General features: G+C 45.1%; 1 long non-coding RNA gene across 2 annotated transcripts; it reads left to right on the top strand.

Annotated features, from left to right (window-relative positions):
• The first annotated feature begins 33,871 nt into the window (after nt 1-33,871).
• Nucleotides 33,872-135,899, top strand: LOC308588424. Of its 2 annotated transcripts, none has more exons than XR_014008745.1 (3): nt 33,872-34,606; nt 131,152-131,245; nt 135,571-135,899. It is a non-coding gene; the product is annotated as an uncharacterized lncRNA (long non-coding RNA). The 2 variants fall into 2 exon arrangements; XR_014008746.1 differs by having other exon boundaries at nt 135,485-135,899.
• Nucleotides 135,900-144,179: the final 8,280 nt, after the last annotated feature.

The raw sequence follows: 144,179 nt of genomic DNA, 5'->3' as shown, positions 1-144,179 counted from the left end.
CAGGATTTCACCCTCCCTTCTGCAGCACTTCCTGTAAACCAAAAAGATATATGACTCTTTTCTCTCTCTTTTTTTTTAAAAAAAGAGTTTTAATATTTTTACCAGTAACTCTTGGGCACAGATATGAACAAAATATGAAGTATATTGCCAGTGAAGAAATGCGCAGCCATTTAGAAGATTTAAGGGAGGTCAGTTTTACAGTTACGTGGCTGTACATTAACATTTGCAGAAGCTTGATGGACGGATGTGGGAGGTGGAAACAGGGGTGGTCTCCAATATTCTCCCAGATAGACAATGCTGCTGCCAAAACCTTTCATTCTAATAAGTCGGATTAAACCCAACCCACAGACAGCCTCAACCCTATCCAGAAAAGCTACCTCACTTTCTATTTTTACAGACCGTGCTGACAATAAGTACTTGCACGTCTGATGGGATAGATGGTCTGTGCCCATTGCCTCTTATAACCTGACAGTGAAAAATGAACACTTCAAGCATCCAGGGAGTCGTTCGTTACCTCTCCACTTCCTTCTAATTAATGAAAACATAAGGGAAAGAAACAATAACCAGGTCTACTGTTCAGGCAGAAAATGACGGTTGCTGAGGGGTGTGTGTGTGTAAAATCAGGGGTTTTTACTGACTGCACAAGAAAACTGCATCTAACTACTGGGCTGGGTTTTATTCTCCACTTGCAAATCTTCAGCTTGAACCTAGCAATTTTGGTACAGCAGTTGTTTTTCAGGGAAAAATCCAACTGTACACATATACTGACCTCCCTGCCCCCAAATTCTGATTAGGGCCTGTTACGTACTCTGCTTGGATCCTAGAATAATAAGGCAGGAAGGATCCTAGAAGGCAGCAACCTGATTGGTCTGCAGGAGCTGGCCAATCAGGCTCCAGGAAGAAGTGAATCAGCAACCTGATTGACCCACAGGAGCAGCCCAATCAGGCTCCAGGAGGAAGTGAATCAGCAACCTGATTGGCCTGCAGGAACAGTCCAATCAGGCTCCAGGAGGGGAGTTGAATCAGCCAATCACACGGGACCCATTATGTAAATATTGTATATATAGCCAGAGGTTTTTGGGGAAAGCACTCACTGTTTACCATGAGCTGAAATAAAGAACATGAAATCAACACTCAACTCCAAGTATATTTCAGTGCCATTGCATCATTTGACTTCTGTGCTTTTTCTCTCAGTTTGGGCCATTCCTAGGCTCGATTCCACCCATTCAGGGATCAGAGAGTGAATGAGATGGGATTGCCGCACTCCATAGCCAATCAGAAGCGACTGTGTGATGACATCACTGGAGGCAACTGAAAATGAAGTCAGCTTGAATGAGTAAGTGAGCATTTTCTTGTGGAGTGCCCAAAAGTCATTGAGAAAGCGAGGCGCTTTTTCAGCGCTGTCAAAACTGTGTGGAAAATGATGAGGAATTTTGCCTGAGCTTTACCATAAATACAAAATAGGTAGAGGACCTCCCATGCTGCCTTTATTATTTGTTTGCTATAATGCATGTAAAATTCCTTTTCATCCACAAGTGGTTTGCAAGGAAATATATTATTATTTTTAATTAAAGCAACAACAAGAAGTTATAACCATTCAAGATGAAAAATAAATGTAAAAAACCAACAGGCAAAAAAAAAGTCATCAGCAGGGAATGCAGTCAAAGGAGAGCACCAAGAGCAAAAACAGCTAGTTAATCTATTTGCTATAGCAGCCACAGTGGGGAAAGTAACAGGCAAAGGTAGTCATGTTAGTCCATAAGAAAAAAACCCAAGTCCAATATCCACGGTTGGGCAATATCTGAAGTTGTTGACCAATTGTGGATTTTTATGAAGATCTTGGTTTTGATAAACACACATGTACACAGACACAAGAGCACATTCCCTGAAGAAAGAGAGGAGAATCAATGCTGTACTTGTGTCCTGCATTGCAGATCCTGGATTGAGAAGGAAGCTGGACTAGATCACTTCCAAGCTAGATGTCTTTATTTTGCATTTGTTTCTCACATTTTCCTCTAAGAAGCTCATGGTTCTTCCCCTCCACCCTGAATCCTTGCAACAACCCTCTGAAGTAGGTTAGGCCGAGAGGCAGTGCTTGGCCCAAAGTCACCCAGTGAGCTTCATGGCCAAGAGGGGATTTCAACCCCAGTCTCTCCCAGGTCCAACTCTAAGTACTACATGACGCTGCCAACTCTATCTGAAGAGTATGTATCTGAAGAAGTGTGCATGCACATGAAAGCTCATACCAATAACAAACTTAGTTGGTCTCTAAAGTGCTACTGGAAGGAATTTTTTTATGTTGTTTTGACTACAGCAGACCAACACGGCTACCTACCTGTAACTGCCAACTCTATGATTCTGATAGGAGAAGCCCATCATGGTGTTGCGTTTGTGAACACCTAGAGGTATTTGGTTGGTGTTGATAGCAGCATGCTGAACTAGATGGATCTTGGACTGATCCTGCAAGACAGTCCTTACTAAAGAAGAAGAAGAAGAAGAAGAAGAAGAAGAAGAAGAAGAAGAAGAAGAAGAAGAAGAAGAGGAGGAGGAGGAGTTTGGATTTGATATCCCGCCTTTCACTCCCTTTAAGGAGTCTCAAAGCGGCTAACATTCTCCTTTCCCTTCCTCCCCCACAACAAACACTCTGTGAGGTGAGTGGGGCTGAGAGACTTCAGAGAAGCGTGACTGGCCCAAGGTCACCCAGCAGCTGCATGTGGAGGAGCGGAGACGCGAACCCGGCTTCCCAGATTACGAGACTACCGCTCTTAACCACTACACCACACCACATAGATTATTTGTACCCCGCCCATCTGGCTGGGCCTCTCCAGCCACTCTGGGCGGCTTCCAACAAAGATTAAAAATACATTAAAATGCCACATATTAAAAACTTCCCTGAACAGGGCAGCATTCAAATGTCTTCTAAATGTCAGGTAAGGGATGCGGGTGGCGCTATGCATTAAACCACAGAGCCTAGGACTTGCCGATCAGAAGGTCAGCGGTTCGAATCCCCGTGACAGGGTGAGCACCTGTTGTTCTGTCCCTGCTCCTGCCACCCTTGCAGTTCAAAAGCACGTCAAAGTGCAAGTAGATAAATAAATAGGTACCTCTCCAGCGGGAAAGGTAAACCGCGTTTCCGTGCGCTGTTCTGGTTCACCAGAAGCGGCTTAGTCATGCTGGCCACATGACCCAGAAGCTGTACGCTGGCTCCCTCGGCCAATAAAGCGAGATGAGCGCTGCAACCCCAGAGTCGGCCACGACTGGACCTAATTTTCAGGGTTCCTTTTACCTTTACCTTTTAAATGTCAGGTAGTCGTTAATCTCTTTGACATCTGATGGGAGGGCGTTCCACAGGGCGGGCGCCAGTACTGAGAAGGCCCTCTGCCTGGTTCCCTGTAACATGGCTTCTCACAGCGAGGGAACCGCCAGAAGGCCCTCGGCACTGGACCTCAGTGTCTGGGCAAAACAATGGGGATGGAGACGCTCCTTCAGGTATACTGGACCGAGACCATTTAGGGCTTTAAAGGTCAGCACCAACACTTTGAATTGTGCTCGGAAACGTACTGGGATGTACGATGACAATAAAAAAACAGGGTTGGGTAAAAGTGATATTTTTTGTGAGGCAGTTTCAAGAGCCTTTATTTAATCCCCGGATATTAGATTTTCTATCTCAAGTATAAGCAACGTTAAGAACAGCTCAGTATAGCCTGCATGAGTAATAAACAAATGCAACTGTTAGATGCTGTTGCGGTTGCTCGAGAGTAACTAGGCAGGATTCCGACCTGCCTTTTATAGGCTTTCTTTTGGTGCAAATTTACAGTGAAGGGCGTCACAAGTTCATGTCTGGCTCAATCGCTAGCAGAATCCGGGAGTGGTCTGTTTTTGTACATCCCCCAACATAATAGTTTCGTCACCCCCAGCCTTTTCCGCCCCTCCCTGCACCTCAAACTACTGCACATGATGGGCGATGGCAAGGGCGTGCCTCCCTCTTCTCCAGCTTGCTCAGGCACGGTGTTAAGACTCTTACTAGCATCCTCTGGTCCTTGTACCTCTTCTCCACTGGAGGTGGGGCTTCCCTCCTTGCCGGAAGAGGAACTGCTTCGCAAGATTTTCGGAGGCTCGCTGAAACACACCTGCCCCTCTATCTCTCGCCTCTGAGCTGATAGCAGTTCCCTGACGGCAACTAAATGGGAAAACACCATTACTCATTAGCTGCTGTGACTTCCAAGCAGAGAGAGCGAGAGGCAATAGGGATGGGGACATTCCAGCGTACCAGGAGGACTCATTCCCCAATAGCTGTGAGACTTTGCATGCACTGAAACAGGAGGGGAGAGCTGGCGGTTAGAAAGAAACTCTGGATTTAATAATCACGATACACAGCCAGAAATAATTAGAGACTTGAAGACTGGCAATCATAAATTACTTTTTTACAATAAGGCAACGAAGGCAGAGTTGCAGAGGTAATAGGAAAATGCAGCTCAAGCAGCGGAGTTCAAATGAAAGAGCTGAGGCCAAGTCCATCGCCTTAATTCCTACTCTGGGAGAGAGAGAGAGAGAGAGAGAGAGAGAGAGAGAGAGAGAGAGAGAGAGAGATGAAAGAAATTAAATAAATAAAAAGGCCAAGGAATAGACAAGCGTTTCCAGTGGACTGATTTTAATTGCATGTGATTTTTGTGCACCGCTAAGACATACAGCAAAATAAGGAAAAGCTAAATGGGAGTTTATGCAGGTTGGGGATGCTCTGAGATGCATCAGACATTGGATGCACTGTCTTGTTCCAACTCTCTGTTAGAGGCTGTAGGAATGTGAACTAGGAACCTTATGGTACTTGGCTATGGTGAGCTGCCTAGGATTGTATGGCCCAGTTGGCACGTGACAGCAAGCGGATGATACCCAGCTCTACCTCTCTTTCAAACCAGAACCAGTGAAGGCGGTAAAGGTCCTGTGTGAGTGTCTGGAGGTGGTTGGAGGATGGATGGCAGCTAACAGATTGAGATTGAATCCTGACAAGACAGAAGTACTGTTTTGGGGGGACAGGAGGCAGACAGGTGTGAAGGACTCCCTGGTCCTGAATGGGGTAACTGTGCCCCTGAAGGACCAGGTACGCAGCCTGGGAGTCATTTTGGACTCACAGCTGTCCATGGAGGCGCAGGTCAAATCCGTGTCCAGGGCAGCTGTTTACCAGCTCCATCTGGTACGCAGGCTGAGACCCTACCTGTCTGTGGACTGTCTTGCCAGAGTGGTGCATGCTCTGGTTATCTCCCGCTTGGACTACTGCAATGCGCTCTACGTGGGGCTACCTTTGAAGGTGACCCGGAAACTACAATTAATCCAGAATGCGGCAGCTAGACTGGTGACTGGGAGCGGCTGCCGAGACCACATAACACCGGTCTTGAAAGACCTACACTGGCTCCTGAGCACAATTCAGTGTTGGTGCTGACCTTTAAAGCCCTAAACTTTTAGAAGACATCTGAAGGCAGCCCTGTTTAGGGAAGCTTTTAATGTTTAATAGATTATTGTATTTGAATCTTCTATTGGAAGCTGCCCAGAGTGGCTGGGGAAACCCAGCCAGATGGGCGGGGTATAAATGAATTATTATTATTATTATTATTATTATTATTATTATTATTATTATTATTATTATTATTATTATTTAGTGGGAACAAGCAAATGTGCGGGAGAGTCACAACAGTATCCAGGACCAACCTATGGCTTGGCTTGGCTTAGAAGAAGAAGAAGAAGAAGAAGAAGAAGAAGAAGAAGAAGAAGAAGAAGAAGAAGAAGAGGAGGAGGAGGAGGAGTAGTAGTTTGGATTTGATATCCCGCCTTTCACTCCCTTTAAGGAGTCTCAAAGCGGCTAACATTCTCCTTTCCCTTCCTCCCCCACAACAAACACTCTGTGAGGTGAGTGGGGCTGAGAAACTTCAGAGAAGTGTGACTGGCCCAAGGTCACCCAGCAGCTGCATGTGGAGGAGCGGGGAAGCGAACCCGGTTCACCAGATTACGAGTCTACCGCTCTTAACCACTACACCACACTGGCTCTCATTCTGTCCAAACCCAAGCTTGTCGTTTATCCCTCCCCAACAAACCTGGTTACAGCTGGTGGTTTGCCAGGGTGTAGCATGGGTTGCCAGTGTCCAGGGCAGCGCAAGTGTTGTGCCCCCGGTGGGCAGGGAAGTGGTCAGTCCCTTTGCCAGCCAGCATCTAATCAAAGGAGGCTCTCCTTGCAAAGGAGCTCTAACCTGGGAGCAGAGATAAGGCAGAGAAACACGAAGCCAGGATCACTGTTGTGTTGCCTCACCCTCCTTTTCTTATAGTGATGCACTTTGAGCAACGCACGTGGTTCTGGCAGTGCTTTCTCACCTTCCTCTTTCTCCCTCCTTCTTTGGGCGCTGGTGATGGCACACTCCCCCTCCCTCCCTCTCGGCCAGCCCAGGGCATGCACAGGGATCTCATAGCTGGCAACAAGTTGGCACTGCCACCGTTCCGAAGGCCCAGCCCACCGTGGCTTTCCTCTCTGTGGCTCCAGCCTTGATGAAGGAGCCTGTCATGGGCGTGCCTGATTGTGCCCTCTCATAATTTTGCTCCCGGGGCCATGCTACACCACAGTTTTAGACATAATTCTAACCCAAACCATGGGTTATCTCTGGGTAGCACAGCAGCAAGAAGACCAAAAGAGGAGAGCAATTGCCATAACCTCCATTCCAAGAACCTGTACATTTGCATGTTAAGCCATGGTGGGGTTTTTTTGTTTTGTTTTTTTGCAACTTCGTTTTACTGATTGCTGTTTCCTGATGGTCATTGCATTGGTTTTAACCGTGCTTCACTTTCAGCACAGAGAGGTAAAACGAAATATAGTTATACCTCGGGTTAGAGACGCTTCAGGTTGCGTTTTTTCAGGTTATGGACTGCTGAATCCCGGAAGTACCGGAACGGGTTACTTCCGGGTTTTGGTGGTCGTGCATGCGCAGAAGTGCTAAATTGTGCTTTGTGCATGCACAGAAGCGCCAAATCGCAACTTGCGCGTGCACAGACGTGCAGCTGCAGGTTGCAAACGCTGCGGGTTGCAAATGCGCATCCCACACGGATCACGTTTGCAACCCGAGCATCCACTGTAAGAAAAATGTAGAATGTATATCATTGTCCCCATAATGCAGGTGAGCAGAGTGAGAGAAGGTGGGTTCATGGCAGAGATAAGATTCAAGCACAACTTAAGTAAAGCTTTCATTGGGGGCTTTCTGACTCCCTTCTGAATCCTTCAGTCATTAGGATTTGCCATTTCTTTTTTAAAAAAACAAGAGTCGGACATTCTCCTTTCAGAACTTGTTTAATAGGCCAGAAGCAGAAATATCCCTGTATTGATCATTCTTTGGAAGAGTCTTTACTTGGATAGCTTTCGTTTTATATTAGCCCTTGGCTGTACTGCAGGGGCTGCGTCTTACAGATGCTAATTTTTATAGGAAGGGGAGTGAGTTCAGACAACACAATTTAATCTTTAAAAAGGGTCATTAAAACCACACACATCCTTCAGAACATATGGGGAGGGGGAGAAATAAAATGCTTGCTAAATTGCACAGGACAAAATCAGCAAGCAAAACAATTATTCAAGAAAGTTTGCAGCAGCTCATGAAACTACCTAGCATGGTCACACAATTTCCTGCAGAACTTACATACTGCTATCACCATCTGAAGTGTCCAACCTCTTTAATTCATTATCATGGGGGGTAGGAATGTCAATCATGCATCTATTTCCTTGCATGGAGCTTCTGCCTCCTTTGAAAATACAGGGCAATCTGCAGGAATTCTGCAGCTTCATTTAGAGTATATCTGGCCTTGGAGTGCAAAATAACAATAAGTGTTCTTTCTCCCCAAAAAACCATACACAAAGCAATTAAATAGTTGTACAATAGGTTAACCCTAGATTGTAAATGGAGAGCTTTAGAATAATACCCAAGAAAATACTCAGAAGATTAGATCTCCAGTCCACTGTTTGGTTCGAAAGTTCATGACTTAAAGATTGGAGCACTGAGTGGTGATTTGCATGTGTGAATGAGGAATCACAGAGCTATCACTGCCGTATATCTTGATGTCAACTCTAATGCAATGCTTTTTAATGGAGCTGGACCACACATTCAGCTTGAGCAATCAGGTAAAAGGATATCTCAAATATATAGGAATAGGGGAAACAGTTGTGACTTGGAAGGAGAGATAGGCACTGGAAAATATCTTAATCAGGCTTCCCCCTCCTATTAAATAATAATAATAAACCCACAGGGCGATCACTAGCAATGGGAAAGATATTTGCTTCGGTTCACAATTTAATGTGAATCGAATTTCCACTTCTGGAAAATGCGGAATGCAAAACACAGCTGTCCTTCAAAATGCACACTTGTTCAACATTTGTGATACAGTTCTCCAACCAAAAGAGAAAAAGAGTAAAGCATATATTAGGAGAAAGTGTGCATAAAATTGATATATCCGTGCAAATAACATACAAAAATGCATAATATTAGGGAAAACTGCTTGCAAAAATGTGTATATTGGGAGGCATGTACACTAAAATACTGGAGGGTTTTGGGGGAGAATAAACTGAACCTAAGACTTGGGAAATGAGCAAGAGAAACTGAAATTGACTGATTTCTGTACCCCATTGTAGAATTTATTTTATGTTATCAACCACCTGCTTCCTGATTAATCAGATTCAAATAAACTGATGAAAAACTCAATATAGATGTTTTAGATACTAATATTGACGTGAATGTTCGGCTGGTGAGTATTCTTCCAGTGACTTGTTTTCAAATGGGGTACTTTAATAAATGAATTCCACCTCCTGTTTTGGTAAGGAAAACACTTCTTTAACACTTCAGTTAAATGTTCCATTTAAAGAAAAACACACTACCCAAGCCAGAGGTACTAGTTTTCTTACAATATGTTACTGCCTTCCTATTAACCCTGCAAGGCACTCCTTTAGGACTGACTAGAGTTAAGTTCTGACCTGCTCTGGGAAACCAGGAAAATGCTAGCTGCTTTAGGATGTGCATTAGAGATTGTCTCGTTGAGAAATCTGATCCTCCATAGCCATTTCTCAAAGTAAACCCAGAACACGAAGTTCCCCTGAAATAATACCAAACAATGAGAAAATAAGCAGCGTGGCATTTATTTTCGCTGGTGTCTCCTAGTGAAAAATGAATGCTTCTGAACACCTGGTGATTTGTTGTATAAATGTTAACATTTGCCCAAGTCCCCGATTTGGCTTCCAGCGGAGGTGCTCATTGCTCACTGTTGCACTGCTGTATGTGATTCAGCCTCATTAAGTAGCACTTTTTCTCCCTGCAGGCCGCACCATAAATCTGAAACAAACCCTTCCCAGCAAATCCTGCCGTGGATATTGCACAGAAAGTCTCCAAACTGAAAAAGGGGATGTAGACCCCCAGCAGGTCAGACAGCACGGATTTCATTGCAAACTCTTGAGCTGCCTCTGCCACAGATAACTTGGGGCATCAGAGTGCTGGAGGGATCTCACCAAAGGTCCCTTGTGTTGAACCAAAGGTGAACTGTTCCAGGAGTTCTGCAAACACCATCTTGGTAGTCAAGAGAACCCCATAATTAATTGGTGGTAGTTGTAACAATGAACTCCTATATGCTTATATTCACTTGCATTGATGTAAGCTAATTGGCTTGCTTTGATGCTACCCTGATAGCACAAATATAAGATGGGGGACACCTGGCTTCCTAGCAGTACATGTGAAAAGGATCTAGGGGTCTTAATGGACCACAAGCTTAACATGAGTCAACAGTGTGATGTCGCAGCATAACAGTTAATGCTATTCTAGGCTGCATCAACAGAACTACAGTGTCCAAATCAAGGGAAACCATAGTACCACTCTATTCTGCCTTGGTCAGACCACACCAGGAATACTGTGTCCAGTTCTGGGCACCACGATTTAAGAAGGATGTTGACAAGCTGGAATGTTTTGCTGGGGAGGGCAACACCTGTCTGAAATCTTGGAGCGCTGTGGCCAGCCATTGTAGGTAGTTGTAAACTCAGAAGTTCTATTTAAACTTAAGTGATATGCAAATTTGGTGAAATAAATAAATACACCATGACAATGGGGAAACAGCCAGTATGGTGTCAGGCAGGGATGCGGAGCCTCTGTCCTGTAATCCTACTTAGGCCCAGCCTGAGTCTCGGTTTACACCAAATGATGTTATCTCTGAACCACACCAACTTACCCCCAAACTGTTGGGCAGGTAAGGTTGCAGTTCCAAAGATGAACTGGGAACTTACAGTGAGGCGACGACCCTGATCAGCTGATATGTTATAAGGGGATCCTTCATATTTTGGCTCCTCAGATGCAAACGTAAGAGATGGGCCAGCACGTCTGGTGCGTTCTTGAAGCAACATTGACTATCTCAGTGCCAGTTCCCCCATACTAAGCAAATGGGAGCCTGGTCTGGTGTGGCAGTAATGAGTTCTCATTGCCTGAAGTTTCGCGACTGCATTAGAGGTTATTCAAACATTTTTGCCATGGGCAAAATTGAAAAAGGCTTCATTTAGTACTGTGATTCCGATGGCAAATTCCAGCCTTTGTGTGAAATTAGAGTGGAATGATCGCTTGTCCTTCTCTTGATTATGTCACTAAGAACTTCGTACAATGTTTCATGAAGTCATTAACAACAAAAAAGATCCAAAAACTTCCTGAAAAATTCCTCCTGCTGGGTAGGATTTTGTTTTGTTGTTCTGCTTTCTATCATCAAAGGCTTCAGCCCATAGTTCTTTAAAGCGAAATCTTGTCCATATCAAATGATGAATTACATTCAACTGGAAGCTCTAGGCAGGCCTTAGATTGTTGGCTTGTGCTTATCCTCATTACCATCTTTCATGGATGATATTGTTGGCTTCCTTTCACCACCATTATCTCTTTGCCCTTGATAACCTCCTTGACATTGTTGCGGTGATATTTTCTTAGCCCTCTTGGCCCCTCTCGTTTGCTGTCACGAGCAAGGTTCACAACGAATATTTCTCCTGTCCCATGCGACGGCTAATAATGTCTTTGTCTTAATTGCTAATTGTGTCTTATTAGCGAGGTACTTGGAGGAGAACACCTCATTTCAGAATGCTTCAGCAAAACAGCCCACTCTAGGATCTGCAGTGATTTGTCCAGAATCGGCAGAGTCGAGATCTGCAAGGACAAAGGAAGCTGGAGACTCTTCCTGGTGCTCCTGGGATTATGGGACATCTTAAGGGCATGTGACAAAATCAGGAGAAGAGCCAGTCTGGATGGAGACAACTTGGGTTCAAATACTGGGCCATGAAGAGGAGGATAACAGAACCATAGGATTATAGAGTTGGAAGGGACCATGAAGGCCATCTATTCCAACCCCATGCAATGCAGGGATCTTTTGCCCAATGTGGGGCTCAAGCCCACAGCCCTGAGATTAAGAACCTCATGCTCTAGCACAGGCTTCCTCAACCTTGGCCCTCCAGACTACAATTCCCATCATCCCTGACCACTGGTCCTGCTATCTAGGGATCATGGGAGTTGTAGGCCAAAAATATCTGGAGAGCCGAGGTTGAGGAAGCCTGCTCTAGCAACTGAGCTATACACTCAGTGACAAATGTCCATGCTTTACAGGCAGAAGCTCCCTGGCTGAATCTCTGGCAACTCTAGGCAGGGCAAGGAAAGCACCTTACAGAGGTAGATTTAGGTCAGCATGACTGGTTCCCCAACACCAGGTGCCAAGCCGAGGGGGGCACTGCAGGGTGTCACCACTATGATGCAGTACCCATGCAGAACAGAAGGAAAGAGGTGACAGGCACTGAATTTTGGCCTCACAAAGGGCACCTCTGAAATGTGAAGGACCACAGCCTGCCCCTGCCCCTTGCCTGCTGTTGTTGTTGTTGTTTAGTCATTTAGTCGTGTCCGACTCTTCGTGACCCCATGGACCAGAGCACGCCAGGCACTCCTGTCTTCCACTGCCTCCCGCAGTTTGGTCAAACTCATGCTGGTAGCTTCAAGAACACTGTCCAACCATCTCGTCCTCTGCTGTCCCCTTCTCCTTGTGCCCTCCATCTTTCCCAACATCAGGGTCTTTTCCAGGGAGTCTTCTCTTCTCATGAGGTGGCCAAAGTATTGGAGCCTCAGCTTCAGGATCTATCCTTCCAGTGAGCACCCAGGGCTAATTTCCTTCAGAATGGAGAGGTTTGATCTTCTTGCAGTCCATGGGACTCTCAAGAGTCTCCTCCAGCACCATAATTCAAAAGCATCAATTCTTCGGCGATCAGCCTTCTTTGTGGTCCAGCTCTCACTTCTATACATCACTACTGGGAAAACCATAGCTTTAACTATACGGACCTTTGTTGGCAAGGTGATGTCTCTGCTTTTTAAGATGCTGTCTAGGTTTGTCATTGATTTTCTCCCAAGAAGCAGGCGTCTTTTAATTTCATGGCTGCTGTCACCATCTGCAGTGATCATGGAGCCCAAGAAAGTAAAATCTCTCACTGCCCTTGCCTGATACCCTGGAAAACTGCTGCCAGCCAGTGTAGACAATACTGAGCTAGATGAACCAGTGGTCTCACTTGACATAAGGAAGCTTCCCAATAGGGGAGTCAGGAGAACACCTAGAACAGCGCATTGCAGGGAGGAGAGGTCACTCAATCAGACAAGCCAGAAATGATTGCGCCGATGGAATTGTCAAATTTAGCATGAGGCTGAACATGGCCGTCTTTAGCCAGGGGTGTAAGGGGTGTGGGGCATCCTGGCACTGAATTCTGGGGTGTGCCAGGTACCCGCCGCTAAAGCTGCCTAAGCTCTTAACTATCTACCTGTTATGAAATAATAAATAATTTTGATCAAGCTAGAAAAACAAAATACATATATACCTAGGTATTACCAAAATGTATACCTACTGCTTCACTAAAGGACTTTCCACTTTGTGCGCTCATTTACCAAAGATGCGCCGCACCAGTGGCAGCGCTTGTCATTCACAACAACGCCGTTTGTCAGACTCAACAGCGGCGCTTGTCATTCTCAACGGCGCAGTGCATGCAAAATTAACTAAATTTGGTGGTGCTGGGTAGATCTTTGCACCCCAATGGTGCATATGCTAAAAATGGCCCTGAGGCTGAATTCCTCCTTTTGTTTTCAAATTGCCTTCAAGCTGCTAAGAGCTATTTTTTAAGCCAACATTCACATCATACAGTCTTACGCCACCTTACCAATCAGTTTGTTAAGGGTGCTGAGAATTGTTAGGGACCTTAAATGAACAACAGTCCCAGGGTCCTTTGGGAGAAGCCACGATGGTTAAAGTTGTATACGAGTGCTTTAAATGCATGGTATGGGTATGGCCATATATTAAGTGGGAACTAATTTGCTTTAAACAAACACACATCTGGGCAGCGAGAAGTTCCCTATCAGAGAACTGGAGAACTCAACATTTGCAGCAAAAAAATCTGGGCATGTGACACAATAACTTAACGATTTTCATATGAATGAAGCTCATGGCCAGAGCAAAGGCTCAAAGAAACTTGCTGCCATGGAAGTATTTTTAACTATATGGAGACATCGAGGGTGCAATCATCTTTAAGTGGAGCTAGTGGTTTCTGTCAGTTTTGATACTGAAGCAGAGTTATTTGAAGACAATGTTAGGGGGACTGCTGCTCAAAAGGAATGCCAGGCCAAAATTCCTGTTTTAAAGTCGGCCATCATGGAGGCCTTGGGCCACATTCACACCAAGTATTGAAAACACCACCCACTTAAACAGCTATGGCTTCCCCCAAAGAATTCTGGGAGCTATATTTTGTTATGGTTCTAAGAGTTGTTAGGAGACCTCTGTTCCATTCTCCAAGTGTCCCTATTTTCCTGGGACAGTCCTGGATTTACAGAAGCCATCCCGGTTTCTGACTTGATCCCAGAATGTCCCGCTTTCCCTTAGGACGTCCCTATTTTCATCAGAGAAATGTTGGAGGGTATGTAGTTTTCTGGGCCCCGAGCCATCTGAAGGCAGCCTTGTATAGGGAAGTGTGCATGCACACGAAAGCTCATACCAAGAACTAACTTAGTTGGTCTTTAAGGTGCTACTGGAAGGAATTTTTTTATTTTGTATAGGGAAGTTTTTAAATAATTTTTTATTATGTTTTTATATACGTTAGAAGCCATCCAGAGTGGCTGGGGCAATCCAGTCAGATGGGTGGAGTATTAAAAGGTAAAGGACCCCTGATCATCCAGTCATGACTGACTCTGGGGTTGCGGCACTCATCTCGCTTTATTGGCCAAGGGAGCCAACGTACAGCTTCCGGGTCATGTGGCCAGCATGACTAAGCCTGGCGAACCAGAGCAGTGCACAGAAAAAATGCCGTTTACCTTCCTGCCGGAGCGGTACCTATTTATCTACTTGCACTTTGACATGCTTTCAAATTGCAAGGTTGGCAGGAGCAGGGACCGAGCAACGGGAGCTAACCCCGTCGCGGGAATTCGAACCGCCGACCTTCTGATTGGCAAGTCCTAGGCTCTGTGGTTTAACCCACAGCGCCACCCACGTCCCAGTTGGGGTATTATTATTATTATTATTGACATCCCTGTTTTCATTGGAGAAATGTTGGGAGGGTCTGCAGAGCTACAGTTCCCAGAATTCCCTGTGAAGAAGGATTGACTGTTAAACCTCTTCAGCTCTATGAACTTTTCAAGGGAGATGAAGCTAACCACCCCAGCTACCTCAGGACCAAGGGTGCAGTGAATGTATGTTTATATCTTGTGTGTTTATGTGTAGGGGAGGCACCCAGAGGCTTCAATAACACCAGGGGAAGACATTGCACTTAATCCAGGGCAACACTGCACTCACGGGCACTGCTTTGGCAACCCCTGTTCCGAAATAGGGGGGGGTGTTTCACACCATGCAAGCAGGCTGCATGCTTTACCTCTAACTCTCTGTCTTGGGAATAAGCCCCTCCCCGCCTCTCTCCCCCCCCCAATCCACCCACCCCACCATCCCTTCGTCACTGAAGTAATTTATGTCCTCATTTGATTTTTGTTCTCCCACCAACAAAAGCCGACATCTCCAGCATCCAAACCACGGAGCTTCACCTTATTGTTGAAGGTCATTGGCAAAAAGATAAATGCCCTCACACAAAAGGCGAATGGGGCTTGGAAAGATCATCCGGATTGAAATACACACTCTCCCCCCCCAAAAAAAACCCCTTTTTTATTTGTAAGTTGCCCTTTGTTTCTTATTTTATAGTATGATGGAGTAATAATCTTTTAAGCAAGAGCCCGGCAGTGTGGTAGCAAGTGCATAATGAACACACAATGGGAGATTAGACTGTTAAAACCTTTTGTCAGGCTAAATTCCCTTTCATTGATAACCCATGAGCCCCGATGGGTTATTGTTCAAAAGCAAAGGTGGTCAATAGAGTATTCCCCCCACCCCAGTCCTCAAAAGCCAAGAGAAATATCAAGAACTTCAAACTATCTTGTGCTTACGCAGATTCACAAAGAGAGCAAAGGATTCCCTGAGCGATAATGACCAGCATATTTATATCATACTTCAGGTGCTGAAAAATAAAACCTGCCTCCTGATTTTGCCACCTTTGGAGCACAACGCCAAGGTGTGGGTGGCATTCCAGCAATTTTTGAGGGGGTGGGGAAGAGGGTGGACCAGATCACAAGCCAAATGTCAGTAGCGATGGTGCTCCCAACCCCATCTGAAATATTCTTAGGATCGCAACTATTCTGAGTTCCAATCTCGCCATCTATCTTCCTCCAGTCCCGTGACCGGGGGAAAAGATCTCTGTACATGAATCGTGTACCTAAGACACATCCCTGTAAGTTTACTTCTCCTGGTAATAGGACTACTACAAGTAGCAACCACAATAACCTAGGAGCATCACCTTTCTGCTCTTTGATGCATAGGAATATGCCTCAAATAATTGGTCAGTATTGTCTGCAATGGCTGGGTTTTACACCATTGTACTGTTGAGAATGTATTAACATGGTCTGTGTGTGTGGTTTGGGAGCTGCACGGTCAGGGGGAAAACAATGCTGTCTAGGGTTGTAAAGACTGCGGAGAGAATAATTGGGTGCACTCTTCCCCCCTTGGATCAAATCTATGCTTCCAGGTGCCATAAGAAAGCTGCAGAGATAGTGCAGGGTAGTGCGCACCCAGGAAATGATCTCTTTCAGCTTCTACCTTCTGGAAGAAGGTACAGGGTTATAAAGACTAGGACTAGCCGCCTGAGAAACAGTTTCTATCCAAATGCAATTTTGGTTTTAAACGCAGTCTAAGGTAGTCTCTAGGGGATGCGGGTGGTGCTGTGGGTTAAACCACAGAGCCTAGGGCGTACTGATCAGAAGGTCGGCGGTTCAAATCTCCGTGATGGGGTGAGCTCCCATTGCTCAGTCCCAGCTCCTGCCAACCTAGCAGTTTGAAAGCACATCAAAGTGCAAGTAGATAAATAGGTACCGCTCCGGCGGGAAGGTAAACGGCGTTTCCGTGCACTGCTCTGGTTCGCCAGAAGCGGCTTAGTCATGCTGGCCACATTACCCGGAAGCTGTACGCCGGCTCCCTCGGCCAGTAAAGTGAGATGAGCGCCGCAACCCCAGAGTTGGCCACGACTGGACCTAATGGTCAGGGGTCCCTTTACCTTTTTTAAGGTAGTCTCTATGGGAGTATATTGTCTTTAATTATCAGAGTTTCTAGGGGGTTAACCGGGCTGGGATAGCAGGCTTGTTGGTTTTTGAATGTCTGATGTAGTTTTTTTCAATTTCGTTGTTCTGTATGGGACAATGACAATAAAGATTATTGTATTGTACACAAGGGAGTCACAGCCCCACCTGGAAATGCCAGAGATTGAACCTGGAACTTGCTGCAGGGAAGGTTTATATAAAGCAGGCCTCTGCATTGCAGCTTCCCCTTCTCACCTGAGCTTCCCATCCTTCCTTACCTTCCTCCCCTTCTGATGGTCTTTCCAGTGTCCCACCCAACACCTGTCTCTCCTTTAAACCCAGTGCCCTGTCCTGGACAACCCTGGATTGCTCAGGGTGGTCCAAGCCTGCCTTCAGCCAACTTAGCCGAAGCCTGGCTCCCATCCCCCACCCTCCGTTGAGAGCATTTCTGTTCAGGATTTGGACAATTCTGGTGCAAGCAGAACATGAGCACAACAGCACTCTCCTACCTGCGATTCCTAGCACCTGATATTCAGAGGCACACTACCTCTGTTGATGAGATAGTTTTGATCCCAAGATAATAATAATAAATAATAATATTTTTTTATTTATACCCCACCCTTCCCGGTTCAAAAAACCACGCTCAGGGCGGCTAACAATAAATTCAAAACACTTAATTGATGCAACAAAAAACAGCATAAAATACAATATAAAACGTGAATAACAATAAATTCAGGATTCAAACATCAATTTAGGGGGGAAATCCATCCAATAAACATTAGATGATCACCAGGGCTAGCTGGCTAAATTAGTCCTATTTGGGCCAATGAGGAGACCAGGGGAGAATTAGCTGTGGGATCCCAGAGCGGGTAATCTTCATAAAAAGGGGATGAAGGGGAATAAAATATCAGGCTAAGTTCAAGATGAAAGCCAGGTGGAATAGCTCTGTCTTACAGGCCCTGCAGAAGGAAGTTAAATCCTGCAGGGCCCTGGTCTCATGGGACAGAGCATTCCACCAGGTCGGAGCCATCACTGAGAAGGCCCTGGCTCTGGTGGAGGATAATCTGACTTCCTTAGGGCCCGGGACCTCTAAACTATGATTATTCATGGACCTTAAGGTCCTCTGCGGGGCATACCAGGAGAGGCGGTCCCGTAAATACGAGGGCCCTAAGCCACAAAGGGCTTTAAAGCTCTTTGTTGGTACATTGCCTCATTCGGTTCCCTCTCCTCTGGCCAAAAGTGAGGCCAGTCATGTACAGTGTCACATCCTGCACAAAGAATGGAGTGAAGATGGACTACTGTTTGCACAGCTCTTTGAAAGTGATAAGTGGTAAATGTGCTCAGCGCTATGATACTAGTCTCTTATGAATACAGTGAAAACAAATAACAGGGAGATAAAGCTGTGTGTTGTTCAACTTACGCTGACATGATTAAGAGCCTCTTCATTCCTCCGCCTCTTTTAAATCTTGTGTGTAATATGTTTAAAGTTCAATCTTGCCTATATATTTTAATGCTTTAGCATTTCAGTGGCTTAGAGGTTGTCGTGGTGGCAGACTGGTATTAGGGCTGAGGCTGAGAAGTTCACTTCCACTATGACCCTAAGACCAAAAGCGTCTAGGAGCTGGGAATAGATGGATGGACCTGTCTGTTCCTGGCATGTGTCAGTTTTGAGTATGTTCATTGAGAAGTCCTTTCCACCCTGTTTCCGTAGTTATCAGAATTTTTCCTTTAAAAAATAAACATTTGAAGATTTGCATTTAAATCTATTTTCTGGAATCTATTTTGTCACCAGATACTCATTTATAAATATATTTTATCCAAAAATATGCATTTTGGTACTTAAAAGAAAAGAATTCTGGGCTGAGTACTGCATTGCAAAATTCAGAGATGTGCAAAATCTGAAGGTTAATTACATTCCAGTCTGCGTGTTGCTCATATTGGAATGGCACTGCTCAACAATTAGTTTCTGGGCTCAATTCAAAATCCTGGTTTTGACCTATAAAGCCTTATGCAGCTAAGGACCCCAATACCTCAAGGACTGCCTCTCCCCATTTGAGCAGACCCAGGCCTAGTGATTGTCATCTGAGGCCCTTCTTTGTGCGCCACATTCATGGGAGGTCCAGAGGGTGGCAACATGAGACTGGGCCTTTTTAGTGCTGGCTCCCTACTTGTGGAATGCTCTCTCCGGGAAGGTTTGCCTGGTGTCATCTTTATATACCTGTAGGCACCAGGCCTTTGGCTTTTAATTATCTGTGGTCTTTTTTGCATAGGTGGGATGCTTTGGTCCAGTTTTTTTTAGAAGCACAATTGTCTTTTAGACTTTTAACATTTATTTTTAATGCTGGTTTTAATGCATGCATGTGTTTGTCTGTATGCTTATAATATTGTAAGGGACCAATAAACGTAATGAATAAAATACCAGAATTCACAAGGAACAAAGACCAGGCATCCCTTTGTGTATCGAGACCCCGTAACCACCCCCTCGTTGATTAATAAGACACAAGGACATGGATATTAAGTTAATGGGTATTGGTCACAGAATGTGAGCGGTATTGGCTTAGGCATTGGATTGACCCAACTATATCTGACTTCAGCCCGTCATGCAGGGATTCCAGTAAGGGTAAACCACTGGAAGGGGGAGCCCCGTCAATGCAAACCAACTTAAGCTTCCTCCAGGGTTCCCAATGGGGTCATGGCATGGCCCTAGCCCCGCCCCAGGCTTTGGACAAGATCCACACCCCTGGATTCCTTTAACGGAATACCCTTAAGCTTGGAGGGGCAGGTGATGGCCACACCTCCCCTCCCCCATCATAAGATCAACCAATGCCTAACCGTAAAACCTTACAAAGTTGTGAGGTAGGCGAAAACCAAATGGCCCATGCCAATTTGCCAAGTGGAAAAACTCCTACCAGGCCCCTCTACTGCGACCAACCAGGTCCATAGCAAGGCCAGATAAGAAAACCAGAAAATTAGGGAGGGCGGGTGGGAGAATGAGGAAGCAAGCCAAGAGGAGGCTCTCCGGCTCGTGCCTCCATTTAAATGGGTCCTGGCCACGCCTCCCCAGCCAGCGGATTGGCTGGCTGGTCAATGACATGGCTGGGATCCTCCTCACAACGCGGGACTCCGCCCCCCGCCCCCGGATGGGAGTGGGTAGCCACGCGGTCCACCGCAACTCTTCCCCACATTTAAGTGGAGTGGATTAAGTTGAAACAAGTATAAAAACTGATGCTGTCCCTGCCATGACTATATCGCCAAGTGACAGAAGAAAGGGACACAGGCGGTTGCTGACCAGGAAGGGAGAATGGGAAACCAGGAGCTTGGCACAGTGTGGGGTATCCTGTGGGAATGTAGGATTGGGCTCTGCCAGTGCACTCACACAGTGCTGACCTCAACACTGCTCCACTCCTCTCTCTCCTGATAAGTCGCGATGACACCAGTCACTCCTGAGAACCCATGTGATCGTGTTTCCCATTGCTTACTGCCTATATGAGGTGAGCCTCCCAATGCCCAAAGATCGAGATCCCATTCCAAGATGTGATGAATCTGGGTGGCATCTCTTCCCTGCACCTGATTACCCCAGCTTAACCTGGCTAGGCACAAGGTCAACAGGAAAGCAAGACACAGAAAACAAAGAAGAGTCCACGTCTTCTCTAACTGGGGTGTGCAATCTGGACTATGAGGTCACCAAACAGCCACACAACACCCAGCACCCTGTTATTACTATTCAGAGCGTTTACGTTATGGAAGTCTAACAGCTTAGAAGGCTGTAAATGCCTCTTTATTCATCAGCAGTTCTTAAAAGTCTATAAATATCCACCACTATATTTGTTTAATGTACTCTTAAAGATTCCAGAGGAGCTGTTATTATTTGGCTTGTCAGCTCCTCGGTGCCTTGAACAAGCAGAAGAATCGCGCTCCCCAGCTTGCTTTGCTCCCCCGCCCAAAATTTCTCTAGTACAGCAGAGTAAACTGTTAAGACCCTAATGCACAGGTTAGCCAATGTGCTGCCCTCTAGATGGCGCTGGGCTAAAGCTCCCACCATCCCTGACCACTAGACATGCTGGCTGGGGCTGTTGAGAGCTGGAGACTAAGAACATCTCAAGGAGACTAGGAGGCGAGGTGCGTCAGAGGGAGAAAGAATTGATATTGGCTTGTATTTCTTCAAAATTTGCATTACTGCAGCATTCGTACATGCTACAGTGTGAGGTCTTGTAGTATTTCATGGGATCATAGAATTGTAGAATTGGAAGGGATCATGAGGGTCATCTAGTCCAGCCCCCTTTTGCCCAATGTGGGGTTCAAACCCATGACCCCGAGATTAAAAATCTCATGCTCTCTTTCTCTCTCTCTGCTGTTGTGTAAGTGCAAAAAGGCATCATGCGCAGAAGCAGCGAATTGCAACCCGCATGTGCGCAGACACGCCGCTGCAGGTTGCGCTCTTTTCATGCTGCAAACGGGCCTCTGGAACGGATCCCATTCGCAACCAGAGGTACCACTGTATAACACACACACACCTAAAAAAGACAGCCGTATAAGATAATTCCAAGTGATGTAATACATGCTCACCATCTACAGATGATCCACCATCTAAAATTCCATAATTGCACCATTCCAGGTAGGACCTTTCCTGATGTGGCACCACAGTTGTGGAATGCCTGTCTGGAGGAGACCCGCCTGGCTCCATCACTGCTTACTTTTGGGTGAGTACTGAAAACCTTGTGCTTCAGTTGGGCCTTTTCAGCATGCTAACATGAGCCTGCCGTGTGCTGGGAAGAAGAAGAAGAGTTTGGATTTGATATCCCGCTTTATCACTACCCGAAGGAGTCTCAAAGCGGCTAACATTCTCCTTTCCCTTCCTCCCCCACAACAAACACTCTGAGGTGAGTGGGGCTGAGAGACTTCAAAGAAGTGTGACTAGCCCAAAGTCACCCAGCAGCTGCATGTGGAGGAGCGGGGAAGCGAACCCGGTTCACCAGATTACGAGACTACCGCTCTTAACCACTACACCACACTGGCTCTCTGGAGGTTCTAATGTTCCATTCCCCATCCCCTCTTTTTCTTATTGCGAGTGCTGTATTTTCTCATTTCATTTTGTGGTGTTTTGAAATTGTTTGGTTGTTTTGTAGTGTTCCGCATTTGCGCACGCTGCCTTGGGCATCCCCCGGGACTGGAAATGCAGGGTATTCAATGACAAGCGAACAAAAATCTCCAAAGTGCTCTCAAGCTCAGGAGGAGGTTGAGATCCACTTGGGACTCGGTTGTGGCGGAGACCTGCTCCAAGGATTTCTGGGGAGAGTGAAGCTCTATTGCCTCCATTGCCTCCTATGAAGCTCTACCTAAGTTCAATAAATTCAAGATAGAATGGAATTGCAACATCACTGGAGGCATAATACATCTCTCATTATCTTCTATAATGATGTTCCACGTGTCTGAGCATAAGCAAATGTCTGATTGCTTTCTCCTCCAGAAGTGCTTTGCCAGCACTGGCGGGAAGTATCACTGGGAAGCCTAAGAGAGAGGAAGAAAGGAAGAGGAAAGTGCAGGGCTCCGTTTGAGCAATCTGCAACTTCTTTCCCTGGGGGTGAGTCTTCTCCAATGTCCCTCCCGCTCTAGGAAATTACAATCTGTGCTACCTTAGTGTGCAGAAGCATTTAAAAAAGTAATAGCAGCAACTAGATGAATCCCCTCTTTCTGGTCTCTTCCCTATTCGCATGATTACAGATTCCAAACTCCTATGGACAGGAGAGGGCTGGCCTGCAATCCTTGTTCAAAAGTCTACCTAGCCATCGGTGGACTGCAATGTAATCCAAGGTTGGCTGTGCAGTTGTCTACCCTAGAAGAGTGGCATGAGGTGGGGGATTTAAACACATCATTGAATAGAAACCTAATACGGCCACATCTGGAATACTGTGTCCAGTTCTGGGTACCACAATTTAGAGTGGTACCTCGGGTTACAGACACTTCAGGTTACAGACACTTCAGGTTACAGACTCCGCTAACCCAGAAATAGTACTTTGGGTTAAGAACTTTGCTTCAGGATGAGAACAGAAATCGTGTGGTGGCGGCATGGTGGCAGCGGGAGGCCCCATTAGCTAAAGTGGTACCTCAGGTTAAGAACAGTTTCAAGTTAAGAACGGACATCCAGAACGAATTCTTAACCCGAGGTACCACTGTATTCCGGATGTTGACAAGCTGGAACGTGTGCAGAGGAGGGCAACCAAGATGGTCAGGGGTCTGAAAACCAAGCCTTATGAGGAGTGTTTGAAGGAGCTGAGTATGTTTAGCCTGGAAAAGAGGAGACCAAGACAAGATATTATAATAATAATAATAATAATAATAATAATAATAATAATAATAATAACAACTTATTTATTCCCCAACCATCTGGCTGGGTTTCCCCAGCCACTCTGGACGGCTTCCAACAGAATATTAAGATACAATAGTCTATTAAACATTAAAAGCTTCCCTAAACAGGGCTGCCTTCAGATGTCTTCTAAAAGTCTGGTAGTTGTTTTTCTCTTTGACATCTGGCAGGAGGGCGTTCCACAGGGCGGGTGCCACTACTGAGAAGGCCCTCTGCCTGGTTCCCTGTAACTTGGCTTCTCATAGCGAGGGAACCGCCAGAAGGCCCTCAGCGCCAGACCTCAATGTCCGGGCAGAACGATGGGTTTAGAGATGCTCCTTCAGGTATATTGGACCTTCAAATACCTGAAGAGCTGTCACATGGAAGATGGAGTGAGCTTGTTTTCTCCTGCTCCGGAGGGTAGGACTCGAACCAATTTTTCCAGAAGGGGATTCCAACTAAACATCAGGAAGAACTTTCTGACAGTAAGAGCTATTTGACAGTGGAACGGCCTCCCTTGACAGGTTGTGGACTCTCCTTCCTTGGAGTTTTATAAGCAGAGGTTGGATGACCACCTGTCATGGATGCATTAGCTGAGATTCCTGCATTGCAGCATGCTGGAATTGTTGATCCTTAGGGATGCCTTCCAACTCTATGATTCTATGAGAAAGCAAACAGGAGATTTATTGGGCAAAGGAAAGGAGGTGTTGAGAAAGCAGGATGAGGAGAAAGGGAAGCAGAGACACGATCAAGTGGGCAAGGTAGGGAAGGGGAAAAGAAGCAGAAGTTAAGGCAGTGGAGGTGCCCAAGTTGAAAGTGGTCAGAGGTCAGAGGTGTGGGATGTGATACATAAGTAGCATTCAAGTACAACATTCCTTGTTTTCCTAGAGTGGACATGCAGGGGAATGTTCGGTCCAGCCAGTCGAAAACTTCCTGTCTCCTCCTGGCTAGGACATACTTCCTTTGCATGTGACTAGAGGTGGGTGTGACCTTACGTGTCCAAGTAACAAAAGGGCAGGGCATGCTACACTCTCTCTCTTTTGACTTCCTCCATCATTGGAGCAGCTTTCTAGCTAGAGATGCTCTGTCAGCTTCCAGCCAACAGAGGACACTGGGATTATCCCCATATGGGGTAGCTCCCCATGTATATACTGTACTTTGTAACTAAGTCTGCATTCAGGGATCCAGCTGTGAACTGAATGTGAGTAAACTACTTTTATTTACTTTACACAAGATTGTGGTGTGTTTATTCTTTTAAGAGGGATGTAAGGGAACTTACCAGGAACCTAATAGTGAGAGGCTTACACAAGCCTGCAACCAGCTCCCCACTGTGAGTTTAAAAGGGGAATGTGAAACTCTGGTACGTAAAGGAACTTGCTAGCACAAGTTAGGAAGGATATTAATAAACAATATATCCTCTCCTGCCTCCCTGAACGTTCCCACAAGAGGTCCATAGAAAGGAGGAATTGGGGGCTCTGGGAAGTAGGAATCAGGGGGCATGGGAAGTGGAAGCAAGGAAGAGAACTGAATGAAGTAGGGGCTAAATTAAAGGAGTGAGGGTAAAACTAGCTAGAAAACCCTATAAGTCATATATGGTTGCCAGGCTTCAAGGCAGAATAGTAGAATGAAACAGTATTTTACTCTGCTCATAAATTCCGATCAAGGTTAGCCTGAAAAAGAAGTCAGCATGGTAGACCAAAACAACTAGAGAGCCTCAAGATAAAACATTGGAAGGTAAGTCTGCAAGGCTTTTGCTCTGAGCTCCTCTAACGACTCAAATGCCCCAGGATCCTTTAAACTCCCAGGCAAACCAGCTGCAATGCTTTAGTTGGATACAAAATCCACAGGTTATGTGGCTTACATGAGTAGATCACACTTATGAAAGATCTCCAGTGGAAGAAATGGACAGATGCAGCCACTGGAAAGAAGGGAGTGGGGAGTCAATTCTGAAGTGACATGAGTGGTGTGTGGTCTTCCTTCACTGCCCATTGCAGGAAGTTTAATTGCAAGATAGGGAATATGCCCCAGTTGCTAAGGCAGCTGGTTGACGCCGCTTGGATTCTGGCAATGCGAGGGGCAATGAAATTGCACTCACGGCATGCATTGTAAAGACAAGGAGTGTCACCCCATTGCTCCGCATTACATAATCTCGTCTCCCGTACAGGGAAATGCTCCTTCCTTGGCCCTCAGTGATGCTCTCCATAAGCATATCTGATTTGTTCATAATGGGGGGAAATGGTATTCTTCAGCCAACAGCTCTCAGAGTAGCCAGCATACACTTCTTTAATATATATATATATATATATATATATATATATATATATATGCAATTTGCAATCAGATGTAAAACATTATAGCAGAGCAGTCAAAAGACTGACACCAGCAGAAGCAATAAAAGCTATCAGATTAAAACCACACAGCTGATATGCAAGGAAGGCTAGGCTAATAAAAAGGCTTTGGAAATATACTGAGCACCAGGTGAGCCTTCCTGGGAAGGGTGCTCCAAATGTGGGGAACCAAAACGGGAAAGGCCTCCTCTTCAGCCCCCATCTACAGAGCATAAGAGTGCAGGAGGGTGCACTTCTCTGCCTGTGGATAAACTAGCATAATTTTAATTATGGACCACTTATAAATGCCATCTCCAACTCAAAAGATTAAATCAATGGTGTCTCCGAAAATTTTCACATATCACTTGGGAAGACAGGTGAACTAATGCCAGTGTACTGGAAGAAGCAAAGATCACCAGCAATGATTCTTCAACACCAACTTCGTTGGTCTGGTCATGTTGTGCGGATGCCTGACTATTGTCTTCCAAAGCAACTACTCTATTCCGAACTTAAAAATGGAAAGCGTAATGCTGGTGGTCAACAAAAGAGGTTGAAAGAGTCTCTCAAGGCAAATCTAAAAAAGTGTAGTATAAACACCAACAACTGGGAAACACTGGCCTGCGAGAGCTCCAATTGGAGAACAGCCTTTACCAAAGGTGTCATCGGCTTTGAAGACGCTCAAACTCAGAATGAAAGGGAAAAACATGCTAAGTGGAAGGCATGCTTGGCAAACCCTCATTGTGATCAACTCCCACCCAAAAACCTATGTCCCCACTGTGGAAGGACGTGAGGATCCAGAATTGGCCTCCACAGTCACTAACGGACACATCATTAAGGTTGTGTTCATGGAAGACAATTTTACTTGGCTATGAGTGATCACCAAAGAATACTACTACTACTACTACTAATAATAATAATAATAATGTATTATTTTAATATTGTTGAAGGAATTAATGGGCTTGGCCCCCACTCCTTCAAGTTCTAATCCCATCACTTCCTTCAGCCACCAATATGAACTAGCAACAGTTCCATAAAGCAGACCTTCATTTCTCAATGGAGAAAAAACTTTTTCAGGTATTCCAAACCTGTTGAAGAATTCCCCCCACCGCCAGATAATATTCTAAATATTCTGCAATTCTTTCGCACGCATTCTCCATTCACAAAAAAGGATGGAGAATTTTGGGAAGGCTATTTTTTCACCCAACTCTGAACTTGTTTAGAGGACAAAACAGTAAACCAGCTTCCTTGAGGACCCATGGAGAACTCTCAAACACTACCCTCGTCTGGCTTCAGCTTCAATCTGTTAACCCATAACTGCTTGATCACAGCTTCCATACATTCATTCAGGATACATATAAAAACAGAAGAAGAACTCTGCTCTGTCCTGAATCTTCCAACCATCATCTTCATTGGATGGTCTGAATGGGTTCAAGTATTATGAAAGGGGGGAGAAATTCTTCACATTCACTATGCATAATCTTATACACCTCTCTATTATATTGTCCCTTAACTGACCTTCTTTTCTCAATTAAAAAGCTGCAAATGTTGTAAACCCTTCCTCATGTGGGAGTTGCTCCATCTTTTTGATCATGTTGGTTGCCCTTTTCTGTATATTTTCCAGCAATAAAACACCATTTTTGAAGTGATGCAGCCACAGCTGTACATAGCATTCCAATGCGGTTGCCCCATAGATACATTATGTATAATGGCAGTACCTGGATGCATATATTGATAAAAGTATAGAAACCAAAGCCATAGTTCCAGTTCTTTGTCCATCAGTGAGAGACAGGAAGACTTGGTGGTCTTCTTCCCTATCTAGTGAGACATCCATAGTTCACCTGATATGCAATGCATTACAATAGAAGTGTCTTGGGGAAATATACCATTAATCCCATGAGAATTAATGGGTTAAACCACAGAGCCTAGAGCTTGCCGATCAGAAGGTCAGCGGTTCGAATACCCGCGACGGGGTGAGATCCCGTTGCTCGGTCCCTGCTCCTGCCAACCTAGCAGTTCGAAAGCACATCAAAGTGCAAGTAGATAAATAGGTACCGCTCCGGCGGGAAGGTAAACGGCGTTTCCATGCGCTGCTCTGGTTTTGCCAGAAGCGGCTTAGTCATGCTGGCCACGTGACCTGGAAGCTATATGCCGGCTCCCTCGGCCAATAAACCCCAGAGTCAACCCCAGAGTCGTCCACAACTAGACCTAATGGTCTGGGGTCCCCTTTATCTTTACCTTACCCATGAGAAGACCCTCCCTTGTCTGTTGCTCTACCCCCTGTACAATACCATTAGGTTTCTTGACTAGATGAGAGCAAAGTCATCTCCAGGTTTTGGAGGGCCCTTGGGCAATATACCTTCCATGACCCACCTTCTGGGTCTCCCTGTTTGTTGCAGAAGGTCCAGAGCACCCACTGGTAAGGTATGGTTTGGGCCCTTTGTAGATGCTCACCCATGTCACCATTTGATGCTGAAATAACTGTGATAGGCAGAAATGATGTTCAGCTTGCACAGCACAACCAATCAGGGATACTTACTCTGTCCTCCCATTTTGTGTAGGACATAATATGGCAAAAAGGTTAAACTGTTAGTACACCTGCCAGGAGTAAGAGGAAATTCATTTATTTCATTTCTATCCTGTCTTTCCTCCTTTGAGCTCGAGGCGACACACATGGTTCTCTTCCCATTTTGTCCCCAGAGCAACCCTGCAAGATTGGCTGTGCTGAGGAATAGCAACTGGCCCAATAACTCAGCTAAAGAGGTACTTGAACCTGGGTCTCCGAGGTCCTAGTCATTCAAAGGTGAACCTACCTAATTCACATGTATGAAATTCAAGCTTCTCTGAATTTTGTAGTGAATTTTGCAGAGCCGTACTCCAGCCAAGTAAAGCATACGAAAATGCATATAATTAGGTAAGGTGTGCACAGAAATTCATACCTAAGTGAAAATAATATAGAGAGGTGCATTATTTTAGAGGCTTTGCAAAAAAAAAAGTGTATATTGGGCAAACATGCATATAAGCAGATATATCTGATGTATCGTGTGTTCTTTATATTCTGTTGGAAGCTGCCCAAAGTGGCTGCAGCAACCCAGTCAGTTGGGCATGGCACAAGTAATTATTATTATTATTATTGGTTCACACTAAAATGCTGATGAATTTTCAAGAGGACTTATTTGGGAAGAAATCGCAACTGATGTCAAATTGTGGAGAACTGAACTTTAGATTGAAAATGAAAAAGAGAAATGAAGAGGAACCAGAATTGACAGATCCATCCAAATCCCTATTCCTCGTTGCGAGTAGAAACGGAAATGTTACTTTTGAAAACGCTTTGTGTTTGTGTGTGCCTTTGTAGACACGAGTATGTGTTTGTTCATTGCTAAGTAGGCTACCTTCATGTGACAACTTTTGACTCAAGGGTCCTTAACACCAAACAGAAAAACACACACGTAATTTTCATAGAAATAAATGCCTTCCTGTCCCGCCCCCCTCGTCAATTCCTTGGCCACATCTTCTGGAGATGTTTTCATCCAGGGGGGAGGCAGGAGAGGCAGAGAAAAAGGAAAGAATGAAGGGGCCGGGACAGGATACGGATGTGCAGATGCCACAGAGGAGGGGAAGAGCCTTGTGTCTTTAATCGCTGCATGGTAGCAAATAACAATGTTATCGTTTGGAATATTCATTTTGACGCATGGCAGCGATGCGGCAATGAGGGGAAGCCACCCAAATCTTCCGTCCCACAGAAAGCAAGCAACCGTAGAAGCGTCCGGCCTTCTGCCATGTGGGGGTCACCTGAGGAAGAGGTGGAGCCCCAGGTGGTCACCACAAAGTCGTCTCCCCACCACCACCACCAAGCACTGGCCTGTACCTTGTTCATATCAGCCTTTGAGCAACAGCTGACCATACATAGCCAGGGCCTAGTGATGCCATGGGATGGACCGCGAGTGGTAAGCTGAGTGGGCTCTTTATTTGGCCTAGCTAAAAATAGGCACGTCGGGCCGGCGGAGGGCGGAGGGTGGGGGGAGGAGGAGGAGAAGAGAGAGAGAGAGAGAGAAGGTAAGGGGGGGGTATACAAAAAGAGGCAGAGTCAGGACCCTGCAGGGCTAGTAGTCAATGGGCTGAGAGCAGGGATTGAACTGCAAATACTCCCTGCTTGGCCATCCCCAGCTGGCAGGCTATTTTTTGCCATGGTTGACTAAATATGGTCAGGGAGGGAATGGCAGGGGAAGGGGCCACTTGCCTCGAGTGCATGTTTCAGATGCTTCGCCGAGTATATAAGCACTAGAAAGGTGGACTCGTTTCCTGATCAGCTTGCTTTGCCCTGCACCTCTCGAGTGCGTGCAGATTCCCCCCACCCTCAAATCTCTCTCTCTCCCCCCACCCCAAATCCTCTTCCCTTTCTTTTGTTCCATCCTGACCTCTACCTCAGGCTGACCTTTTGGGGAAGGGCAATTGGGGTGGGTGGGCAAAGCGAGAGGGTGTTTTGAGAGGGGGGAGAAGAGAGAGGAATAGAGGGCAGGAAAGACTTCTGGAAACAAGACAGCCTTTCCCCCCCCACCCCACTTGGAGGTGTCCGACTGCCTGCACATGGGAGGTTTCTTCTTCTTCTTCTGAACTCCTGCTGCTCACCCTTCTCTTCCTGCTCTCTCTCTCTCTCTCTGTTTCTCCAGCCTCAGCTGTAAGCTTGCAAGCCTTCCCCTCCCTCTCTACCTTTAACCGGAGATGCTGCAGGAGGAATAGTGATGTAGTAGTAGTGCCTGTTGTGGGGTGAGGTGGGGTGTGGGGTGTTTCTGTGTGCGAGAGGAGAGAGGGTGGAAGATGGCTGGGGGTGGGGTGGGGTTGCCTCAATTCTCTCTCTCTCTCTCTCTCTCTCTCTCTCTCTCTCTCTCTCTCTCTCTCTTCAAGTGAGGTCTAATACCATTACAGGGCCGCACTTTCTCCCTTTCCCCTCCTGCATTAGAGATTAGCTTTAAGGAAAAGGCTGACGGCTGCTGCATGCAACGCATTATTACCTTGTGATTCCATGACCCTCCTCTATGCATCCCTAACTCTCGAAAGCTGATTCAGCTTTCAGCTAGTGCTCTGGTGACTTCCACTGCTGCAACAGAAAATCTTCTAACTGGTATGTCTTTTTTTTTTTTTAATTCCCCCTCCCCCTTTTTGCTATCTGCCTTCCCCTCTTTTCTCTCTCTCTCTCTCTCTCTCCCTATTTCTTTCTCTCTCCCCCCCCCCCTTCCAACTGCACCAAGCTTAGCTTTGTTTTAAAGAGACCTGCTGCAGGACCCTCCTTGTGCATGCATCCAACTTGTCTCTCTCTGTGTGCACTTAAAATGCATGCTTTCTAGATCTGGCAGAAGGGGCATAATCGGTGCATGCTTTCAGACAGGGGGTGGGTTAGCGTTAGGGCATTTTTCAGATTCTTTCTTTTCTCTCTTCTGTCCCTTCCCTTCTTCCCTCTTGTTGTTGTTATTCTATTGCTGTAGCACACACTCCGCATTTTTTAAAAAAAGCACGGGGGGGGGGGCTAAACTGCAGAGCAAGCAGTGGACTAGAATAATCGGAACTGAAATGCTAGAACTTTGACATGCAGTCATTTTGCAAGGTTAAACCAACCTTTTAAATGCCTCATTCAGATATGAGCTGGCTAATGACAGCTGGGAAAAGTGGTGGTGCGGGGGGGGGGAGGGGGGAGGAAGAGAAATCTTTTGATATTAAAAGCTAGTGGCTGTAAGCTGTAATGATATTGAGCCAGGGGAGGGGAAAAGTTGGGGGAGGGAGAAAAAGAGAGAGAGAGAGAGAGAGAGAGAGAGAGAGAGAGAGAGAGAGAGAGAGAGAGAGAGAGAGAGGAGATACAAGGTGGTTAAACTTAGCCTAAGTTGCCATGATCTTAATGCTGCGGTGATTAACCATTGAAATGCCAAGGTTGTGATCATTAATTACCTGTGCATGATTTATGGGTAATCAAAATGGGAGGTTGGGGTGAGGGGAGAAACGCCCATAGCCAGGAAAGGTACATTGGTGAGGCAAAGATACTGAAATGCAAGTTACACTTAAGAGCACCTCCTAGGTAGTTTTGGGTTTTTCTTCTTCTTCTTCTTCCTTGGCCTTGAAGATGATCTTTTGTATGGGGGTCAGATGGCACCCCATGCATACTTTTAAAGTCACACAGTAACCAAGAATGCACTGTGGATTTGATGTCGAGGATGTAAGTGATCATCTGTATAAATACCTAAAAAGCATGTGCAGTGTTTAATGCTTCAGCGCCACAGACTTAAGATTACTTTTGCAAAAGGAGGCGAGTGCAGGATCGCTGCCTCCCCAGAGAGAGTGTTTTTATGCATATGTATTTGTGTCGCCATAGTTGTGTGTCTGTTATCTCAGCACACCGATATGCATGCGTTCCAGATCTCTGTCTATATAATGACTACTTATTCCATGCGTTGTGGCTGTGATCTTTGGATCATGCACCAGGGAGTAGCCCCATCCACTCCAGCAGGACTGCTCCTGAGTTAATGCATGAAGGGATTGCATCCTCTGTCTCTCAATGTTCCCTCCCTCCTCTCCCCACCCCACATTTCTTCTTCTGTAGTATGCTCTCTGTACATGTGTGCAAGAGGAAGAATGAATTCCTTACACTCAGCAATAATGTGCAATTGCGTAGTCAGAGAAGCTGTCACTGTAATTGCTCTGTTTCTCCAGAACTGGCTCTATCACGCTTTTTCTTTCTTTCCCCTTTTTCTCCTTTTTGCTCAGAATACCATTGTTAACGTTGAAAACCGAGCCAATCCAATAAGAAACAGGCACTCAATTTCAGGGCAGGTTTAGTAACCTTCCATTTCGCTTGCAACTTTCCCACCGGTTACTTCCTCCGGAATGTTGCACCTTTGGACGCAGATGGCCATTTTGCAAATATTGGAGGTTGGCAGTTCGGCTCTCTGGGGGTTGAGGAGCTAATCTCTGAATGGAAGGTGGGCGTGTGGTGCCTTTATGCCACCACACCCACAAGGAGCCAACTCTCACCCTGACTTCAGTGTCTTCCCCAGCCCTTCTCCTTCTTATAATTATTGTTTTAAAAGAGAGAAAGTGTGCCTTTCTTCCCCAGATATTCTGCACACTCCTTCGCCTTCTTATCATGCAGGGTTTCCCCCACTATCAATGAACTGAGCACTCCAGATGAACGTGAGGAACTACATTTGCCCTCCGTTACCCTTGAGGGTGTGAAAATGATAAATAACCCTGACTAAATGTAAAAGCAGCAGCTGAGCTATATAATTCTGCTGTGCTAAAAGAAAAGGGAAAAGACCTAGAGACAAGCACTTTGGGCAATAATAAACCCTGTGCAAAGAGTGAACGTAACACAAATTGCCCATCTCTCCTCCCACCCCACAAAAGCACCTCTGCAACAGCAGCAAATGGCTACTGAATTAATCCGAAGCCAGACTTGAAAACTTTGAGGTGACTTTTCTACGAAGCCTCTGTGCTGCTTCATAAAGAGGAACTGTTGTCCCCTAACCCCTTTGCATCTAGAGGGTTCTGTTCTTTCCCTTTGCACTTTCGCAAAGGGAATTCCCCTAGTTGCCAATTAGCAAATGCTCCATTTGTGAGGAGAAAGCAGTACAGGCATGTAGGGAAGAGTCAGAGAGGCAACCAAGTGTCCTTTGCAGTAATTTTAAAGAGGGAGGGAGGGGAACAAATAGACAAATAAACACAGTGGGTTGTCGCCATCCACTTGTGGCTATTTTTTACGTGGCACTTTTTATTATTGGATTAAGGAGAAAGACACACGAAGGCCTCTGTGGCTCTGGATAAGAATGATTCTTTTCCCTGCCCCCCGGGTAGTTGCTGCTGGGTTCTGAGCAAAGGACACGTTCTCGCTATCTCCATCTCAGTCAACTTAATTCCACTGCCTTGGTGCATTCAGACCAGAGGGAGTTCCCTTCCATTGAATCCAGACCGTAGGAAATTGGCCGCAGATGAAATGAATACTTTTTGGGGTGCAGGTAGGGGGCGGGGAAGGTGTAGAAGAAAAGCTAGGGAAATGAAGGGATTATCAAATTGCTATATTGTTACTGCTTCTTTCTTTCTTTCTTTTTTAAAAAAGAATAGTAGTAGAAGAAGATATTCAAACAGTAATGATGCAATGTATCTGAGCAAGACAAAACCACTCTCCTGCCTTGGCTGACTTGTGGAATGAGGGTGCCTGCTTAATAATAATAATAATAATAATAATAATAATAATAATAATAATAATAATAATACTGATTTGAAGATTCTGGAGAAAACGGGGATGCTTAACAAACACAGTTGCGTTTTTTTTAAAAATGCACCGTGGAGGTTGTGAGGGTGGGGTTGCAAAGACCCATCAATACAATTAAGTATTCCAAAGTGCTTAGTTTGCCACTTGCTAAGTTTACTTAAACCCTCTTTAAAGGGTTCATTAGAAGACTGTGAGAAATGGTAAAATTCATTAACATTAAGGCAGCCGTTCTGCATTTGCCTGTAAATTGGTATTGATCTGCATGGCTCAGGCTGGTGGCAGGGAGGGAGGGAGGGAGGGAGGGAGGGAGAGAGAGAGAGAGAGAGAGAGAGAGGTAGCCGTCAGATGGAGCAGGTGAGTGGGCAAGCGAAGCGCACCATTACAGCAATGCTGAACGAGCATTATGCACCCAGTGTGACCTCCTGCTTTGCTGGATGTCTAAATCCTGCTCATAATAGTCTCCTATTCAGTGCACTCGTCATTCTCAGTGGTGCTACTCGGACCTCATTGTTAAGGGGGCTTTAAAGCTCAGAGTGGCTGTGAGGTAACCAGTGAGGAGAGAGAGAGAGAGAGAGAGAGAGAGAGACCGCCTGATGCAAACAGGAGGGAGAGGCAAGGTTTCACACACATGGAGACTCATGCATGCACACACACACACACACACACACACACCCTCCGAGGAGCAGCTCTTCCGACTTCCGACTTCCACTCTGGCCTACACTCAACAGCTCTATCCATCCATCCACCCATCCACCTTGGGCTTCTCCTGTTCTCTGTCTTATTTTTGCCTGTCCTCAGGTCTATTTCGGGCACCCTCTAATGTCACGAAGTTCAACCAGAAGATACTTTAGAGGGGGGGGAAACTCTTCTCCACTGCCCCCTCCACACCAAAAAAAGAGGGGGGGACTCCAAGGGGGGGAAAATCCCCGAGCCCTTTCCTTTTATGGGTTTCCTATCCTTCAGGCTGAGACTCATTTACGGTGACCTACAAAAAGGGGGAAAATTATATCAGTGGACGCCTGAGGTAAGAAAGAAACTCCCTCCTTTTTCTTATTTTTTTTGCGCTGACTAAATGGGGGGGGGATCTATCCTGTGTTTGCGTGTGTGAGCTTTTTCCTTCTTCTTTCCTTCTGATGAGCTGTCTTACACCCGCTGTACGGAATGTGTTGATTTGTTACGTATATAAAGTGGACTTTTGGTTTTTTATCTGTGGATGTGCTGAACATTTTTGTTTAAAAGTGTGTTGTGGGGGGTGGGGAGGAGGGAGTCAGCACAGACTGTATTTATATATAATATGCCGACAGGGAAGGAAGAAATATGTTCTACTTGAGTGCGTGTGCAAAGAAATTAAACCTTTTCTTCACTCCCTTATAATGTGCATTGGGCATATTTATGATAGCTGAAAGTTTCTAGACTATGGTTTTAAAAGAGAGAAAAAAATCCTTCTTGAGGTGTGGATTTGCAAATCTGTGCTGGCTTTTGGATTAACACAGACAACTGTTTATAATTGCATATTGCTTTTTTTAAAAAAAAGAAATAAATTGTGCCACTATGTGGGGAAATTAATTGTTGCAAAATTTGCTTGAAACCCCCCTTTTTTGCATACTGCATTGTCCTGTCCTGTTCTTGGGGGGGGGGCTAGAAGGTGCCTCTACAGAGGTCTCTGTGGATGGTCAGAGATGAGTCAGAGGAAAGGTAGGTGGACATCTCTGTCTGTGCAAGCTGGCAGCTGGTGGGATGGGGAGGCGAGGCGGAGACGCCTGCTCTTTTTCAGACCTCCTTGCGCTGTGGATTCTACCTGGCGAGCCTCTTAGATACCCATCCCGAAAACTACCTGCTTGAGAGACATACTTCTTTATATGCCCATATGAACCTCGCAAACTATGGAATGTAAAGAAGTATGTATTTCAGGTACGGACCTTCTCAATGGCGCTAATGTGGGGGATGTCTGTGTGTGTGTGTGTGGATATCTTAAAAGAGAGAAAAAGGTTTTCTTTTTTCCCCCCTTTCTTTCTTTTTAATTTAATGCCTGACATGGCAGACTGACTGGGGAGTCAATTGATGGTCGTGTTCCAGCGCGTGTATTGTTCTGTCACTTTGCCTGTGTCAGCAGGTGGAAGTGTTCATCAGGAGGACATTAAATATTCAATATGCTGACTGCGGTATGGGCTTTGAAAGGCAACGGCAGAGGAAAGCACGCTGTCCACTTCTGTGGGCTCTCGCTCTCTTTTCCTTAAAGAAGAAGAAGAAGATGAAGAAGTGGGAAAAGAAGCAGGGTTAGGGGGGCTCCTTCCTCGCCTGCTTGCAAGGCTCCCTTTCCACATAGAAGACGGACCTCGAAATCCTATAGGAAAGAAAACACACCCCAAATCTATATGTGCGGATACGTGCATGCGTCTTGTGTGATAGAGGCATATTGAGCAACGGGACGGCTTTGGAAACACGGATGGCATTTTTAGAGCTAATCGGAGTTCGGAAACTTCCGCCTTTGCTGGGTTTAAAAGTTATTTCTGTTTCAACCTATAAAAAGCAGATTCATACCGATTTCTTCTGCTTCAGAATGTAGGATATTGAGTAGGTGCATGATTACACACATGCCTCTTATTTTAAGAGGGTGTGGGCATATGTGTGGTTCAGGCAGGTTTTCCCATCTATTCCATTGGTATTTTTTTTTTGGGGGGGGTTGGTATTTAAAAAGGATATAGTCAGGGGCCGACAGAGCTTTGCATCTATATTTGCAAAATATATTGCACATTTGCAAAAAAATTATTTTTTAAAAGAGGGATGTCAAAAGGGCTGAATGCTTCTTGCTGGGCCTTTAATATTATGACTCTCTTGTCTGTTTAATGTCTTAACACCTGTCCGCCACAACCAAAAAAAGGACCCCTGTCATATGCGATAAAATTCCTAAAATCCTCAAAGAGCTGTATTTTGTGAATTGAATCAAGTGACAGGCCCCACTGTCCACCTCCCCCTGGTGTGACACATTAACTCTTCCTTAACTTATTTCACCGTACTGTCTTCTCAAGTGGAATGCCTGCAGGTCTGACGTCAAGTTATTCTTAGTTTGCCAAGATGCTGCACGCCACACAGCCATCTGACAAGCCACGAGAGTCCTGATGTCTTGATTCCTCTCCCCCCTCCCCACCGCCCCATTTCTGAGATGCTGATCAAGCAGCAGACAGATGCTGTCTTTGGAAACCTTAGCTCTGTGCGTTGTTTGGTGCTGCTAAAAGAGAAAAGCAGGATTTTGAAGGGCATCCTTCCCTCCCCACCCCAAATCCTTCCCCAGATCTACTCAATGGAAGTCCCATTGTCACTTGTTACATGCTTATGTGGAAGGGGATTTAAGTGGTAGCAGAAACTCGATGATAAGTGGGTGTTGGTGCTGAAATTAGACAAATGTTTCCCCAAATACACCAGAAGTGGGTTTTATATTGTAGTTCATTCAACAAATATTGTGGAAAGGCTTCTTTCTTTCTTTCTTTCTTTCTTTCTTTCTTTCTTTCTTTCTTTCTTTCTTTCTTTCTTTCACCCCTCTCATTCTTTTGCAAATTCTGTATCGATGATGTGACTGCAGAAATAGTGAGGCTGGTATCTCTAACGGTGGCCAATCAGATTTTGTTTAATGCACTGATTTGGATGAGAACATGAATTTGGGTCGGAGCCAAAGCTCGAGCTACTGCAGAGATCTAGAAAGTACATTTCTTTCTTTCTTTTCTTCTTTTTTAAAAAATGTTTTGATGTGCTGGCAGTGGACCAGGGAAAGCAAATGGCCTTGCTGATCCTGGCTTCATGTGCCCTTTGCTCTTTAGGAGAATCCCACTCATGCCAGCCTCTCTGGAGCCTACAACAGGTGGAAGAGGGAGCAGTAATCTGGGTTAGCGCTAGGCTGCCAAAAGGGGTGACCTTTGGCTTGAATAGCAAGTTCTCACTCTAAGTTTAGGGAGCTAAATTGGCAAATGGTGGTGGAGGCTGCAGGAGAGAGGCAGAGACGAGAGGGCTGACTCACAGTCTTCCATCTACTACCCTGCTTTCGCTCTCCTAGCAGCTTCATGAAGGTCTAAGGCAAATTGCATGTGGCCAAGCCACCATTTATCTCTCTCTCTCTCTTGGAGAGGCATGGGCTGTCTATCATAAAGCGGGAGGGCATAAGCCCTCCTCTTTTGAAATCTAGGGACTGTGGTTGGCCGCAGTGGATCGCCCCATTTTAAAAGACACAAACGGCCCCATTTTCTAAACAAATCAAACCACCCCTTTCTTGAGCAAGCTGGGCACTCTTGACTAGATACACTGCTTACTTCCTTGCCATTGACCCACTCTGGAAACAATTAAGCACCTTATTAATAGGGCTTAACGCTCTGAGCTATGCTCAGGGGCGGCTGATCCTGTTTTGCCGCCTGAGGCAAAAAAAAGGAAGTTGTTGTACACCTGCCTGCCCTATCTTGAGGCCCTAGCCCAAAGCCTTGCTTACCGGGGTTGTGCAGCTTCCAGGTTCAGGTTGTGTGGCTTCCTGCAGCTTCCAGGTTCAGGGGAGATCACAGCAGAACTTCTTGAGAGCCAGTGTGGTGTAGTGGTTAAGAGCGGTGGACTCGTAATCTGGTGAACCGGGTTCGCTTCCCCACTCGTCCACATGCAGTTGCTGGGTGACCTTGGGCTAGTCACACTTCTCTGAAGTCTCTCAGCCCCACTCACCTCACAGAGTGTTTTGTTGTGGGGCAGAAAGGGAAAGGAGATTGTGAGCCGCTTTGAGACTCCTTAGGGTAGTGATAAAGCGGGATATCAAATCCAAACTCTTCTTCTTCTTCTTCTTGAGACTGCACAAAGTCCTCCACAAGATCGCACGGGGCTCTTGCAAGATATCACCGGAAGTGGGAGTCCCTTGGATTCTGCCACCTGAGGCAGGTGCCTCAGTCTGCCTTGTGGACGAGGCAGCCCTGGTTACACTTGTCATGGAAATAGGGCCTTCTGATTTTAGGACAGGGCAACCTAATTTGTGATCTACTATGGTGGATGCAAAACACCAGCCTGGCACAGTGGCCCCCCCAGAACTTTGGGTTGTACCTATTTTAGTATTGTTTTCAATCAGTGGAAGTATTTCTGGAACTTGCCCCACCTTCTTTCCCCAAGCATCCTCTCCCCACTTGCCCCCTAAATCAGGCATAGGCAAACTTGGCCCTCCAGATGTTTTGGGACCACAACTCCCATCATCTCTAGCTAACAGAACCAGTGGTCAGGGGTGATGGGAGTTGTAGTCCCAAAACATCTGGAGGGCTGAGTTTGCCTATGCCTGCCCTAAAGAGTACCGGGTTTTCCTCCAACCATCTGGAACAGATTTGGGATGGGCTAGGACATGCATGAGGAAAGGAGACGGGGGACGTTTCACAGAACAGAAATCATTGGACTGATGGGACATTTTAGTTGGATACCACCCTTTTTCTCTGTCTTTCTCCCTCTCATACAGACATATGCATGTGGATCAGCACAGGCCTTAATTTTGAAGAAGACTTACTTCCAATAAAAGAAAGCACAGATCCAAGTAATTTAACTGCTCTTAAGACCCCTGGAAAGTCCTTAACTTTTCCCAAATTGTGCCTATAATGTGGAAGTAAGGTCCAATGATTTCAGTGAGTTTTCTTACTAGGTAGATTTGCATAGAATCAATAATAATGTTTGGGATTTATATGGTGTGTGGGTTTGTTAAAAACACTACAGGCACATGACAGCAGCTTTAGTAAGGCAGGTCGGAATATCTTATTGCGTACGGGAAGGTTGAAGCACAGAGTGAGTAGCTTGCCTAAAATTGCCTAATGAGATAATTTAGGGGGCAGAGGGGGGATTTCTGATTTATACGCCAGTTAAGTAAAAGCAGAAAAATGAAGAGTTGTATCCAAGTCACCTTTTGAGTCGACAAACTGAAATAAATGGGGTTGAGTTAATCAAGCCCACTGATTTCTATGGGCCTATTCTTAGTATGGGGACGCGGGTGGCACTGTGGGTTAAACCACAGAGCCTAGGACTTGCCGATCAGAAGGTCGGCGGTTCGAATCCCCGCAACGGGGTGAGCTCCTGTTGCTCGGTCCCTGCTCCTGCCAACCTAGCAGTTCGAAAGCATGAAGTGCAAGTAGATAAATAGGTACTGCATTTGGTGGGAAGGTAAATGGCATTTCCGTGCGCTGCTCTGGTTCGCCAGAAGCAGCTTAGTCATGCTGGCCACATGACCGGAAGCTGTACGCCAGCTCCCTCGGCCAATAAAGCGAGATGAGTGCCACAACCCCAGAGTCGGCCACGACTGGACCTAATGGTCAGGGGACCCTTTACCTTTTATTCTTAGTATGACTTAGTTGGATTTAACTTTAGGATAGATTTGATCCAGCTAAACTGGTTTGTATTCAAATTCTATAACTCTGTAGTTCTGCATAACCCCTTAGAACATATACCGTACATATTGCTGGTTTCTTTCCTCCAGAAAATGTTTATTTCTTCTTCCCTGAAGTCATCTGCTACTGATAGAGGAGCAGACCTTTGAGCCTGCTAAACTATTTCAGGGCGATAAAAGACCCCTAGTCCCTGCTTAGCGTTAACATTTTATGGGATGATGTGGTGTTTAAAATTAAAGCATTAGTGTTTTGGAATTAGCCTTGGCAGAGCAGTAAAATGATATTTCCTAGGCTTAAGTTTGCAGCTTTCCCTGGGCTATAAATCACCGACATTTGTCTGGGCACACTAAATTTAAAAGAGGGACAAATACTGTCACTGTCTCAAATATAAAACGAGATTCATCCCTCTGGACCACACCTTGTTTTTTGGGGGTGGGAATCTGCCTGTTGTTCCATGAGATATAGGTGCAAAATGTTTGAAAAGGTGGAAAACTGCAGAGCGCTGGACTTCTGTTGTGTAGAGTGCTGAAAGACGTCCATTATGTTCTTCATGAACTGCAATTATTCTGGAATAAGGGACAATCCTTTCAGGGGACCTTTCTATGCCCCCTAGCTGATGGTCACATTTCCCTTTTAACGTGGGTTTCACTGACATATTCATTTCGCTTTTTTAAGGATTGCTCGATTTCCAGGGCTGATTTACTTGCGCGAAATGCATCTTCAATACCATTTTGATTTACTTTTAATTCTCTCCCCTCTGAATTAATATGCTTGTTAATCAAAGGGAATTGCATTAGGAATTGAGTAACTAAACCATGCAGATTTAAATGTGTATGTAAATATGTTGGCAGCTGCAAATTTGGGGGGGGGGGTTGCCTTTTTAGGTGTTTTAACAACTGGGTTAAAGAGGATGGAGGAAAGAAGCCTGAAAGGTGTAATTAGGTAGAAAACATTTTTAACAGAAGCCTGCGCGTAGTGTGTATTTTTAATTTAGTTTTCTGGCCCTCTAATTATGAGCTTTTTTTTTTAAGGGATGCATTAGGATGAAATTGAAAAAAATAAATACAGGGTAATTTTAAAACAAATGTTCGGAATGGATTGAAACGAAGTGAAGTTTTATCATTGTCTTTAATGGCCCATTTGGGGGGTTTGCATTTCTTTTTATGACTTCCGTTGTAGATCTGCTGATCTCACCTCATTGGATTTCCTCCCCCCTTTTGCTGTTCAAAATGCAGCCGATTTCCAAACTCCTTCCCCTGTGAAATAATTATGAGAGGAGCCACTCAGGAAAAAATAATGGAATAAAGCAAACAGGCAAGAGACAGGCACCTAGTCCTGCTCACTTTATCACAGGCGTCGTTCCTGAAGTTCTTTGGCGCGGCTCAGCCGCGCGAGGCAAGTCATTCCATCAGGACAAGTTGAGAAATTCGAGAGCTGTCATCCAAACAGCTAAGCGAGGATTTTGTTTTAAGAGGCAGTTGTGAAAAACAGTAGCTCTGAGGATTGTAAAAAGCCATAAATCCACTGAACCAAATTAGTTACATTTTCATACTCTATGCCCCACAAAATCCAGAGTTTTTTTTAATAAATATAAAAAATAAAAAAATAAAATCCATAAATGAACATTTTACATGTAAGGTTGGAGGGGGAGGGAGTCCTTGAATATACAGTGGCTATTTTGCCGGCTTTTCGGTGCAACTTTCTGAATGGTTTTGTTTGCTTAAGCTGACACAATATGTGTGCAGACGTTTTTATTTCTTCTTAGCCCTTGGGAATCAGGTGACCAGATAAATACACTTCCACACCCTGTTTCTAAATAAATAATAATAATAAAGAAGGTGGCAGCTTGCAATTGAAGTTTAATAGTGCGTTCATCAAGAGCAATAAAGCATTTTATTGCGCAAGTATCTCTGTGCATGCGCCGGCCCGGTTTTTTTAAAAAAAAATAATAATAAAAAAACAAGCCTAAGAAAGGAGCGCATCAGCAGTCTTACTTAAAACTGTCGACCGAATGTGAAAAATGTTGCATTGAGGACTAAACTGCTATTAAGCATGATTAGATTGACCTGAAGGACAGATATTTTAGCTGCTGCAGCATAAGTCGATCACAGTGAGCATCGCTTGGATTGCATGTGCGCGTACACAGACACACAATAAATTAATTTTATAATGAAAGAAGCTTGGAATGTTTAGGTCTTTGAGGATTGGGGGTCGGATATCTGTGTCTTTCTTTGAAGGGGGAAAGGATAGTGTTGTTTTCTTTGGAAAAAAGGTGTCTGGGGGTTTTTTTGGGGGGTGTTGTAGGGAGATATTAATTGCTGCCACTTTAGCACAAATGGAAAATGTGGGACTCAGACCAACCAATCGAAAAGGAGGGGAGGGGGGAGAATTGTGCTGACTCAGGGTTTGGGCTAGCGTGCACGTTTGGTTGCAGAATAGATCAGCACTGCAGTGCAGTGAAACTCTCTGCTCTGGAGCCCAACTTAAATGGGCAGGGCTTCCCTCATGTTGAGACAGGTTGAGGAAGAGGAAGGCCGCACAAAAGTACAGGACTCCACCCACCCGCCATTAATGTCTTGGTTCATATCCTTCCACTGAGCTAGCAGAGACCGTGGCTTTGATGCAAGCCCTTCATACGTTGGGGGGGGGGAATGGCATGGCTTTAAAGGACATGATTTTATCACGTGGTGTATTTAAATCTTTTCAAGAAGACCAAGCGATTGCTTGCTGTTTTTCTGCGTTGATCCCCATTTCCTCTGCCATGATACCGCCGAACTTTGCTTTTCATACCGGTTAAGCTGCAACATTCAGGCAGAAACTGGTATGGCAGCAAACTAGTCCCATTAGTGTTTTCTTGCCTAAATAGTGTGCAGAATTTAGTCAAAATTTCATTTCAAACTGCCAGCTTTATAGGGCAGTGTGCAGGTTGCTTTTGAACTTCATGAAGTTGTAAGAAAAGAAAGCCCCCAAAGTGTAAAAACGACATTTAAAAATGTGTGCAATAAAATAAAAAGGATACATATTATTAGCGTACAAAGGTGACCTCACAATCTGCCATATCACTGACTTCCTAACATACCTTGATCCTAAATGTGTGACTAGATTTGTGGGTTTCATTTCTCAGTAAGTATGCTGAGGGAAGGAGGGTTAGTTTCTCCCTTTGCAAAATGGATGGTGGTGGTGCTTAAATTAAACAAAAACCTAGACTCGGTGCTTGATTCTATTACAAATTTATACACAGTTCATTCTAACTTTTGTTATCTGTGCTATGGCTCTGTTTGGCAAGTACATGCTGACAAAGTTCAGTAGTTGGTAGTCCTCATATTGCACATTGATAAATGACTGCACTGTGAATTTGACACACACAAAAAGTTGGACGGTGAAACTTGGAATGATAAGGCCAAACATTAGTTCACACTGATTTGCCGAAGTACTTTAAAGAACCTGCAGCTCAAAATTTACTAGCGTGCAGGTATGCTTGGGGAATTCAGTTTCTGTGAAACCACCTGATTTGCAGCTTTTGGGTTGAAGTGTAGATGGGAACTTTGTTTATCTTTCAGCTTTTGCACCTGTCCGAATTGCGCAGTACAGGCCTTGGCTGAAGATGTGTAATTTAGAATAAAATATTTTTGGAAATGTGTACACTGAGATTAACTGCCTATTTAAATATGTATTTTGCGATAAAACACATATTTAAATATGATTTCTTGTGTATGTTTTTAAAAAATGCATATTAGTGTGGGAATCGGATGGAATGAGCTTATTGGTGAAACTGAGACAGACCAGAAACAAACTGATCAGTCCATTTTGGATTCTGTAGTCATCGTTGTGATAACTAAGTTTCAAAAAGATCTGCCATGTGGCATGGGATAACCATTTTAGCCAATTACCTAGCAGAATCCTCTGCCGATTCCCATTTTCTCCCTGTCTTCCCTCTCTGTCTCCTCCTGCCTCTCTGCTTTCCTTTCATTCCCCATTTCAAGAGCATACATTCTTCCTTATCTTCTTCCTTTCTTTCCTCCACTCTCCAATTTTTTGCCTCCATCCGCTTCTCCTTTTCTCCCGCTTCTAGAAGAGGAACAAAAATGTATCAATGGGACTCCTGCGCTGACTGTGTGAGTTAGCTTCTTTGCTGACCTGCTCTAAATGGCTCTAAATGAAAATGTTATGGGGAATGCTCGTTTTGCTGCTGGAAATGTCAGCTACGTGTCTCATCCAGCCCTAACCCCTCCTCTCTCTTTAACATCTAGTTAGGGAAGAAAGTATTCCCTGTGTTGGGTTGCTTCCTCCTGCAACACCAGCTGCCATTGACTGAAAGCGGGGAATGCACTACATGGCCTCATGCGATGCATTTCCAAATTCAATGGTATAGAGGAAGAGGGAACCCAGCCATTTCGAGCAGCAAATGCATTTCTACCACACGTGAGAACAGAAGAAGACCAGAGGTCCATCTAGTCCAACATCTCACGGTAGCCAACCAGATGCCTCTGGGAAGCATCACAAGATGGTTATGAGAGCAATATCACTGTCCTACTCTGTTGGATAGTCATTGGACGTGCTGTCTCAAATCTTGGAGGTAGCATAGTGCCATCCCAACTAATAGCCATTGGCAGTTTCGTCATCCTTGAATTGGGCAAGTCTCCTTTCAAAGCCATATGTAATTTGAGTGTTCTCAGAAGTGGCACCTGGTTGGAGGGGGGCACTCTCCCATAAAATCTGTGGTTGTATCCAGTGCTGCTCCAACCCAGAGCAGACTCACGGAAAACAAGGAAGAAAAGGTAAAGGACCCCTGACAGTTAAGTCCAGTCGCACTCTGGGGTTGCGGTGCTCATCTCGCTTTACAGGCCGAGGGAGCCGGTGTTTGTCTGCAGACAGTTTTTCCGGGTCATGTGGCCAGCATGACAAAGCAGCTTCTGACGAATCAGAGCAGCGCACAGAAACACTATTTACCTTCCCGCCAGAGTGGTACCTATTTATCTACTTGCACTTTGACGTGCTTTTGAACTGCTAGGTTGGCAGGAGCTGGGACCGAGCAACGGGAGCTCACCCTGTCGTGGGGATTTGAACCGCCGACCTTCTGATCAGCAAGTCCAAGAGGCTCGGTGGTTTAGACCACAGCACCACCTGCGTCCCAATGACTAACTTAGGTCTGAGTAAAACTTGGTGGTAGTCAACCAATGGTGCCCAGTTTTCTATAACTTGGGTGGCAATTGGTTTTATTTGGCCGAGCATTTCAGGAGCAACGTAGGAAGCTGCCTTGTACTCAGTCAGATCATTGGGCCGTTTATCCCAGCCCTGTGTGCTCTTATTGGCAGTAGTTCTCCAGGGTCTCAGATAGAATTCTTCAACATCACCGGCTAATTGGAGATGTTAGGCACTGAAACGGAAATGTTCTGGAGGAAAAGCTAATTCCCATCCCCTTAACCATGGTCCTTACCCCTGGCAGTAAGTGGTGAGAGCTACGCTATGTTATTTGTTGGATTATGATCATGTGTTCAATCATTATTAAGCTTGTTTGTTAGCTGCCTCACATGCCTTCGGTAGAAAGGTGAGGGGTATCAACATCTGAAATAAATAATGGGATGATGGTGTAGATTCTCATCTGGTTATTTGGTAATATTATGGTGTATTCCTTAGAAGCACCAGTTCTTGCAAGAGAAAAAAGGCAACTAGCTATTTCTAGGAAGACAATAGCAAATCTTATCACAATTTAATTCTCTTTGCGTGTGAGTTTTAGTTTATGTTATGTTGCTTAATAGCTCTGGATTGTCAAACTTTTCCTGGGACAAAGATCAAAGGGCAAATTAGAAAAGGGGGAAATATGAAATAACAGGCTGTATCCATCAGTGGCTTTGTAGAAACAGAAAGTGCCTTCGCTTGGGCAAGGTAGGGCACCCAATTTTGGGTGATTCCCCCTTACTCAAAGCAGCCCTCTGTGTTGTATCCCATAGTTCCCCAGTTACTAGGCTCAGCTTTATTTGTGAGGGGGTTGCAGAAGGCTGCAGTGGATGAAGGTGGGAATGGGTGAAAACCAGATGTCTAGTGTTTTCCGCTAGTACAATACCACCATTGGATGTAACCTTGTGCCCCAGATCTGTTTGCATTGATAATTTGTCATGGGTTCCTCTGCAGTGTTTGAAAGTACCGCATGATTACACAGGCTGCCTGACTAAGTCAGTGTACCTGGTTGTGCGATCCATACAAAATTTATAGTAAATGTTCAATGCGAGCATTTGAGGGTAGGACTGTTAGACACAGACTGAGCCCAGGATGTCACAGCGAGACTGCTTCACACTTGATTACTCAGCTCTGGACAACCTGCAACTGAGCATTTTGAGCCAATTCTATTGAAAAGCATCATGCTTGAGGTGACCTGAGGGGATATCAAAGTGATCCGGAATATTTGATCTGTGCTAATCAGGAGGTGTACAGTTGTGTGTGGACTGGGCCTAAATATGAGCAAAACCCGGAGAATGTATATGGGCATGCTACTGGCAGTACAACAGGCAGATTATATATATATATATATATGGAATTATAATTACATTATAATGAGATAAGATGGTTATATGACATCTCCCGTCGCATGTTAGGTTTGCAACCTTGTGGTGTTGGCCCTTGCTTCTCAGTGGAAAGTGAGCCTTTGCAATAAACAGGTGTAAGGTAGACTTGACTTTGAGAAGCTTAAGATCTCAGACTCAGATCTGGCCATTCTGACATTACAAAGACTTGTAACTCCAGTATTTTTTGCCATGCGCCTTATAAAAACCGAGGCAGGGAAAAGTAATACAGAAAACTGACTCTCAAAACATATACGGTGGTAGTCTAGGGTGAGGGCAAGGAACCTCCTTCACAAAAGGAGAGAAAATCCAGAAGGGAGGGGGTTGGCAAAGTTTAGCAAAGGGGCAAATTATCCCTGCAGTGAGAAGCACTGACTCTCTCGTAGTTGCATCCGTCAGCAGGATGCAGTTTGGCTACATGCACAATCCCTTTTTTGCTCGCTTTTGCACAGTACAATAACCCTCCTTTTCACCCTGTGTCACTCTGAAAGCCAGGCTAATGGCATAATGTGCGATTTTGCTATATACGATGCACAGCCTGATTGTATGTTCCAGACAGATACAGATGCATCAAAATCCATATCTTATTTTTATCTGGCCTTAGATCTCACAATTTCTTCCTTTCAGCAACAAGCTTTTAGCGCATTATTGCAAGCTCCCTTTAACCAAATCCGGGCTTTTAGTCCGCATATCTTTATTTGCACCTGCTTAACGGAGCCACTCTCTGAAAAGTTGTTAGATAGATGTACAAATACGGCATGTGAGGACCCCACTTTCCTTCAAAATGGGAATGAAGTGGGTTGACAAGCAGTATTTAAACAGGAGGGGAAACATTACTTTCAAACCAATTGAGTAGCGGGGAGGGATTTATTTTATTTGCAATTTCTTTTTTTTTACATAGACCAACCCTTTATAAAAAATAGTGATTTGAGAGAAGGGGATCTATCTGTTTGTCTGTCTGTCTCTCTATCTGTATTGTCAAGGCAACTGACATCCTGAACAGATGTTAGGTTTTTTAATAAACTCGGGTGTTGGATTTGCAAGTGTCTCTGTATGCCCAGATATGGCCAGTATTTGACAGAGCGTCTCACCCTATCTAAAAAAGCCCAGAGAGACCCTCAGATGAGTCCAAAGGGGAGTATGGAACAGCTGATATAAATAGTCTTCATTCTCAGCTGCCCTTCTGGTGAAACTGTATTCAGGAGGCATCCGGGCAATCAAGTAGGGCAAGGCTGCCTCTTGATAACTGAGTGTCGAAGTGCAATGTGATCAGTGACCAAACAGCTGTGGGGACGGGAGCCACTCCTGCCAAGGCCTTACATAGGCAGATCAGCAGAGGCATTTCAGGGACTGAGGAATCCGGTGAGCTAACAGCGACCGAGAATAAAGTTCATTTCCAAAAGGACAGGACACCAGAGCCCGATTGTGAAAGTCACACGTTCTCAGTTGGAGCCTTGGGATGACCGACCATTCTTTTTTTAACTTCTTCGCCGGAGATGTTAAAAGTTAGAGGTTCAGTCTTTGGAAAGAGCATAAGTCCAAGCAAAAGTTAAGCAGGGAAAAGGGAGATGGGGGGGGGGAGAAGCCCTGCAGAAGTGACGTCAGACCCTGCTTCAAAGATAATCCTCTGCTTGCTCCATAGTAGTTGCAGTGGGACCCACGCAGGGGGGAGAAATTTAATTCAGTTCGCATTTGAAGGTGAACTAACCCAGTTTTCACTTTCTGAAACAACTTTCCGAAACAACTGAAAAATCCTCTGAATTTTGCACTTGTCTGAATTTTGCAGCGCAGTTCTCCGGCCAAGTAATGTGTACAAAAATGCATGTAAGCAGATAAAGTGTGCAAAGAATGAATCTATCCATGAAACTAAAATGCAAGGATGCATTATATTAATGAAAATTGCTTTGCAAAAACATGCATTATATTAATGAAAATTGCTTTGCAAAAACGTGCATAGGCAAAACTGCATGCAAAAATTATGTGTATTAGGAGAAAACAGTGCTAACATGCTGATGAATCTTCTTGAGGGCTTCAATACACACGCGCACACCACAAACTGATGTGGAAATGTGGACAACTGAAGTTAAGGGTGGGAAACTGAGAGAAGCCGAAATTGACAGATTTCCCCATCCCTGGCACCATATCATGAGAAGGATGTGGGACTGGGCTGACCAGCCCTATGTTCAGAGGCAGTGTCCCACTGACTGCCAGTTACAGAGGGCTGCTACAGTCAATACTAGCAAATATCCCCCCTTGAGAAAACATTACGGCAAGCTGTTAGTCAGCCAGTGCTGCGGGTGGGTATCATCCTCTCACCAGCACTAGGGTGTCCATTTCCAAGTGCAGGAAATGTTGGTGAGGCCTGGGACTAAAGTTCTGGTTGAACTTCACCAACAGTGAGCTTCATAGGGCTTTGCTTAGAATGGGAGAAGTCTCACGAGAGGCTTTGAAGGATGCAAAAGGGCTAGTGAAATTTCCCAGGGGTAGGGAGGAGATTCTGCGCAGCTGTAAGCAGGAATCTGCCTTCCACGAAGTCAGACAAATGGTCCATGTAGACCAGTATTGCCTACACCGGGCACCCTCAAACTCGGCCTTCCAGCTATTTTGGGACTACAACTCCCATCATCCCTAGCTAATAGGACCAGTGGTCAGGGATGATGGGAATTGTAGTCCCAAAACATCTGGACAGCCAAGTTTGGGGATACCTGGTCTACACTGAGTGCTGGCAGTGGGTCCCTAGGAATCTCCCAGTCCGACCTGGAGATAATGGGGATTGAAACTGGTACCTTCTGCATGAAAAGCAGATGTTCCGCCACTGAGCTATAGCCCTTCCTCCAAACAAGGCAGCCTACATCTTAGTGAAGATGTCAAGGAGAGCTGTCACTGAAGGAAGGTAGCCCCATGGCTGATTTACGCGACTGACATTTCCTATGGATTTCTCGGCGTGTTCTCGGGCTGCTTTCCTGAATGCTGCAAAACAAATACAGATGGTGACTAACTCCAGCCACTCCTTCCACTCACTTTCTGAAGCGTTTTCAGGACACAGTGTATTTTATGGTAACATGGCCATACGTAGGATAATTTACAAGACCAAGTCAAGCTATCAAAATCCACTGGAGAAGTCAATCAATGTTGACTGCACTGCGTCCAAAACACTTTCATAAATCAACTCTGGTTCCTGTTCTCATGAAACTGGCTGTCTTGATGTTAGATCTGTGCTGGATAACCTTTTGAAAAGGCTGGTTGTTTGGGAGGCGTTCTCTGTATTAAGATCACTGCCACTGGGGATAAAAGTTCGGAGGCAGAATACATGCTTTCACGGAGGAGGACTTGGGTTAAATTTGCAGCATCCCCAAATCTTAGCTAGCAGGAAAGATTCTGTAGGAAAGGTATCTGGCTGGTGTTTTGAAGAGCTACTGCTGCACTGAATAGCCAGAAATATTTTAGACCGTCCTATGACATAATGCAGTATATGGCAGCTCCTTATTTGATTACTACGTTGCATTTTCTGTATTTGAGCCCGGCTGTCATTTCCACCTGAACCAGTATGGCAGAACAACTGTCAACACTATCATAGTGTCCCTGCAAATCTGCCTTTCTGTCATAGGGAAGTGTGGAACATTGCACAGTTCTTTGAATATTGACCATTGATAATAAAATGCAACATGGTTTTTATTATTATTATTATTATTATTATTATTATTATTATTATTATTATTATTATTATTATTTATACCCCACCCATCTGGCTGGGTTTCCCCAGCCACACTGGGTGGCTTCCAACAAAATATTAAAATACAATAGTGTGTCAAACATTAAAAGCTTCCCTAAACAGGGCTGCCTTCAGATGTCTTCTAAACGTTTGGTAGTTATTTTTCTCTTTGACATCTAGTGGGAGGGTGTTCCACAGGGCAGGAGCCACTACCAAGAAGGCCCTCTGCCTGGTTCCCTGTAACTTGGCTTCTCGCAGCGAGGGAACCGCCAGAAGGCCCTCGGAGCTGGATCTCAGTGTCTAGGCAGAATGATGGGGGTGGAGATGCTCCTTCACGTATACTGGACCGAGGCCGTTTAGGGCTTTAAAGGTCAGCACCAACAGTTTGAATTGTGCCCAGAAATGTACCGGGAGCCAATGTAGGTCTTTCAAGACCGTTGTTCTGTGGTCTCAGCAGCCGCTCCCAGTCACCAGTCTAGCTGCCGCATTCTGGATTAGTTGTAGTTTCTGGGTCACCTTCAAAGGTAGCCCCACATAGAGCGCATTGCAGTAGTCCAAGCGGGAGATAACTAGAGCATGCACCACTGAACCCTTTTGCCTCTGGGTGGACGCAGACAAGGAGCAAGTTTGCGCTGTAGTGGAATGAAAACTCTGTATTGTGCCAGTTGTGTCTGTTTTGGTTTGCAAGGTGAGCTGTCAATGCTATGTGGCCCTTCTGGATGTAGCAGCCCTGCCACTCACCAGGTCGGGAATGCGGCAGGGCAAAGGTGGGGAAGCACTGGAGGAGCAGCGGTGGGCACATAGGTGCATTCACTTACACCTGCCATTACCCTGGTGTCTCCCTCCACTTTCACCACTGCCTTGAGAGCCAGTGTGGTGTAGTGGTTAAGAGTGGTAGTCTTGTAATCTGGTGAACCGGGTTCGCTTCCCCGCTCCTCCACATGCAGCTGCTGTGTGACCTTGGGCCAGTCACACTTCTCTGAAGTCTCTCAGCCCCACTCACCTCACAGAGTGTTTGTTGTGGGGGAGGAAGGGAAAGGAGAATTTTAGCCGCTTTGAGACTCCTTAGGGTAGTGATAAAGCGGGATATCAAATCCAAACTCCTCCTCCTCCTCCTCCTCCTCCTCCTCCTCCTCCTCCTCCTCCTCCTCTTCTGCCCCACTGCTTACGCTATCCTGGTCTCAGCGAGCGGCAGCACGACCGCACCAATTCCCATTCCGTTTCCTTTCAGCTCTACAGGGAATAGAAGGGTGTACGTTGCTCTGTAGGGCACATGGACCCCTCTATCACTATTGCAAAAACCTGGTCACACAAAATGGACAGAAACTCATCTGCAGTGGCAGGCAATTTGTGGAGGGAAGAGAGGAGCCAAAAGAAGCTGCAATGAAGGTCAGAAGGAGGAAAGAGGGAGATGCAGTATAGATAGAAAGGATCGAAACAGAGGACTAGGAACAAAACGTTTCCACATGGAATGCTCCTGTTCAGGGTTCCAGCTAGCCACACCCTTTCCCAGAATACTCCATTTCATTCCCACTCTTCCCCAGTTTTCTGCTCCTCCAATAAACAGCCAGCATTGGGTGGCCTTTGAGCATGCCTGGTCCTCTTTGTATCTGTGAGTTCCACGACTTATGAATTTCCTCCCTTAAGCTTTTAAGATATTTTTCTATAGACTATCTGGTTGGGTTTCCCTAGGGCTGCTGCTGCCTCCTTCTTGTGTGCTGTTTTGGCTGCACAAGGATCCATGCTGTACGTAAACTTTTTAGTAGTAGATAGGTAGCCGTGTTGGTCTGCCATAGTCAAAATAAAAAAATTCCTTCCAGTAGCACCTTAAAGACCAACTAAGTTAGTTCTTGGTATGAGCTTTCGTGTATCTGAAGAAGTGTGCATGCACACGAAAGCTCATACCAAGAACTAACTTAGTTGGTCTTTAAGGTGCTACTGGAAGTAAACTTTTTAGTCATAGATGTTAGGACTTAAACCTGAGAACTTCTATGGCTCAGGTGACCACGAGCAAGCCGCAGTAAGAGAAAGAGCTATGAAGCTCCCACTTCAGAACAGATCACAGTTCCTTGTTCCAAACAAGCTCAGGAAACTGTGTTTTATTCGAAACAAAGTAAGTTAACATACCAACATATGAAATGTTGCAGTGAAGGCGGAGAGGTAGTCTGTGAGCTCAAGGTTTGCTGTGGCTTGTGCAAAAATATCTAATTTGTGATGTTGATGATCAGCTAAGATGGTTCCTAGCATTCTAGGTATGGTCCCTCCCCAAAAATCAGGATAACCAATCAAAGCGCACTGGAGAATGCAGACCTCAAGGAAAATGTGAAAATAGTTTTGTCAGAGCAAAGATTTCCGCTTGTACAACACCATTCTCTCCCCCTTCTCATGTATGACCCCCAAATCTGTTATAGGGGTTCCCCTAACTCTCTGGAGTAGATTTGGGGAGGGTGCATAGATTTTGGGGAGGAAACAGCAGGGGGTGGAAGTCCTGTTGCGCAAACGTAAATCCTTGCACTGTTGGGAAGTGTTAGTTGAATACCACCCACAGTTTTGTACAGTCCTTGCTGAACAATGTCTAACTATTAATTATTGAATGGGCAGGAGTATTGGGGCCGGTTTTTGCATGTATCATTTTAATGAAAACTCACATCTTCTTAATTAATTTAAAGTCAGAAGATACGCTCCTTCCTGTGATTATGATTCTTTCAAAGTTGTGACCTCAGATACATTTTATTCAGTCACACTGCCTTTTTAACTAGGGCAGGTGCTTTCCTGGAAGTAATGAGACCGAAACGTCCATTTGGCCATTTTTGCAAAGGGCAGCAAAACCATCGTCCATGCTCCTCCTGACTTCATGCTCTGCATTCCTATGGACTGTTTGAAATGGGAATTTATTCCTTGGGAAGGCCCCCATCAATTTGCTTTGCTCTTTTGTTGACACGTTTATTAAAAAGCTGAGCATCTTGGTATTAAAGTTTTATCGGCGTTGAAGAATAATAAGCCTTTTGAACAGATTCAGAAGTTATGGGTTGGGTCTTAGCTCTTCTCGTTGTGCAGCTTGGCTGAGTCAGCACTGAAAAGTCATCTCTGATTCCCCCCTCTCTCCCTGTTCCAGACATTTGTCCTTAAGCAAAACAGATAAAAATGAAGTCAAAAGCAAAATTTTCTTTGATTTGCGTGGGCCTTGCTGGGCTGGTATAGAGGTAAAGCATCAAATCACGGTGCAGTGGGTTTCTATTTGCACACAATCTCCAGTGGAATTAACAGAGATTGCATGTTGTATTTTGATTGGCATACAGAGAGGAAGCCCTGTAGCAGGCGCCTTTGCCCTCTGAGAAAAGGGAATATAGCTCAGTGGCTTTGGCTGCAGAAACTTCTGGGTTCGGACCCTGGAATCAGCAGTTTTCAAGTACCTTTTCCTGTAACCTTCACAGGACAGTATTCCATGGTAGTCTTTCTCAGAGTAGACCCATGGAAGTTAATAGACAAGATTTACTTAGGTCAATTAATTTCAATGGGTGAAATTTGACATCACGCTAAAGCCATTGTTTATTTCATTTATTTATCTTTCTATATACCGCCCTTCTTCTGCAAATCTCAGAGCGGTTCGCATCATGAAAATACAAGATAAAAACAAAAACACTTTTAGAGGCTTTTCATTTGCGCTTTCCATCTGTGAGTGTAGCTGCTGTTTCACATCATGCGAAAGACTTTTCTGCTGGTGCGACACGTCTTAGGATCAGGCTGTTAGTCAGCATGGTTAAGCGCATGCCTCTTTCTGTTATGGGCCAAGATATTTTGTTATTCGTTTTAATAATTAACCAGAAGTTGGGATTAAAGATTCATCAGGTGGCAAATCACCGCTTCTTAAAAGTCATTGTGATACAATCAGCAGGAAGCCGTTTACATTTAAAAACTGCAGGTAATTGCTGTAGAGTACTCTGCACTTGAGAAAGGTCTCCAGAAACAATTAATAATTGTCACAATTTTGTGTTTGTGTGTGTGACAGAGAGAGAGAGAGGGAGGGAGAGAGAGAGAGAGCTCTTCTGAAATGAGTCTCTAGATTGGAATGAGAGGTAACTGAATTGATTGGGTGACTTCTCAGAGTTAACTTGTTGTGATTATAATTGCTGTTGTGTCATCAGCGTAATGAGGAGCAGAAGCAAAAGACAGGTCTCTGCCCCCATGGAGGTTACAGTATATATTTCGGTAAGGGGAAAACAGTAGTGAGACAGAGAGAGAAGCGACAGACGGTTTGCAGTGAGGGGACCAATGATGAATATGAGTAAATGTCTTTTTTGCTTCGGTTGAGTAGGGATTAAACCATAGAGGGTTTTTAAAAAAAAAAAAAATAAGAAAGGCTTTTGAACATAGAAATGGACTAATTGTCAATTTCATAATCTCTCTGTTTCTCATTTCCCCCCCTCTAAAGTTCAGTTCATGACATTTCTGCATCAGTTTGCATTTTTTATATATCTAAAAAAGCAGATTCACCAGCATTTTAGTACACGTTTATCCTAGCATTGCATTTCTGAATGCGATTTTGCCTGCTTATACACATATTTTTGCAAGCAGTTCTCCCTCACGAGAATACAAATGTTGTGTATGCTATTTTCACCAATGGCTGCATTTTTATGCATGCTTTCGAGGTGCACATTGCTGAGTTGGGGAAACTTCTGCGCCAAATTTGGGAAAGCAAATGATGCCAAGGGACAGCTGCATTTCTGTTTGCACGTTGGTTTAGGAAGAATGAATTGGGTCTATTAGCATCAAAATGCGAACTGTACCGAATTTGTGCCCCTTTCCTGATTGACTGAGCAGAGCAAATAAGTGTGCCCCATGGTGTACTTAGCAAGAAAGAATAAGCAGAACAGATTCCTAGAACAAGAGACCATGGGCAAGTGAAAGCAGTGAAGGAGGAAGCCCATGGCTAAGGGCAGAAAAAGATATTGTGTGGTCTGAAACGTCAAGCTGGTTGCTTGAAGCTACGTCCTGAATCTTTCCCCTACAACAAAGTAATTTTGGAGATTTCTTGAAGCAATGAACTCCCTGTTGCATACTCAAGTTAGGGAAAGCATTGCATGGAATTCCAGCTGCAATCATTCTTAGGGCAGTGGCCAATATGGTTCTCTGGCTCTGTGGCAGAAGGGTTTGCTAGCTCGTTTAGATTGCAGTCCACCTTTCCCCACCCCTTTCTAAGCCTTGTTGGACTTGGGGGAAGCTGGGCAGGAGCAAAGTCATGAATTTTCATCCAAAGTCCGTAAGGAAAATTTCCTGGACCCAGATCCTCAGATAAATATTGTGTTGTTGTTTTTATTTTGGTTATGTATTTTATGGTTTTATATTTTGATTTTATTCTGTGAACTGCCCTCAGACCTCAGGGTATAGGGTGGTATATTATTATTATTATTATTATTATTATTATTATTATTATTATTAGGAAGCACCTCAAAGAGCATTATTACCCAAGGCTTTCAGATAGGTGTATCTTCTCCACTTTAGGTTCATTCATAGTTTAAGTTACATCTGATCTTGCAAGACTTTGGAACACAGCGTAAGTGACTTTGTTTGTTCAAGTGTATTTCATGGCTGACTGAGGTGTTACGGTTATATTTTAATTCTGTTTTAATCCATATAAATGATTTTTAAATCTAATACTTAAAAACACTTTAAAACATTTTGGTACATTTCCGAGCCAAGGAGTGCATTGCAAAATACAGTGAAGTGTGAAATCTGAAGAATAATTGCGGTCCAATTCCGTTAGTTGAGAGGGTGTGGGTCAGTTCAGTTTGCAGGTGAATTTGCAAAGAATGACTTGCTGAAACATCCTTCTTCGCAACCATCCATCTTTCTTTCTTTCTCTTTCTTTCTTTCTTTCTTTCTTTCTTTCTTTCTTTCTTTCTTTCCTCTCTCTCTCTCTCTCTCTCTCTCTCTCTCTCTCTCCTCCCTGCCTCTGCCCCTCCCTTGTAAAAGCTAAGGTACGATAAAAGCAAAGGAACTGTTCACTGCCACTACAGTTTCTGCATTTGATAAAGCAAACAATTAAAGGGGTTTCAAACATCTGCTGACTGCATAATCCCATCCAGGGCAGTGTACTCAGCATTTTTAAACAGCGACTGATACCAGATACTGCTCTATTCGACAAAACAGCAGCAGCCCCGTTAAAATCAATAGAAAATTAGATGCTATGAAAATGCAATATGTGTCCAATTAGTTATAATTGGAGCAAATGTTGATGTAGATAAAGTTCCGGAGTAAGATGTATTTGCCCGAAATGCTCTCCGCTTAGCTTATGCATGGCTTTGCAATGACAGCTCCTGGGCCCTGATGGATCCTATCACATAAACGATGGCCCATCGGATGCACACATGTTAAGCGTTATCTAATTATGTAGGTGTGCAGGGCCTTTAAAATAGCTTTGGTGTGCTTCTGTGCCTTTTGAAAAATGGTTCCCCATCATACTGAGAACTCCCGGTTGGACGTGACAAATTATGCCTGTGACTTGCGGTTATAAATTCACAGGTTATGCACCCATTCACCCTGATCCAGAGCTCTGTGTGTTCTGGTGAATCATAAACTTAAAAATGGACAATCATGCAGACCCGATCCATTGAATTAGTGGGGAATCACTTGTGATGGAAGGAGCTCTGTGTATACTCTGAAGCCCCCAAGCACACAATAAATCACTCAGTCATTGCATGTATGTTTGGGAGGTATCAAGCGGTATGTATGAAATAGAATTATAGAACTTGGAAGGGACCCTAAGCGTCATTTATTTCAACTCCCTGCAATGCAGGAATCACAGCTAAGACACCCTGACTTACGGTTATCCAAGCTCTGCTGAAAAACCTGCAGAGAAGGACAGTCTACCACTTTTCGCCATAGTCCGTTCCACTGTCAAACTGCTCTTATAGTTGCACTCGTGCAAAGATTAGCACTGATGCAATAGGATTCCCCCCTCCTTTCCCACATTTACCCCATGCCACCCCCAAATATGCTCTGGAGAATTGGAGATTGGAGCTCCCAGAACAGATTTAGGAGGTGCACACAGGGAGGAGAGAGGGAGATTCTTCCATTGTGCTGGGAGAAGTCTCTGCAATGATGGAATGACCTGCTTTACACAACATTGAATGCAGGCTATTTATCCCAGGACAAATCTGTTCTGTTCTGGAAGTGGGCAGTTTGTTCAACAGAGAGGACCATACTTCCAAACCTTAATCATCACGGAAGTCAGAAGCTTAATATTATTCTGGTTATTTAGATTGTTTATTTGGTGTTTTAAAATACAAACAAACAGAAAACCTGGATGCTTAACTTCCTATTCATGGGATCACAAAAAGATGCAGCTGCTAGATTTTTTAGAAATAATAATTTTACTTACATGCCTGGGAACTATTTTTTAAAAAAATAACCTCAACAATATTTTCCCATTAACAACAACAAAAAGTCATCTATTTAATTTACTGGTTTTTTTTCTTTCTAGCTGTGTTGGATTCCAAGTTTCTTATAACAAGTAGCATGCTATATCTACATATGATGCAACACTATGAACCCAATGGCTAGCACTTTAGCGTGAACTTCTCTCGATATACACATTTTGGCAAAGCAATTTCCCTTTACATGATGCAGTTTGTATGCTATTTTCATTCATATGTGCATTTCTATGCACACTTTATATCCTAGTATATGCATCTGTTGTACCTATCGCATGGCTGGGGAATGGCACTGCAAGATTCGTAAAAGTGCGAATTTTGAAGAATGGGTGTGTTTCAGGTTGCATATTGCTTTGGAAAGTGCTGGGTTTTAAAAAATTATTATTATTCATTCTATTATTTATCACGGCTTTTCATATACCAGTTAATCACTGAAGTTTCTAAGAGGTGTGTGTGGGGGGTTCACCTTTAAATGCAAACTGCCTCAGATTTCTTCCCATAGCTGTCAACCTTCCCTTTTTTGTGGGACATTCCCTTATCCCAACGCCCTTTCCCGCTGCTTCCCGCTGCTGTCCTGGATTGTTAGAAATCCCGTAGACTGTCTCCGGGACAGGTGAGGCTGCTGATCCCTTATTTTCAAATCTGAAAGTTGACAGCTATGTTTCTTCCCCATCCCAAGATAGCATGCCTGTCAACACACCCTGCCCCATAGATGTTAACTCACATGGAAATAACACTTGGAAAGGGTTGCAGTGGGGCTTAAGTGTGGCATGCAGCAGTTTCTGCAGAATCTTACTGCACCGCCATTGCAATCTGGCTGAATAATCTGCATTGCATTCACAGTTCTGTTGGCGAATTGTCTCTTTGGACAAGGGAGAGATAAGAGATTGGCTGGGTTATCAAAGACCCTTTCATCTGTGGCAGGACTCCTTCAGATTTAGCAGCATCAAACACCACATTAACTTGGAGAAAACTTCTCAAAGCTAATTACCAAAGGAACATGCACTTCATTAAGATAAAGCTGTAAAAAAGAATCAATATTTAGCATTGTTGTTTTGATTGGATTACCCCAATGATAAACTGTGAACGGGTTTGATCCAAAAAGGAAGGGGGGGAAATGATCTCTTTATCCAGATGACGGAAATCAGAACTGCCTCAAATGTGGGCCATCTGTGCTTGAAATGAATAGTTGCTCGAAGGTCAGCAGTTTTGTTCCTTCACAGCTCCCCCCACCCCACAAAAACAGCTTCCAGGTATGGGAGGGAAGGTTCCCTTTCCTTTTATTCAGAGAGAAAGACATCAGGTTGGCGGTTCAATGTTCTTTAATTCTACTGCATGCTGGGAATCTTCTGCTTCATTAGCGATATTGACATGTTGTGATTTGCGATGACAATTTGTGATCCTTTGGCTTGAAGACAAAAAAAGGGGGGGGGAGAAAAGGGAAAGAGAGAGCAAGATAAGAGCACCGGGATCCTAATGGAACTGCAAAGCAGAAATGAATCTCCTCGTCTGCTGATGCTGATATCATGAGAGTCACTGTCACAGAGTGGCTAAAAGTCTTGCAGAGAAACACTGTGCATACTTATTCAAAGTCAGTGTTTCTCCTAGGAAGCTGCACATAGGACTTCAAACAAACCCCTGTGTTGCAAAAGAGAATGTCAACAATGTTTAGGCAACACGATGACCATGTTGTTGTTGTTTAGTCGTTTAGTCGTGTCCGACTCTTCGTGACCCCATGGACCAGAGCACACCAGGCACTTCTGTCTTCCACTGCCTTCCGCAGTTTGGTCAAACTCATGCTGGTAGCTTCGAGAACACTGTCCAGCCATCTCATCCTCTGTCATCCCCTTCTCTTTGTGCCCTCCATCTTTCCCAACATCAGGGTCTTTTCCAGGGAGTCTTCTCTTCTCATGAGGTGGCCAAAGTATTGGAGCCTCAGCTTCAGGATCTGTCCTTCCAGTGAGCCACGATGACCATATACATATGTAATAGACAATCTTTATAGAATTCCTTCAATCAATAACAAGTTCAAATTGAAATCTTAGTCTCAAAGTCTCTGTATTCAGCAAATATAATGTCCAACACTGAACAGAGATTCTGGATATTGACTGCTGTTTCGTAGATCTTCATCAGCGTGGTGGGAGAATACAGAATTGTATCATAAACTGAAAATAAAATTTTACACTTCATGACATATCACTTTACAAAACTTATAAACTGTAATACAAACAGTAATGAAAAAGAGTACATGTTATTGTTTGAAGGAATTCTATAAAGATTGTCTATTACGTATGTCATCGTGTTTCCTAAACATTGTTGACGCACATAGGACTTCAGCTAGGAACTTGGAAGCCCAAGCCTCAAAGCTACCTTTGCCTCAAACTCATGAGGTGATCATAGGCAAGCCATGAACCTTAGTCCCCTCCCCCATCCATCTGCAATATGGAGGCCATATTAAGAAGATGTAAGGCACTGCTTTGCACTGAGTCAGGTCTTTGTATTGGTCTATCTAGCCTCATCCGGTCACCTCTGTATTCTAATGTACACATGCGCTTACCATCAGCAGAATGACAAAAGGTTTCAGAAGGGAAACCTTGTTAGCCGCTTGCAGTTTCTGCATTTGAGAGTGGCAACTGCAGGATTTTGCAGAATAGACACAGTGCGCTCGCTCGCTGTTGCGCAGCATGTGGTGTGCTTGTGAAAACAGTGTGCAGATAATGCTGACTGCATGCAGCTGCGATGTGCAAATGAGGTGCAGCCATCAAGCTCTTTATAGATTTCCAATGAGGGCCTCGGAACTAACCAAGTTTCTCATCCCTGGTTAAAATACATGTTGCCAGACCTGTTTGACATAGACACAAAACAGTTAAGGTGATATATATTTTTATCCCAGGTTTCACCAACTTGGTGACTGAGGCTGATGGGAGTTGTAGATCTGGAGGGCACCAGGTTCACAAAGATAGTTGTATTCTAACAACTGGTGGTGTAGGAATTTGAGTCCTTCTGGGGAATTTGGGTTAGGCAGTTCTTGGGAAATCTTTTAATGGTGAGCTCTGGAAATGTGGGTGTTTGCTGCAGCAGCAAAGAGGCAATAGAATAAAATAATGTGTCGCCTTAGTAGAATAATGGCTGTTCTGAATATTTGCAAGCAAGCTTTGGGCTGGGAACCTGAGCTACTGCACAGCAGCAGTGAGGAGGGCTTGATTTGCTGGAGGAGAAATGGTGGCTTGGGGTGCTTAAATTTTTTGATTCCACCAGTCATATCCCTCCCTCCCCACTTGATGTGATCATCATGGCTTTGGAAAACCTTGTTGGGGGAAAAGTAGCTGTGGGGAAGGGGTTGTTGAGACGGGGAGGATTACGCACAATCCTCCTCTTCTTTCCCCAAAGCATTTTGCAGTGGAGAATCCATGGTCCTATTCCCAGGCCTTCATTTGCCATTACACTTTTAGATTGGTCCAGAGAGGGAATTTTGCTGTGTTTTCAACCACCAGTGCACATATGCTGTTCCTGCATTCCAGCATAAAGCCACAGAACAGTTGCATAAAAATGCTCTGTACTTTTTCAGCCATGCAGATCTCCTAGACTTGTTGGCAATGCTGCACAGGGGCTGATTTCCAGGGTTGCAGGTCAACAGCAGATTTTTTTTGGGGGGGGGGTGTATGGGACGGCTGTGGAGCTATATGTATATGCATTGCCTCTGTGAAGGTTTCTAGACCTGAACGTCCTGCTCTGTTTCCTGCACCATCAGAAGTGCCCACATTTGTTTCCAGAATCACCACCTATGTCATTTTGCTTTTCATCATCAAGGCCTCAAAATGAGCTTAGAAGGGCATCAATTTGCTGCTGTGTGGAATAGGATGTTGTCACTCCTTGGCAAAAGGAGCTGTTTCTTCCTCTGTATTTTTAAAGAAAAGTTAAAATAAGGTTGCCACATTTCAAAAAGTAAAAACCAGAACACCCCAAAAGTTGTGGAGGTTCTTTTTTTAGGAGAACCCCAAAATTGTTGAGCTTCTTTTAAAGGAAACTGCCGACGTTATTGCGCTTTTGTTTGGAAAACGCCAAAATTATTGAGCTTTGTTAGGCATACCCCACAGTTGTTGAGGACATGTGGCAGCCCTAAGTTAGAAGCTACAAAGAAACAAGCAAGATGATTCTCTCCAGTTTATGCTGGGTGCATTCCAGTCCTTGGGATTATGTCCTCACCTTTTTCAGATTAATTGATTGATTACATTTATCACCTGTCTTTATTCCAGTGAGCTCAAGGCTGCATGCATCATTTCCCCCCACCTCCACTTTATCCTCACAGCCTTGTGAGGTAGGTTAGGCAGAGAGAGAGAGAGAGAGAGAGAGAGAGAGAGAGAGAGAGAGAGAGAGAGAGAGAGAGGCTTCATGAGCTTCATAGCAGAGGGGGAATTTGAACCTGGTTTCCCCAGTCCTAGCAAAACACTCTAACCAGTACTTTGGGCCTCCAAACCATGAAGAGATCACAAACACACACACCTCCATTTGCCATTGCAGTCTCTGTAATGGCCTATGAACACCTTCAGTAGTAGCTTTGAGAAAGATACGAGACCTAAGATAAACTAAGAATTAGTCAATTTAAAATAAAAGTGTGTACTGGCAACAAGTAATATATAATTGAAATAAGGAATAGATGGGAGGCCGGGTCTATAGTCTAAAGACCATTTTTTGCTTTATTGTTTTGTAATTAATATTGTGTTTATCGATATTTCTATTTGTATTTTCGTTTTGTTTCTTTTTTGGTGTATCAATAAAAAGAAGAAAAGGGGAAATATAACACCTTCTGACCAGTGTAACAAGCCCATTGAGGGCAAGCACTGGCCATCTCTCCCCAAATTACAGAAGTGCCTTTTAAAAAATTATTTCATGAAAATATATATTTAGCGCTTGATTGCAGAAAACCTCAAACCTCAGCGAAGTCTAGGAAAATAGGAAGCTGACATATAGAACCCTGGGACCTTCTGCTTGCAAGGTTGATTCTTTACCACTGAGCTAAGGCCCTTCCGTCTTCTTCCAGGGGTTCTGCGAGGCTTTTTGTTGGGATTTCCATTACTTACAGATAGGCGGTTATGCTACGTCTGTGTGTGTATTTGTGTCTTTTTTTTTTGGTCTCCATTCAGGTGATATTTCTTGAGCTGGCTTGTTATATACTGTATTTGTTTAAAGTAGGCGATTTTATATATATATATATATATATATATATATATATATATATATATATAGTCCCCCTCCTGATACCTTGGCAAACTGTAATAAGGAAATAGTTGCCCCAAGGGAACATTCTCGTGTCCGAATGCTCAGCCTGCAGGCAAAAGGTAGCAGCACGGAAGCCCTTTGTAACAAACTGCAAAGCCTTCAGTGGCTATTTGCAGTTTTGCCACTAAGGTCTCCCTGGTGGAAAGCACATTATTATTTTTGATTAATGGTGAACAACAAGGGGGGGGGGTGCGCGACTGCTTTTCCAAAAAGGGAACCTCCAACCATAACTCATTGCAGAGAGCTAAACAAATGCTACAACACATACACACACTTTCTCTCGCCAACTCTCCCATTGATTTCAAATACATTACTTGGGCCCCTTTCTGTCCTTCCTTATGAGAGTGGCGAACTGGTGCTTACTCATCGGCTACCAGGATTGCCTCTGCGCCTCTGCCTTGTGTCCTCACAATTCTCTCCCGCTGTAGCTTCCGAGTGAAGTTCTTAGACCGCCTACAAGACGCTGAGGTCATCCAGGTATTCCCAGCCTATGCAGGGCATTTTCACAGTGTTAATCCGACCATCACGGACCAGTAATTGCTCATTTTCCAAGGCACATCCCATCCACGTTCCATGTCCTCTTTTTTACGATTCAGGCCGCATGCTTCCAATTACCACTCTGCTTGCATGAAAATGTGATTAATTAAATCCTTTGGTTCTCCAAACGACTCGAGAAAAAGGCTGAATTGTTTCATATCTTTACTTCGGCTAGGTCTTCATTTCATTCCTTGACTTTGGGCATCTCTTGAAAGAGTATCTAGAAATAACATGATTCAATTAATTGTAGGGCTCTCCTTTCAAAGCTATTATATCTCCTCTCGGTTTCGCTTTTCCCTGTAAGAGCAGATAAGCATCAGAATAACTTTGCTGGTTGCAGATTGTTATTAGTAGTAGTACTTTTAGTAGTACTGGCAGTAGTGTTAGTACTGGTAACAGCAGTGATGTGTAACAGTGGTAGAGTATATTCTATTGTGCATTGAAAAAAGACAAAGGAACCTATTTTTAATATATATATTATTTGTGGGAAGACAGCAGGAGGGATGGAAAGAAACTAGGCAAGATGAACGTGAGTAAATTGAATTTTACATATGTAGACTTCAGTGCAGTTGAGGATAAAAATAATCATGGACTTCAAAGTATCGAGGGAAGAGAAATTTGTTTGGTTTGCAGCTGAATGCAAATTTACCTAATCTGCATTTCCCAAACCAATTCATGAATCAAAATGCCGCTCTGAATTTTCGCATTTCTCAAGTTTTTTTCCAAGGTGCTTTTCTAACAACAACAACAACAACAACAAAAACAATGTGTACATAAAAGTGAATATTAGGGGAAATGGTGTGAAAAAATGTATATGTCGGTGGAAATAACATACGAAACTGTTAGGAGAAATTGCTTTCAAAACATGCTCATTCCATAGCAAAATGTCTATATAAGGCACAAGAACGTATATGAGTTTTTGTGCAGATTAAAAAAATAAATAAATAGCAAGCTGGGTTGGAGGTGGGGAAAGCTGAATTTAGGGGCGGCAGAACGAGTAGCTGAAAGAAACTGAAAATGGTGAATTTGTACATGGGGGAAGTGAGAGTTAGCACACCACAGAAGTGCTATAGAAGGGAGCAGACTTGGAAAAATTTAGATGGAGGATATTTATTCCAGGGCAGAAGGTTAGATTAGAGCAGGGGTTGGAGGATTGGAGGATGTTGCTGGATTGCAATTTGGAGTCTACCTGAAATTTGGAGTCTACCTGGAGGGCCACAGGTTCCCCACTTACAGAAAAGAGGATCAGTTAGACCCTGTCCAATTCTGTGATTTACATGACTCTCCCCCCACACACACACATGCTACCTCCCTACTGATACAGTTTTCATCCTCAACAGGCTTTTAAGAATTGCATATCTCACTAGTTTTTACAAGATGTTGTTGACAGTCCTGGATGAAATTAAGTCAGGCTTTAATTGAACAGCATGGCAGATATGATGAAATGCTGCTGTGTGTCCCCCCCTCCCCACTCCCTGCAAGGAGGGGGGGAGACACAAAAGCGATGACGAAACCATTTATTTCCAGTAATGGGGTTTAACTCAGCAGAGCCCTGGGAGAGAAGCCGTTCCCAGGTACAAGGGATAAAAAACTGCCTTGGCTGCAATTTCAGCAACCTGAGTTCAGCAGTGTGCCATGTATCGTATTATGCTTAGGAAAGCTCGCACATCTTTCTTTTAAACTTTTTATTTGCGATTAATCACGTCTTGATTTTCTTCTCCCTCCAAGCCACAAATCAGAGAAAGTAGGATGCCGGTATCAAAATGCAATGACTCCTCCCTCCCTTTTTCCTCCCTTCCCTCCATTATTTCGCTCACCTCTCCCCACTCCTTGTTAACCTTCGGCATGGGGAGATATAGCAAATGCGAGCCATGAGCTATTAAACTTGTTGAATGGAAACATTGGTGTGAATGCGTTTTTAAAAAACACTCTGTCTGATCTGCATCCCAGATTAGTAAGAAATACTAGGATTTGAACCAGTGGCTTCATTGGGACTGAAGGCAAATTCACACACACACACAACTTTCTCAACAACTGGTGACTACAGCATCAAGTGATTTATTGCAACACAGATACCCACCCTTGTTCACTCCATGCAACATTTTATTCTCACAGTAGTTTGTCCAGAGAGGTAGCGACTGGCTGAAGGTCACCAAATGAAGTCCTATCCAGACACGCTTTTTGAATCCAGGGCTTTGCACACACCATGCATTTAGATCATGTGACTTCAACCAAAAGAGCTTGGAAACTGTAGTTTACTCCCCACTGAGCTACAATATACAGCACCCTTAAAGAACTACAGTTCCCAGGATCCTTTGGGGGGAAGTCATGCACTTTGAATGTGTTTGCCTTGTTAAGTCCATCATACTATCCCTTCCACCATAGCAAACTACTTACAGAAAGCAGTAGTGAGCGCAGCACACTCTCACAACAAAGATCAGATCACACACACACTTTTGTGTAACCTCCAACAACACAATTTTTTCCCCAGCTAGACCATCCACATGGTTGTGAGGCATTGATCTGCATTTGTGGCTTGGCATCCAGCCTCATTAATACATATGGCCGAGTCTGGGAGTCTACCTCACATTGCTGCACCCAAAATGGTATATGAGGAGCAATTAGGGAGAAGTCTGCCATGCTATATTAGCTTGTGCGGCAGGAGCAGCTGTAAGGTATGGATTTTACATCTCAGGTACCACAAGGTACTGCTGGAATCATTTTCCATAATAGCAACTGAAAGGTCACTGGAATTAATCCTAAGCGGGCTATCCTGTGTTCCATCCTTCGTTGGCCATAACGCTTCTCAACATATATTTCGCCTACATTTCCTATGAACTTAACGTGCTGCAGCTGGGAGAGCAGAGTTAACCATTTGGCTTCAGAGTGCTTCATGCTAAAGGCTACGGCTATGCACCAAATATTCACCCCAAAGGGGAACATGGACACCCTTTCCTTTTGCTCACAGTAGCCACACTCCCTCTGTTCCAAATGTTTTAGGTGGGGAGCTTCGACCTCACATGCGCCGGATTGAGCTAAGGTGCCACCTTCATGCCCATCATTTTCCCTCCTGGTCTGCCTTACTGAACTTAAGTCGGCACTATCCGTTTCAACCCTCCCACTGAAGCACAACCTCAGTTGCTAAAGGACAGAGCTGCTGGATCGCCTAAGGAACCCCCCTCCATCCCTTCTAAGCTTCCCGTGACGAGGCCCAGAATGCTTTGCTAAAGCTGGTAAAATGGAACCAAATCAACTGTTCAATGGATTTGGTCCCCTTCAACCAGCTGTAGCTGCGCATTGATCACGCTCTCAGAGGCGGCTCTGAAGGATGAAGTGCTCCAAGTGGACCGAGACAAGCAGAAGACAAATGGCTCCTATGGACGTTGTCGATAAGGAAATTATGATGAGTGGCACCTACAGATCTATCACCCTAGCTCTAAACGGGTGGGCTGGGCCCAAAGTCATTATGTGGTTGCCAGTCAATTCCATGTAACTGAGGCCACTCAGAGATTGATAATCTCCATCTTCCTACTGTTATTGATCTGGGTGGTAATTTAGAACTGTATATTTTAACAGCACACGCTCGCAAGTTTCCATGCCATGTTAAAGCGCTCTGTTCAAAAAAGAGCTCTCTGTGCTACACTGTTTCTGTCTTGATTCTTTTTAAATGATTAATAAAGAAACATTTTCATGCAATGCTCCCTTTCTGTAAACTGTTTTCCCCCCTCTAAAAGAACAATGCCCCACCTCCTCCAAAAAGGGGGCCTTTACTGTTGAATCAGGAACTCAGCACAATGGAGGGATGAAGCAGCAGGCAAGATTCAGTGTGTGATGGAAAATGGAGCAAAAAAATAAAATAAAATTCCTATTAGATACTGATAGCTCGCTGTGGCTACCATGCAAAGAGACATGGGATTTGCCTTTTTAAAAAATAATGGTGGAAAGCTCAGTTTAAAAAATGGTGTTGTGAAATCAAGAGGAACAAAATTCTGTGTTGGGGATTATCAGAAAAGGGGACGAAAATGCGACTGCAAATATCACAAAACCTTTATATAAAATATATGGTAAGATGATAAGGCCACATTTGGGATATTGGACTCAGCTATATAAATAAAACGTTTTAAATGTGTTGTTAAGTGCAATATACAAATGTGAGACTAGATGGTGACACTGGGCTATGCAAAATTCAAGGTTATTTTTCAAAATGTTTTTTTTTAAAAAAAGCATTTCACAGCATTTTTTTATATGTGTGTAGATTCCACCACTGTGAGTAGTGCTGGCCAATACAGATATGACACAAAAGGATAACCAAAGCTTCTTTACCAGGAAAAGTGAAAATGTTTAGGAGGTTTTTTTGGGGGGGGGGGATTGCTAAGGAAGGGTACATATGACTGACAATTTAAGCATATTGACAAGCTGGAATGTGTGCAGATTTGGGTGACCAAGATGATCAAGGGTCTGGAAACTAGGTTTTATGAGAAATGGTTGAGGGAGTTGGGTATGTTTAGCCTGGGAAAGAGGAGGCTGAGAGGTGATATGATATCTATCTTCAAATATTATAACGGCTGTCACATGGAAGATGGAGAAAGCTTGTTTTCTCCTGATCAGGAGGGTAGGACTGGAACCAATGGATTCAAGTTACAAGAAAGGAGATGCTGACTAAACATCAGGAAGAACTTTCTGACAGTAGGAGCTGTTCGGCAGTGGAATGGTCTACCTCTGGAATTGGGGGACTCTTTGGAATGCTTGGTGTGAGCCAGAAAATGGCTGCCGTAGGTGGGGCATGCCACAACACAAAATGGCTGCTGTGGGGTTGCAGGCTAGCACACAAAGTCTGGCCCATCCAAAAGAGCAGAAAAAGAGACTTGATCACAAAACAGTGCAGCCATACCCCCAACTTGCCCTTTATCAATGGGGGGAAAGGCACCTATACCTCCCACTGACATACAAACAAAGAGACAGAAGCTCTTTGTACCCCACCTTTTACCCTCCAGATGTTTTGAGACTACAATTCCCATCATCCCTGACCACTGGTCCTGTTAGCTAGGGATAATGGGAGTTGTAGTCCCAAAACATCTGGAGGGCCGAGTTTGCCTATGCCTGCTGTAGTGCATTGTGGAGTTTTGAGGGACTATTTATTGAGACCTTTCACAGGTGCCATAGGAGATGCTGGTGGGCAGGCTGGCACCCATGGGCACCATGTTGGTAACTCCTGGATTGGATACTCCCTGACCATCGATGTCACTGGTTGGAGGGCACCAGATTGGGGAAGGTTGGCTAGAAGGAGCCCTACTGTTACCATGTAAGCAATGTTGTTTGTTGGTTATTATCTATCTTTCTATACTAGCCTGCATTTTGGGGTATCTGCTCTCCCAGAGGAGCTCAGAACTTGATCAATGATCATTTACACTATACAAAAAACCAAAAACCACCACCCCAAATTAAAGCAGACTACCATAGAGCAACATTAAAAATTTCACAAGAACATAAGATCCAGAAAGATCCAGAAAGTCTTCAAGACTCTCCTGAAGGGCAACAAAGAAGTGGGTGTGTGGATTTCCCTGGGGAGGTTCATCTAGATATGTGGGGCCACCACAAAACAGGTCTCATCCCTGACCCTCACCAACTTGACAGCTCTCACCAGTGGACCACCAGTTGATGCTTTCCTAACTTAGTAGAACAATACAGCTTCTAAGTATTATGGGCTGGTTTAAGATCCATAGGTTATCCAGTCAATGGGATGCTGTTGAAACTGAGCACCTGGGGCATTTCTCCAGGAAAAAATTCTTCCGAAAACCAGTCTCTCCTTTTCTCCCCATTATTCTTTAAGTGGACCTGGTACTCATAGGGACCTGGCATAAGGCACAAAGCCCTGTTTGGCTGTAATAAGCATTGATGTTATGTTAATGGCTTAAAGAAAATCACTCACTTTCTCATGTTATAATGATTGGGGGAAAGTAAACCGAGTGTCATCTTTTCCTAACTTTATCGTAAATCCATACAACTATCACAGGCTACAAATGCTGTTGGTGTAACAGACCATCGGAATGCAAATACGAATCCCGGCTTATAGGCCCCTTTTGCTTGCTAGGGATTTGGTGGCTGTGGCTCAATCCTCAACAAAGGCCATTTCTGCTGTGATGACTCCTTCCCCTTGCCCAATGTGGGAGGAGCTGTATCTCGGGAATGGATCTCTGTTGAAACAATGACTATTGGACTCTGTGTAGCTCATTACCTGGCTGGTGCCAACCTAGAGGGACCCCTAGACAACCCATCACTGAAGCCAGTTGTATGCCCGGAGCAGGGGGATTTTGGCTATGTCTTAACAAAACACAGTCAGTTTGTATCCAGTGCTTCATGAATGAAATTCCACTCATGCAACAGGACTCCTCCTCCTCCACCTCCTCCTCTCCATGTCCTGTTCCCAAAACAATCCATTTCAGGGAATTCCCCAGTCCTCTGGAGAGCTTGAGGGTGCAGTTGGGTTGTGCAAGTGGAGTACGGTAGCTTCATTGAATACACCCCAATTAGAGGGAATTCCCATAATTAAATGTCCTGACACAGGGAGGGGTGTGTGTGTGTGTGTGTGTGTGTGTGTGTGTGTGTAACAACCACATGATGACAGCAACAAATCCCAGGTCTTTCCTACACAGTTGTTTGCCAGGTGAGCTAATTCCATTCATCACAATGAAGTTTGCATTGAGGTTCCTGGTTCATCATGCTCACTTAGTATATCAGAAACACCCTATTACATTCACTGGGTGATATGAGCTGAAATCACCCTGGAAACATTTTTCAAAAGTAGGGATGTTGAAGTTAGTATGTCCTCTCTTATGCATAACTAGCTGCTAATTGCGAATAATCATGTCAGCAGAGAAGGAGACACATGAAGAATGGATGAGGAACTTGCTTACTTATAAGAAATACATCTAAACCCATGTGGAAGCACATTCATCAGACTCGAGAAATGTTATATTTCCTAAATGTCTAAAAAAGAAAGAGCGAGCTAGTTTCCTTTTTACAGTGTTGAAGATGAAACACTTTGTAACATCAACATCTGACGATGCTTTTATAATAGATTTCACTCTGGATGAATGAATGTAACTTAGATGCAATCTTGCCACAGTGGATGGGAGGTCTGGAGGGGGAATTTTTGACCTTCCAGATGCCGCTGGACTGCAATTCCCAATCATCTATTGTCACTGGCCAGGCTGTTTGGGGCTGATTGGAGTTAGAGTCCAACAATTTCTAGAAAGCCACTGGTTCCTCATCCTTGCAGTATATGGGCAAGCTCACTACACACAAGTTAGGTCATACAAAGAGCCCAGGTGGAGCAGATAAAAAGTCCATCTGTGGGAAGACTCCTCTGCTCCACAGTACATGTTTACAACAACAGGGCTCCAGTTGGGAAGGCCATTTATTTCTTTGTGGTGAAGGAGAAAGGGCTCAGTTTCTCACACCCTCTTTTTAGTCCCAAGCCTCCCATGAAACAGCTTGGTAAAAGAGCAAAATGAATTGTTCTTGGCTCTGGTGTGTTGAACAACCTGATATTCTTCTTCACAGCCCTCTGAGGTAGGCTAAGCAGAGAGGTGGTGACTGGCTAGAGATCACCCAGTGGACTGAGATTTGAAGGCAGCTCTCCCTGATCCAAGTCAACCGCCCTGTGCTGTAATGCCCCACAATACAGAGTAAAACCATCACAAAAATCCAAGCACGGCCACCAGCTCTATCAGCCAAAATACACAACAATGCAAGCTGTCAGAAGTTTGTCTTCTGCTTCCTAGACCATTGGGCCAAAGCTGCAACTGTTTAAGTGCACTTACTCAAGAGTAAGGCTAGATTGGAGGCAGGGAATCTTTTGCAGGGTGAGGATCATGCAATAGATTCCTTCATCCATGCAAGGAAGAAGCAATATCACCAGCAATCCATTCCAGCTAGGTAAAAGTACTCAAGGAAAGAGTGAAGCAGAGTTGTGGCCTTGGGAAAGGAGCATGTCCTGGGAAGAGACCAAGTGGCTGGATAGAGAGATCTGGGTGGTATTGGTGGTGATGGGGTGTATTGTGGTTCCTCATCTCTGAAGTACATCTTACATTACAGTCACCACAGGGATGTCAACAGAAAATGGGAAGCATTTGCAAGTCCCATCGTGCTATGAGTCTCCGTCAGAAATGGACGCTCGGGACCCAACGGCAGAGAGTCACGTGGTGAGCATCAGCAAACACATACCCTCCAACATTTCTCTGCTGAAAATAGAAATGTCCCAAGGAGAAGCGGGACATTCCGTGCTCAAATCGAAAACTGGGACGGCTTCTGTAAATCCAGGATTGACCCTGGAAAACAGGGACACTTGGAGGGTCTGCAGACATAAAGTCCATGTGACAATCACACACAGCAAAGAGGCAGTGTTCTCAAGACAAGCACGCTTCACCACATAGTGCATTGTTAGGCTATGGAACCACTAGATGGCCACCAACTGGGATAGCTTTAAAAGCAGATTAGATAAATCGTGGAGGATAAGGGGACCAATGGCTACTAGACATGATGCCTAGGCCCCGTTTCCAGTGTCAAAGTCAATATACCTTTTAATACCAGTTGCTGAGAGTGCTGTTTCACTTAAATCCTGCTTGTGAGCTTCCCATAGACATCTGGTTGGCCACTGTGAAAACAGGATACAAGATTAGATGTTCCTTTGGCCTGATCTAGTAGCCTTCTTCTTACATTTGTAAAAATGGTTGCAGCTCCCTGTTGTGATATGTCCAAGGAATGGGGGCAATTGGCAGGCTCCCAACTGGCTCCAGCCCACCAGCTGGCAGCTGGTCGAACTCCAGTCCTCGGTTCTACACCAATCTGTGACTCAGAGCTTCAGAAGCCTTTCAGAAGCTGAGCATGCAAGCCAGCAGACATAACAAACTCTTTGCAACGGAAGGGCAGACAGAGGCATATGTAAAGCATATTTACAAGCAGTTTATTCAGCATAGATCAGGACAAAGAAAACATGTTTGCTCTCCTTCATGTCCAAGCAAGAAGCATAAGCAAAGGCTATACACAAACGGAAGTTCCCAGCAAGCTGTGCTGGAATGTAAACAGACATGTGACATACAACATCCTTTGCCTGGATGGACCTTTAATGAAGTCTCTCAATGGCTATGAGTCATGACAGCTATGGTCTACCTCCACTGTCAGTAGCAATATACTTCTAAAAACAGTTGCTGGCAACTCTAACTCTGGAGAGTGCTGTTGCATTCATGCCCTGCTTGTAGACTTCCCTTGGCCATCTGGGTTGGTCAATGCAAGAAAAGGATTCTGGATTGGATGGGCCTTTGACCTGGTCCAGGCAATGGATCTTCTTATGTTGTCATGTTAAGCATCACCTGTGTGGCTGTCCGAAACCACTGAATGTACAAGTCTCATAGATATTTTGTCCAATTGCAGTCAAGGAGAATGCCCACTTTTCTTTACAATGTCTCCGCATCTATGGGGAAGCCCGCACAAACTCTACAGTCTCAGAATCACCAATCTAAGCTTGGAAACACACGGGAAAAAAGGTGTTTAAATAAAAGATACACGTTACCGTAAGATGAGTAGGCAGGCATGTTGCTTAGACTTGGGTTCCTAAATTGGAGCAGTCAAAGGCTATATTTAGCCTCCAAGAAACTGCCCTAATTTTTAGCATGTGCCGTACACCTGCAGTTCCCCTGGAAAGCAAGAGAATCTAGATTCTCCTGGCATAAGGAAAATAAAATCACGGGGGCTCCATCTGTGCAGGCTTACATGGGAGCAACATTTTAAGGCTGCACCCATGGTTCCTATTGAACTCAGGGGTTTTTCGCCAGTTAGTCATACTCAGAGCAAAGCCATGGAAATTAAAGAACATGACTTGTTTAGGTTCCCTAATTGCAATGGTTCTTCTCCGAGTAAAATTTTGTTGAATACAGCCTAGAGAGAGAGAGAGATTTCCGAGTAAACAGCTCAGACAGGATTCAGCTGCAGCATATTATGTTAGTTTCCCGCCCAGCAGGGGGAGCTGCAACATAAAGATGTGCTGCTCTACTTCCTGTGACTTCTAAACTTCCAGGTCCCTCCCCCTCCCCACCTCCAGTGATCTTTTCACTGGCAATGTTTTGCAGAGCATCACTAGGTTGCTGCATCCTCCTTCCTTTCCAGTTTCCTCATGTTCATGTTGGCACAGCAGAGCAGGCATGCAATGCCATCCTTGGTTTGAAGTCATACGGTGTGTGTGTGGATTTTAGCTTCAGTAGGCTTAAGGAGGACAATACTGGCATCGGTCCTCCAGGATTTTAAGAACACATTCCACTGTCCCCTGCCATTTCCCCTTAAGTTCCTGAACTTACTGCAGAATGTGGCACCCAAATCCACAGAGCTCCGCTGCGTTATAAGTACTGCTGCAAATATGGAATGAGAGACTCTTTTCAGTCCAAGGGTTACATTCTGTTCTGGGTAACACGTCAATGACCAGAGGGAACAGTGAGCAGAACAAAAATTGCATATATTACATTTGTACCACAGGCTAGTTTCCACACACACAGCCCTCTCTACCTTCCATCCAGTTAGCAAAAGGCATTAGCAGAGATCAAGGGCACATTCCAGCCAGGCAAAGGCATTCAAGGACGGTGAGAAGCAGGGCTGGTGTATCTCAGTAGAGAGAAGGTGTTGCTGGTGAGGGAGTGGTATGGGAAGATTCCCAAGGGCCAGTTAGAGGGGTTTGGAGGACCACATTCAAGTCCCAAGCCTGAAGTTTCACATCCCTGTGGGAAAATGACAAAATCATTAATAGTGGACCCTGGAATAAGAACACAAGAAGAGCTTGCTGGATCAGGCCAGGATACTGTTCTCACAGTGGCCAACCAGATGCCTGTGGGAAACATGCAAGCATTATTTTAAAAAACAAATAATTAAAAATACACTTCACCCTTCAAAACTGGCAGTGCCCAGTGTCATGGCTTGGTAGTGTGGGGCACCTGCTCAGAAACTAGAAGCAGATGGAATTAAGCATTGGCTAATCCCCACAGTTTCTTCCCTTTGCCAAGTGTCCCACAGGGCTGGCTCAAGACATTTTGGCCCCTGATAAAGGTAAAGGGACCCCTGACCGTTAAGTCCAGTTGCGAACGACTCTGGGGTTGTGGTGCTCATCTCGCTTTATTGGCCGAGGGAGCCACAGACAGCTTCCAGGTCATGTGGCCAGCATGACTAAGCGACTTCTGGCGAACCAGAGCAGCGCACGGAAATGCCGCTTACCTTCCCGCCAGAGCGGTACCTATTTATCTACTTGCACTTTGATGTGCTTTCGAACTGCTAGGTTGGTAGGAGCAGGGACCGAGCAATGGGAGCTCACCCCGTTGCGGGGATTCAAACTGCTGACCTTCTGATCGGCAAGCCCTAAGCTCTGTGGTTTAGACCACAGCGGCCCCTGAAGCAGACCCCAAAATGATGCTCCCCTCACCAACAGAGAAGAAGGGGTGAGGGAAGAGCTACATCATGAACAAGGAGGGAAGAAAGATCAACAATGAGATCTGCCACCCCAGTGGATCCTGCTGCCTGAGTCAGCCCCTTACCTTTATGGTGTGCCATAAAGAGTGTCTTTCTGTGGCTGGGGAAGAAGTATTTTGGTTTCTTCTTCAGCCCATATTTTCCTATCATCACAATATGATTCCAACTAGAGGGGGTGACATTTGCACGCCAGCCACCAGGTGGATGTATAGAAAATGTCACACGCAATGAGTTTGCTAATGTTTTCCGTGAAGTCGGCATTGTGTGTTTGGGGCAAACTTCAGCCGGCCCCGTCTTTGACTGCTGGAGGGAGTGAAGAGAAAGAGGAAGCCAAAATGCTTTCCCCAAAAGTGCAACCAAGCCAAACTGAGAAAGGCAAGTTTTTAGAAAAGAATGGTTATTTATTGCACTTACTAGTCATTATGCCACAAAGTGACTTACAAAAAAAAGGAGTGCAGAAATTAAAATCAACGTAAAATGAAAACAGAATAAAAGATAATAATAATAATAATAATAATAATAATAATAATAATAATAATAATATTTACTTTAAAAAGGCACAACATAATGCATGTTTCTGAGCACCAGCTTTCAGGGACTTTCAGGGTTTATGTCTTTTTGGGAGTCTGAACACATGACAACTTCAAGCTGAGAGGCACAGACAAGCCCTTCCTCCATATCCCATAAAGGCCCCTCTTCAGACCTTTGTAGATTCAGGACAAGGTCTGAAAGGGCTCTTCTCTATGAAAAGATAGGGTTAAGAAAAATTGGGGGATTCAGGACAGAAAAAAAGGAAGAAGAAGAAGAAGAAGAAGAAGAAGAAGAAGAAGAAGAAGAAGAGTAGTAGTAGTAGTAGTAGTAGTAGTAGTAGTAGTAGTAGTAGTTTGGATTTGATATTCCACTTTATCACTACCCGAAGGAGTCTCAAAGCGGCTAACAATCTCCTTTCCCTTCCTCCCCCACAACAAACACTCTGTGAGGTGAGTGGGGCTGAGAGACTTCAGAAAAGTGTGACTAGCCCAAGGTCACCCAGCAGCTGCATGTGGAAGAGCGGGGAAGTGAACCCAGTTCACCAGATTACGAGTCCACCGCTCTTAACCACTACACCACGCTGGCTCTTCTTAACTTATTAACACAGCACATATTTAAACTATGGAACACACTTCCACAGGAAGCAGTGATGCCTTTCAAGAGGCAGGTAGGTAGCCGTGTTGGTCTGACGCAATTGAAATATATATAAAAATAAAAATAATTGTCCAGTAGCACCTTAGAGACCAACTAAGTTCGTTCTTGGTATAAGAATTTCAGGAACAGACTTGAAAGAGAAGTTGCTGAATTACAACTTATCACTAGACTGAAAACTAAGGAGAGACCTGGTCTTAATAGAAATATTCGATTGCTGTCTCATTACATATGCTAATCATCTGCATACTTTGTTGTTGTTTAGTCGTTTAGTTGTGTCCAACTCTTCGTGACCCCATGGACCAGAGCACACCAGGCACTCCTGTCTTCCACTACCATCTGCATACTATCCCTTGCTTTTTCCTGTAGTACTAATTGCAGTCGTTAACAGTCATCAACAGGTTTACCATATCCATTGAGTCAATCACCCATCTCCTAGACCCTTCTGAGAAAAACCTCACCCCACCCTCCCACTATATATAAGGGTCTGGTGACTTCTGTTTCAGTGTATCTGAAGAAGTGTGCATGCACATGAAAGCTTATACCAAGAACAAACTGAGTTGGTCTCTAAGATGCTACTGGACAATGAGAGAGAGAGAGAGAGAGAGAGAGAGAGAGAGAGAGAGAGCCTTTCAAGAGGATCAGACAGATCCACAGAGGAGATCCAGTAGGCTTTTCTTATGTCCTTAAACATTGGTCTCAACATGGAAACTATTAATTCCACTGAACATACAATGGTGGGACAGCACAGGGGGCAACTGCTGAACCAGGACTAGAGGTGTGGATAGCTGATTGACTAAGCTCTCTTAAACAGGGCACATGAAATAAGTTTTGTGGCCATTGCAGTGGGGATCTGGTCTTCTGCGATAGCTCTTATGCCTTACGCTTTGCACCAGATTTCTGGGAAAGAACAGCCATTTTTTTGGCGTAGTTTAGTCTGTAAAAAAAACATGTCCTCTTTTTGCATCTCATAAATCCATCTGAGGGGGGGGGATAAAACAACAGAGTGCAACCAGATGCACTGTTCGAGGGGGACGTTTAACCCAGAAGCAGGAGCAGATTTCCATGCCGAGCGACGGAAACTGCCTGAACAGAAGTTCCTTCCTTCTTTGCTCACAGCTGCCATTGACACACATATAGCCTGAAGGGGCTATCAGAATACAAAGCTGAAGATGGCTAAAGACATTAAAAATTATATGATGTGAGCACCATCTAGCTCGGCGCATGATCAGAGGGGGAGATGCATTGTGATGCATTGGGCAAAAGAGAGTTTCTGCTGACATTACATATTGCAGCTCTCCGGTCAAAGATGTTTTTAACAGGCCATGAAATATACATAGCTTGACAAGCTGCTCATAAGGTGCATATGTATTTGCTGAAACATGCACACTGCCTATCTGGATATAGCAAATGTGCCGTCTCTTTTTGGTTTCTGTTTGCTTTTCTCTCCCTCTCTCTCTTTTTAAAAAATTACCAGTAAATATAATGGGCTTCTTCATCTTTCCGGCTGAATTGTGACTCCTTTGGGAGCATTCATCACCAAATGTGATGATAGGACTGATCATATGAGTGATCTTCTCGGCGCAGGGCTTTTTTACATTCCCAGCACTCTGCTGAATATCCCTCTTGTGCCTCTGGACTGGCGGCGTTTGCAAGGTCCCTTCATGGGCTCCGTTAGGCTAAATAATAAATATCCCACTTAGAGGAAGGTTGTAAATCTTGCCACAAGGCTGGGACAATTTGCATTTTTCCACTGGGCGACACTGGTGCTTTGTAAGTCTATAATTTACTTGTGGAGGCAGAAAATGGACTCCGTGCTAACCAAATGCTTTAATAAGGCATGTGGTTATTTGTTATGTATCAGATGCGATGAACTCCGGAGTGGGAGAGGTTACTGTAGAAGCCCATTTCCAACAGGATGATTTACAGCAGTGATTTCTCCATATCGGTGCATTATATTGTCATTTGTTCCAGATTAGGGTTCAGCAAAAGTGGCCTCCCCAAATTCTTCATGCTATTTCTGGGTGGTTCATTCAGGAGAGCAGCTGTGAGCAGGGTCATTTCACCAAATCTTCTTGGAGGATTGTGGAATTATCCAACAGTTCTTCTCAGGAAACTCTCTTCTGAGAAATACTGGCTTACGGACCATCCAAGATCCTAAATTAGGGAGCTGACAGACTGTATGGTGGCTTGAGTTTAGGAGTGAGACTACTGCTGGCTCAACTAACCCAAACCTGGTGGGGGTGGGGGTGGGAAACAAACCTTTAAAACAGAGTTTGATTCACACAACGTATTTGGGCCAGCGCATATTCCACCAGGTTGCCAGACTGAGCTGGAAAAGGTGTCACCCTCCCCTTTCCTCATCACACCAATTTTGAAGCCTGAATCTTGTTTTTATGTTGGTTTTTTGGTGTCATTTGGTTTTGGTTCAGGCTGAGGGTGAAGACCTTTTCTGGCCCGATCCTTTTCTCTCCCCCACAGGAAAGCCAGCTTTCACAGGTGGACATCATAGGGATGTCAGGTGATGTTCCCCTTTGACAGCCCAACTGTTGGGACTTTGGCACACAGTGTGAGGCTGCTTGAAAGCCCTTTTGCAAACAGCCCCATGCCATTCTTTAAACCTCCAGTTTTCAGAGGAGCTGTCTGCAAAAAGGGCTCCCAAACAGCTCGCGCTACTCATCGAACCTCCAGTTTTCAGACGTTTAAAGAACAGCATGGAGTGTCTTGCAAATGGGCTTTCAGCCAAACTGAGCAGGACTGAACCCTCAGCTCACCATCTCCGGAGCAGAGAGTACAATCCTACTGGCTGTGGGGCTTTGCTTCACCAGTATGTTCGTCACTGGGGAACATTTAAATATGTTTAAAATAGGTTTTGTTGTTGTTGTTTCTTAAAAAAGATCAATGCAGAAATGCAAGGGAAGGGAAGGGAAGTAAGGGTAAAAGTATGCAAAGGTGCCATAGACCAGAAGCTGCCAGCCCTATTCATGGTCAGTCTATGCGTAGTGATGGCAGTCTCTTGTGTCCTAGCACACCACCTCACTGGCCACAGCTGTTTTTACATTGCAAATGGTCTCGGGAATGGCCTGTCATGTGGTAAAGATCATTATTCACCACTTCCTGGTAGATGTAATTTTTCACATGTCTTCAAGGATATGGTAATAGCAACCTTTCTGAGAATTGCTTCATGCTTCAAGCAGCAATTGTGGTTGCAGCGGAATACTGGTGTAACACCAGTGTTCCTATTAGGGGGAAAAGATAAATGAATGGACATGTTCACACTCTGACAAGCCTCAAATGGACACAGTTTCCCAAGGTGTGATTTCTGGGGAACTAGTGTCTCACAGCCCTTGCAGGAAATAATGGTGTAGCGACAGCACATGACTTCAAGGGGTGGGCCTGTAATGTTGTGGTCAAGGACCTGCTTGGGTACAGAAGGTCCCAGATTCAGACCCTCCAAGTGTCCCTATTTTCCAGGGACGTCCCTGATTTAGAGAAGCCGTCCCGGTTTCAGATTTGATCCCAGAATGCCCCACTTTGCCTTAGGATGTCCCTAAGGCATGTTAGAGAAATGTTGAAGGGTATGGAGGTATCCAACCCCAGAGCCACCTGAAGGCAATCCTGCATAGGAAAGGGTCCCCCCCCCAATGTTTTATGTTTTATTATGTTTTTGTATATGTTGGAAGGGGCATGGGTGGCGCTGTGGTCTAAATCACTGAGCCCAGGGCTTGCCTATCAAAAGGTTGGCGGTTTGAATCCCCGCAACGGGGTGAGCTCCCATTGCTCGGTCCCTGCTCCTACCAACCTAGCAGTTCGAAAGCACGTCAAAGTGCAAGTAGATAAATAGGTACCGCTCTGGCGGGAAGGTAAACGGCGTTTCCGTGTGCTGCTCTGGTTTGCCAGAAGTGGCTTAGTCATGCTGGCCACATGACCCAGAAAAACTGTCTGCAGACAAATGTCGGCTCCCATGGCCAGTAAAGCGAGATGAGCGCCACAACCCCAGAGTCATTCGTGACTGGATTTAACTGTCAGGGGTCCTTTACCTTTATATGTTGGAAGCTTCCCAGAGTGCTGGGGCAAGCCAATAAGGTGTGTGGGGGGGTATACATAGTCAAATTATCATTCTGGAATGGGATGTCCCTATTTTCATCGGATAAATGTTGGAGGGTCTTGCTGTCAAGGACCTGCTTGGGTGCAGAAGGTCCTAGGTTCAGTTCCAGGTATCTCAACCTAAGAAGTCATGTGGTAAGCCATGAGAAAGACCTATTCCTGAGACCCTGGAGAGCTGTTTCCAGTCAAAGTAAACAACTTTGAACCAGATGTACAAATAATCTACCATGGTGTCAGTGGTAGTTGGTAACGAGGGACTCTGATAGATTTTTTCAAAGCACTTCTAATTACTTTCATGACCATCCAGGTCCAGGGGCATAGCTAGCTGCTCCGACACCTGGAGTGGCAGGGGCAGGGCAAGTCACCCAAGGGGGCACTACGGAGATCCATCTAGGGGGTGGCGCAGTGAGTCTGCCTGGTGGGCGCAAGCCCCACACTGCCCTTTTGGGCAGCACAGGGCCCTGAGCCATCGCGTCACTCCCAGGAGAGATGCGTGGCTCAGGCGCACTGCAGGCCAGGCCCCACGGTAAGTGCCCCCCCCCCACGATGTGCCATTTTGTCACCCCTCTGAAGGATGACACCCGGGGCGTACTGCACCCCCCTTCCTACGCCCCTGTCCAGGACATTCTCTCTGGAAGCCCCAAAGTTGTGGAATTCCCTCCCCACAGAGGTGAACCTGGCAACATCATCATACAGTTTTCAGCGAACCCTGAAGACATGTGACTTTTCACTCTTTTCACACCTTTGACGCCTGAGATGTATATTTTTGAGGCCTCCCCTTTGTTTTGTGATTGTACTTTTTGTAATCTTCAGAGATATTTCTTAATGTTGCATTTTACATTGTCGCAGCCTGTCTTAGGATCTTTGAGTGAAGGTGGATAAACAACAAAAACAAAACACCTCTTACATTATAATTTACTTTTTTACTTTTTTGCGTCATAGGGTGTTATTCATACCCTATAGGAGGGCAACCAAAATGGTCAAAGGCCTGGAAACGATGCCTTATGAGGAACGGCTAAGGGAGCTGGGCATGTTTAGCCTGGAGAAGAGGAGGTTAAGGGGTGATATGATAGCCATGTTTAAATATATAAAAGGATGTCACATAGAGGAGGGAGAAAGGTTGTTTTCTGCTGCTCCAGAGAAGCGGACACGGAGCAATGGATCCAAACTACAAGAAAGAAGATTCCACCTAAACATTAGGAAGAACTTCCTGACATTAAGAGCTGTTCGACAGTGGAATTTGCTGCCAAGGAGTGTGGTGGAGTCTCCTCCTTTGGAGGTCTTTAAGCAGAGGCTTGACAACCATATGTCAGGAGTGCTCTGATGGTGTTTCCTGCTTGGCAGGGGGTTGGACTCGATGGCCCTTGTGGTCTCTTCTAACTCTATGATTCCATGATTCTATTCTATGATTCAATACTAGTCATACTCAAAGTAGTCCTACTGAAGTTAATGGATATGACTAACTTAGATTCATTGGGTAGGATTCATCTAATCAGCCTTGTCAGCAAATACCCAGCCTGCAGAGTGGGGCTTTGGCTGCCTTTCCTCCTCTGCCCCCCCGAAATTGGCTCAGGAGGGGGTTGGGATAACCCCAGAAAAGTACACAGGGTGAAGAAAGGGGAACCAATCCATCTGAGAAGCTGCGATGAAACAATTGGAAAAGTGAAACATTGAATCACACCAATTAATTTCAGTAGGTCTACTCTGAATAGGACTTAGTTGACTACTCATACCCACATTTTCTGTTACTACTTCTCCTATCCACACCTGCTTCAATACTATTATTATTATTATTATTATTATTATTATTATTATTATTATTATTATTATTTTGTGTGTGTCATTCCTGCATCAATTTTTCAATTAGTCACACAAATGATCCCAGCCAATTAGGGATCATGGGTGAATGTGATGACACCTCGATTTGGCTAAGTGCTGATGTCACTGGAGATAAACAAAGCTATTCAGAGTGGTGGCAGCGCTGCCTGAATAACCAGGCACTTCTGACCCCTTTCAAAGCAATCACCGAAAATTACCCCAAAGGGAGGTGCTTTTATACGCTGCCCCAAAATGCCTGCCTTTTTGACTTAGCCTTGATCTGGATTGCCAGATTAAATTGCGGGTCGGTTTTCTTATATTTTAGTTTTTAGCCTGCTGCTTTCATCTGCCCTTAAAAAGAAATGCCCTGCATTTTTTAAACAGTTAATTGAAATGTTTTATTCATGCTGATTATACAAATTTTGTGAGCTGCCGTGGAAACATATATATTACACACACCACAACTGAATCAAGTGTCCCTGACCTTGTAAGGAATTATTGATCCCTTCCTTCAACTAAACCAGGGACTGTCTGGGAATTGAATGTGGCCCACCAGCTTCTTTCTCTGGACCTTGAGACTCAGGCCACACACCTTACCCAGACACACCATCTTTACAGGTCTTTGCCTGCATGGAATTTGTCTTTGATCTCTGGGAATGGCTTCTGCTTGCCTTGATGGAGGATAGAGATGTGTGTGAGAGTGGGCTTACTGTACAAAGGTACCAGTTACAGATAGGTAGCCGTGTTGGTCTGCCATAGTCAAAATAAAATTCCTTCCTGTAGCACCTTAAAGACCAACTAAGTTAGTTCTTGGTATAAGCTTTCGTGTGCATGCACACTGTGTATCTGAAGAAGTGTGCATGCACACGAAAGCTTATACCAAGAAGTAACTTAGTTGGTCTTTAAGGTGCTACAGGAAGGAATTTTTTTATTTTGTACAAAGGTAAAAATACATAGAATCATAGAATTGTAGAGTTGGAAGTTACCTCCAAGGGTCAATCTAGTCCAACCCTCTGCAATTCAGAAATCTCAACTGAAGCATCCATGGTGGACATCCAACCACTGCTTATAAACCTCCAAGGAAGGAGACTCCACAACCTCCCAAGGGAGACCATTCCACTGTCGAACAGCTTTTACTGTCAGAAAGTTCTTCCTGATGTTTAGTCAGAATCTCTTTTCTTGTAACTTGAATCCGTTGGTTTGAGTCCTACCCTCCAGAGCAGAAGAAAACAAGTGTATTCACGCTTCCATGTGACAGCCCTTGAAATATTTGAAGATGCCTATCATCTCTCCTCTTTTCCAGGCTAAACATACCCAGCTCCCTCAGCTGTTCCTCATAAGACCATCTTGGTTGCCCTCCTCTGTACATCTAGTTGAACACTCTGCATTGCAGGAATCTAACCTAAAGCATCCATTACAATGGCCATCCAACCTCTGCTTAAAAACCTCCGAGGCAGGAGAGTCCACAACCTCCAGAGGGAGACCATTCCACATATTAATTGCTCCAGCCATTTTTGCCTCTGGCCTAACCAACCATTGGCATGTGGCCAAAACGTCAAAAAGGCAGGCATTTTTGGGCAGCGTCTAAAACCTCCCCTGGGAGGTTGCTCAGAAAGAAGTGTGGCACTTAAGATGAAAGAGGTTCCCTGCCTCCGATCTAAATTCAACCTCCCATTCACAACTGAACATGTAAAGCAAATCCTAAGTTGAGATGTTTTTCTAGGTTGGTAGTATCTAAAATTCTTCTGGTTCACCGGAATAAGGACTCAAACGCAGACAGGTAGCCCTGATCAACGTATTCTCTAGTGGGTCCCCTCTTCTGTCAACTGGCCGAGGTGGGCTTGATTTAGTGACATTGCCCCAAGTAACACTGGGCAGCTCAGTCTAGGCACCTTCTTAATTTCCTACAATTCTCCAGAGTACGGCTGGGGGATATATAGATATATTGACCAAAACCAGTTTGAAGTCCATCTCGTAATATTGGTTTCATAATTTCTGACCTGGCAATATATCGCAAATCATGATGTGTGTTAGGGCTGGGCGATATATGATCCAAAACCGGTTTGGAGTCCATCTTGTGATATCAGTTTCATAATTTCTGACTTGGCTTGTGAATCATGATATGTGTGTGATGCAAAAATCACAATGTCGGTAAAACCATGAGAAGCCAGGTAATGTCCCGTCCTCATTTCAGATACCGTGATATATTGGTATATCACAGTGTTTCATGATGTTGAAAACCAGATACAGTGGCACCTCAGGTTACATACGCTTCCGGTTACTGACTCCTCTAACCCAGAAATAGTACCTCGGGTTAAGAACTTTGCTTCAGGATGAGAACAGAAATCGTGCTCCGGTGGTGTGGTGGCAGCAGGAGGCCCCATTAGCTAAAGTGGTGCTTCAGGTTAAGAACAGTTTCAGGTTAAGTACGGACCCCGGAACAAATTAAGTACTTAACCCAAGGTACCACTGTATCTCCCAGCCCTACCTCAGAGTAATGATGGCTCAGGCACATTGACAGAAATTTTAAAAAAGGCTAGCTAGCTAGGTAGAACAGCCTCATTCTGCTCAGAAAGCTGGGCCAGGAAAAAACAATATTTTTAGCAGATGCCATGTGGCTACACTAATCCTGCCAGAGTGCAAAGTGCCAAATTTGAAATATTTCTTAAAACGATGGGATGGCTGAGACCCGCACTTAATTGCCAACTGATGCTTCCTTGAAACAAATGTGCTTGGTTCAGTTGAGTGTGCTGGTGTTGCAGTTGTTCTGCCAGCAAACAAAAAAACCCCAACGGCATCATTGAGAGTTCAGTTTGCATCAGACCCAATCGCTCATAAGTATGGCTGAATTTCTCCTATCGATTGCCATGCAGTCCTGTTGCGGAATGTGCCCAGTGTCCGGGACTCTGCTCAGGAGTCACCTTGCCAGATATTCCATTTAATGTGCACAGCTGACATCTTGTCATGAAGCATTGCGCGGTTGCATTAGCAAGCAGCTGGTGCTCAGGAATGGACTCGAAGAAATGCTGAAGACCTGAGCCGTCCATTGACTTCATTCGGCCATCAGGATGTTCTCAGCATTATTAATTTTCCGGGACGCGAGGCTGAATTCCAAATTCCTTTGCAGCAGTTGGGATTACGGCACTGTCTACATATTAAATAGAATGGCCTGGTTGTGACCACTTCCTTTCCTTGTTCCCATGCTGCTCTAAAGCAGGGTGGCTAACACTTATCATTTTGACGGTAGCATTCATAATTGGACACCAGCCAGACGTGGGTGAGGCCACCCCACAGACTCTCATGTGCTCCCCCCCATGCACACACATACAGGCAAGCCACTCCTACTTAATTAACCCATGCATATCATCACAGTCCTGTATAACTGCCCCAATACCATCACAAGGGGTGTATGGGGTGTTAGGGGAGGAGTAATACCTCTGGTGGGGGACACATCATGCTTCTTCTAGGGTAGTTTGTCCACCTTTGGTCCCCACCTTACTCAGCTCTCACCTGTGGCTCCTAGAAGCTGTCAGCATTCAACAGTGGTCACATGCCAGGAACGGCTTCAACTGGCCGGGTAAACCAGGTGAGGATAGCTAATGGTCTCAAACCCTCAGTGAGTCGGGGACTTCTCCTGCATGTGAAGACAGGCTGCAGCAGATTCAGAGGATGAGACCAATAGTGGGTCCAAAGGCAAGAAGGCCATTTCTGCGCATACTGTAGAGGGAAATGAGGGGCAGGCGAGGCTCAACAACATGGGAAGGTAGCCCATCTAGGAGAAGGAAAACTCTGATCCTAAACCTCTGCTGCCTTGTGGGATATCTCTGGGAGAACAAACGGCTAAGGAGTAAACCCTACACAAATCCAGAGTGGAGTCCCTAAGACGGTTGGACGGCGCCTTGTATATCTCCTTCGGGCAACTCCTGTAGCCAAAACATATTGCTGTGCTTTCCTTTGGACCACATCAGTGAGGTTGAGAGGCAGGTCTTGTCATCTGGGCAGCCAAGGACCTCTGTACACACTGCCCAGTCTTGCATCCCAGGGAGGTCACTTTGGTGCTGCTAACACAGTGGTTTGAATTCACTCCTGAAGGCCACTCCATTGTCTCCCAAGATAGATGCCAACCATCAAGAAGACAAGTGATGATGAATGCATAGTATAAAGACCATCTGGTGGGACACTCAAGGTCCTTTCCTGCTGAGAAAACTCTCACACTGGTGAAGCCCTCCCCAGGACAGCACATTTGTGAAGGGTTTCAGCTTTTTCTTTTTGCCGTGTATTAGGTGGCTTTCTACATAATACAAGCAAGAAGCACAAAACAAAACAAATGGTAAAGGCAATCCAATCCTATGTCATCCATATTTTATTCCAGACAAGCTGAAACAAATTCTCACTGAATGCATTTTGACTGGGATTAGCAGAGAGGTCAAAGCCATTTCACACATTGTGTACAGGCAAATCCAGCTTTGCCAAGAGGCAGATGCTCAATAGGTACTAAGTCGTTCACCTGGTATATTCTGTGGTTTATACCCAGCAGCCTTCTCAGATGCAGCTGAGTTCCAGATCGCGGCTATTGAGAGCAGGCCTCACGCTGACGATATTTAATCATGACGAAATTGAGTCAGTCACCGAATAACGATGATCCATCTCTTAAATGGAAAACTGACATGATTTTCCATCAGATAGCCACTAATAAAGAATACTTCATCTGCTAATTCAGTCTTTGGTTGCAAAGTGCCCCTTATGGTGTATAAAAATATTGAATCGATAGCGAAATGGTATGTAAAAATGAGGGCAAGCTATTGAAAATGCAAGGGCGGGGCGGGAAAGACAGCTTCAGATGTCTCTTCTACTGGAGTCAGATTTCTGCTTTCAAAAAGGCAAACTCAATAGCTGAGCCATTGGAGGAGGGGAGAGAATGCAGGTGTCACACATTCCTGAGAGGGGAAGAATGCATTATGTGTCACCGGGTTGAAGGTATCGCTTTTTTCATCAAGCCTTCTGCCACTCTTTCTATTTCCAGAAGCCAGCAATCATTTCCCCCCAATGGTGCAGGTTTAAAAAGAAAAAACAGGAGTAAATGAGAAATATAGATACCTCCTGGTGGGGTGCCAATACCTGGGACATGGTCAGGCAGAAATCCAGGGTGCTCAAGAGATATGTTCTGCTGCCATCACAGCCACTCCCAAGTGCCACCCCAGCACCCTGATCTTCTTCTACCTGCTCACCTTCTCCCTCCGTTATTTGCCACTGTGTCATCTTAAGAAGACCCCTGGTGGATCAGCTCAGAGGCCCATCTAGTCCAACATCCTCTTCTCACTGTTGCCAACCAGTTGCCTATGGGAAGCCTGTAAGCAACATCTCTCTCTCTCTCTCTCTCTTGTGGTTTCCAGCAACTGAAAATCAAAAGCACATTGTCTCTGATGGTGGTGTTAGAACTTAGCCATCAAGGTTGATAACTGCTGATGGCCTCCGTAGATTTATCTAGTCCATAGATTTGTGCATCCTCCATAGATTTGTCTAATCCACTATTAAAGCCATCCAAGTTACTGGCCATCATTACCTCTTGTGGGTTGCAAATTCCATGATTTCACTATGCGCTGTGTGAAGGCGTTCATTCTCTTGTCTGTCCTGAATCTTCCAACAGCTTCATTGGTTGGACCCAATTATGGGTACAATTATGGGTATTATGAGAGAGGGAGAAAAACATTTATCTGACCATTTTCTCCATTCTAGCTGGAGCTTATGGGAGTTGTTGTCCAAAGCGGTTAGAGGACAACTTGCTGGGGTAGGCTGCTTTAGATTAGGGCAGAACCAAGCATTATGGGGTGTGCGGGTATTGTGTACCTGCACTCTCAGTCTTCATAATGTCCTATTCAACTTGTCCTAAGTCTTCCTGAATTTTCCACACCCCTACCAGCAGCTTCCAGTGATGTGATAGTCAGTGTGGTGGTTAGATTGTTGGACTAGGACTTGGGCGACCAGGATTCAAAACCTTGAAGCTCACTGGGTGGTCTTGGGCCAGTCACTTTTTCTCAGCCTAACCTACCCCACAAGGTTGTTGTGAGGATAAAATGAAGAGGAGCAAAATGATGTGCCCCACCTTCAGCTTCTTGGAGGAAAGGTGAGATATAAGGGTAATAAGAAGAAAAATGAGCAGGGGTTGAAAAGCATGCGTTGTAGTGCTATCATGTTGTAGGGTAGGCTCATCTAGATATGGTGGAAAGAGAAGCTTGACTCAAGGATTATTATTTTTCTTGCAACCCCCCTTTTGTTCTTTTTGCAGTGGCTGTTTTGACACCTGTCATTCCATCCCAGGACTGACTGCTGGCCACTTCAAAGATGTGTTTCTATGGCTATATTCTGACTGCTTCCCTAAAAACACTTTGAGAACATGAAAAGAAGCAGGCAGCAGAGTACTAAGCAGCCAGCAGATATATTATTTCAATAAGGAGGATGGAAAACTAGTATTAGGTGATAGACGATACAATTTTGGTATGCTTTGTTCAGCCGGCTTTTTATTTTCTAATGTTTTGACTCATTGATTTGATGCCTCTCCATTATGCACACGCTTCTGCAGATGTTTCCAGCAATGATTATGCTTTGCACTGATCGAGTGAATAAAACCACTGCAGAAACTGCCATTAGAGATCACAGGATCATTTGCAAATCATTGTCTTTCAAATTGAAGGAATTCTACTGAGAGACTTGCCAATTTCCCCCTCATTTTACTGGGGGAAGCACTGCCACAATTCTTCTGTTCCTGGATCATCATTATTATTCTTTAACTGGAACAACTTTTCAAAGTGTGGGATTTGTACTTGACGCTGGAACATAGGAAGCTCTCTTATACAGAGTAAGGCCATGGGTTCATTTGGCTCAGTGTTGCCTACAATGAGTATCAGAAACTCTCCAAGGTCTCAGCGATGGATCATTCCCAGCCCTACTGGAGAGGTGGGGCATTGAACCTGGGACCTTCTACATGCAGAGCAAATGCTATACCATTGAGCTATGGTTCTTCAGTACATTTCCAGTGGCAATCTTATCTCAAATCCAATGCTATCATTAGAGCAGCTCCATATTCTTGGAACAAACCCCATCCCAGCACATATGTGGGGCCATTTCTCTAGAATGGAAATCTTCAGCTAATTACCTTCTGTGAATTTTGACCAGATATTCTCTGAAGGTGTGAATATTTGCCCAGTATTGGGTGGAAATGCAATATTCAGCATCAGCAATTGACGTTCAGTTATTTCCATCTTTGATGGCACTGGATATGCGGCAACCAGCATTTGGTGGCATGTGAACACACAGAACAGCAAGTAATTGGTGTTTGGTGATATCTGACAACTGGCATGCAGTAGCGTTGAATCATTTTTGTACTAACTGCATTCATTTGTGTAACCCATTGAATGCATCCCATTGAATAGATAGAAACCATGCAAATCATACAACACCCTCAGCTGTGCAACTAGATCATACATGACAGATGGCCATCCAACCTCTGCTTAAAAACCTCCAGTGAAGGAAAGTCCACCACCTAGATCCTTTTCACATGTACTTCTGGCAATTTAGGTGTCACCCGTTTTATATTTGTGAAACTGGTTTTTCCTGCCTTAAATGTAGAACCTTACATTTGTCTCTATTGAAATTCATTTTGTTAGTTTTGGCCCAGTTCTCTAATCTGTTATAATCTTGAACCTTGGTCCTGTCTTTTGTGGCTGTTGATCTTCAAACTGTGATGGCCAAGTTCTATTAGAAATTTCAGATATGAAGTTTGTGGGTAAACTTAAGATTTCCTTTCAGCTCAACACCTCTCGTTCATCCTGCAAATCTTTCCTTGACTCCCAATCCTTACCCCCCAACCAACATGAAGTCTTAGTACAAGGAAATTGATTTGCTCAGATGCTTCCACCCTGGCCTTGTCTATCTCCCTCAAACCATCCACCAAGTCAAGCAAATTATATTAATGGGAGGTGGAATCAGGAAGTGGCAAGTGGGTATCAGCATATGGCTAGAGACCGGGAGAGGAGATAGAATCTCTGCTGTTTGCTTTCATGATGAATTGCACAGCAATGTTATATTGTGGCCATGTGCAACATTAGCCTGTTTCCTGTTGAAAAGCACCCTCAGGAGGGATCACTTTGCAGTCGAGGGGGGGAGGGGGAACACTCGGGTGCTTAACCCTTCTGCTGCCGGCTGCTTTTCAGCTGAAGCTTACTGCCTTCAGCTGCATCTTATCCCACCAGTCTTCCGGAACTGAGTTTGCCTCACAAACAAGCCCAGAACCCTGCAGAAGAGAGGGGAAGTGGTCAAGGAGAAGTTTCTGGTGAAAAGCAGCTGGAAGGAGAAGGTTTGGGCCATTTTCCCAGTGTAGGAAATTGTCCATGAGTGAAATGAACCCCAAGTTCCCCCCAAATGAAATGAGGACTCTTGTGAACTTCTTTCTCAAGATGGAGTGTGTGTGTGTGTGTGTGTGTACACACCCATCCACCCATCCACCCACCCCATAGTACAGTAAATCAAAAGTGAGGCTCGCTTCCTTCCATTTGGAAAGACACAAGCAAATTATCATGTCCTCCTGTGCTTAGAATGAGCAAAAATACATCTTGGCATGTCGAATTTCACTGCAGCCTCAGCAGTCCGTTCCTTCTGACTATCAACTCCTGAAATCTACGAAAGCAAACACAGCCTTATTCCTTGTATTCTCTTTACAGATGCTCCCTCTGGTCTTATGTATCAAGCAGAGGTCTCATTAGTTAGCTTCTGAATCCACCACGGCGCTCCTCTCATTTATCACCTTGTTTGTTGGGCTCATTTAGAGAGGGGCCATTGCTGAGTGGTAAAGCACAGTCAGACTTGGCTCCCGGCCTATGGGTGGTGGGGGAGGTGGGATATTTGCAAATATGAACACTGGGCCAGAGCCAGCAAAGCACACCATCAGTTGTGATTCCTATCAGGACAGGGGCATAGTGTGGGGAGGACTAGGGAGCCCATGGTACATGATTTTGAGGGGGTGCAAACTAGGTGCCCCCAATGAAGGGATCCCCATCTTGCCTGCCACTGGAGGTCTCTGGGCCCCAGAGCTTAGCTTGGCCTTGCCGTCGCACCCCTAGCCCCCTTGTTGAATGGCTGCCCGCCCAGCACTGGGGGGGAATGCGCTCGCCGAGGGCTGCATCAGTCAGCCAGGCTCCCCCCGCACGGGCGGCTGGGCTGGTGGCACAGTGTGACCCATGCTCCGTGCCTACTTGGCAGTCGTGGCAGCGAGGGTTCGGCTGGCATGATGGATGTTGTTCACCCTCTTCATTCAGCCCTTGGTCCTGCCTATTGTGGGTTAAACCACAGAGCCTAGGACTTGCCGATCAGAAGGTCGGCGGTTCGAATCCCCACGATGGGGTGAGCTCCCATTGCTCGGTCCCTGCTCCTGCCAACCTACAGTTCGAAAGGATGTCAAAGTGCAAGTACATAAATAGGTTCCGCTCCAGCGGGAAGGTAAATGGCGTTTTCGTGCGCTGCTCTGGTTTGCCAGAAGTGGCTTAGTCATGCTGGCCACATGACCCAGAAGCTGTACGCCGGCTCCCTCGGCCAATAAAGCGAGATGAGCGCCGCAACCCCAGAGTCGGTCACGACTGGACCTAATGGTCAGGGGCCCCTTTACCTTTACCTTTACCTTTGTGCCCTGGGTGCCATTAAAGGATGCAACACCACTGTGTCCCGGGACCAAGGGCAGAACTCCAAAGGTGGCTAGAGACAGAACTCTATTTGTTCAGAACCATGAAGCCCATCTCGGGAGTGTTGTGGGTATCAAGGAGTTAAACGTTCTGTTCTAATTGGGAATGTTGACTCAGCGGCACGTGATGACTAAGCATCATGAGACATGGGGCGTTGCCTACCTGATCCATTGCCAGCTGGTATAAAGAGGCATGCTTGACTTCCCGCTTCAGTTGGTAGGGGTGGGAAGAGGTGACGGCTTCTCCCCGAATGTAATTCCACCTGTATGCTGTGCATCCTGAATGTAACAAGACTGCATTATGATGATGCAAGACTGCAACCGAATAAAGCCTTGCTGAAAATCCAGCTTGACTCCTGAATGCTTCCTGTGGGGCTCTCGTACATCACAACAGTCCAAAGAGGGGTTGGAATAGGATGGTTGCAGGAGGACAGGTGAGCTTACTGGAAAACTAAAGGTAGACAGGAAGATAGGGTGAGATACCTGGGGAAAGGTCCGGGCCTCCAGAGTCAATATACCATGGGAACATAAGAGTCCCGAGTCAGACCACTGGTATATACAGCTTAGTACTATCTACACTGCCTGCCAGTGACTTTTTGGGCTTTCAGGTAAGAAGAGAAGAGAAGAAGAGTTTTGGATTTGATATCCTGCCTTTCACTCCCCTTCAGAAGTCTCAAAGTGGCTAACATTCTCCTTTCCCTTCCTCCCCCACAACAAACACTCTGTGAGGTGAGTGGGGCTGTGAGACTTCAGAGAAGTGTGACTAGCCCAAGGTCACCCAGCAGCTGCATGTGGAGGAGCGGAGACACGAACCCGGTCCCCCAGATTATGAGACTACCGCTCTTAACCACTACACCACACTGGCTCTCTCCAGCCCTAACTGGAGATGCCAGGGCTTGTACCTGGACTAGGTGGGCCATTGGTCTGATCCACCAGGCTCTTATGTTTCTACAAGCTCAAGCCCCTGACGGAAACCCTGTAGAGAGAACAAATCTGTTCAATGGGCAATACAAGGCAGTTGATATCCTTTTTTTTAAAAAAAGGAATACGGAAATAAACACATAGGTGAGAGAAGATAGCCTTGCACTTATTTCTTCTCCCCCTTTTTGATAGACTGCAGGGTATCATGCAATTTCCTGCCAACTACTAAATCAATTCAAGCTTGTTGCCCTGGTTGGGTTTTTTTAAAAAACCATCGCTCAGAAGACATCCAATAGGAGCCCGGTCTCGTTCTCAGCCATACTGTCTAACCAGTGTTAATACACACAGATAGATTGCCTTTGCATTTTTAAATATGCCCGTCTATTGTTAATCCATCAACACAATGCTGTTTCTGAACAGGTAATTAAAGTGTTTCATTGTTGATCAACAACAGGGCCAAAAAAAAAAAAAAAAAGATTAGCAATATCCCTGCGAGCGTTCTGATTGTCACTGCAATTTAGAGAAATTAAGACAGCTCTGCTACTTTAAATTATACATAAGAGCGCAATTGTAATGTGCCTTAGACAACTCTGTTTACTCAGGGTAACAAATGTGATGCATGTACATTGAAGTGTGTTTCCTTGGGCCATACATCACGGGCGCTAGGTGCTGTTTCTGTTGACATCTGAATCCCAATATCAGTCTGCTGAATATTTTTGCGCAGGTCCTACAAGGATAAAATCATAGAATCTTAAGAGTTGGAAGGGGCCCAAGGTTCATCTAATCCAACCCCCCGCATGTAGGAATCTCAGCTAAAGCATCCATGACAGATGGCCATCCAACCTCTGCTTAAAAACCTCCATGGAAGGAGAGTCCACCATGGGAGTCTGTTCCACTGCCGAATAGCTCTTACTGTCAGAAAGTTTTTAACCAAAAGTTTGGTCAGAATCCCCCCTTTTTTTGTAACTTGAAGCCACTGCCTTGAGTCCAACCCTCAAGAGCAGGAGAAAACAAGCTTGCTCCCTCTTCAATGTGTCAGCCCTTAAGATAGTTGAAGATGGCTACCTTATTCCCCTCAGTCTCCTCTTTTCCAGGCTAAACATACCTAACTCCTTCAAGCGTTCCTCATCAACTCCTTCAAGCATTCCAGATCCTTGATCATCTTGGTTGCCCTCCTCTGCACATGTTCCAGCTTGTCAACATCCTTCTTAAATTGTGGTCTCCAGATTTGGACACAGTATTCCAGGTGTGGTCTGGCCATGTCAAGACTATGAGCCTAGTCCACATCCTAACAAATATATCCCATTCCTGCTCTTTGTACCCTAGGGGTATAGCAAGTCTGAGTCCTTCTTCAACTCTACCCTGTGTGTTTTGATGACAAATAGCCCTCAGATGGCCAAAAATGTTCCTGATACACCTTCTGAATTTGACAATCAGCATTGAAGACTTTGAGAAATAGTCAGTGTAGCATCACAACCACCCTGGGAGGCAGAGAAGGTGGCCAAGGCCACCCAGTGGATTGCATACCCCACTCCTGAATGGAGTCTGGAATAGGGGTAAATTTACACTAGCTTCATGTAACCTAGTGTAAGTTCTGCTGGCTTAGGATTGCTCTGCCTGGTGGCATTCCACCACCCCACTTATGTCGATCTGTGGTGGTGGCCACTTATGCATCCCTCAAGTCACTCCCTCAAGTGTTTTGGTCCCAAGTAATTTAGGACTTCATAGGTTAACTTCAGCACCTTGAATTGGACTCAGTAACACATATTCAACCAGTGCAGATCCTTCAGAACCAGTGTGATGGGATTCTGACCAACTACTGAACAACCTGCCAGCCACATTCTGCTCTAGTTGCAGCTTCCGAACTGTCTTCAAGGGTTGGCCCCACAAATATCGGATTGCAGATTTCATGTATCTAATATCCTGAGCTCCATGATGCATTACACTGACTGGGCAAATGAGCCACTCTCCTTTAGTTTTCCTCCTCCTCCTCAGCCTTCCCAGTGTGTGAATCAGCTCTTGCCGACCTGTGATCAGAACGTGCATTATGCAAGCTTGAGGACCCAGGATCTGTGTTTAAAAGTCATTTTCAAAAGGCTCCCCCTCCCTCCATGTCAAGCTCTGAGTGCAAAATGAACGATGATATCAAAGCAGTTGCATTTTTCAAACAGCAGCTGCATTTCATGGCAGAGACAATGGCTGCAGTGTTGGGAGAGAAAAGTAATTGACATTCCCGGAGGGAAACCTCTTTAAAAATTCGGGACCTACTTCCCTTGGATTTATTGTCAGCGGCTCTGTACAGCCTCAGAATATGATAATGCTTCCTTCTTAAAAAAAAAAAATATATATATAAAAAAGCAAGGGGGAGAACAACAGACCCATAAGTTTGATTCAGCACTATCCTGGAAGGCGGAAAAGCACAAGCGATAGGATGGCCATGACCTTTGGTTGATCTTCAAGTGGTTTAATAACAAATGCCAGGTGAGGACAGCAGATCTAAATTAAAACCCCAAAGGTCAAAAAATAGCACACTGGAATTTGTCTGGAAGAAGCAGACTGCTTAGCAAACCAAGGCACCCTGCTCACGTGGGAAGGGCCAAATATGCAAATGAACCCTGACTGACATGATCAGCAGGCAACAGTGCCTGCTGAATTCAAACTGAGCTATAGTGTGTGTGTGTGTGTGTGTGTGTGTGTGTGTGTGTGTGTGTGTGTGAACAGATCCCACTGGTTTATGATCTAAGGCTGCCCCACAGCTCCCTGAAATTTGCAGTAAAGTTACATTTCCAGAAGCATCACTTATTGATGGAGAACTGATTAACTGCTCACCAATATATATATATATATATATATATATATATATATATATATATATATATATATATATATATATATATATATATATATATATATATGCTTTCGTAGATTTTCACGGGTACAGGAATGCAGGTTTTGGTGTCTTCGGGTGTCTTCCCGTGTAAGAGTTGGGGTGTCTAGGCGACGTTTCGACGAGGTCTCACTCGTCATCTTCAGGCTGGTGCTTTCGGCTTCTTGTTACTGGAACAGAGCAGGATCTCAGTGTTTGAGTTCCTATAAATACTGTTGAGGGGGTGTGGTGTATAGCCTCCAACGTTCTGGGCAGAGAGGAAGTTTCCAGGTTAGTGTGCCTTTTCTTCTTTTGTTCATTAATTACTTGAGGGATATCTTGAGTGATTTCTTGAGTGATATTCTGAGTACCACTTAGGAGGGTCATTAGGTGTGGATTAGTTGCTAAAGCTTTCGTGTCTTGACCTCTTGAGCTTGTGAAGAGTTTTTTCTGAGAAGATGGCTGTACTGCACTTAGTTGTGCTCTGGCTTGGCTTCGTGTATAGGGGCGAGCTGTGGTTTTGTGCCCTGTGCCAGCCAGATCTGTGTAGGGATTGCAGGGGGGTGCAGCATCCGGAGGTGCCACTATGGTTTGGCTACTGGATGGTGTCTGTAATTTATCTGTGGAGAGGGTCTGGGTTTGGGTCTGGTGTGGTTGATTGGAGATGGCGTTCTGTGTGCCTCTGGTTCTGGTGTCGGTTTTTGTGGGGAGGGCTAATTTCCAGATGTCTGGCAGGCGGGACGTGTCGTCACGCTTGTTCATGTTGTGAGGGTGTTTCTCTATCTCGATGGCTTCCATGATTATTCTCTTGTGGTGATGTTCCATGTTAAAGAGCAATTTGGAATCTGCAAAATTAATTTCGTGTCCTGTTTCTTTCATGTGTTGGTAAAGAGAGGAAGTTTTTTCTTCTTTTTTGACGGCATTCTTGTGTTCTGCGATACGTGCATTTATTCGTCTGTTTGTTTGTCCAATGTACGTGGCTGGGCAGACTTTGCAGGGTATTTCATAGACCCCTTGGTTTTCTGTTTTCAGAAGAAAACAATGGCATGGCCCTCCTTCCTTATATCAAGGGCACTACAGATAAAATCAGCAAAATCCTCCATAAACACAATATCAAAACAGCCTTTTGCACCAACCAAAAAATAGCCAATATCCTCAGAAACCCCAAAGATAAAATCCAACTAGAAAACCAAGGGGTCTATGAAATACCCTGCAAAGTCTGCCCAGCCACGTACATTGGACAAACAAACAGACGAATAAATGCACGTATCGCAGAACACAAGAATGCCGTCAAAAAAGAAGAAAAAACTTCCTCTCTTTACCAACACATGAAAGAAACAGGACACGAAATTAATTTTGCAGATTCCAAATTGCTCTTTAACATGGAACATCACCACAAGAGAATAATCATGGAAGCCATCGAGATAGAGAAACACCCTCACAACATGAACAAGCGTGACGACACGTCCCGCCTGCCAGACATCTGGAAATTAGCCCTCCCCACAAAAACCGACACCAGAACCAGAGGCACACAGAACGCCATCTCCAATCAACCACACCAGACCCAAACCCAGACCCTCTCCACAGATAAATTACAGACACCATCCAGTAGCCAAACCATAGTGGCACCTCCGGATGCTGCACCCCCCTGCAATCCCTACACAGATCTGGCTGGCACAGGGCACAAAACCACAGCTCGCCCCTATACACGAAGCCAAGCCAGAGCACAACTAAGTGCAGTACAGCCATCTTCTCAGAAAAAACTCTTCACAAGCTCAAGAGGTCAAGACACGAAAGCTTTAGCAACTAATCCACACCTAATGACCCTCCTAAGTGGTACTCAGAATATCACTCAAGAAATCACTCAAGATATCCCTCAAGTAATTAATGAACAAAAGAAGAAAAGGCACACTAACCTGGAAACTTCCTCTCTGCCCAGAACGTTGGAGGCTATACACCACACCCCCTCAACAGTATTTATAGGAACTCAAACACTGAGATCCTGCTCTGTTCCAGTAACAAGAAGCCGAAAGCACCAGCCTGAAGATGACGAGTGAGACCTCGTCGAAACGTCGCCTAGACACCCCAACTCTTACACGGGAAGACACCCGAAGACACCAAAACCTGCATATATATATCACAGTCGGAGGGAGGTGGGGTGAGCAAAACAGAAACGTCTCGGTAATCCTGGGATCTGAAAAGCAGGAGGAGGTTTGCGTTCGGAATATCTCTGTGAACAATCCGCTGCCGCTGAATGAGGAAGGTCACTATCACATGACAAAGGCTTGGAGACAGCTTCATTTTCCTCTGCCTGTAATTTCCATTTGCCTTCCTCGGAGGCGGAATTAAGGATGGGTAGACAGGCTCTGCGAATCTGGTGAGGTGATGTAACAAGAAGCCGAAAGCACCAGCCTGAAGATGACGAGTGAGACCTCGTCGAAACGTCGCCTAGACACCCCAACTCTTACACGGGAAGACACCCGAAGACACCAAAACCTATATATATATATATATATATATATATATATATATATATATATATTCCCTTCCCAGAAGAAATGCACAAAATGCGTATGGCACCGTAAATTGCCTAACACTGAGAGAATTGAGAGAGGTTCACCCTCGCATATTGAACCATGGCGCCAGCCTTTATCTGGAGACAGGGCTATAAGTCGCATGTGAAACTTCTGGCAAGATTGCCATTTCTGGTTTTCAGAACACCATTTAAACACAGTTTCATGTGCCTTAGAAAGACAACATGCAACCAGTTCTCTGTAGAGATAAGGCAGTTGCTAACTTTCCTGGAGTCTAGACCAGCATCTGCTGACCCAATGCCTTCCAGATGTTTTAGACTACATCTCCCATCAGTCTCTGCCATCACAAAACATCTGAATTACACCAAGTTGGTGAAGGTTAATCTAGGGGGCTGACCTAAAAAAGGAATCTGGTAAGGGTATGGTTTGTTTTCTCAGTGGTTGACAAAATTACAGTCTAATTGCTAATCCTGCATTTCTTGAGCAGGGTCTGTCTTTGTGATATTACTTTGTAAATTGTTCCTGTTAACAGCAGGGTTTTACCTTCCACACCAATGATACACCAGAGCACACGTCTTTACTTCCTTCTGTTTAAGTCATGAGAAGAGAGATGGGCAAAGATGTCAATTTCAATTTCTCATTTTTCCCACACTTGAGTTCTCCACATTTCCAGATCTGTTTGCACTCTTTCTTTAAATAATAAAAAAAGATCATGAAAGTTCATCAGCATTTGAGTGTTAATTTGTCCTAGAATACTCATTTTTGCAAAGCAGCTTTGTCTAATATAATGCATTTTTGCAGTGAATTTTCATCAGCATATATACATTAATATGCACGCTTCACTAATGTCTGCATTTTTGCATATGTTACTTTGCTGGGGAACTCCATTGCAAAATCTGAAGCAGTGTAAATTTTGCATTTTTGTTCACATGCTGTTTCAGAAGGCGCGAATTGGGTAAGTTTTCCTTTAAATGCAAACTTTTTGCTTGCAAGGCAGCTCCTAGGATACTGTGTCAGCTGCATCATTGTTCCTTGGATCTCCCTGCTTGCACCCATTTATTCAATCTATATATTTGTGGATTAAATGCTTATTACAAAAAATACCCGGGACTCGGGTGGCACTGTGGGTTAAACCACAGAACCTACGATTTGCCAATCAGAAGGTCGGTGGTTTGAATCCCCACGATGGGGTGAGCTCCCATTGTTCGGTCCCTGCTCCTGCCAACCTACAGTTCAAAAGCACGTGAAAATGCAAGTAGATAAATAGGTACCACTCTGGCGGGAAGGTAAACGGCATTTCTGTGCGCTGCTCTGGTTTGCCAGAAGTGGCTTAGTCATGCTGGCCACATGATCCAGAAGCTGTACGCCGGCTCCCTTGGCCAATAAAGCGAGATGAGCACCGCAACCCCAGAGTCGGCCAGACTGGACCTAATGGTCAGGGGTCCCTTTACCTTTACCTTTACAAAAACTACAAACACACTGCCCCCCCTCTCTCCTGACAAGCAAAATGATCCTGTAAAAGTCTGCCCTGGAAATCCCTATCACTTGGTGAAATGGTGAGTGTGAAACCTACCTCCAAGCGTTCACAGAATCCCCTCTACCATGGCTCCAAGTCCACTGCTACTCACCCTTTTAAATCTGCACTTTTTTCTCCTCCCGTTTCCTATCCCATGTTATTTAAGCCCTTTTCTTGCCATGCAGCTAAACTATTAAGGATTCTGCCCAGGCACAACTTGATGATTCGACCATCAGGCAGTCTGCCTGCCTTGTCCACATCATGCATCTGCCGGGCATTGAAGTCAGAGCTTTTGGATTAAACTCTTGGCTGGGATAAATCTTTCCTGACCCTGAGATGGTTTATTTGTGGGTTTTGGGTTGTTGTTTTTTTTTTTAAAAAAAGATTCCTTTCTCCTTCTGAGGACACAGTAAAATTGCATCTCGGTTAATGCTTCTTTCCGCAGAGACTTCTAGCAGCTGAACTGACGACAGAAAGCACAGCAAGGTGGATGAGTCGGAAATGCTAACTTTTCGGTGACTGATCCAGTTTTTGCTTGTGGCAATGCAAACTTGGCTGGCGTGCTCAGAACACAGTGTTATGTCTGCTGAAGTGTAAGGGGACTAGCACTTAAGAACATCAGGTGCAATCTGACTAATGGCTTTTAAACTCAGCCAGCTTTCTCCTCTTTTATCCTTTATCTTCTCCTTTTACCAGACCTGAAACAAGCTCCCTGAATGTCCCACCGCAACACTATTCTAAATCTGGCAATGCCTTCAGTCAGATGGTTTGTAGGGCAGTGTGCAGTGGCTCATATTTGGAGATCCAAGGCAGAACGAGTTTCCTTTTGTGATAGGGTGCCTGCTCAGGTTCATTTTGACCAAGCCTCCTAAAAGTTACTTTCAGAAGAGCGTATATCATACAGTATCTTTGATTGGACCACAGAACATGATGCAGGTGAAGTTCTTTTTGAGCTGAGGATCAGAAACAAACATTGGGAGCTGTATAAAACCCATCATGAATGAGAGAGGAACTGAGATTCTTTGTATTGGGTTGAAATCTGAACCAGAGAAGAATTCCTGAGTTGTTGGACAGACAGCCTCCTCCTCCTACCCTTACGACAGGTACCACCAACATTTCACCTGTGGGTATAATGGTGCCCTTGAGGTCTTTCCTTGGTGCCCATGAAGATCCCTTCCCCTTACTCCTTAGTCACGAAAGAGTGAGAATGTTTATCTTTATTTCCCTTAAAAAGTACATAGAGCTGAAGTAGGAGGTAGGAAGTTGGAAGAGTGGGTGTTCCACATTTCCTCTTGTAGCTCTATGTCCTATTCAAAGCTCACCTCAATTCTATTGGATCCAATATTTACCCATATCCCTTGGAAAAGTGAGGTGTACATACATGTGTGCTTTCTCTCTTTTGCCACATGGGGGCAGGGGGTGATCGAGGGCAGAAGGAGAGAAATGACCAGTGAAGGTGGCATCCACAGCACTCATTCAAAAACCCAAATGTGCCTATAGACCTAAAATGTTATGTATTTATTATTATTATTATTTATTATATTTAAATACCGCCCTGCATACGAAGATCTCAGGTTGGTTCCCAAAACAAAATGCTGAGGACCTCCACCTTAAAGTTGCCCTGGGCCAAGATTTGGCAAATAGTTATACAGTGGTATCTCGGGTTACAGACACTTCAGGTTACAGACTCCGCTAACCCAGAAATAGTACCTCGGGTTAAGAACTTTGCTTCAGAATGAGAACAGAAATCATGCTTCAGCAGCGCAGTGGCAGCAGGAGGCCCCCTTAGCTAAAGGGGTACCTCAGGTTAAGAACAGTTTCAGGTTAAGAACGGACCTCCAGAACGAATTAAGTTCTTAACCCAAGGTACCACTGTATAGGTGTACCTGTGGAGCGAGGTCTGTTCCCCTTGCCCTTGCCTCCCTCTCCTGGTGTCCTGGCATCCTGAGTGTGCTAATAGATAGTACAGCCAGAATGCCGGGTGATCTGTTGGAGGTGGGATTCTCATGAGGACTACTGCAATTGAATGTTCCTGCCATCGCTGCCCAAGCAGATAAGACTTAAAGAGGAAGGGGAGGGTACTTCATAGTCAAGGAAAGCTGATGAGAGGGGCCTCCATTTGGCTCAGAAAATAATTGCAATCTCCTCCGGACCCCCCAAAAACCAAGCTCACTTTATTTCTAGGCCAATCAGAGGTGAGTGGGAACAAGCACCCCCATCTTTTGAATTTGCCCTTTCTGTCCTCATCCTGTAACCATCTTGTCATTCCTGCAAACTCCGTGTCAATGCCAGGATTTACACCGGTTCAGTGGGACTTCTCCCCTCCCCCGCTCCTTCCACCGTGCACCCCCTAAAAGTGTTCAGCACTTTCTTCCTCAACCCTCTGGAGCAGATTTGGGGAAGGTGTTTGGAGCACAGGAGGGGAGAGGATGCTTTGCAGCTCTCTGCATCCATTTTAAGAAGCAAAAAACAGGCCATTGTTTTGCCACTCTACAAGTTTAGCCTCCCACCAACACATGCAAATATGTGGGGCCAATGGAAGACACTTTGCTGACAGTCTCCCTTGCCAAAAAAGCCACACACACCTGGAGCCAGCCTTGTGGGGAGAGAGAGAGAGAGAGAGAGAGAGAGAGAGAGAGAGAGAGAGAGAGAGAGAGAAATATCTTCAAAGGTACCACAAGTGGGGAACCTCTGGCCCATATGGGGATTCCCAGTTGGACCCATGAAGCCATTTATCTCTAGTCCTTTCCATCTGCTCCACACCTAATATCATTTGACATCAGGTGTGGGGCAGGTACAATGTCAGCTATCATTACAGTATACACTCAATTGTTCCTCTGCAAGCTGGGCTTGCATTCAGCCTCTTTTAAATTGGGCACCATTGGATTAGTTCTACTTGGGAGATCTTACTTAACAGCCAGTTCCTGATGTGAACAGGGGTTGCTTGCATTCTATGGTGAAATTAAATTTACTTCCAAATGCAAACCTGTCAGGGATTGGCTACACACGGAAGTTCTTGACTGAGAGCCCCTGACCCCTATCATAAGTGGGGCTTGCTTTTGGCACTGAGTTTGGTCCTGAATGCAACCCTCCCCTCCTTCCCACCAGGACTGGCTGCATTGGGGAGTTCCCATTCAGGAGCTCACCTTGGGAGCTCCTGGTTGCAGCCAATCCTTGCCACAAGCAGGGCTCGCTTTCTGCTCTGAATGAGTCACAGACTGCAAGCCCTGCTTTTGGCAGGGCAAGTGGTACAAAGTTCTTCTTCTGCAGTCATGACTCTCACCATTCTGACTGTGCACCCAATTCTTCATTTGAAGTGTGATTGGCGTGCCGCCCCACCCACCTGTTAAAAATGGTTCATAAAGGGTATGCCATTAACCCGCTACTGCCATTTACCAGCAAATAAAGTGCAAGGTCAGGTAACCACCACTTCTCTTGACTTTGCCCTATTCATCATTCAACCATTGGCATTCTGCTTGCAATTCCCTTTCGGATTTACATTGTTGTTTTGGGGAAGTATCCCCCCTCCACCCAGCCTGTCAGGATATGTTAAGTGAAACATTCTCACTCAGGAGAGATGACAGTATAATGATAAGACCCCGACTTATCACAACCCATTTTGGGCTCTAGGATTCCTTTCCCAGCCAAAGATGATAAGACTATAATGCAGCCTGAAACCCTTTGTACACCTACTTCTGTCCCGTTGAACACAGGGACTGAGGGTGGAATGAAATGTCATTACAGGAGCTGTGGCTGATGTCAGAAACAAATAAAACAAAATAAAAAATCTGCCACCTGAAGTATCCCAGTAGCATGAAATAAAACAATTAGAGCAATACCATTATGTCCTGAATTTCCACACCACTGTAAATAGCAGGCAATAAAGTGAAGGGACAGAGAATGCCCCATGTTTTATTTTATGAGACATTACTAGTATCAGAGGAAGAGAAGTTGCAGAGGAAACATGGCTGTCTCCATTGGACCCAAGGATGCACTTGATTGGTCAACACTGTTTCACCTGAGTGAGGTGAATGCTTAGGTATAGATATAGGTAATCAGTCTATTCCTGGCGAATGACAGTTTTGAAAGTGATCACAAGTATGTCCGTAGTGCATCACTCTGATTTTTTAAATAAAAAAACACCCACATGGAAATTCAGATTTATCTGCATATTTGAAAACACATCTCACTAGGTGAAACCACTGGCAACCTGTGAAGGTTGGGGAAGTGTTTGGTAACTTGGGTAGTGGGGTGGGCAAACTGAGTAAATTTAGAGTTCTTACTTTTAATATGAGGTAAGCAGAGAATTTGCCTCTCTCTTTTAATAACAAAAAGGCTACTTCAAATAGGAGCTTGGCTTTAGTTCAGCACTGTCTGCGCAGACTGACACAATCTACTTCATAGAATCATAGAATCATAGAATCATAGAATCATAGAATCATAGAATCATAGAATCATAGAATCATAGAATCATAGAGTTGGAAGAGACCACAAGGGCCATCGAGTCCAACCCCCTGCCAAGCAGGAAACACCATCAGAGCACTCCTGACATATGGTTGTCAAGCCTCTGCTTAAAGACCTCCAAAGAAGGAGACTCCACCACACTCCTTGGCAGCAAATTCCACTGTCGAACAGCTCTTACTGTCAGGAAGTTCTTCCTAATGTTTAGGTGGAATCTTCTTTCTTGTAGTTTGGATCCATTGCTCCGTGTCCGCTTCTCTGGAGCAGCAGAAAACAACCTTTCTCCCTCCTCTATGTGACATCCTTTTATATATAACATGGCTATCATATCACCCCTTAACCTCCTCTTCTCCAGGCTAAACATGCCCAGCTCCCTTAGCCGTTCCTCATAAGGCATCGTTTCCAGGCCTTTGACCATTTTGGTCCTGAATAGCCCTTCTCCAGTAAGTATCGTAATCCAAGCTGTAATCCAGGGCAACCAAAACCTATGCTGCAGAGAGGTTGAAAAAACCCCCTCCAGATTTCCTCCTTGTGACCAGTGTATCTACTAATGCAGCAGCCAGCCAAGGTGGGTTGTGAACTCATGAGAAGAGATGCCATCATAGAGTCATAGATTTGTAGAATTGGAAGGGACCCCAAGGGTCATCTAATCCAGCCCCCTACAATGCAGGAATCTCAACTAGGTCATACATGGCAGATGATCACCCAACCTCTGCTTTAAAACCCCCAAGGAAGGAAAGTCCACCACCTTTTGTGAGAGTCTATTCCACTGTTAAACAGCTCTTACATCATGAATTTGGGGATGTCATCAAGAGCATGATGTCATCCAATTTGAGGTCATATGTGGTCTTAGAATGAACCGACCTATTCTCCTGTATTTATGGAAAATAGCCAGATTTGCCAAGCAGAAGACAAGGCATGGGCAGGGCATGACCTTCACTAGTTTCTCTGGGCAAAAGCATGATTTCTTAGCAGGCTTGAAGTTATCTCCTTAGAAACAAGAGCTTCTGCAAAAGGATTGTTGCAATGACACCTAAGACTAGGGAAATGTTGTTTTGTAGTACACAGGCTTACACTCGCGGAAACAACCCACCTTTGGGGGGTGCATTCCTTGGGTTGTGTTGACATAACTCTAACCTTCCCTGACAGCCATTTTACGCTTGACCCTGGCATTCCTCGTGAGATCACAAACAGTGTCAAGATGTCCCTGTGGGCTGCTCGGTGCAGCTGCAGACAATAATCTCTTGTGCAGAACAAGAAATAGAAGATGGATCCTCTCAGCATCATCCCCGGACAGACACCAACAAAGCTCCTGCAAGGTCATATCCTTCTCTTTCCCCCCCCCCTCTCCTTTCTCTCACCCCAGCAATGCAAAGGAGCCTTCTGGGAACCCTAAGGCTAACGAAGTGTGAAATTTATGTCTATATGCGTATATTGCAAACAAGGTGCCTCTTTTTCCACATGAACTGGTGATTACCCTGGAAGGGGACAAGTGGCAACTATTGCCTTTAAAGGTGCAGTCATCATTTTCCTCTCTGCTCTTGGAAATCGCAGCATCCTTCTGGCCTGGCATTTTGCCTACTGCTCACCTTCCTATGGAGCATTTATGGCATGGGAGCCTCTGCAGGCTGGCTCCTTCTTTTGCAGTATAAGTAATGCCAGATGCCCTGGATTTAGAGTTGCAGACATTATTTGATTACTTACCTGGATTAATCAATTAAAACAGCATCCAGCTGATGAACGGCATGACACACTTAACAATAGATAGATAAATAGATAGATAGATAGATAGATAGATAGATAGATAGATAGATAGATGATAGATAGATAGATAGATAGATGATAGATAGATAGATAGATAGATAGATAGATAGATAGATGATAGATAGATAGATGATAGATAGATAGATAGATAGATAGATAGATAGATAGATAGATAGATAGATAGATAGATATAGATAGATTAGATAGATGATAGATTGGCAGATGGTAGATTTTTAGAAGAGGTATTTCCCCTTCACCCTCACATAAATCTCTCTTATTGTAAAGTGGTGCCTGCTGCATATATATGGGCCATCTAATAAATAAAGGCTACAATCCTATACAGGGACGTGGGTGGCACTGTGGCTAAACCACAGAGCCTAGGACTTGCTGGCCACATGACCCAGAAGCTGTACACCGGCTCCCTCAGCCACTAAAGCGAGATGAGCACCGCAACCCCAGAGTCGTCTGCAACTGAACCCAATGGTCAGGGGTCCCTTTACCTTTATCTTTTACAATCCTATACACCAGTAGTCAGGCACCTCCAGCCCATTTGCCTAATCTGGTCTAACTGTCCTCCCCATTTGTCCTATTTCAGCCAAGCCAGCCCCTACACCTGCCCTACAAATGAAGTTAAACAGCCCCACACTGCACTCGAACTGTGTGCGTCTCTTCCCAGTAATCTGTTCAGAGGTAAGGTGATCCGGTAAACGCAGAGCGCTGTTTCCAGCTGGTGAGCAGAGGGTGCAATTATCCTGGTTGCATTCCCCAGGGGGGAATATGCTGGGGGAAGCAGACCCCATTAGGACGGCACTTGCCACTCGCCCCCTCCTGACCGTATGCTTAAACCCTAATTAAACATTAGCTGCACCGCCACCCCAATTAATTCGAGGCTGGGTCAAAGTTGGCTCAGTGGCAGCGCATATACAACCCCATTGCAAACTGATGTCAAAATGTGGAGAATGAACTTTAGAATGGAAAAAGTGAGAGGTTGGGAGAAGCTGATAGTGACTCATTTTCCCATCCGTTTGGAGGATATGCTATGATGACATCAAGCCTGGAATTCACTGCTGCAAGTTGTGTTGGCAGCAACTAGCTTAGCTGGCTTGAAAAAGGTTTAGGCAAATTCAGGGAGGACAGAGCTGTCAAAACCTGCCAGCCATGAGCTCTTCCCCTGTGAAGCAGGCTTTCATCTTTCTTCTTCATTTATAGAAAACTACAGGATTTCTTAAGGGACACAGGTGGCGTTGTGGGTTAAACCACAGAGCCTAGGACTTGCCAATCAGAAGGTCAGCGGTTCGAATCCCCGTGACGGGGTGAGCTCCTGTTGCTCGGTCCCTGCTCCTGCCAACCTAACAGTTCGAAAGCACGTCAAAGTGCAAGTAGATAAATAGATACCACTCCAGCGGGAAGGTAAACGGCATTTCCGTGCACTGCTCTGGTTCACCAGAAGCGGCTTAGTCATGCTGGCCACATGACCCGGAAGTTGTACGCCGGCTCCCTCGGCCAATAAAGCGAGATGAGCACCGCAACCCCAGAGTCGGTCACGACTGGACCTAATGGTCAGGGGTCCCTTTACCGGATTTCTTTAGCATTTCATTGAGTGAGGTTATGCAAACCTTAGCATTTCCAGGTGGCTGTGGGTGGTGTACCGTATTTTTCGCCCCATAAGACGCACTTTTTCCCCTCCAAAAATGAAGGGGAAATGTGCCTGCGTCTTATGGGGCGAATGCAGGCTTTCGCTGAAGCCTGGAGAGCGAGGGGGGTCGGTGCGTACCGACCCCTCTCGCTCTCCAGGCTTCAGGAAGCTCTGCGCAACCCTCGGGAGACCGGCTCCGAGGGTTGCGCAGAGCTGCCTGCAATCCCGGGACCAGCGCAGCTCTGCCCGGCCACCGGGAGCCTGGGGAGAAGCTCCGCCCCGCTCCCGGTGGCCCTGCAGAGCTGCCTGCGCTCCTGGGACCAGCGCAGCTCTGCCCGGCCACCGGGAGCCGGGGGAGAAGCTCCGCCCCGCTCCCGGTGGCCGTGCACAGCTGCCTGCGCTCCTGGGACCAGCGCAGCTCTGCCCGGCCACCGGGAACCGGGGGAGAAGCTCCGCCCCGCTCCCGGTGGCCGTGCAGAGCTGCCTGCGCTCCTGGGACCAGCGCAGCTCTGCCCGGCCACCGGGAGCCGGGGGAGAAGCTCCGCCCCGCTCCCGGTGGCCCTGCAGAGCTGCCTGCGCTCCTGGGACCAGCGCAGCTCTGCCCGGCCACCGGGAGCCGGGGGAGAAGCTCCGCCCCGCTCCCGGTGGCCCTGCAGAGCTGCCTGCGCTCCTGGGACCAGCGCAGCTCTGCCCGGCCACCGGGAGCCGGGGGAGAAGCTCCGCCCCGCTCCCGGTGGCCCTGCAGAGCTGCCTGCGCTCCTGGGACCAGCGCAGCTCTGCCCGGCCACCGGGAGCCGGGGGAGAAGCTCCGCCCCGCTCCCGGTGGCCCTGCAGAGCTGCCTGCGCTCCTGGGACCAGCGCAGCTCTGCCCGGCCACCGGGAGCCAGGGGAGAAGCTCCGCCCCGCTCCCGGTGGCCCTGCAGAGCTGCCTGCGCTCCTGGGACCAGCGCAGCTCTGCGCCGCCATCCCGAGCGGGGCGCTAAGTCCCGCCCCGCTCGGGATGGCGGCACAGAGCTGCCTGCCGTCACGGGACTGCAGGCAGGTCTACGCCGCCATCCCGAGCGGTGCGCTAAGTCCCGCCCCGCTCGGGATGGCGGCACAGATCTGCCTGCCGTCGCGGGACCGCAGGCAGGTCTACGCCGCCATCCCGAGCGGGGCGCTAAGTCCCGCCCCGCTCGGGATGGCGGCAGAGATCTGCCTGCCGTCGCGGGACCGCAGGCAGGTCTACGCCGCCATCCCGAGCGGTGCGCTAAGTCCCGCCCCGCTCGGGATGGCGGCAGAGATCTGCCTGCCGTCGCGGGACCGCAGGCAGGTCTACGCCGCCATCCCGAGCGGTGCGCTAAGTCCCGCCCCGCTCGGGATGGCGGCAGAGATCTGCCTGCCGTCGCGGGACCGCAGGCAGGTCTACGCCGCCATCCCGAGCGGTGCGCTAAGTCCCGCCCCGCTCGGGATGGCGGCAGAGATCTGCCTGCCGTCGCGGGACCGCAGGCAGGTCTACGCCGCCATCCCGAGCGGTGCGCTAAGTCCCGCCCCGCTCGGGATGGCGGCAGAGATCTGCCTGCCGTCGCGGGACCGCAGGCAGGTCTACGCCGCCATCCCGAGCGGTGCGCTAAGTCCCGCCCCGCTCGGGATGGCGGCAGAGATCTGCCTGCCGTCGCGGGACCGCAGGCAGGTCTACGCCGCCATCACGAGCGGGGCGCTAAGTCCCGCCCCACTCGGGATGGCGGCACAGAGCTGCCTGCCATCGCGGGACTGGTGCACTTCTCCCCATCGCCAGCCCCACAAGCTCGGGGGACAGCGGGGAGGCAGAGCGTGCCTTCCCACTGTTCCCCGACCTGGTTCTTCCAGCCCCGCACCTGGGGGGGAAATAATTTTTTTTCCTTTATTTCCCCCCCCAAAAAAACTAGGTGCGTCTTATGGGCCGGAGCGTCTTATGGGGCGCAAAATACGGTATGTACTTTCCTTTCCATTCAACATTTCTCTTGTGCTTGCAGCCTCCCTGGCTGCCTGTCCTTCCTGATATGAAGAAGCCTCGTGGGATATGTTTCTTTATGATGTCTTTCCTGGGCTATCAGTGACGCACTGGGAGGGCCAACTCCAAGTGCCTGAGATGGCAGCTGAATTTGTGCTTAAAAGAAGTCCTCCCTTTTACTTCAAAAAGGAAGAATAAGAAATGTGTCCAGTTCTTTAAAAGTAAAAAATAAGTCTCTTTTCAACTAACAGCTGCCAGGCATACAGTGCGCAGTCTCCCCACCTTACTGTGCTGACAGGAAAGCACAGCCAAGGAACATCACAAGTTTTCAGGATGTGTGGCGCTCAGGAAGGTTGCACAGTGCAGGGCTCCATTATTTGCAGAATGGAAGAAATGACATTCACAATGCTCCTTCGCCACCTCAAAAGTAAGGGGAGTTCAAACCAAACTCTGCATCCCACCCATGAGAATTTCACCATTGCTGTTCACCCTTCTCTTTGAATCATTTTCCATTGCAGTTTTATTAATTGATGGAGAATGCTTGGTTTAAAAAAAAAAAACCAGGGAAGAAAATTTCACCATAGCACTAGTTTGAGAGGCTTACAATTTACCACAGGAAGCTGGACTTTGGTCTGAGCCAGCAGTCGGGTGACAAGATGTCCTATTTTGTGGAGGCCGGTCCTCTATTTGAAGGGCTGTCGGTCAACAGTCCTCTGTTCAAAAGAATCATTTGACCCAATTCCACTTTTAAGATAAAGAGCCCTAAGATGGGTGAGTCTTGAGGCTGCAAGCCAGCTGTACACACCTGGAAACTAGAGTGAGTAAGAGCACAGGTCACCTGGGATGCCAGTGTGGTGTAGTGGTTAAGAGCGGTAGACTTGTAATCTGGGGGACCGGGTTCGCGTCTCCACTCCTCCACATGCAGCTGCTGGGTGACCTTGGGCCAGTCACACTTCTCTGAAGTCTCTCAGCCCCACTCACCTCACAGAGTGTTTGTTGTGGGGGAGGAAGGGAAAGGAGAATGTTAGCCGCTTTGAGACTCCTTAGGGTAGTGATAAAGCGGAATATCAAATCCAAACTCTTCTTCTTCTTCTTCGACAAGCTACTTCTTGAACATTCATCCTGATAGGTTTACAGTGCAATTAGACAACACTGGATTCTTAATGAGGGTTTGTTCATGGGGAGGCTAGATGGCACATCAAACCAAATGTTATCCCACACCTTCCACTGGATTTTCCCATCAGTTTCTATACTGCAAGAAGTCTGGCTTCTCAAGGAATTGGGTTTCTTGCACAAGACCACACAATCAAGTATATTTATGGAATTTGGATTTGTCAGTTAGTGATTGAATTGCATCTGAAAATAGCAGACTGTCCAGAACCCCCCTGGTTGCAGTCTTCCCCACAATGGCAAGACGAATTTCTGTTAGCCATTATTTCTAAATTTACAGCTTTGCATATAAATTAACACTTGCAGAGTTTTGTGCAAATCTGTGTCCTTTCTTCTGGCGCTGCGTTTCCTCTTTTTGGGGAGATATGTAATTGGTCACCTGATCTAGCAGTGATCTTCTCAACTGATGAATTTGCAAGGCTGCCCTTCAGTGCAAATCTTCTCTGAGTGACTTTACTTCTTACATTCTGAATATCTGCAGATCAAGCCATTGTTCATAACAGGGACTGGCAGAAAAAGTAGGCACCCCTATATCTGGTTGCCTTTCCAACACCCTGTCCCATTCATGCGTCAGATGCAGCTTTCAACAACCTGGTACAGAAGGTTTTACCTTCCCTGCATCTTCCCACCTTCATTTGTAGACAGAGGCAATTGAACGAGACCAGCTCCCTCGTCTCATTACGATTATTCCTGGTTTCAGTAAATAAATGACTACATATGTATTTTTCACCTGCATCTGAAGAGGAGATCCTGTGTATTCCCCACACTTCTCAATTTTTCATGCCTCTTTGGGGGAAAGAGTTCAAAGGATAGGAAATAAACCTAGGAGTTAAAAGAATAAGAGAGAGAGGAAAAAACAGAGTCAGCATTTTTCCCTTTGCTTATCATAATCCAGTTATATTCCTTTCCCATCCCCCCCCCTTTTGGTTACTCTGCTGCCGCCGCTTGATGAGATGCTGTGAATTTAATTCTTGTTTCAGCAGGGCTCTTATATCTAGTGTTGAGTATTTAAGTAGGGCTAGAAGCTTTAATCGGTTTAATCAGTAGATGAATCAGCTAAAGCCAATTTTAATCAGCAAGACTGACAGCTGAGAACACACTGATTTTTTCCAAGGCTCTTTTGGCACCAGTATGTTACTCTAAAGACCCAATCCTGTGCATGGCAACTCAAAAGTCAGCTCCACTTAATTTAATTTAGCTCACTGGAAAGTAAGTGTGTTAGGATTGTAACCCACACAGCCATTTTTTCTTAAAATGAGAGATGGCTCAGTTGGTAGAACATGAGACTGTTAATCTCAGGGTTGTGGGTTTGAGCCCCTCATTGGACAAAAGATTCCTGCATTGCAGGGGGCTGGGCTAGATGACCCTTATGGTCCCTTCCAGCTCTATGATTCTATGGTGATTTTTGTTTTGTTTCTTAAAACTGCAATTTAATTATGTCTACTCCATAGTAAGTCTCACTGAATTCAATGCACCTTAATCCCAGGTGAATGGGATTGGGACTACAGCCTAAATTGCAATATCTCTCATATAGCCTTCAGGCTCAGTGGATGTAGTGAGGCATACAAAGAAGTGAGTTGCTGGGTAGGATAGACCTGCTCTGCCACTTTCCTAGCAGGTAGGTCTCTGTTGCTTACTGGGAGGGAGCACCACCAGCAGTAGGAGGAAGGGTAGCAAGGTGCAGATTCACTGGCAGAGCCAACCTGGTGCTCTTGCTGGTGTGTTTGCACTGCACTGACCTCCATCAGCCAAAGAAACAAAAGCCATCAACTGCTATTCAAGCAAGAGCCCTAATAATTGAAGCTTAGCCTGACTTGGAAGTGGGTTTAAAAAATAAATACAGTGGTACCTCTGGTTGTGAACGGGATCCGTTCTGGAGGCCCGTTCAGAACCTGAAAAGAACGCACCCCGCGTTTGCGTGTCTGCACACACGCGGGTTGTAATTTGGCGCTTCTGCGCATGCACATGACATCATTTTGCGTGTCTGCACATGCACGAGCAGCGAAACCTGGAAGTAACCTTTTCCGGCACTTCCGGGTCACCGTGGGACGCAACCTGAAAATGCTCAACCTGAAGCAAAGGTAACATGAGGTATGACTGTAAATGCTTGCAGTCAAGGATGGGAAATCTGTCCATTTTGGTTGCTCTCTTGTTTCTCATGTTTCCAGTCTCAAGCTCACTTCAGCAAATTTCCACATCTCTTTGCTGTTTTTTGTTTGTTTTTAAAAAGTCCTCATGGAATTTCATCAGGATTTTAGTGCCAATTTCTCCAAATATATACTTTTTTGCATGCAATATTCCCTGAAGTTTTTGCACTTTTTAAAAAATCAATGCATGCATTTCAATGCACACTTTACCCCACTATATGCATTTTTGTACACGTTACTTAGCTAGAAAACTGCTCTTCAAAATTTCAAAGGATGTCTGTGTTTAGGTTTGTGTGTTGTGTCAGAAAGCACAAATGAGGTAGGTTTGCCTTTAAATATGAACAGAATCAAATTTTCCCCCTGTCCCTACTTCCAGCTCACCACTTTGCTCTGGCCTGGAAGACTTGATGGCTTCCTAACCAAGACAGCTGTGTTCTACCTTCACTGCTGGAGGCATCGTGCCTCAGAATACCAGTTGCTGAAAATCACAAGTGGGGAGACAAGAGTTGCTGTTGTGCTCATGTCCTTCTCGTGGGCTTCCCATGGTCATCTGGCTGGCCACTGTCCCAAACAGTTCATGTTCCATCCCAGGTTTATATTTCAATAGGGCAATCTCCCTACACAGGAACAAAAGGGAAAAAAACCACTATGTAAAAATTGCATCAATTTTTTCTCTCTCTCCAGCGCCATCTGGTGTTGCGTGTTTATAATGCATTCAAAACATTGGGGTTTTTTGACTAATATAGTTGAGTCCCACCTGGATAAAACCCAAGTGGCTGCCCCATTGCATCCGTTGGCCTTTGGGAATTCTGACTAAGATGCTACAGGACCTGTTAAGAGTTTTCTGATTGAGTGCTCTATAAAGCTTTACAAATAAACTAAAATATATAACTCGCCTCCCACCACCATTTTCTCATAGCATAGTGCAGAACACACAGGGCATCGGTTTGCTGTGCTTTGCCCTGCCTCCACCTCACATCTTTGGCTCTTAGTCACATGAAAAGGCAAATGCATACCACAGTGACGTGGGTATTTCAAGAAGAAATGGTGGTTCATCTGTTCTGGGGAAGATAGCAAGGTTTGCAGTACCCAAGCCCATGTATCTAAGTGGAGAGAGGAATAATTGTATACCCCCATTTATGAGTGTACATAATCTGATACAATGTTGGTGGGAGGTGGTTTGTAGTTTAGGGGCTAGAGTGTTGGACTGGGTCTTGGGTTCAAATCCTGGCTCAGTCATGAAGCCCACTGGGTGACCTTGGACCAGTTGCTGTCTCACAACCTCAGAGTTGTATGTATCATCATGCGCTCCTTGGAGGAAGGGTGGGGAAGAAATGCAATAAGTACATAAGAAATAAAAGTCCTATATCTGATTTAAATGTCACCCAAAGTTGTGGCTTTTAAAACTCCCTTTTTTAAAAAAAGAAAAAGAAAAAATTAAATTAAATCTTTACTTCCATTTTTCATTGAATGATCCATAAAACACTGGCTGCTCTGGAGGGATGAAAGGGAGATTTCTCCTCATGCTAATTATAAAAATGCCAGGCTTGGAAGGGTGGGGGAAGAGAGGCAGGTTATGATTTCTTGCATTAAACAAATTTTATAGCTGCAAAGAGTTTTAGTGGCTCTATTTGCAGATTTGGATGAGTGCCAGCTTGCTGTCATTAAATCTGTCGATCTTAAGTCTCAGCTGCACTTATTCAAAGTGGATATAAATAAAACTTTGAAGCCTATTAAAGGAGCCAGTCATGTTTTAGGGTGGCCTTCAAGACCACTTGTTGGGGGCTTTTCTTTCTAAGCCTGGCTCAGGGTGGATTCAGACAACCCTCCTTCTCTTTACAAATGTTACATTCAGTGGAAAGTGCAGTCTGTTCATCCAAAGAGGTGCAGCAATGGATTGTTCAAACACCACTGATAGGTACCATTGGGTGTCAGGAGGGGCGTTCCAATTTTCCTGCCACTCAGAGTTCACAAGTGACACATAGTGGGACGCAGGTGGCGCTGTGGTCTAAACCACTGAGCCTCTTGGGCTTGCCGATCGGAAGGTCAGCAGTTCGAATCCCCACAACAGGGTGAGCTCCCATTGCTCTGTCCCAGATGCTGCCAACTTAGCAGTTCAAAAGCACGCTAGTGCAAGTAGATAAATAGGTACCACTGTAGTGGGGAAGGTAAACAGCGTTTCCATGCACTCTGGTTTCCGTCACAGTGTTCCGTTGCACCAGAAGCATAGTCATGCTAGCCACATGACCCGGATTAGCTGTCTGTGGACAAACACTGGCTCCCTCGGCCTGAAAGTGAGATGAGCGCCGCAACCCCATAGTCACCTTTGACTGGACTTAACCCTCCAGGGGTCATGACACAAGACTGAGAGAAGGAGACAATATGGGAAATTAAATTTAGAATCATGCATGTTTTAAAGCATCAAATCTAAAGTTTGGTCGTTGCGGTATTGGAAAGCACCGATTAATTTCCAATTTGCTCATGATATCGCAACCTGGTTACAATTAGGGATGCTTTGATTATTCACTTGTTTTGCCTTTCAGGGTATAAAAAAATCTGCTCAGCAGTCCTATTTCCTGAGAATAACTTCTTACTGCTGAGAACGTTCAGGCTTCTATTGCCATTTTCTTTCCTTCCCTCCCCCAAACCAACCTGTTGTTTCTTTGTTGGCACTTTCAGCCCTGATTAGGACTTCATTCTCCTTCATAGGATGATCAAACCTCACTGGAGATGCCAAAACCCAATGACAGAATTGTAGAATTGGAAGGGACTCCGAGGTTCATTTAGTCCAATATGGAATATGTAGCTGTCGAACCTGCAACCTTGGCATCATCAGCACCACACTCTAACCAGCTGAGCTATCGTGCGCAGCTGTCTGTGGACAAACACTTTGGCTACTGCCTGAGTTCGCAGTAGGTTAAATTAAGCTATCTTAGAGTGAGGGCACAGATCACTGGAGGCAAAATGCAGCTAATTTAGAGTGAGGGCAATATTTCCTAAACAGGTCACACAAGTGATACTAGCCAACCAGGAACACGAGAGGAAGCACAGCTTTGTGAATAGGCCACCACTTTAATCCTTTTTGCAGCAAAGCAATTCCAGAAAAATCACGGAAAGTGATGTGCTTTTCAATTCTGAGACCAGTCTTTGTGACAACCCCCTCCCCTTTGATTCAGCCAAAGTTACAATAGTTAAAGTGTTTTTCTGTCATGGTGCCAGGTATGACAGACAAGAGCTACTTCAGTGCTTGCAGAAAAATTGATGACACAGTTGCCGAAAGCTCTCTCAGGTGAGGCCAAATATATTTTAAATGCCAAGTAATGAAATAAAAAAATGTTTTTGTTCTTAAAGGGATGGGGAGAGAGGGAGAAAGCTTTAAATTAAAAATGAGATTTGAGGATAAAGTGAGGGCAAACATCAGCATTTAGTAACTACAAACATTAAGGCCAGCCCAAGATACCAGCCGCCTTATCCAAAGTAAGACCAATGGTTTGGGATGAATGGATTTGTCAATGTTGGTTTCTCCTTTTTCCATCTTAGATTTGTGAACATTTTTGCACGAGTGTTGTTGTTTTTTAATGTCCTCATTAAAATTCACCACCAATTTTCTCCTAATATACACATTTCCACAAGGAGTTTTCCTTAATGTAATGTATTTTATATGTTATGTTCACTAATGTATGGATTTTTATGCAGACTTTCCCCTAATGTACACATTATTTGCTTTGAGAACTGACTGCAAAATTTAGAGAAGTACAGTGGTACCTTGGTTCTTGAACGTAACCTGTTCCGGAAGGCCATTTGACTTCCGAAACATTTGAAAACCAAGGCGTGGCTTCCAATTGGTGCAGACACCCTGGAAACAATAGCTGACAGCTGCATCGGATGTTCAGCTTTCAAAAAACGTTCAAAAACCGGAACACTTACTTCTGGGTTTTCGGTGTTCAGGAGCCAAAATGTTCAAGTACCAACGTGTGCGAGAACCAAGGTTCCACTGTACAGATTTTAGAAGGATACCTGTGTTTCCATTTGCATATTGCTTCAGAAACTGCAAATTATGTAGTTTCACATTAAAATCCACATTGAAATGAATTTTTCCATTACCAAGGCTCCATACAGCTAGAGTCCCATCCCTAGCCAAAGGCACCAGGAATTGAACCAATGACCTTTTTGCATGCACAATAGATGCTCTACCATTGAGCTATGGCCTTTCCCCTTGATATTTTTCATGTACATGAGGGATAGGGAGTCAAAGAGACAGCACAAAACAAGAGGCAGTCAGTTCTGAGGGATCTAGTGAGGGGGTCATCAAAACCTGGTGCCAGGCCTCACAGAAGGCTGGATTCACTAAGGCATGAATCCATTTCATTCAAAAACCAAGCACTCGTTTCTTCTCAAACTCTCCCTCCAAGACTGGTGTGACCTGCAACAGGTTCTGGATTAAGGTTCTAGACACAGACTTTTTTGTCCCTCTAATCAGGAATGAAGGAGCAAGATGTGCTGAAACAGAATTAAACAACCCCTTTCAGCCCAAGGGTTGCATTCCCTAATGTGCAACCTTTTGAGGGTCACAGGACATTGGTGACGGTGCTAGGGAACCAGAGTAGTGGATGCAAATCTGCGTACAGTGGCTCACTCCACACTTGAACAGCTCTCTTCATCATCCATCCAAGCATTATCATACTTCAATGATACATTCCAGCCAGACCAATACACTCAAGGGAAGCACCAGACCCTCCAAGTGTCCCCATTTTCTAGGGACAGTCCCAGATTTACAGAAGCCATCTTGGTTTCTGATTTGATCCCAGAATGTCCAATTTTTCCTTAGGATATCCCTATTTTGATCAGAGAAATGTTGGAGGGTATGGAGTTATCCAACTCTCAAGCCATTATTTGTAATAAATAATAATGATGATGATGATGATGATGATGATGATGATGATGGAAGCTGTCCAGAGTGGCTGGGACACCACAGTCAGATGGCTGGGGTACAAATAGTAAAAAACATATTATTATTATTAATGACGTCCATATTTTCATCAGAGAAATGGAGAGTATGAGACACTGAGCAGGGCAGGAGAGCATTGTTGACTTGGAAATGGGGACATGTCCTGGAGAGAGTTTCAAGGGCCACATAGGAAGGTCTGGAGGGCCACATTCAGTCCCTGTGCTAGAGGTTCCTTATGCCTCCGTTTCATGCATTGCACAAAAAACCATGCCTTTATTAAATCACATCACCTGCAACACATGCAACCAGCTGAAAGCCAGACTCCACCCGCCCCCCATCAGAGCTTGTCCTCCTACTGAGGTCATGGAATCCCCCCAAGCCACTGAGCTCCATTCTATGGCTTTTATCTTTCGACCTAACGGCCCCATCTTCCCATGAAGAGTTTTGACTTCACAAGACCTCTTTGCTGGCTGGGCAACAAGATTGGAGAAGGGAGCTGAAGGCACAGTTTCTGCGACTTAGAAAGTGAACTGTATTGAGTTGGTGGGGGGCAGGAAAGAAAGTAAGACATTATCACATGCCCAATTCCTTCCAGGCCTTGGTATACGCTCTACAGATCATGGGTAGCCTTAAGGCCCCAGCTGGAGAGCAATCCAGTTTACAAACAAGGAAACTGTACATGCCCCCAAAGTCTTTGTGCATTATTGAAAAGGGCATCGGGCACCACACTGTGCCAAAGGTAAGGAGACGATATGTTTTCAAAGCTCCATACCCCTCAAATGGGTTGCTAATTCATGAAGAAAGCTACCTAATGCTTTGATCTCAGCAGACAGAAACATAACTGACTGAACAGTGCTACAGTATAGCTTCTTTTGTGTGTCAGTCATAGAATCATAGGCCTCTCATAGAGCATCGCTTGCCCTCATTACCTTACAATGGCCCTGCTACTTCAAGAGATATCTCAGGAGGCCTTCTTTCTTAGGTACCCCAACTTTGTGCCCTCCAGATATTTTGGACCAGAGCTCTCCTCACCCTCAGCCACGGGCAGATGAAGGGAGTTGTAGTCCAAAATATCTGGAAGGCATCAGGTTGGTGGAGGCTGCCACAGGGTTATGTGTGTCAATTGGTTCACTGGTCATCCACAGCCTCAGGCTGCCTTGAAGGTGAATTCTGCCTTGAGTGACACAGCAGTATCAACCAAACAGCAATTTTGTGTGTGTGTCTGTGTTCCATCTCTGAGCAGCTCTGCAACACTGTAAATAGGGCAAAGTGAGGGGCCACAGCAGACGGTGCCAGGTTTAATATTCCACACCGCCAGTGGAAAGGATTTCAAATAGTAGGAGCCCCAACATGTGCCTTGTATTTGTGCATTAAAAAATAAAAATCAGTCTGTTTTTGTGCTGTTCTTTGCTCATTCTCCCTTCCCTTTAATCACTTTCAGGTTCTGAGCTGCTCTATTTAAATGTAGTTCTGTGCTACATATTCACTATACAGTGGTACCTCGGGTTAAGTACTTAATTCGTTCCGGAGGTCCGTACTTAACTTGAAACTGTTCTTAACCTGAAGCACCACTTTAGCTAATGGGACCTCCTGCTGCTGCCGCGCCGCCGGAGCACAATTTCTGTTCTCATCCTGAAGCAAAGTTCTTAACCTGAAGCACTATTTCTGGGTCAGCGGAGTCTGTAACTTGAAGCATATGTAACCTGAAGCGTATGTAACCCGAGGTACCACTGTAATGGGGAATCAAAAAACTGTTAAAACTTTCTCACCTTTTGGCCAAAGTGGATGAAATTTACAGGCCCAGAATTCCTCCAGAGTGGATTAAGCCAATCAATACCGGATCTAGTTTCCGTATTGGTTCATATTATTTTAACATTGTTGAAGGAAATGATGGGTTTTTCTCCTATTCCTTTCATTTCTTCCTTCTTAGCCCGTGACTGCCTTTATCCCCCATTATAAACTAACAATAGAGTTTCATTCAACATTAAGAGAGATTCTGAGGGGGGGGGAGTATTAAAGTATTTTGCCTCCCTCTCCCTGGTCAAGAATATTAAGTGATATGCCGCCACCCAATTTCACTACCCAAAATAGCATGGAGAATTTTAGGGGGCTACTTTTGACTGTCTTTCAGGGAAAGTTATCCAGTCTTCTCAGCAAATCCAACACCCAAAAACCCTATCAAAAGGAGAAATCAGGCAATGTTGATGGATGGAGGAGATAAAGGCCAGTTGTCTCCCCCTACCCCAACTGTGCAAGGCCTCCATCCTAAAATCCCACACCAGGCCCCGGATTGAGGAAGCTGTGCTCAGCCCTACAAATTAATATATATGTATCATTCTTGTCTTCGATCCACAACTTGTGCATCTCTTGGGGTTACCCAAAGCAAACAAAACAACTGGATCATCGTTCATGTAGTCTGAGTTCCTCTTTGTTCCAACATGATTCATTGAGGCAGGGTTATTACATTAATCCTATCAGCAATCACTGATTCTATAGTGGTAGGTATTTGGAGTAGAGCTCCAGGACCACCCTAAATAGAATGACCAGGAGGATCCTCAAATGAAGAAAAGACAGCTGCCTTGCCATATTCTGAATATGCATTACCACCAAATAGCTCTCCCTATCTCCACAGTAGGACCATTAAATCCAGAGTCCAGAATTACCTAACTGCACCACGTTCAGCAAGATTGGTTCATGGTTCTTACATCACAGTGAATTCAATGGGATAAATAAGCATTTACCTAACCCTTTAGTGGCCGGGACACGGGTGACGCTGTGGGTTAAACCACAGAGCCTAGGACTTGCCAATCAGAAGGTCGGCGGTTTGAATCCCCGTGACGGGGTGAGCTCCCATTGCTTGGTCCCTGCTCCTGCCAACCTAGCAGTTCGAAAGCACATCAAAGTGCAAGTAGATAAATAGGTATCGCTCCGGCGGGAAGGTAAACAGCATTTCCATGCACTGCTCTGGTTCACCAGAAGCAGCTTAGTCATGCTGGCCACATGACCCGGAAGCTGTACGCCGGCTCCCTTGCCCAATAAAGTGAGATGAGTGCCACAACCCCAGAGTCGGCCACGACTGGACCTAATAGTCAGGGGTCCCTTTACCTTTACCTTTAACTCTTTAGCACTGAAATCAATGAGGTTTAAAAATGTACTTAAACATATGCAGCATCAAGTCTATTTTCATTACAGACCAGTTCCCCCCCAACCTGGGGCTCTTGAATTTTTTTTTGTCCTACAACTCCCATCAGCCCTAGCCAGCACAGCCATGCTATCTGGGGCTGATGGGACTTGTAGTCTAAGGCATCTAGAAGACACCAGACTGGGGAAGGCTGATGCAGCCCTTCATAACAACAGACTTTATGGAAACACTTTGCTGTTTAATTAAGGAAGCCTTTTATTTGTTTTGCACATTGCTGTTTTTAATGGAAAGCTTGCACGCAAACACTCATTCACATCCTGCGTCTCCCAGAGCATTAAATCACTGCCGTGACGGCCAAGTCCATTTATTTAAACAAGAGAGCAGAAGTGGGCTTCAAGGAGTGCACCTTGTTTACGAGATACAAAACCCTATTAATTCCAGGAGAAGGTGCTCTGTGCAGTTAGTGGTTTCAGACTTTCACGGTGTACTCTCATATGGCATAACAATAATTCCAGCGATAATTGCAGGAATGGGGTGAATTGTTCATTTGAGATATCAAGGCTAGGTTCTTCTGTGAAACTGTATGAAGTCACGCACAACACATCTGTACTTGCAAATCCAGAAGTTATTTTTTTAAAATTTTGCTTTTCAAATTTTAAATTCTATTTATAGACTAAAAGATCTTGAAGCGGCTCACATACACAATAAGTACCAAAAAACAAAAACAAAAGAAAACCCACATCAAATTATTCACATAACAAAACACATAGCCAATATCCATATCCAAAAATTGATTTATTGGTTGAATTTATATACCGCCCTATTCCTGCAGGTTTCAGGGTGGTTCCCGGGGCAGCTCATACAGATAATATAAAATGAATACAATCAGCGGTGTGATATGAAATTTCAAGCACAACATACGGTCATCCAATCAGTCTCACTCATTTCACACAACCACTACTATAATTCACTACCTCAAACATTACCTCTATCAACCACAGATACCCAACAATACTACAACTCACTTACAAAGTGTCACTGTCAAGCATACACAATAAGATACACTTCTAATATTTGAAGCAGTCATGGTTGCCTGCCCCTCTCCTATGTTTTCCAGCTCTTACCTTTTCCATGCAGAAAGATTGTATCACTTGTGTTACTTGGCTTTAGAGTTCAGTTTAGGTTCCACCCATTCTGAGGCATTATCAAATATGATTATCAAACAGACCGGTCTCCTAAGATGCGTTATCCCACAGTTTCCAGCTCATTTACCCATCACTTTCCTTCAGGGAAAATAGGTTTGTTATAGAGGACCTCTCAATCAACTAAGATTGTGCAACCATAATTTGCCAGTATGTGACTGACTCCCACCCCAAAATAGCAAGAGTCTGGAATAATAATAATAATAATAATAATAATAATAATAATAATAATAATAATAGATTATTTATATCCCGCCCTCCCCAGCCGAAGCTGGGCTCAGAGCACCCTCGATCAGTTCTGTCTGAAGAGCATGAGAAGATTTGACTTCTCGTATGCTGTCTGTGACCATACATCTCTTTGAATGACTCAGAGAGAAGAAAAGGGTTGCACTGTACAAATATTTGTTTTAAAGGCCATCTGGGATCTGGATTTGATGCTTCCATTTGAAGATGGAGGTGCTGAAAGCAGGACATGAGCAAACCAATACCTGTTCTCAAGAGACTGTGCCAGGCATTGTTAAAAAAACCCACATATTAGCATGCTTCGTAGATTTTGGCCAAAGCAAGGAGAGGTGAAAGAGACTGACGTAGCTGGACCAAGAAGCAAGAGGGTTGTTTAATGATGTGCTGGACTATGAGGGGAAATATGGAAAAGGAGCAAATCAGTGCCATGGAATGAAACTGTTTTTTGATTGATGCAAATCTAGACTTCCGGGGGGGGGGGATTGCTTTGAATTTCTCCAGCAAACGTGACCCCTCCAGAGGTACTAACGGTGTATAAACAATACTGGTGAACAGTATGTTGTAAAAATAGCAGCAATACGAGGAGATGTGAACCCTTGTCTCTCTTATATTAATAAGCATCATTAAAAGAGAGAGAAAACCTTCATATTGAGCTATACAAGGTGCTGGTTTGTAGCTGGATAAGGTTTGTCCGTGGAGATAGCTGGTACCATAAGTCCTCCTTTTGGGAAGCTAATATTTAAAGCCAACAGAGGGCAAGGGCTCTATGTGTTGGAACACATGCTTTGCATGCAGAAGGTCCCAGATTTAATCCCTGCTGTCTCCATGTGTCTGGGTAGAGCAGGGGAAGACTCCTGTCAGAAACTCTGAAGAGCCGCTGTCTGTCAGTGTTGACACTGCTGGGCAAAATGGACCAGGGATCTGACTGGGTATAAGGCAGTTTCCTGAATTTCCATTTTCTAATCCAAGCTTCACCATTTCAGGACCAAGGACAGGGACCATAATGTGTTGCACCTAGTGAGGTCAATCCAGTAATATCCTATATTACATCACAGTTATGTTCTAAATTCTATCACAAGACTATTACCAATTACAGGCAAAAGCATGCCATGCGTTCTCTCCCCACCTCATTCCAAATTTTGCTTAACATCCAGCTTGATGAGAAGTTCTGGGGAACTTGTGCATGGCTTTTTGTCTTTTTGAGCCTATTAAAGGTATTACCAAAATGTCTTTCGGATTCCCCATCACCCACCCAACAGACCAACATTCAGTGTGTGTGGAACTCCTGGATGCTTTGTGTAACTTATGAACCCATTCTTTTTCTTCCCCATCTTTTTTCTTCCCCTTTCTTCCATCCACCACTGGGAGCCAGTGTGGTGTTGTGGTTAGAGTGTCAGACTGGGACCTGGGAGGCCAGGGTTCAATCCCCACTCAGCCATGAAGCTCACTGGGTGATCTTGGGCCAGTCAGTGCTTTCCAGTCTAACCTACCCTACAGAGCTGTTGTGTGGATTAAATGAGAAAGGAGAGAATCATGTATGCCATCTTGACTTCATTGGATGGAGAAAAATGTGGGATATAAATGCAAGAAATAAATCTAGACGTGAATTTCAACTTGGGCTATGTTCTATGTAATGTCTGAGAATACATCTATTGGCAGTGCTGCCAGGTCTTCTCACATATGTGGTTCAAAGCATTATGTCTCGCTTCATTCAGTGCAATGTGAATGGAACATGCTGGTTGCAATGCTTATTTGCATTATAGATTTGCACTTTTCTGCATGAACAACCACTGTTCACATATCATCATCTGAAACGTCAGAGGCAATTTAAAGATGGAGAATGACCATATTTTCTTCAGAGTTGAAGGAATTTGAAAGAAGAATCATTGCTGGTGTTGTATACAGTCCACCAAGTTTTCTCCCTAGAAAACAGGTGTTTCAGGTTTCTATATTGTTTCCAAAGTCTGAAAAACCTGTTTAACTGGAAGCAACATGACAAATAAACAGGTATGTATATTGTATATCGAGGGACACGGGTGGCGCTGTGGGTTAAACCACAGAGCCTAGGACTTGCTGATCAGAGGGTCGTGGTTTAAATCCCAGCGACGGGGTGAGCTCCTGTTGCTCGGTCCCTGCTCCTGCCAACCTAGCAGTTTGAAAGCACGTCACAGTGCAAGTAGATAAATAGGTACCGCTCTGGCAGAAAGGTAAACGGTGTTTCCGTGCGCTGCTCTGGTTCTCCAAAAGTAGCTTAGTCATACCTCCGAGGATGTGGACAGGCTGCTTGGACGAGTGAAGCCAACCACCTGTCTCCTGGATCCTTGCCCATCCTGGCTTATAAAAGCTAGCTGGGAAGTACTGGGCGATGGGCTTCGTGGGGTGGTGAATGCTTCCCTCCATGAGGGAGCCTTCCCAGACCCGCTGAAAGAGGCGGTTATTAAACCGCTTCTTAAAAAAGCATCTTTAGATGCGGCCACGATGGCCAATTATCGCCCAGTCTCAAATCTTCCATTCTTGGGCAAGGTGATTGAGCGAGTGGTTGCTGAACAACTCCAGGCACGCCTGAAAGAAGCGGACCATTTGGATCCCTTCCAGTCGGGATTCAGGCCTCATCATGGGACTGAAACTGCCTTGGTCACACTGGTTGATGATCTCCGGCGGGCTAGGGACAAAGGTGAGAGCTGTTTCCTAGTTCTGCTGGATCTCTCAGCGGCCTTTGATACCATCGACCATAACATCCTTCTGGACCGTCTTGAGGGGCTGGGAGCTGGGAGCACTGTCATACAGTGGTTCCGCTCCTTCCTCCTGGGCTGTGTTCAGAAAGTGGTGGTGGGGGATGAGTGTTCAGACCCCTGGGCTCTCAATTGTGGGGTGCCTCAGGGTTCTGTCCTCTCCCCCATGCTTTTCAACATTTACATGCAGCCACTGGGAGAGATCATCAGGAGGTTTGGGCTGGGTGTTCATCAGTATGCGGATGATACCCAGCTCTACCTCTCTTTTAAATCAGAACCAGTGAAGGCAGTGAAGGTCCTGTGTGAGTGTCTGGAAGAGGTTGGAGGATGGATGGCGGCTAACAGATTGAGGTTAAATCCTGACAAGACAGAAGTACTGTTTTTGGGGGACAGGAGGCGAGCAGGTGTGGAGGATTCCCTGGTCCTGAATGGGGTAACTGTGCCCCTGAAGGACCAGGTGCGCAGCCTGGGAGTCATTTTGGACTCACAGCTGTCCATAGAGGCACAGGTCATATCTGTATCCAGGGCAGCTGTTTACCAGCTCCATCTGGTACGTAGGCTGAGACCCTATCTGCCTGCAGACTGTCTCGCCAGAGTGGTACATGCTCTGGTTATCTCCCGCTTGGACTACTGCAATGCGCTCTACGTGGGGCTACATTTGAAGGTGACCCGGAAACTACAACTAATCCAGAATGCGGCAGCTAGACTGGTGACTGGGAGCCGTCGCCGAGACCATATAACACCGGTCTTGAAAGACCTACATTGGCTCCCAGTACGTTTCCGAGCACAATTCAAAGTGTTGGTGCTGACCTTTAAAGCCCTAAACAGCCTCGGTCCAGTATATCTGAAGGAGCGTCTCCTCCCCCATCGTTCTGCCCAGACACTGAGGTCCAGCTCTGAGGGCCTTCTGGCAGTTCCCTCACTGCCAGAGGCCAAGTTACAGGGAACCAGGCAGAGGGCCTTCTCAGTAGTGGCGCCCGCCCTGTGGAACGCCCTCCCATCAGATGTCAAAGCGATAAACATCTACCTGACATTCAGAAGACATCTGAAGGCAGCCCTGTTCAGGGAAGTTTTTAATATGTGACATTTTAGTGTATCTTTCATCTTTCTTGGAAGCCACCCAGAGTGGCTGGGGAAACCCAGCCAGATGGGTGGGGTACAAATAATAAATTATTATTATTATTATGCTGGCCACATGATCCAAAAGCTGTAAGCCAGCTCCCTCAGCCAATAAAGCGAGATGAGCGCCGCAACCCCAGAGTCGGCCACGACTGGACCTAATGGTCAGGGGTCCCTTTACCTTTTATATTGTATATCATAGGAAACAGAGACTCTCTCAAGTCAACCCTTTTCAATTCTACAAGCTGTCTCCAGTGTAAGGATGCAATCCCATGCACTCTTATCACGAAGTAAGCTCCATTGAACTCATGCATATGATTGCTCCATGAATCTCATGTACAAAAATGCTCTTACAGTCTGAAGAGATGCCTGTTTACATAGAAATATGTTCAACTGAGTTTAAATGGAGTACATCCTATTAGATTCAGTTAAACTTCTTTCTATGTTAACATGTATTGATTTAGACTCTCAAGTAAATGTGGGTAGGATTTCAGCCCTTGCCAGTCTCATCCACCCCAACTGAAGGTAAATGTTTGAAAAACACCTGTATCTCTTTCTCCTCAAGCTGTCTGCCTATAAGACTTAGAAAATGCAAAGGATTGACCTATAGGACTTTGGAGGCAATCTTTAGAGCACTTATTTTAGAACAGCCCCATCGACTTCTCTGAAATAAGTCACCTGAGATCTGCAGTATTTGGCAGAGAATGAAAACAAGACGATCTCTCATTCAAAGTTTTGACTGGAGTTTGCTGCAGAGCTGCTCCTGCACACTCCCCTGGAATAATAGCATAAGCACTAAAGCAGGTAAAAGAAATCCACACATAAAACTTCTTCCCATGCTAAAGGTAAAGGTAACTGACCCCTGACAGTTAAGTCCAGTCACAAACGACTATGGGGTTGCAGCGCTCATGTCGCTTTACTGGCCAAGAGAGCCAACATTTGTCCGCAGACAGTTTTTCCGGGTCATGTGGCCAGCATGACTAAGCCGCTTCTGGCGAAACCAGAGCAGTGCACGGAAATGCTATTTACCTTCCCGCTGGAGTGGTACCTATTTATCTACTTGCACTTTGACCTGCTTTCGAACTGATAGGTTGGGAGGAGCTGGGACCAAGCAACAGGAGCTCACCCTGTCGTGGGGATTCGAACTGCCGATCTTCCGATCGACAAGCCCTAGGCTCAGTGGTTTAGACCACAGCACTACCTGCAGTGGAGCATTTTGAAAAGTTTGGGAGCCAAGGACTTATCGCCACTAGCCATGTTCCCTAGAGACTGGCTGGCTGGCAACTCACAGATCCCCTGTTTTAAATTAGGATAGGAAATGTTGCCCTCACTCTCAATTGGCTTCGCGATAAAGCTATAGATGGTGTTGCCACATGATAATGTAGCATCATCACAAAGTCAATCAGAATGAGGGCAATGCCTCCTGCCCTCACTGTAGGGCAGCATTCTCCAACCTTGGATTCCTATAAGCTGTTGTGCCCGTGACTGAGTACCAATGATACAGAAATAGGACAAAATTAGCTGCTCAACCCACCCCCTACCCATCATCCTAAGCCAGATGAACTAATGAGACATATGGTCCAATAATGCCCAAAGACCCAAAATTCAGGAAAGCTTCTCTGGAGAGAGCTATTTTTCACTGCCACTGTTGGAGCCAATGCCTCTGAATGCCAGTCGCTGGGAATCTTAAGTTGTGTTCAGGTCCCATAGGCATCAGTTTGACCACGGAGATAACAGAGTGCTGGGCTGCCAGAAGGGCTTTTGACCTCACCCAGCAGAGCCCTTCTAGTGTTCTTAACTTAGGGGACTCCAGGGAAGGAAATAGTAGTGCCAGAGACCAAGATTCTTGGAAGCACCATAGGTGCCTCTGGTAAGACATTGAAACATGTAGTAGCAGTGAAGACGCTAAGCCAAGAGGTGTTTTAGGAAAACTTCCCATCGCTGTTCTCTGCCACCACCTTCAATTTCCCTCCAAAAGATCCAGCAGAACTTTTTGACCTAGCTTTACCATTGCCCCATTTTCAGGAGGACAGATGTGGAAAGGACAATGCTATTGCCCCATCAGCACAGAAGGAATCCAGGCTACAGCGGTTCTAGTAATTAGAAAACTGGTCCTCGGTCATCTACTGTATTTTTTGTGCTAGATAATATTTAAGGTTGAATCTCTGCTATTTTATTAGCAACCTAGCTGTGGTTGGAAACACAGACATTGGCTCAGAGTTCATTCATCCCATTGGTTTTATGAAGAAAATAAGGAGTTAGGATGATAGGAGGTTCACCACTAAAATTTGCCTTCATCTACTTTGCCTTCCTTTCCTTTATTTGCTTCTCCTCGTACCTCTGTCACCACCAAGAAGAATTTTCCTGAGCAGACCTCAGAGACATATATATATATATATATATATATGCTTTCGTAGATTTTCACGGGTACAGGAATGCAGGTTTTGGTGTCTTCGGGTGTCTTCCCGTGTAAGAGTTGGGGTGTCTAGGCGACGTTTCGACGAGGTCTCACTCGTCATCTTCAGGCTGGTGCTTTCGGCTTCTTGTTACTGGAACAGAGCAGGATCTCAGTGTTTGAGTTCCTATAAATACTGTTGAGGGGGTGTGGTGTATAGCCTCCAACGTTCTGGGCAGAGAGGAAGTTCCCAGGTTATTTGTGACACGTCCCGCCTGCCAGACATCTGGAAATTAGCCCTCCCCACAAAAACCGACACCAGAACCAGAGGCACACAGAACGCCATCTCCAATCAACCACACCAGACCCAAACCCAGACCCTCTCCACAGATAAATTACAGACACCATCCAGTAGCCAAACCATAGTGGCACCTCCGGATGCTGCACCCCCCTGCAATCCCTACACAGATCTGGCTGGCACAGGGCACAAAACCACAGCTCGCCCCTATACACGAAGCCAAGCCAGAGCACAACTATTTGCAGTACAGCCATCTTCTCAGAAAAACTCTTCACAAGCTCAAGAGGTCAAGACACGAAAGCTTTAGCAACTAATCCACACCTAATGACCCTCCTAAGTGGTACTCAGAATATCACTCAAGAAATCACTCAAGATATCCCTCAAGTAATTAATGAACAAAAGAAGAAAAGGCACACTAACCTGGGAACTTCCTCTCTGCCCAGAACGTTGGAGGCTATACACCACACCCCCTCAACAGTATTTATAGGAACTCAAACACTGAGATCCTGCTCTGTTCCAGTAACAAGAAGCCGAAAGCACCAGCCTGAAGATGACGAGTGAGACCTCGTCGAAACGTCGCCTAGACACCCCAACTCTTACACGGGAAGACACCCGAAGACACCAAAACCTGCATATATATATATATATATATATATATATATATTTGCTTTCGTAGATTTTCACGGGTACAGGAATGTAGGTTTTGGTGTCTTCGGGTGTCTTCCCGTGTAAGAGTTGGGGTGTCTAGGCGACGTTTCGACGAGGTCTCACTCGTCATCTTCAGGCTGGTGCTTTCGGCTTCTTGTTACTGGAACAGAGCAGGATCTCAGTGTTTGAGTTCCTATAAATACTGTTGAGGGGGTGAAGAACAAAAGAAGAAAAGGCACAATAACCTGGGAACTTCTTCTCTGCACCACACCCCCTCAACAGTATTTATAGGAACTCAAACACTGAGATCCTGCTCTGTTCCAGTAACAAGAAGCCGAAAGCACCAGCCTGAAGATGACGAGTGAGACCTCGTCGAAACGTCGCCTAGACACCCCAACTCTTACACGGGAAGACACCCGAAGACACCAAAACCTACATATATATATATATATATATATATATATATGCCGGCACTTAGACGTGTTGAGAATACACTGGCCAACGCTGGATTTATAATAAGGCAAAAGATTACTGGGAAACATTTTTATATAAAAAAACCCAGAAGCTTTTCTTTGGGGAATTGTGGGAAACTTACTAGAAGAATAAGAACTTAAGACAACAAAGTCTTTACTAGGGAATGGAAATCGTTTACTGAATATTTACAAACTTATTGTAAACAAATCAGGAAATTAGCAGGATTAATGTAAAAACGTGCAGTTTTTTTAAAAAAAATTAAGAAACAGATGGGGGAAATATGGAAATGCAGGGGGGGAAGAGTAAATATAAGGAACCACAGAAAGAGGGGGAGGGAAGTCGAATTATGATATGTAATGTCCATTTTGTTTTTGTTTGAATTGTTTATTTGTCACAAATGAAAACTATATACAGTGGTACCTCGGGTTAAGTACTTAATTCGTTCTGGAGGTCTGTACTTAACCTGAAACTGTTCTTAAACTGAAGCACCACTTTAGCTAATGCGGCCTCCTGCTGCTGCCGCACTGCCAGAGCACAATTTCTGTTCTCATCCTGAAGCAAAGTTCTTAACCCGAGGTACTATTTCTGGGTTAGCGGAGTCTGTAACCTGAAGTGTATGTAACCTGAAGTGTATGTAACCCAAGGTACCACTGTATGTATGTATGTATGTATGTATGTATGTATGTATGTATGTTATATATTGCAACCTCAGCTTCCTGTCTGGAGTCAAACAGGATCCTTTTCTTTTTTTCTTTGGCTAATCTTCATGAAACACTTTGCATGTCAGAAATGCACCTTGTAAATGCTAAGTATTATTCATGCAGGTGACTGAGAGCCAGACTAGATGCTACGCAGGAGGGAGGACACAAAAAGGGAAGGGTCTACCACTCGATGAAGAAGATAGCTACCACTGTAGATGGCTTTGAAAGGGGATTAGGCAGCGAGGGAAAGATAGGTTGTAGATACCTGTCAATTGTTTTATCTCAGGTTTTACTGCCTCCCTCCTCTTCTAGTTGGTTCATGTTCGATCTTTCGTTAACCTCCTGACTCCATGATGACCACATATAAGGTAATAATCAGAATGGATTTGTTTCTCAGGAGTAGTAAACTCTAAATTTCTTTGATTTTTTTCAGCCAGCAGTCTTACCAGACTATTTGTTTTCTGCACTCCACTGCAATATATACCAGGTTCCAAGACCAGGAACACAAGAGGATGCCTTATACTGAGGTCAGTATTGTCTGTGGTGACTGGCAGAAGTTCTGCAGGGTTTCAGGGATGAGTTCCTCCCAAACCTACCTGGAGATACCAGGGATTGAACCTGGGACCTTCTGGATTAGCTGTAGTTCCTGAGTCTCCTTCAAAGGTAGCCCTTATACATAAGGAAGCACCACTTTCCACATTAAGAACATAAGAAGAGCATGATGGATCAGGTCCACATAGTCCAGCATCCTGTTCTCTTAGCAACCAATCAGATGTCTGTGGGACCCAAACATGAGAACACTCTGCCCTCCTTTGGCTTCCAGCAACTGGTTTTCAGATGAATGAATGAATGAATGAATCTTTATTTGCATCAGCCATCGGCCATAGCAACAAAACAGCAATGCAGTAAACAAAGAACAGAAATAAAAAGTCGATTATATAAAACGCACTTTAGGGTCCTGAATCAGCAGTCAAATAGTGGACCTTATTCTGATTGCCCCAGCTAAAAACCTTGCAACCTTTGCTGTCATCTGCTCCTCTTGATCTGCCAGAAGAAAGGACACTGTGGCGGTGGTTGGGCGACCCAGAATGGACAATAAGAGAAGGGTGATAATCTCATTCCTCAACTCTTTATACAGAGTGCAAGCCAGAAGGGTATGCGCCACTGATTCGGTACTGCTATCTCCACAGGGACATAAGCGTTTTTCATGTGGAATCTGTAGGAATCGTCCCTCAAGTACAGCCGAGGGCAATACATTCAATCTTGCAAGAGGTTTTCAGAAGCTTTGATGCCTCCAACTGCAGAGGCAGAGTATACCTACTGTGGCTAGTAGCCACTGATTGCCTTTCCGTCCATGAATTTGTCCATTTCTCTTTTAAAGTCATCCGTGTTGGTGGCCATTACTGCCTCCTGCAGAAGCCACCGTTTAACGACGCACTGCTTCGTTAGCATTACGCCATTGCTTTCCCGCATCGATGCATGAAGTCCAGGAGGCTGCATTCAAATGCAGCCACTTGTTCCTGCAAGGCAGCTGCGTAGACCCAAGGGCAAATGTACGTGCATTTCACTCAACATGATGTAATGGCTGGAGAGATGCGGCGCCATATATCAAATCACAGAAAGTGTAATGTCAGCTGAAAATTCTGAAAACATTGTCTTGTTTTAAAAGGACACACTGTCTTTTAAAGAGCTTGCTCCCTCTCCCTCTTGCTTATTCTCTCCCTCCCGCCGGTACTTAGGAGGTGATTCATAGACCACTGATCTTGGCATTGTCTGGAGATGTCACAAAATCATCCTCTCATTTCTGTTAACTGCAAGGCCGCCTTGCTGCCCGGGCTCTAGGGAGTCGCTGGAATGGAGGTTCTTGTGAACTGTTGCTTCAACCTCTGAACTCCTTGCCAGTTTTCTGTTTTGACAGAAACGTTTGCCCTCAGTGAAAGGCAAGTTTGTCCTATTCGCCTTCTGAAACTGAGCCTAGGCCCATTTCCACATATCCTTTATCTGTTCCTCGTGTGTCTGCCTGCCTACTCCTTGTGCTTTCCTCCTAAAATGACATTTAGATTGTAAGCTCCTTGCGGAGAGGAATCTGTGTACATCTCTCAGTGTGTATGTGTGTCTCCTTATTTTATTCTGAAGCAAGAAGTGGGGAACCTCAGGTCCAGGGACAGAATGTTGTTGTTGTTTAGTTGTTTAGTTGTGTCTGACTCTTCGTGACCCCATGGACCAGAGCATGCCAGGCACTTCTGTCTTCCACTGCCTCCTGCAGTTTGGTCAAATTCATGTTAGTAGCTTTGAGAACACTGTCCCACCATCTCGTCCTCTGTCGTCCCCTTCTCCTTGGGCCCTCCATCTTTCCCAACATCAGGGTCTTTTCCAGGGAGTCTTCTCTTCTCATGAGATGGCCAAAGTACTGGAGCCTCAGCTTCACGATCTGTCCTTCCAATGAGCACTCAGGGCTGATTTCCTTCAGAATGGAGAGGTTTGATCTTCTTGCAGTCCATGGGACTCTCAAGAGTCTCCTCCAGCACCATAATTCAAAAGCATCAATTCTTTGGCAATCAGCCTTCTTTATGGTCCAGCTCTCAGGGGCAGAATACAGCCCTCCAAATCTCTCTCTCTGGTCCTTGGGACTCTCTCCTAGCTGCACCCTTCTCCAGGACATCTGACCCTCTCTCCACACCACCTCCATTACTGATTCTTCTCAACACGCATCTCAAATGCATTTTCCTGGGTGGAAGGTGTCCTTGAGCTATGGTAATGCTGCTTACTTGCCTGGCTGGAGAAAGTTGGGTGTGTGTGTAGTGAGGCTCTTAGACACACCTGGCTTTTGCATGGCCGGGACCCCATCTGCACTGTCCCCTGAAGCAGTATCACCCCACTTTCAAAAAGCCATGGCTTCTCCCAAGGAGTCCTGGGAACTGAAGTTTCTTAAGGGTGCTGAGAGCTGTTAGGAGACCTTCCCCCGTTCCCCTCGCAGAACTACAATTCCCAGAGTTCCCTTGGAAAAGGAATTGATTGCCCTTAAAGCTCTGTAAGTGCAGGAGGATCTCTGAATCGTCCCTTTACTCTTGCAAATAGTTATATCAGGATGAGAAGCTGTTCTTTTTTCAGAGGTACAAGAAATGGGGGGGGGGGAGTGGGAACCAATGACTGCGGCAGGCTGCCAATAAAATGTATGAAGGCAATTTCTGCGTTTAAGGCATTTCCTCGTGGAGGCCACTTCAGTGCATTGGTTTCTTGTCACAGTCCATAGTGAGGATGACAAATCTGACTAATTCATGTTCCCCCAGTCAAACGACTTGTCAGTGTTCTCATAATAATATATAAGCCTCTGAACCAACATCAATCAGCATCTGCAGGCTTCTTTCTCAATCTCTCCACTCGGAAGGGAGGGAATGCAGCAGAAAGCATGGAGCTGGGATCGGAGAGCCATCGAACCAGCTGATCTTACATGCAAGGCTGGGAAAGGGAAAGAAATGCATTTGTGAATGTGGAGGAGAAGACGGCATTGCGACAGCAAGGCAGTAGCCTAAGAGGGGTGTATTTTCCACATTTCCAGATTTAATATACTGTGTGTATATATAGGAATAAGTCCCAGCCACTCTCTCCCATGGAATCATTAAATCAGAAGGGTAGATCAGAGACTGGGGGTCCCTTTATTCTCCAGTCCAGTAGGAAGAAGTATGTCTATTTGGCCATAGAACTCAGTTCCTCACAGCTGTGAACTGCTTGGCACTGAGGGACTGATAGTCACAAATCCTGATGGGGGAGGAAAAGCATTTAGTTCACATTTTATTTTATTTATATAAAAAATTACATAATAAAGATAAAGGGACCCCTGACCATTAGGTCCAGTTGTGGCCGACTTTGGGGTTGTGGCGCTCATCTTGCTTTATTGGCCGAGGGAGCAGGCATACAGCTTCCAGGTCATGTGGCCAGTATGACTAAGCCGCTTCTGGTGAACCAGAGCAGCGCATGGAAACGCCGTTTACCTTCCCGCCAGAGCGGTACCTATTTATCTATTTACACTTTCAAACTGCTAGGTTGGCAGGAGCAGGGACCAAGCAACGGGAGCTCACCCTGTAGCGGGGATTGGAACCACCAACCTTCTGATCAGCAAGTCCTAGGCTCTGTGGTTTAACCCACAGCACCACCCACGTCCCAAATATATATAAATAATTATTTTATATCATAAAAGTATTGGCATGTTTACAACAATTATATGTAAAACCATACAAGAGAAATCATTTAAGAATGTGAAAATCAACTGGCGATTATGGAAAGGTGCATTCTTAATTGCCTGCAAAAGCCTGAAGGAATAGGAAAGTTTTCAGCAGGAATTAAAAAGTTGAAACAGAAGGCAACCGTTATATTTAAAGGAGAGCCTAGCTAATGCACACTATCTTAAAGACTCCATGGACCAAAGCAAAGCCATCTCTCAAAATTCACATGTTTTGGAATGTGGCAGTGTGGTCCTCCAGCCAAGTAGTGTTTACAAAACTGCATATATTGGGGCAAAGTGTGCATAAAAATGTATATATTGGTAAAAATAACTACAACAGATGCATTATATTAAGGAAATTTGCTCTGCCAAAAATTATATATATTCGGTAAAATTGCATGCAAAAGTTGTATGTTACAAGGAATTTGTAGTAAACTCTGAATTTTCATGAGGACTTTTTTATTTTAAAAAATTATAGAAATGGGGAGAATTTAATGAGAAAGTGTAATCGACAGATTCACAGTTACAAATTGTGTTCATCTAGGCTGAGCCAAACCAGCTGATGGTTTTTCGTGAAGATTCTCAGCAGGACAAGAAAACCAAAACCTCCTTTTCTAAATAGTTTTTCAGCATTCCTGAACAAACATTTGTTTCTTCAAATTGCTCTCACTCTCCATCGCCTTGATTCACCCTCACTGAAGTCATTGCACAATCAAATCTGATTGACCATTTAGCACTGTGGTGCTGTCCTGTTCGCTATGTGATTCCTGATGGGGGTGAAATCCCTCATGCAACTAAACTGGAAAAGAGAAAGAAGAAGATGTCACTGAGGAGAGGAAGTGCCAAATAAGCTTCAGGCAGAGGAAACAATGAACAAGGTCAAAAAAAAATGTAAATAGATTTGGGCACTGCTGGTCACTACAATTGGCAGATGTTCCAAATGAACTTCTGGAATGACATGTCTGGGAATAAATCTTAAAAAACTTGTGGATTATATTTTGACCTTACCCTACTTAAAAGAACTCCAACTTGCTTAGCAACTTCTTACAGAGTTGCTCCACTAGATAATGGACACTCCAGGTCCGATTCTGAATCCCCATAGCATTGTTCTGGTCCTAATAAGAAGGCTGGGTCAAGTCAACCATGTTTTTCTCCCCTTAAAGATATGTGGGATCATTTCAGGGATCCTCTGGGAGGGAAGGTGTGGCGCAGTTACAGCAACAAGTTATCTGGTGCTTTGTACCATTTTAATTAAGTTTCCTAGAACAGTGCTGGTGAGACTGGGATCCACTGGTAGATCTTTGAGTGATTAATGCCAGGGTCAGCAAACTTTTTCAGCAGGGGGTTAGTCCACCATCCCTCAGACCTTGTGGGGGGGCTGGACTATATTTTGGAGAGGAAAAAAGAACCAATTCCTATGCCCCACAAATAACCCAGAGATGCATTTTTTAAAAAAGCACACACTCTAGTCATGTAAAAACATGCTGATTCCCAGACCGTCCGTGATTGAGAAGGCAGATTCTGCCCCCAGGCCTTAGTTTGCCTACCCATGGATTAATGTTTCCCAAAAGATTGAAAAGGGCAGGAGCAAAATGACCCCTCTGCTCTAAATTATACTGTTGAAATTAAGAAAGTTTGGGGTAGCCAGAAATGGATTTTTGCATGGAAGTGGAATACCAGTTCTGGTATTCAGAACAAAGTGTTGGGCTCAGACACTTTAGTTCTATGTCTTTGCACCTGGCCCTGATTGGTGGGTCATGGGATTCTAGCAAAAAAATGAAGTAGATTGCACAAACCTGAAAGTCTGCCCACCTTATGGATCCAAATTCAAGATGGTGCCTGAGCATCAACCATCACAGGCTTCTATCAAATATATGCATGGATTTCTAAGGGGGGGAAAACACTGTGGAAATGCTCAAGATAACAGGACCATTCAAACTGCTCCCTAAAAGCCTTACCCCTTACATGTAGCACTATATTGGATCTGCATCTTCTGAAAGGTCTATGGCTCAAATCATGGGGGGAAAGATAAGGGTTAATCCCTATCCATTGAGTCCCCCTAGTTTTGGTCATTGTCTTCTCAAAACAGTAGTGACTAAGAGAGTGTCACAAAAACAATGGGGTCGCTCCTCCTGCCTCATTCCATCTTCCATATTTGAAGCACCATCTGAGATGCAAATCTACGCAGAGGACCTTCTAGAGGGTAACTTGAATGTTTCCATAGTTAAGATGGTGCCTGGGAGGGGTAGTTTTTGTGGCCTGATTTGGCAGGCTGGAGGGGAAGAATACAATGTCCCCTATGCTATTTCCAACCATCCAAGCAACTACACACACACACACACACACACACACACACACACACACACACACACACTTCTTTTTCGTCTTTGGTGATCACTCATGGCTGGGTAAGATTGTCTTCCATAAATACGGTTATTACAATGATTCCGTGAGTGACTGTGGAGGCCAATTCTGGATCCACACATCCTTCCACAGTGGGGACATTGGCTTCTGGGTGGGAGTTGACCCTTCGTTGGACTGCTCATGTGGTGCACGTGCCTGATTATCGTCTTCCAAAGCAACTACTCTATTCTGAACTTAAAAATGGAAAGCATAATGCTGGTGGTCAACAAAAGAGGTTTAAAGACACACACACACACACACACACACAGGAATTGGCACTGAAGAGCAAGCTTACCTTTAATGATTCAAGAAGACTCCATATTATTTTTTTAAAATGCTGACTTGTACATTTCCAGCATTGTCCAACTGTTAATACCTTTGGCACCAATTATCACTTCATTGCCAGAATGATAACTTTACATCCGTGCATGTACATTGTCCTAAGAATAGGATCAATGTCAGAACGTTGCATAATGCATCTTGCAGCAGAGTTGTCCTAGCGCGAGTCAGTAAAACTTTCTCCTAATGCGTTTTACAACGTATCCGATATTAGAGAGATGAAAAATGTGTCTGCATCCAGTAATAATTCCATTAATTATGAATAAAGCATTTACAAATGACATCCTTATTTAAAAACGGTGATGAACTCATTTGGTTTTAATGCAAAAGGCAATATGTAATTTGCAACCCCCGTCGAAAGCATTGCTTGGCGGATGGGGGCAAGGCGGTTTATGAGCATTGCACCATTAAGGGAGGAATATATCACTGGATGGCGACATGAGGGGGGAAAGGAAATGGCAGCAAAACAAGACCAGTGATGTTTCAGGTGCAGGACAGAGATGGAATATTTAAAGATACTGAAGGGAGTTTGAAGGCTTCAGCTTGTCCCAGTCGCTGACCTTAAAACTGGGACCAAGGCCAACAAAGCACTATCTTAAGCCCATTTTCTGAAAAACAAACTGCTTTGTTTTTATCTGCAAGTGTATTATCAGGTGGGTTACTCAGCAAAGGAATATTCCATTAAGCACTTCACATATTTCATTCATTTCAACGGGGCTTGTGCTGGATCCCCATGGAAACTCAAATGATTTGAATGGAAACCATGAAGACGCCATCTTGGATGGAAAGTGTCCCAGTTTTCTTGTTGGTTTTGCTTCCGTAATAGAGGAGATCAGCCTGTAAACTGCTGTGATCAGCTGAAATGGAAATAACCCACTGCCTTTGTCCAGTCATTTTTTTTCCTAATAAAGGGACCTTAGAGGTTGTGGGATGTTTGTGTGTTATTTTTAAATGCTGCATTACTACTGGATGTGAAGTGTTGTAGGGCAGAAGGACTCACTCATGTACCACTAACACTGAATAATCCAGTTCCTATCCCAGTTCTAAATAACTAGAGATGGTCTTTTTCAACCATTCAGGTGTGGGGTGTTTTTTTTTTTGGGGGGGGGAGTAGTGGAGAATGAAACCCTCCTGGAAAATCATGCAGATGGAAAAGAAATTTTTGGAACATTTCAGTAGAGGGTTATTGCTTACTGTGCTAGGCCCAGGGGCAACCCATGAAATGCAGTCCAGGACCGGTCCAGAATCCGAAGGTTGTGCTCGGAGTCAGTCCAACAGGGCCAAGGCAGGACACGAGGCAGGAAACCAGGCAAGGACAGGTACAGGACCTCAGGCAGGATCTAGCATACAGCAATGTTGCTCCCGCAACCTGGGGCGGAGTCCGACAGCCTATTATCTTTGTTGGGGTATGGCCGGTCCTGATCCCCCGGTGACTCACCTTCCTGTTTCACCCGAAGGCGAGCACTCCTCCTGCGAGTACTCAGGTCTCTCCTTCTCTCAGACCTTAGTCTCTACAGCTAGGGAGACGTCAGTGGGCTACTACACCCAGGGGCCGCCTCAGCCTCCCCTGACCAAACCGGTAGTGGAGCAGCTGTAAGTGATGGCCCAGCTGAAGGCAACGAGGTAATCCCCACATCTGGAGCCAGGGCAGGCTCCGGCCCCTGACTCGGCCCATCTGGTGTTTCTTGCAGGGGAATCTGTGCAGACTGAGACTCTTCAGGATCAGGCCCCAGACTTGGTTCAACTGATGCCTGAGGCAAAGGATCTGGTGCAGACTGAGAATCCTCTGGTTCCGAGTCTGAGCCCGAGTCCCAGGCCATCACACTTACCTTCCTTGACCACACAAAGTGGCCAAGGTTGTTGTTTTTCTGATTCCCTCCCCCTTGCTTTGAAAACTTTTTAAAAATTCCACTCACAGTAGTAGATGGCTGGCTCCACAGCTTCCCAACAGCCAGTGGTCACTTTTACCCATTGGGACAAGCAGGCAGGGGAGTAGGAAGGGGTGTGTGGGGGTGCAGCCCACCCTGGGTGTCATCCCAGAGGGGGTGACAAAATGGCACACCGCAGGGGGCGGCACTTACCGTGGGGCCTGTCCTGCAGCATGCCCAAGCCACTTGTCTCTCCTGGGTGTAGTGGTTAAGAGCAGTAGTCTTGTAATCTGGTGAACTGGGTTCGCCTCTCCGCTCCTCCACATGCAGCTGCTGGGTGACCTTGGGCCAGTCACACGTCTCTGAAGTCTCTCAGCCCCACCCACCTCAAAGAGTGTTTGTTGTGGGGGAGGAAGGGAAAGGAGAATGTTAGCCGCTTTGAGACTTCTTCGGGTAGTGATAAAGCGGGATATCAAATCCAAACTCCTCCTCCTCCTCCTCCTCCTCCTCTTCTTCTTCTTCTTCTTCTTCTTCGGACCCCCTTGCTGCCCAAAACGGCAGAGTGGGGCTTGCATCCAACAGGTGGACTCCGTGGGCAGGGTAGAAGGAGGGAGACCTACAGTCAGTGGAGCCAGAGCCAATAGACAAGCAGAGCCAACTAATTCTAGTTTTGTCCCCATTCTCTTTCCTGCTGTGTTCTACAAGGACAACCCTGAGACTAAGGAGGAGGAAGATGCTGACAACCCCTGGGTTGGCTGAATATAAGAAGGCAGGCTGATAGGGCTTGTTCAGCTGCAGGTCAGGACAGATACTCAGAGTCAAATTAATTCTTTATTCAAGGAAACAGAATTCAAACAGCAAAACCTACCAACAAGACTGGCTCCCAGTAAAGCAGTTGCCAGAACTGATGATCTGTGCCTCCCACGTCCCTCTACATCTCCTCCTCATCCAGGTGTTTTCCAAGCAGCTTTAAATTCCATCGAGGAGGGGGCCCCTGTGCTCTTTGTTCTATAAAATGTTTTTTTTTACTGACTGACGGTCGAATAAAATGATTGATTGATTGATTGCTCTTTGTTCTGCTACATGCAAGGTCCTCCATCCCTTTGGAGACAAGGGAGGAGAATAGTTTGATGCAGTAGGACCAGATGGCTCCCATGACTCTGCTGCAATCTCTGTCCCCTCCTCCTCCTTAGCTGCCTGTTCTGCATCTGCAGTGCTTTCTGCCTCTTCTTCCTCTCTCTCACTTAAGCCTGTTGCTTGTCCAGCATCCAGCCATTCTGCCCCGCCTTCATCCTCTAACCTGTCTTCAGTGTCCCACCACCAATCCCCTGCCTCTGGTCCTTCCTCCTCTGAGGCTTTCCTTCCCACTACTCCTCATCATCTAGCCAGTCCCTGACACAGGCAGACTTGGGTTGGTTGAGGGTAGACTGAGGTGGAATGCCTTGGGAGTGATGCCATATGACACCGAATTGCATCTTTCCCAGTACATTCCAATGTGTTGATGGTACAAGACTCCAATACTGGTTGCACTCCCCAGTGAAAACTACCAACTCCCTTTTGAAAATCCTGAGAAATTTATTTTTCCGTCCTGAAGAAAGTAGCAGAAAGTCAATCTGATGTTTTGCAGGAAGGGGAGAATATTTTGAGGAAACTAGGGCAGGAATTTTTGACCAGCTTTATAAATAACAGTGCGAATAAATAAAGAAGTCATTTGTGATAAACAAAAGAAACTCACAGCTTCCACCTGAATGGAAATTGCCCATCAGAGGCTTATTAGCCTGATGTTCTGTTAAGATGGTTCACCTTGTAATTTCTGTTAATCGTTACTAATTTGCAGATCGTTCCCCAATTAATTGGCTGCAAGCAGTACAACATTGTCAGGGTACTCAGTATGCCATAAAATTAATTATGGGCAAAATGGCAAAATTGTGGAGATAGATACCTAAGAGTGGCAAACAGGGAATGTGTGTTGATTGGATAGTTGCTTACTATCAAGTGCTACAAAACTTCTGCTCTGAAGCTTGTCTCAGCAATAAGCACTCAGCTATGTGTTCCATGATTATCCCACCCTTTTAAAAAACAAAACAAACAAACAAAAACATGTTCTGAAATCTTCCAATGATCTTCCAGAAATTTCTCCCAAAGAAATGAGATCATAGCAATTTAGTACATTGGCCTTCAACTGATGGATTATTGTTATACAACCAAGTTATTTATCGGTGGCAATCTAAGCCAAGATATCTGCAGAGGCAGATTTAGGGCAGTGCGGCCAGTTCTGTCACACTGGGCATTGAGCCTAAGGGGACCCGCAGGGTGCTGCAGGTATGACATAGTGAATTGAGCAGAATGGAAGGTGAGAGGTGGGACGGGTGCCAAATTTTGGCTTCCCAGAGAGCACTGCTGAAGTCTGAAAGACCCAAGTCGACCCCTGATATTGGATTGAAGATATATTCAGGGAGTCAAGTGGACTAGAAGATGCAAAAGGAAAGTGAACCTCATAAACTAGACCTAAATTAAGAGACCAGTGGGGATCTCCATTGCTTTGTGGAAACAGCGCTCTCTCTCTCTCTCTCTCTCTCTCTCTCTCGCTCTCTCTCAAAAGCCCTAAAATGATGCTGCAACCAGGGCATTCCAAGATGAAGAAAATGGGGACACTTTGGTTGGAGGGGGAATTTGGTTCGGTTTCCATTTGAAAAACTGAATCTGCTCGCTTCACTGCTACATGTGAACAGACCCCCATCTTTCTCCACCCCTTGAGAAGTTCAGAGAAATGGTCTTCCCAACTTCACCACCAACTTCATTGCCCATTGACCAACTTAATTGGATTCACATCTCGTCTGTGATGTTAGATCTGTGGTGGCCTATAGAAACAGCTAATGAAGGCTGGATTCATCAAATGAGAGGCATCCATTTGGGAATCTGGCCCAAGTATTGAGTTAACAGATTCTGAGAAGTCAAGTGATTATCATGAATGTGTGAACTAGAAAACCCAATTCATCTTGGCTAGCAATCCATATCCAGAACCAGAATTTTCCTCCTCCACCACCACTACCCCATTATTATTTGCAGATATTCTGTGCCTCAGTGTATCCTCTAAACAGTTATTTCCCCCCAATGTTTCCATATATTAGGCTCAAATTACTTTCATGCTCCTCACTCTTGTTTGAAAATTTAAGTCTGCAGATTCTCTTGATGCTCACACTAACCACTGAAAATCAATGTCCACTGATTTGTTTTTAAAACAACAACAGCAAATGCAGCAATAAATAAATAAAAATTGTAGGGATTATTTCCGGTTTGGCTTAAAGAATGTTTGCATAAAGTCTTGTGTCTGCTTCAAAGCTGGAAGCAGGTAGGTGCTTGTGCAATTCTGAAGTCCTCTTTCACTTGAAATGTCTTTGAAATGCCAGATATCCCCATAAATGGGGAGCAACCTTGCTCCATGGCCCTTGCTGACACAGGATTTATTCATCAAGGTTTTTAGCAACTTACTGAAGCACCTGTGTGGCAGCCGTTTCAAGGGGGTTGTAAAAATTCTATTTCCTCCCACTATCCAAAGTGAAGCATAAACCATCCATTTGAAAAGTGGAGTATAACCATTTACATTTTAATCTCGCAGAAAACGATTTAGTTTCTGACAAACTGAGTTTTCTTGGGTGTATGTTATGGAAGGAAAGGATAGGCGGGGAGGGAAGGGGGGGCACACTGGATTGTGGAAGAAGAAGAAATTTATGGGAATAGATTGGAAAGCAGGTTGTTCCATGAAAAGAAAATGAGAAGTGAGACTTTGAACATGACATCATATATTTGGCGTTTAGTAATCCAGGAGAAAGTTTGCATTTGTCAATAAGAGAGTAGCTGGGGGATGGACCAGCCTGTTTCAATTATTGGTCAGTTCTCTATCATGAGTTCATTCCATCTCATATTTTGCAGATTTTTTTAAAAAGGGGGGAAATGCATCAGAAAATCACCAATTTTTCCGTGTATAAGATGCCCCCACGTATAGGACAACCCCCCCTTTTAACCCCAAATTAAGAAATTAAGTTGTTTAGCTTTGGGGGGGAAGGTCTCTTCCACCAATCACTCACCTACCTGCCCGCCACTGCCAATCACTTGCCACAGTCACTACCAATCGCACACCTTGCCACAGCCACCAATTGTCTGCCCGCTCGCCGCCACCAACAGCCCACCTGCCCACTTGCCGCAGCCACCAATCATCTGCCTACCTCGCCACAGCTGCCAATCACCTGCCCAATTGCCACAGCCAATCGCCAGCAGGCTTTGCCGCAGCCACCAATCACCCGCCCAATCGCTGCTGCCAATCTCCTGCTTGCTGCTGCCATTAATCACACATTGTACCCCCTCTACATTCACTATCCGTGTATAAGACAACACCCAATTTTTGCCTGTTTTTTTTTAGCAAAAAGCATCGTCTTATACACGGAAAAATACGGTATCGTACAAATACATTGAAATTGTTCGTTTGCATGGGGTATTATTTTCAGACTTGGCATATGAGAAGGATCGGTTTGTGTGTTCACATTGTAGCTCTTTCGTTTCCAGTTGAAAGGTCTGTACCAGCTCCTTGGAACAGCCTGCTGCAAGCTATGAATTATGCATGGAAACGAG

Source organism: Podarcis bocagei (genome assembly GCF_964188305.1).
Source record: "Podarcis bocagei genome assembly, chromosome: 5".
Taxonomy (NCBI): domain Eukaryota; kingdom Metazoa; phylum Chordata; class Lepidosauria; order Squamata; family Lacertidae; genus Podarcis; species Podarcis bocagei.
This window is presented reverse-complemented; position numbering and strand designations above follow the sequence as displayed.